The following is a 110,248-nucleotide window of genomic DNA, read 5'->3' as shown; positions in this document are numbered from 1 at the left end:
CCTGCAACTAAGGAGCCCACCTGCCGCAACAAAGATCCAGCACAAGCACAACCAAATAAATAAATATTTTTTTAAAAATTAAAAAAGGGCTTCCCTGGTGGCGCAGCGGTTGGGGGTCCGCCTGCCGATGCGGGGGATGTGGGTTCGTGCCCCGGTCCAGGAGGATCCCGCATGCCGCGGAGCGGCTGGGCCCGTGAGCCATGGCCGCTGAGCCTGCGCATCCGGAGCCTGTGCTCCGCAACGGGAGAGGCCACAGCAGTGAGAGGCCCGCGTACCGCAAAAAAAAAAAACCAAAACAACACAAAAAGACTCTGCTTGTTAATGGTTTTGTCTCGTTCTCTGCTGGAAATGATAAAAAACAAAATAGCCTTTGGACCAAGGAAAATTAACATGGGAAGGAGGAAGATGCGTGCCACCAGCTTGGCTGGGCCCTTGAGCGGAAAGCCGCTCGCTCCCACTTTCCCAGAGCTGTGGCCCCTCCCCTCCGCGGTCCTGCCCAGTCCCAGAGGATTGGAAAACGTCCTGGCCCAGCACAGCCTCTGATGCTCCCTGAGCTAATGCTGTTCCCAGTCCAAGAGAAGAATCCAGCGTCCCGTCTGAATTTTTATAGACACTTCTCCTTGACAAGAGAGCAAGCAAATTAATTAGCACCAGAGGCATTTCCAGGTCCCAGAGGAGAGGGCCTCGTGCAGGCAGTGTCCACAGGGATCTCTGCGTCCATGATAGTGGCGGGGGGCGCACCACCGCTTCCCACAAACAGGCCCCACTTGGAGGGGACCGTGAATCCAGCGTCATTCCTGGCTGGAGCTGAATGATGAGCTAAGCTTGGTATCCAAAACCCTATGCCAGATGCTTCGCCAGCTGGATGGGAAGCTTTCCGGTTCTGGTTCTGGAGTCTGGCTCTACACCTCCTCATTCGTCCCGGAAGAGAAACTGACCTCGAAGAAGCCATCCACGCAAACGTAAATTGGGCCGTGTAATGGGGCCGGAATGGGGTGGGTGGATTCCGGAGCAGATGCCGGGGTCAGGACCCCTCTGCTGAGTTGCCCTGCACCCTGGGTGAGGCCCAGTGCCTCTCTGTGCCTCTGTCCGTGTGGTGAAGCAGGGACAGTAGAGCATCAGCCCCGAAGCTGGCTCCTGCTCGCCCGCTGACCGAGGGTCAGCAAGTCGACTACTGCTTGGTGAACAGACAGGCCTGGCCTGCCCCTCCTTCTCCCCTCCCTCCCTCCCTTCACCTGGGTGGGGGCGGGGCGGTATCAAGAAGGGTGTTACAGACCCCCTGCCAACCCTGAGAGCAGAAACCCACCCGCTCGTTCACCAGTGCCAGGTGTTGGGTACAGCAGAATGCGGGACTGAAGCTATCCCCCCAGACAGTGGTCTTTCTAAGTCCTGGCCCCTGGGACCTGAGAATCCGACCAGATTTGGGGAAAGGGTCTCTGTAGATGTAATTAAGCTAAGGACGTTGGAATGAAATCGTCCTGGACTTAACCCTCAACCCGATGACAGGTGTCCTCATAAGAGAAGGAGATGTGAGACACGGGGGACACAGGGGAGGCCACGTGGCCACACCGATACAGGATGAGAGGGAGGCACCCACAAGCCAAGGGACGCAGGACACAGCCAGCCACCACGGGAAGCTGAGGGAGGAGCACAGAGCAGCAGGGACGAGCCCTGCCACTCCTCATCTCAGGCTTCTGGCCTCCGGACTGCGAGACAGTAGGTTTCTGCTGTTTTAAACACCCAGACTGTGGTCATTTCTCACGGCAGCTACAGGGCAAGCCAGCGCCCAGCCCGGAGGCCCACAGAGGAGGTGGCCATGCACTAGGGATGTCAGAGAGTCCCCCCGCCCAGCCCAGCCCAGCCGTCTCAGCAGCACCAGTCCTCGGGGCAGACAGAGGCTTCTCCGGAAGCCGAGTCCGGGAGACGCAGGACTTTGTAGCTGGACACATTTCCCACGGTGCAGTCCGTGCATTTCTCGGGAACAAGGCAATACGTGTCCCCCTTCCTGTCCTCCCTTTGCTGCCACGTCAACCAGGACCAGGACAGGTGCCCCAGTCCTAGGCAATGTCCTTTCCAAGATCTCCTGGCCCCTGTCCTACCCTGGTGTCCCCCAGTGACCCCCCGAACCCGGGAAGCACTTCCGTGCAGCCAGACCTTCCTCTAGGTCCCACCGTCACAGCGCGGCTGCAGCTCCCGCCAGGCGGGACAGAGCGCTCGGGGCGCCTGGACCCAGCGAGGCAGCCGCAGGGCTGCGGCAGGGCGAGACTGTCCACCTGGCCGAATGCAGGATGCGATGAAAGTTACCATGGAAACAACGCAGCCTTTAGAAACTGCAGGAGCACCGCGTCCGTCCTGTCTCCCCACATCCGGCTCTTGTGCCTTAAAGCCAGGAGGTTTGGAAGCCCACCCTCTTCCCCCCAAGGCCACAGCCGCCCCCCATCCCGTCTGCTGGGAGGACGGTGTTTCTTTGTTGAAGGAGACCCGCCAACGTCAAAGATCAAGGGCAGTCTCTACACTACACCACACGGCAGCTCCTACACGGGTCCCTGGGGCCAGGACGGCCACCAAGCACTGTCCAGCCTCAGGCGCAGCCCTGGGACCGGCTGGCTCTGCAGCCTGGCTCCCTCTGGGAGGGAGAGGCCTCGCGCAGAAGGCAGCTGTCTCTGTGAGGTGAGTCTGGCCCGCGGAATATTCCCCGGCCTCTGCCGTAACCTCCAACCTGGTGCACCCAGAGCCCCGGCAGCTCTGAGGTCCCACCCATTCGGTTCCCGTGGGCTGTGCCTGGCCCTGAGGCTCCCCGACCCCCATTTCCATCAGAGGCAGTTGGCAGAGACGGGACCCACGGATTTGGTAAAACGCTAAGCACAGCATCTGGAAGTTTGGATAAAATAAGAATCCACACCTCCCAGCTGAGACTTTGAAGCCTTCCGCCCGTCCCACGGGGACGAGAAGATGATCTTCACCTCCTGCTTCCAGACGCCGTACCGGCTTCGGGCTCTGGTTTGAAGGCCCTGTGTGGACGATTGTGCCACCTGCCGGTGGCAGTGGAAACAGCCTTTCAAAAGCCCCAGGAAAAGAAGTATTGCAAACTCAGGGGGACCCAGGTCAGGGGAAGCCACAGCCAGACTCGGCAGGAGCCCCCGTCCTCCCCCACGACCAAGGCGCGCCTGTGGACAGCGCCGAATACCGTTTGAGCCCCCGCGTTGTTTGCACGTGTATACTGCTCTCTCACGGGGAGAACTGTGTCCCCTCACAAGGTACACTCAAGTTCTAACCACCATCATTCCATATGCGTGGACGTGGTCTTATTTGGAGGTGGGGTCTTTGCAGGTGTCACCGGGTTAAGGTGAGGACATCAGAGACTTCCCTGGTGGTCCAGTGCTGAAGACCCCATGCTCCCAATGCAGGGGGCCTAAGTTCGATCGCTAGTCAGGGAACTAGATCCCACACGCATGCCGCAACTAAGAGTTCACGTGCCACAACTAAGGAGCCGGTGTGGCACAACTAAGCAGCCCGCCTGCCACAACTAAGACCCAGCGCAACCAAATAAATAAATGTTTAAAAAACCAAAAAGATGAGGACAGCAGGGCGGGCCTGAGTCCAACGTGAAGAGGAGAGAGAGTCACAGGGCGAAGACAGCCACGTGGAGGCAGAGGCGGAGATTGGGGTGACGTGCTCACAAGCCCAGGAATGCCGGCAACCGCCAGAGGCTGGAAGAGGCAGGAGAGTTTCCCCTACAGGTTTCAGGGGGAGCGCGGCCCTGCAGACACCTTGACCTTGGACTTCTGGCCTCCAGACTGTGAGAGGACAAATTGCTGCTGTTGAAGCCTCCCAGTCTGTGGCACTTGGGGACGCAGCCCCAGGAAACGAACACAACACCCAGCGCTGTGTGTCAGCGAGCAGATGCTCAGTTCTCTTGCCTAGTTCTCTCTTGAGTTTGCGGACCTGCAGTTTACCTGCCCCGCCCCCTCCACACCCACTAAAGGCTCAGGCACCCGGCAGCATCCCTTCCCGAGTGCCAAGACCATCCGGACTCGCTGTGGACAGGCTGATCTGGTTTTTTGAAGCCCTGAAGGAATGCATCCCTGAGGTGTTTGCTGTTCTTTGTTCTGACAAGCTATAAAACCGTGCTGAAAACCCCGCTTCTCCAGAGCAGTTCCGCAGAGGCATCCGAGAGGCTGGCTTCTGGCCTATAGTCCTCAGCTTGGCTCAGATAAAACTCTTTTCTATTCCTATATTAGATTTAAAAAATTTTTTTACTGGAGGAGAGTTGATTTACAATGTTGTGCTAGTTTCAGGGGCACAGCAAAGTGAATCAGTCATACATCTACACATATCCACTCTTTTTTAGATTCTTTTCCCATATAGGTCATTACAGAGTATTGAGTAGAGCTCCCTGTGCTGTACAGTAGGTTTTATTAGTTATCTAATATATAGTAGTGTGTATTTGTCAGTCCCGGTCTCCCAGTTTATCCCCCTCCCTGGCTTTCCCCCCTGGTAACTGTAAGTTTGTTTTCTAATACATCTGTGACTCTACTTTTGTGAGTAAGTTCATCTGTCCCATTTTTTTTAGATTCCACATATAAGCGATATCATATGATACTTGTCTTCCTGTGTCGATCCCTATATTAGATTGTTTACTGATTATTTTCGTCAACACTCTAATTGCCTCGAGGGGCAACGGCAGTCACGTCCTCTTGATGACCTTCTCCCGGTCACCAGTCCCCGTCGGATCCACTGCCGCCTCTGCCAGACCAGAACCTGGACTCAAGGTCCACCCCGTTGAGCCTGCTGGGAGACACTCCTGCACGTCCTGCTGGGCACGCGAGGAGCAGGCGCCAGACCTGGCCGCCTCTCCCGGAGCCGTCGGTCAGAGGGCGACCTTGAGGGGCGAGGACCAAGCTTGCCCACGGGCTCCTGGTTCCCCTGGGGTGTCGCGGCCGCCGCGGGCAGCATCCTCCGGACACACCCGCTGACCCGCTGGACGTCGCTCCCCGTGAACGACAGTCCTCTGCCTCTGACCTGGGCTCGTGCGCCTCCTGCAGCATCCCTGAAACCGCGGCGGGCTAGCCCGTTAGCTCCCAAGTGGGGCGACATCCGTGACCCCTACGAATACTCCCTCGTAGGAGCTTGGCCTCCCCTTTTCCCCCTTGCCTTTGACCACAGCTACGCGGCAAACCCCCAGTCCTGACCAGTCTAGCTACTGGTTTCTCCCACTCCCACCAGCTGCCAGCTGGAAGGCTCCACTGCGGGCCTGCCTGAGGTCTCCCTGCAGCCCAGTGGCGCCCACACACCTGCCCCAATCAGCCTCCTTGCCCATCGCTGCTCCTCGGAGCCAAGCGCCTTCACCCAAATTCCCGGCTCCACCTTCCCAACCCCCCTGAAGAAAGCGGATGTCCCAGAACCTCTCAGTACCCCCTCCCGCCCCCCTGCAGCCGCATCCCACCCCCACCCGTGCGTAACTGCGCTCGGCCCTCTCCATGCGGCCCTAAGCGAGCCCCGGCCTCTGGGCTCCAGGTTCCAGCCCCTCAGCCTCTGCCAGGAGCCGGGTCCGTTCATGGGCCCTTGTCCCATTTCTCACTCCCGTCCTTGACTCCACGGACGCCCACGGGGCACCTGGAGCCAGGGCTGCACAGGGCACGAGGCAGGCCTCTCGGCACGTGTGAGCTGGTCAGAGGCTCGTGACAGTCTGGGAGCCAGGTTTCATCATCCCCGCCAGCCAGATGAGGAAAGAGAAGCAGGAAGGTTAAGGACCGGGCTCAGGGCCCTCGGGGGCTGGCCATCCCGCCAAAATGACCAGGCCTCTTCCATCCCCACGCCGCTGCCACCTGCCAGCATCACTGCTGTCCCCTTTGTACCCTCCCCACTCCCAGCCTTCAGCCTCAAGCCCTGAACTGTGGCCCCCTCCTCATCTCCGCCGACACGACCCTGATCAAGGTCGCTGCGTCTGAGCATGCGCGAGCACCACGTGGGCTCCCGGCGAATCCAGTGGAGGACGGCTCTCCTCTGTCTGCCCCCAGGAGCAGACGCTGGCACGGGGGCGGGGGTGGGCGCTGGGACACAGGCTCTCTGTAGATGTGTGACCTTCGCAGTGACAAGCTCTCTAGGACTGTTTTCTCTTCAGTTGGAGGGGCTAATACGGCGCCCCATGCACGAGCACAGGCAGTACTTGCAACAAGCCTGGCCTGCAGCAGAGCCTCGGCGAACAGCAGGAGCACAGTTAGCAGCTGACGCTGAGGCGGCCCCCGCTGGGCAGGGCGCTGTGCACATCCCAGGTCTTAACTCACCGACTCCCCCCGACAGCCGTGGGGAGCAGGAACCGTTATCATCCCTACTCAGTAAAAAAAGGAAACGGAGACAGACAGAGCATGAGTGTCCAAGTCCGGTGGACAGAAGTAGGGGAGCCGCGATTCAAGCCCCCGCCGTGAGTTCACATGCCCAGCTGCCATTGCGGAGCCCCTATAATAAGGGGACTCAGAAGCGGGGTCAGTGGGCACCCCGAGCCCAAATGGCTCAGACTGCGCTTCAGGGGCCCGACTCAGGCCCACCCTGCGGGGACCAGCAGAACAGACTCAGCCAGGGGCTGTGGCTGCCAGAGAAGGGGGCTCCCCCTCCCCACAGGGCAGGGCCCCAGGCGGGTGTGACCCGGCCCCTGGTCCCCAGGGGGAGGCAGCAGCTGTCCCCACCCCGCCTCACAGGCCAGCGGGTCTAGAAGCACGTTGCTGCCTCTTTTTGCACACTCAGCCCTCTTTGAAACCTTAGTCTTTCCAGGAAGCAAAGTACCAAAGCTATTTCGGTATCTGTGGTACTTTCGTCCCTCCTGTTTCTGTGGCTGCTGACGTCCAGGTGGAGGGGCGAGGGGGCAGCTGAGGACCTGCTGTGTGCAGAGCTCAGCGCCCTCCCTCGAGGGACGTTCTGGGAAGGAAGGCCAGCTACCCTGCAATTGTTCACAGACCGGGAGGGCACCCAAGTCTGCACAAGCCAGGAGGGCCTTGGCTAATCGTCATGGCCGCAGCAGCTGGCAGCCTCGGGCACCTGGGCAGAACTCTCCAGACCTGTTTCTGCAACTGCAGCATGTATACAAGAGAGAATTTACCGCCCTGGGCTCTTGTGAAATTCAAAGAATTAAGAAAGGGGTTATAAACTCCAAAGCGCAGTCATACGCCAGGAGCTGGCTTCTCGAAATTGCCTAGCTAATAGGGCACAGAAACACACACACACACACACACACAGAGCAGGTTGACCGGCACGCGTGGAGCCGACGATTATATGAAACAGCAAAGAACTAGCAGTGAGGGTAGTTAATGGCAGTGTCTCCTGGGGAGGGGGCTCTAAACTGAGTATTGGAGGATGGGTGTGAGTAGGGGTGAGTCGAGAAGACTTTCTGGTGGGGGGAGTAATCTGGGGTGTGACTAGAGGCAGTGGAAAGCCAAAGTGACCAACCGGGTGAGGATCACAGGTGTTGACATTTGTAAATTGTCATGGATACAGCCCTTGGGTCTCCAAGACAACGGGTCAAGGTGGACGGAGATGAGGTTGCCCTGGAGTCTGTGGGTGCCAAGACCAGGGAGCTGAGGTCCATGGCAGGGCCTGTAGCTGCCCAGGGTGCCGCTAGCTGCAGGCAAGATCACTCAGAGCAAGAAAAGATCCAATTCTAGTGCCGGGAGGACAAGAGCAGAGGCAGCAACAAGGAATCCTGGTTCGGCCCTTGATGGAGTGACGAGGCCCCGTGCCTCGGTGTCCCCTTCCGTGGAGCAGGGTCGGGAGCTCTGATCCCTAAGCGCGGGGAGCACGTCTGCATTTAGCACAGCCCTGGGCCCATGTCCCCGTCGCTCCATCCATGAACCCGCGGTCAGAAAGGCGGAGGCGCTCAGGAAAGACCTCTGCTCCGCGGGCCGCCGCTCCTCCAGTCCCCGAAGCCCGCGCTGCCCCTGCTGTGCAACGTTGACACTCTCGGGGGAGAGCTAGTCCGGGGAGTGGTCACACCGGGCAGGAGGTGCTTCCAGGGAAGTGGTCTCCCCCGGTAGGGGTCCGCATCCAGGGGGCGGTCACTCTGGGCAGGAGCCGGGGTCGCATCCCGGAGGTCCGCTGCACTTCAGCCAAAGCTGAATACAGGGGTGTGGACGTCGTGCAGGAGGTCGGGAATCCAGGGCGTCCCCGGCCGCCCGCCGCACCCCGGAGGGGGTGGGGGGGGCGAGCACCCGATTTACTGGGAGAGGAGCGCTCAGCACCTGATTCCCCTCTCCCCGTGGGCCCTCTGCGTCGCCTTGGCAACCTGCCTGGGCCCCGCCCTTCCCCTACACATAAACAGGAAGTGGGCGTGCGCGCGGCGTGCTCTTCCGGCGCATCGAAGGGCGGGAGCGATTGTGAACGGCGGCGGGCAGGACCAATCGAGGAAGACAGTTGAGGACGATCCAATAGCGAGGGCCGGAGGGGGGAGGGAGGAGGCGGAGTCTGAGGCGGGGCTGGAGAGGCGGAGCCAATCGCAGCGGGCCTCAGCGAGGAGCTGGCCCGGGGGCGGGGCCGAGGGTCCGGCGTAGGCGGCATAGGCGTAGGCGGCGGCGGCGGCGGCGGAGTCGGGTCCGGTCCGGGGTTGCTCGGTGGCGGGCGCGGCGATGCTGCAGCTGCGGGACTCGGTGGACTCGGCGGGCACGAGCCCCACGGCGCTGCTGGCGGCTGGCGAGGAAGTCGGGCCGGGCGGCAGCGTCGGTGGCGGGGGGCGGCTGGGGACGGACACTCCGCTGCGACAGACGCTGTGGCCGCTCAATGTCCACGACCCCACGCGGCGCGCCCGCGTCAAGGAGTATTTCGTGTTCCGGGTGAGGCTGGGAGCGGGGGCGGGAGAGGGCGTGGGTGGGCGGGGCGGGCGAGCGGGCGTGACCTGTGACTTCCGCCCCCGGCCCGCTCCGCACGCTCCCAGCAGCCCGGCACCATCGAGCAGGCGGTGGAGGAGATCCGCGTGGTGGTCCGGCCCGTGGAGGACGGCGACATCCAGGGGGTGTGGCTGCTGACCGAGTAAGGGGGCGTGCGCTGGGGAGGGGGCCCGGGCACCGGTGCGCCCCGGGCGCCTGCGTAACCGCCGCCGCCCGCAGGGTCGATCACTGGAACAACGAAAAGGAGCGGCTGGTGCTCATCACCGACCAGGCGCTGCTCATCTGCAAATACGACTTCATCAGCCTTCAGTGCCAGCAGGTGGTAAGGGTAGCCTTAAATGCGGTGGACACCATCTCCTACGGAGAATTCCAGTTTCCCCCAAAATCGCTCAACAAGTAAGTGTGTTGAACAGAGAACCCGGCACCAGGGCCTCCCAGTCAGCCCTTCCGAAACCAGCCTCCAGTGAATGTCTTGCTTCAACGGCAAAAGAGTGTAGAGACAGGTGACTTGTGCCCAGCAGGGTGCGTTAGAAGGAATTCTGGCACAAGAGACAGTTATTAGGCTTGTAATAAAATGGACTCAGGGTACGTTAAAATAGGCCTGACGTGGGTATTCTTCAGATAAGAGCCAAACTCAGCATTTTATTTCCGCCAAGAAAGGATTACATCTATCACGTCAAGCTCTGTGGTTAGTTTTTAAAAGAAAAAGGTAGTGTGTCGCTTTGATTTGCAGATATTACTGAAGATTAAATTTGGAAACGTTTAATGGCCAGTTTTCAAGAGCTGATCTTCATCTGTTAGGGAGGTTTCTGAAATATGAGAAACCTGGACATCAGTCTACTCAGTTGAATTAAACGGTATATTTTAGAGTTTTGATGTAGAGATTTGGGCAGGGAGCTCAGGAAGCTAAGATAAGTTCAGAGTTTTGGCCAACAATAAGATGCTCAGGGAAAAGGATTTAAACTTGCAAAAATATGACTCGTTTAGTTAGCACAACTAAGACAGTGCTTTCAGTTTGTCATATTTTAAAGTGCTGAAAGCTGTCGTTATTAGACACGCCATTCCTGTCCAACCCCACGGGTCCTTCACTGTTGTGAAATGTCATCAGTCTCATCTTAACTGGTGGAACAGCTTTTTAATCTCACACCCATGACTGAGCAGGTGCTTGGGGGCGCCATGGCCTGCCGTGTGAGGTCTGGTCCCTTTCTTCCCACTTGGTAGGCGAGAAGGTTTTGGGATTCGCATTCAGTGGGACAAGCAGAGCCGCCCGTCCTTCATAAGCAGATGGAACCCGTGGTCCACCAACGTGCCGTACGCCACATTCATAGAGCACCCGATGGCCGGCGTGGACGAGAAGACGGCCTCTCTGTGCCAAGTAAGAACACAGGCAGCAGCAGCAGCGCTGCCCAGTGGGATGGGAATGTTCCAGGCCTGTGCTGCCCAGTACGGTGGCCACATGGGGCTGCTGAGCGCTTGAACAGTGGCTAAACAGAGAAAATAAACTTTTTTTCCCCATAAATTTATTTAATTATTTTTTCTTTTTTTGGCTGTATTGCTGTGCGCAGGCTTTCTCTAGTTGCCGCGAGCCAGGGCTACTCTTTACTGTAGTGCGTGAGCTTCTCATTGTGGTGGCTTCTCTTGTTGCAGAGCAGGGGCTCCAGGCACGCAGGCTTCAGTAGTCGTGGCATGTGGGCTCAGTAGTTGTGGCTCACGGGCTCTAGAGCGCAGGCTCAGTAGTTGTGGCGCACGGGCTTACTTGCTCCGCGGCATGTGGGATCTTCCCGGACCAGGGCTCGAACCTGTGTCCCCTGCACTGGCAGGCGGATTCTTAACCACTACGCCATTGGGGAAGCCCCAGATAAACTTTTGGATTTTTAAAAGTTTGTTAAGTTACGTCTAAATAGCCCTGTGTAGTTAGCAGCTGCTGGTCAGCGTAGCTCCATGATGGGGTCCTCTGTGGCTGTGATCGTCTTGGAGCAGGGCCCAGGAGGGCTTCGGGCTGTGGCAGGTGACCCCCGCCCATGGTAGAGCCGGGCAGTCTGCGTGCTCAGCAGGAGAGGAGGCCTTGGGGTGGTGAGAGCCGGGTCCAGGACTGGCGACAGGCACCCCCCCCTTGCCAGCTGTGCACCTGGGCCTGCTCCCCGCCTGGTGGGTGGTGGGGAGGAGTAGGTGGGTCACTGCGGCAAAGCCGCGTCAACCGGCAGGGTGAGGCCCGTGAGGACTGGCTGTGGTCAGTCACAGGTGAGCGCAGAGGTGTGAGGTGTGGTGCTTGTAGAGTGACGCGGAGGAGATGAGCCCAAGGGCTGCTGGATGCGTCTGGGCAGGCATCTCTCCAGGGTGGGGACGGGCTGACACAGACGCGTGGGTGATCACCTGATCGAGCTCCCTGTCTTCTCTCTGTACAGTTGGATGGCTTCAAAGCTCTGTTAATCCAAGCTGTCAAAAAAGCCCAGAAGGAAAGTCCTCTGCCGGGCCAGGCCGGCGGCGCGCTGGTCTTGGAGCGCCCCCTCCTCATCGAGACCTACGTGGGGCTGATGTCTTTCATCAACAATGAGGCTAAGCTGGGCTACTCCATGAGCAGAGGCAAAATCGGCTTCTAGACACCGCGCCCGTACACGGCTCTCTGCCCTGGGAGAGCCAGGCCGATGGGACCCTGGGGGCGGCAGGCCTCTGGCCAGCTCCACTGCCGCTGGCAGGGTCCGAGCCCCTTACCTGTAGGGGTCTGGGCACGATTAGCATAGTCAGATGGACCGTATACTTTAGCTGGATACTGGGCATCGGGTCACGTGAGCTCCAGACAAAGCAGAATGAATCTCGCTGTCACTGTCCTGGCCCGTATCTGCTTCCTAGAACCTCAGTTTCCGTGCCCCCCGCCCCCGCCGGGGTCTCCATCTGGCTTCCCGTGGTCCCTCCCACCCCAGCCCTGGAGCATGTTACTAATAAACGTCGCGTGATTCCAGTGCAATAGCCCTGTCAGCACCGCAGCCACACAGATTGCTACATCCAGGGAGGTACCTGAGACTCAGTGCCTGTGCTTGTTTACAGTTGGTGTCCAAATTTGTATTTGGAGATTTAATCCACTTTCTTAAAGCTAATTTGAAAGAAGCCAGCAGGCAGGAGCTCATCAAGAGACCGTCTGCCTTGTCAGCTCCTGAACAGATGGACACTGGCTTTTGTGGAAATACGTGTTAGGCCTAAAGTCACACTTTTTCTAAAATTAATCTATAGTGTTAATAATACTTATGGTATCTTTCTCAGGCCCAAAAAGGTTTACAGAAAATCATTTTAAGACAAGTCATTAGTCTGAGAAAGTCACATCGATAAGTTCTTTGCGCACAATTTTGTCAACTCTGTTAAGTTTGTATTGTCATATTCATATTTAAAAAGGGAACTGCTTAGTTTGCTTGTAAAGAATGCACTTTGAAAAGGAACCACGTCAGAGTCTCCTGACGCAGCTCAGCCCTGGACACCAGCCCCGGGGGAGTCGTCTGCCTGGGGGCGTCTGTTGATGATTTAACTGTTGGCCCGCCGGTTCCTCCTCGTTATTTCTGACTCTGGCGTAGCTGTGGTCGGCATGGCCGTGATTCGGATGCGGGGGCCTGTCCACATCGAAAGGCTGCCTCACAACTCCGCCTGGGTCCTGAGCCTTTGCTTTCGGTCTTGTAGTAAAGACATTTGAAATCTGAGTTAAAACATTAAAACGGTGGGTGTCATTCCTCTCTTCAAGTTATTAAAATAGGTGCAACAACCAAGAAAGCGTCCTGTTAAATGGGAGAACCTTAGAGCATGAGCTGTGCTTTGCGCTGGTCTTGAGCCCCTTGCTGTGCACACAGTGGGGGTTCTGTACCACTCGCTCCCCTCGTGGCCCCAGGGAGCGGTGTGCACTGTCCAGCCCCCACCTAGGGTGACGAACCCTCGGTCCCCCACCAGCCTTCTCAGCCCTGGCCGCCTTCCCGAAGCACCTGGGTTGTTCCAGGTGGACAGCCAGGGCGGACGGTCCCTGCGGGGAGCCAGCCTTGACCCAGCCGCCCCGGGACCTGCAGCTCCGGCCTCCCTTGGAGGTACAGCCCCACCCCAGGCGCTCAGGGCTCCCCTCCTGCTCCGGAACAGCCCCCCGGTACCCGCAGGCCGCCCTCCGAAGCGCTCAGTGACAGGATGGAGGCTCCGAGCAGAGCGGGTCTTGTGTGAGGGCGACTGGCCGCTTGGGGCACACTTTCCCTAAGACAGTGAACCCCAAACTTGAAAGTGACCTAGAAAACTCTCCCGTGACCTAAGCCTTTGAAGAAAGTCAGCACATTTTATGAATTAGCAAATATTTATTTTAAGTAACAAAAATTAGTTTTATACCATACACAATAACAAAATTGCCTTGCTATAGAAAAACGGGAGCAAAGTGTTTCCTCCGGGCCACCCCAGTGGGAGACCCTGCACCAAAGACGCTCTGCTCCTTTCCCGCGGCCAACGTAAGCCGGGGTCTCCCACCTCGAGCCTCGTAGGCCTGATCGTGCACGGGTCCTACGTGTGGTCAGCCCTCTGCCCGAAGGCCGTGCCGACCCCCTGCTCCGTCTCCAGGAAGCACAAGCAGAAGTGGTCCTTGCTGAGGAGAGCCAGAGAGTCCCCGCTCAGGTGCCAGCACAGGGAGAGCACCTGGAAGTCACCTGGAGGAAGCCAGGAGCTTAGAGCGGGATAGACCAGTGTTCCAGGATGACCCAGCTGGAGCCCCAGAGTTCAGCGGGTGGGAAGGCTCCCCCTGGCCTGGGATGCTAAAAGCTGCGGGCCCGAGTCAAGTGCGCACACCCGGCGGCCCTGGGGTTTACGGGAGGGCGCCTCCCGAGAAGGGCTCTCACCTTCTGCCCGCGGCCGCGTTTGCTCGCGTCCCTGCCCGCGCTCACCTTCCCCGGGTACCTGCACCGACACGCAGCCCGCCGGCGACCACAAGTACACCTGGCTGCCCCCCGTGCAGATGGCCAGCCGGGCCTGTCGCGGGTCCCACTGGAAGCAGCGCACAGCGGACAGCTGCTCCAGCACGGCGAGCAGCCTCAGCTTCTGGATGTCCCAGATCCAGACGGCGGTGGGGACACTGTCTGAGGAAGGAAGACGTGAACAGGCCCGCGGTCACCCCTTGCTCCCCTGCTCGAGCCCCCACGCGGCTCACGCCTGAGGACGGCTGCTGCCGGGGATCTCAGTGGGGGAGGGCCCTCCCCGAGGCTGCTCGGCACACACGGAGTCCTGTGGGCCTGAGCCCTGCTCTTTCCCAAACAGGGACGCAGAGGGAGTGGAGGCCAGGGCCTGAGGTGTAGCGGCTGGGCTGCTCCGATGGGCCCAGTGACCCGAGATGCTTCTGCCGCAGGACAGGAGGAGGCACGTGCGGGAGACCCGCACCCCGACTCTCCTTTCAAGCCATTCGACTGCCCGGCCCTGAGGGAGCGGTGAGGGGACAGCACACACACGTGGACATGCCACTGACCACTCCTCGTCGCCAGGAAGCAGCTGTCGGGACTGAAGGCCAGCGCCCCAACGCCGATCCTGGGGTTGGCTCTGTCGGCGGCAGGCTTCAGAGTCTGCAAGGAGACTGGCACCGAGGCAACCTCGTCTGGGCGTCAAAAGTGAGAGAGCGACCTGAGCTTCCCCGCGGGGCGAGGGCGTGCAGTCTGCAGTCTGCGGTCCTGCCCACAACCCCCTGCAGGGCGAGGAGCAAGAACAGGGCAGGATCTTACGGAAAACAGGGCTCGGTGGGAACCTGGCCGCGGTGCACAAGGCCTGTCCTCGCGCCCTCCCCTGTGAGGCCGTGTTTCCGGAGCTGCGACGGGCCAGGCGCCACTGCAGGGCCTGGTGGCCGTCCCAGTGGCTCCTCTGACACCCTAATTACACCATTTTATGGACGAATAACGTCCCAGGTCCCCAACACAGCTGCAGTGTCTCCCTGAGCCCTTTGAGGACCCTGCTCAGCCAAGGAAGTCACTGTTCATTAAAAAGTCGCCCTCAGAGGACCAGCTGTCAAATTAGGATTCCCAGGGCTTCTATTCAGTCAACAGAGCCAGTGGCCAGGCGGCCTGCTGGCTCACAGCTAAGAGAGACGCTGGCTACCAGGCATCACAGGAAAGGAGAGGATTTTTTAAAAAAAAGGAACATCTGGAATCTACCTGGACCCAGAGGACTTTTTTTCATAATAAAAGGAAAGGAAAGGGGAGGAAAAGAAAGGCCCCCACCCCGGGCCCCGCTGCTCACATTTGCTCTCCGTGGAGGACAGGGGCCCAGCTGCTGCTCTGGGCGGAGGGAAGGCCAGGCGGCCCAGCACCAGTGGCGGGCTCTTCTCGGCCTCCTTGTACACCACCTGGAAGACAGACGGCCTGGGCAGGATGTGTGGCCGCGGCCCCGCTCACCGCGCCCTCCTGGGCACTCTCCACGAGGTCTCACCCCCGGGCCAGCACCTCAGTGGGGACAGGTGACAGACGGGCCAGGAGCAAGGCGGCGTGCGTCACCGGAGGCCTGACGGGAAGGGCGAGCGGTCCGACAGCTTCAGACCGCACCGGCCGCGGGGTGGAAGGACCCCCAGCGAACCCTCCAAGGCCTAGGGCAGCCCCACCCGACCCGGCCGCCTTCCAGTCCTGTTCCTGCAGCTCCAGCAGGTCCTCCAGTCCCTGCCAGCGTCAGGACCGCCACCGGCTCGCAGGCTGTACAGCAGCCCCACGGCTGCTTCTCTCCTCACCACTCACCCATCTTAGGTTCCTCACCAGCAGACAACTCACTACGGTGTCTGTCCCCATCCCTGCTGCCCTCCCCCCCCCACCGAGGCAGGGTGGCTCTCCGGGTCCCTAAGGTCTCCCAGCACCCAGCCCGGTGCCTGCTGAATAAATGGATGCTTGTTCCCACCTCAGGGCCTTTGCACTCCTGTGCCGGTTCCTGCTGCCCGAATTGCTCCTCCGCAAACCCCGCATCGCCTCCTCTCCGTGTCTGCCCCAGGACCCCTTGGCAGGCAGCCTTCCTACCCACCCGGGGAAGACACCAGCCCTCCCAGCCCCAGCCCAGACTCCACGGGGCAAGGGTCTGCCTGCGCTTCTCCGACGGGCCCAGAGCACAGATGCCTGGCGCCCGCAGGCAGGGGACCAAGCTCCCAGCGCAGAGCACGGGCTCCGTCCCAGAGCGAGCCACGGGGGTGGGGGCTGGGGAGGGGAAGGAACCACTCTGGACCCCCTGGGAACGTGGCAGGAGAAACAAAGGCCACTGGGCAAGTCTGATGTTTGAAATGTTACAGTTATCAGAAGGTTATGGGGATGTAAGTACCCGTAGCGCCATAAATAACGGAAAGTGAAAAAGGTTTTCGACCCCCCTTCCCCAAATATTGCTCAAACAGAAATGTGCTTCCAGACTTACTATTTTGGGATTATTAATGGTCGTGGGATGCCCGAATTCTGTGATCATTTTCCAAGTCACGTGGTTAAGAATCCGCACCTGTGGCGGGGGATGGAAACCACGTGGTCAGAGCCGCTGGGGCGCTGGCCGTGGGCTTCACCCCGAGGACGCCCTCCCACCTTTCCGTCGTAGCTCCCGACTGCCAGGAACTGACTGCTGGGGCTCCAGGCCACGGACTTGATGCCCAGGGACCACTCGTAAGCACAGAACGTAGACAGCAGCCGGCCGTCCAGGGAGTAGAGCAGGATCTTGTACTGCCGAGACATTGAAATTGTTACTGAACCCGGAGCGGGTGAGGCGGCCACTCAGGAGGCAGAGACCCGGGGCGGGGACGCTGCCCTCCTGGACGGCGGCGGGAAATGGGGACGTGGGACCATAACTAGAGGAGCAAAGCGGTAACACTGTGGGAAACGGGCACTAGCAGAAGCGCCTCAGCTCAACGTCTGAAAGAGGCAGTGAACGCTCTCGGCGCTCGGAGACCGCGAGAGAAATGCCGGCACCGGCGCTTAGAGCAGAAAGGGTCCCTAGCGGGCTGTCTACCTCCAGGCAGGCGTCCCAGGCAGCCAGCACGCAGCCGTTGGGGGCCCACTCGATCCCGGCCAAGTCCTGCGTGTCCGTGTCAAAGTGCTTGCCGAGGCGGGCGGGGGGGAGATGGAATTGAAAATGTTTTCTTCAACAGACACGAACGTTTATTTTATAACTGACGTGTTGACACATTCAGTATCGTATTTCCTCATCTGGCCACGGACAGAAACGTGTACAACCGGGTCCTGCTGTGACGTCCAGCCTGAGTGCTGGGGAGGTTCCAGGCCGGGCACACGTGGCTGTGACGTGGCTCAGGCCTCCCTCCGCCCCGCACCTGTACCCCCTGCTTGCCTGGCTGAGTCCTGCGCCTTTAAGACCAGCCCAGGCAAGACCCTCCGGGGACATCCCTGCCCCGTCGAGGAGGCCTCCGTCTGACAGCATCCGGGGGTCCTGCCCGGCCCTGTGCATCTGTGTCCATGGCCTCCTGCCCCGCGCGGGCACGTGGTCAGTGTTAAACTCCAGCTCGCTCTTCTGCCTGATGCAGCCACACGTATGCAAATACCACGGAACCCACAGGAAGGGAGGCGGCAGCAACCTGGGGGCCCGCCCGTTAACACGGCAACACGTGCCGTCTCAGCACGTCCTGCGAACGCCTGCCGGTGTGCGCGCCACGCGGTTACGGGCAGCACCCGGCCTTTGGGAAGGTGGAATCACGCTGCTCCGTGCCGCGCGGAAGACGCCCTGGAACCTCAGCCGGCGCACGTCTCCCCTCCCCCCACCCCCCACCCCCCACCCCCCAGGGTCGCTCGGCTCCCAGGTGGGGACAGGCCTCACCCGCAGGAGCTGCCAGTCGCTGCACACCAAGATGCTCACGTAGTCCTTGCAGTCCCGTCTCTCGGCCAGCGCCAGGTAGCGGCCGTCCCTGGTAAAGGTTATTCCTGCCGAGAAGAGGGAAAGGTCCCGGGATCGAGAAGCAGATCGCAGCAGTGGTTTTCAGGTTAGCATGAGAAAGGGAAAGCAGAGGTCTGCCGAGGGGGACGCGGCACACAGAGCCCAGCGTCCGCGGCAGGGAGTGTGTGTCTCCACAGGGCGGGGTCTCCACACCCTTCCTCAGACTTCTGATCTGCAGAGAACCTGCGAGAAATACACAGTGACCTGAGCCCCGATGAGCCCCAGAACATTACTGGGAAGTGCGGCGCCCTGTGGAGTGCTGTGTTCTTAGGAAATGAACTGCAGGAAACTCCGCTGGTTCAGAGCAGGCTGGTCGTGACAGTTCCTGTTTTTACTTTTGAATTTAAATCTGGAAGCAGTCAATTCAAGGTAAGAATCTGGCTGCAACCAGACTGTACTTTCTGGGTCCGTAGTAGCGAACCGAGCCCGTGGCCACATTTCATACCTCATGGGTCAAAACAGAGCCGTCACTTCCACCAAGAAGTGTGTGTGTCATCTGGAGAGACACAGATATTCAAACAAACAACAAAAAAAATTAGGGTACAATCGCACACCATTCACGTGTGAGGTTCAGACTGCTGACGGCAAGAGAAAAAATGGAGAAATCATTCAAAGTATGGACCGCTTCCTTCTGTTTCTCAACCGAAAGACCGTCATGTAACTTCAGGACTCAAGAGAGTGGGGCGCCGCCCGCCTGGCTCTCGGTCCAGCTAAACCCACAGGGGTGGGCTCCCCGCCGGCACAGAGGACACGGGCCCCTGGCCCTCCTCGGTGGTGTCCAGGTGTGACAGTCGCCGTTTCCCCACGCCAGGCCTCCCAGAGTTAAAGTCAATGGAGGATTCGCTTCAGAATCTGGTGTGTGAGGCGGGGGTGCAAGACTGACATGAACTGGAGGGACCTGAGCACCCGGCCCGGCAGCAGACGTAAAGGGTTTCCGTGTAAGTCCTTCTTTGACGCCCTCAAGGACAACACCCTCCTCAGTCGCCGACCCCGCGCAAAGGAGAAGCCCCCCCCACCCCCCCACACACAGGCGGGGATGCTCACAGATGAAGTACTCACTAGGAGGTCTAGGATGTACTTTTAAAATAATCTGGGGGCGGGGGGGGCAGGTATAGAGAAAAAACACTGGCCATGAGCTGACACACGGCTGAGGCAGCTCTTGCCTGTGTTTGAAGTTTTCCAGGGTGAAAAGGTCCCCAAGCCCCAAACTACGACAGAGGAATGGCTTCTGAGTACCTCTGAGCGACTCACCCTGCTGACAAGCCTTAGGGTATTTGATGTAGGACACGGACTTCGTGCACAAGGACCAGACAGTTATCCGCAGCTGCCAGGGGCAAAGGGAGGGAAAAGAGAAAGGAAACAGCATATACTTAGCATCTTTGGAGAGACCATTCCAAGTTTTAAGCCGGATCGTCGGCACCCCAGCAAGAGATTCCCCGCAGAAGCACCCGCATCAGCAGCCCTGTGGCGTTTTCTGTCTGAAGAAGTGGGTCAAACTCACATTGTACGACTGTTACATTTACATTTTTTTTTGGCCGCGCCATGCGGCTTGTGGGATCTTAGCTCCCTGACCAGGGATGGAACCCGGGCCACGGCAGTGAGAGCGCCGAGTCCTAACCACCACTGGACCGCCAGGGAAGTCCCATGTTTGTTAAATTTACTGCTCCTGGTGCTTGGTTTTCATTCTGTGACAATGTTATCTGAGGGACACAAAGTTAAATGTAAGTGCGTTTTAGTTCAAAGTACAGCCGCCGCTCCTTTTCGGCCTAACGGGTAAGTTTTATCACAGGCGCGTCTGCATAGGAAACAGCAGCACACAGAGGGTTCGGTGCTGCAGCAGCGTTCAGGTATCTGTGGCGTCCTGGAAGGCCTCCCCTGCGGATAAGGTGGGGGGATGCTACAGTCACAGTTTTCACGTGAAAATAACCCTAAACACGGTACTCAGAGAAACACGTTTGGGGGGAAGCCACCCAGAGCGCTCCTCAGCCTCCTGAAGCAGATGAAGGGGCGAGCGGCTCTGCCTCACCGGGCGGCCCCAGGCCGGCAGGGACGCGAAGCGGCCCGACTCCCCGCACGGAGGCCTCTGCGGAGGATTTCTGGGGGGCCCACCGCGGGCACATTGCGCAGGTAGCGACAGCTGCCCGGGCTGTTGCAAGACGGCCGGAAGCAGACGTGTCAGTGAGGGACTGGCGAGTGCGCCAGGGATGGATGCCTGGGCTCGGGGAGCCGCGCTCGGGGCAGGGGGTGGGGGGAACCCAGAGCCTCCGCACTGTCACCCCGGCCCTGTGAGCAGGCGAGGCCCCCCCGCACCCAGGCACGGGGAGGGCTGCCAGCGCCGCCCCAGACCCCCTCAAGCCTCAACGTGAACAATCACCCTTGACCGGAGTTTCCAAATGTTTGTTTTGGAAAAGCACGTCCACACCCTTCCCATGGGCCGTGAGGGAGGGTAACTGGGCACCCTGCCACCTCCAGCTCCCGCAGCCCCCAGGCCAGTGGACACGGACGAAGCTGTGTTTACCAGGCGTGGTTGTGAGGTAAGGAACACGGGCTGGAAGACTGCTTTCATCAAATAAGCATAGCTTTAAAAACTGTAGGACTTCACATGAAGTAAAACGCAGGGCCCCGCGTTTCTGTACCAGTGTGATTCCTGCAAGCTAGGCCCTTTTCCTTTTTTAGCTTAGGAGGTTTAAAAAATGAGGGCTTCCCTGGTGGCGCAGTGGTTGAGAACCCGCCTGCCGAGGCAGGGGACGCGGGTTCGTGCCCCGGTCCAGGAAGATCCCACGTGCCGCAGAGCGGCTGGGCCCGTGAGCCGTGGGCGCCGAGCCTGCGCGTCCGGAGCCTGTGCTCCGCAACAGGAGAGGCTGCGACAATGAGAGGCCCGCGTACTAAAAAAAAAAAAAAAAAAAAAAAAAATTCACTGCCTTTTCTCCACATTGTCTCTTAGGAAAGAAAAGAATCTGATGTCCTGAACTGCCTCTGTGAAAAGCTCACGCGGCATTTAGGGGAGACAAGGGATGCAGACAAGCTGCTGGGTTGGCGGCACTTCTGGGCTGTACTCAAAGTAAAGCGCTTGTCCGTCTAAGGAAAAGGTACCAGGGTGTGCAGGCGAGGCACGGCCCAGGAGCGAGGCTCACCGTGACGACAGGCTTGTTCCCTGTAAAACCTCCTGCTCTCGGAGGCCAAGGAGGGTGGAAAGGCACACCCTTCCCAGCCCAGCAGGTCTGGGTGTTAAATCCACCTGGACACGCACAGCCGGCGCCATCTGGCCTGGAACACCTGTACTCCAGGTGAACGAGGGAGAGGAGGGAAGGCCCAGGGCACCCCTGACTGGGAGCCCCCCATCCCCTGCCCCACCCACACTTCTCTGTTAAAGGCAGAAAAGACACAAAGCACTTAAGCCTGACTTTTACCCGCCATCCCCCATCAAAAACCGTTAAAAGAAACCCACCTGTGTGTAACCTTAACAAATCCAGTGAGAAAGAAAGAGGCAGATAAACACCCGCCTCCCCTCCGTAAGCTCGAGGAAGGTGGCAGCACCGTAGGAGGGGAGAGCACAGGGGGACAGGTCAGAGGTGGCCGAAGGGCAGGCTCCCGGACGGCCGTGGAGCAGGCCCGCTTCTGTGCCCACCCACACAGCCTGCAGAGGGAAAGCGGAGGCCAGGGGGCCTTGACCTGGGATTTCAGGTCTGGTCCCACGGCATCACCGTCACCACCAAGGGTCCTTCCAAGGTGTCGGCCCTTCAGCAGGACCCCCCTCTGGGCTGGGCTGTGCTTTCAGGCGTTGCCACATTTAAGGGTGAACTGAAACGCTAATCTCGCCGCAGAACAGTCACTTTTGAGAAAGAGTTCCTTAGCTCATCTCCTTTTCCACAACACTTTCTAGCTGTCCTGACGTAAAAAATAAGTACATTTTTATTACTTGATCACTGCTGCTGGTGACCTGGAAAATTCCAGTACTTAAGCAAATATACTTAAAATGACCTTTTCCAACTCAGAGACTGCTTGGAAAATTAACTCAAGAAACACAGCAAACTGACAGCAGCTCAGCGAGTTCTTTATCAGTATGGATGTGCGTGGTGGCTTCCCTCTCTTGTTAGAAGTGGGAATGCATTCAGAGGTCAAATTCCTCCAGGTTTACACATGTATACCTGCGTGAACACCCTTGGCTCTTCCCCTGGACTGAAGCAGAGTCAAGAGCTGATACAACAAAATTTAAAACTTTGGAATAAATTTTATAAAATATGTACAAGATCTATACAATGAAAATATTGCTTAGAAAAAAATTTTAAAGACTTTAAAAAACGAAAAGTATCCTATGTTCATGGATCCAAAGACTCAGTATTGTTAAGATGGCAATTATCCCCAAATTGGTCTACAGATTCAACATGATCTCAATTTTAAAATCCTGGCACAATTTTTTTTTTAGAAATTGACTAATTTATTCCAAAATTGATATGGAAATACTAAAGACCCAGAATGGCCAAAATGACTTTGAAAAAAGAACAAAACTGGAAAACACACTGATTTGGGTTTCCAGACCTACTAGTAAGCTTTAGTGATCTGGAGCATGTGGTATTGGCAGAAAGACAGACTAAGAGATCAATGGAACAAGACAGAGTCCAGAAACAGACCCGCATACCTACAGGCAGCTGATTTCTGACAAAGGTGCAAAGTGGGGAAAGGACAGAAATTCAAGACAAATCACACATCTAAACTTACGAGCTAACATCATAAAATGTCTAAAAGAAAACAGAAGAAACTCTGTGATCTGGGTTGGGCAGGGATCTCTTTAGACACAAAGTGCACAAATGATAAAAGAAAAAATTGACCCATTAGACCCCGTCAAAATGAAAGACTGCTCTTTAAAAGAAACTGTTAACAAAATGAAAAAGCAAGCCAGAGACCAGGAGAGAAAATTTACTAAACATGTATCTGACAAAGAACCTGTAACCAGAACCTTACAGCTCTCAACAGAAGGTCAAACGGCCTAATAAAGAAACGGACAGGGCTTCCCTGGTGGCGCAGTGGTTGAGAGTCCGCCTGCCGATGCAGGGAATATGGGTTCGTGCCCCGGTCCGGGAGGATCCCACGTGCCGCGGAGCGGCTGGGCCCGTGAGCCGTGGCCGCTGCGCCTGCGCGTCCGGAGCCTGTGCTCCGCAACCGGAGAGGCCGCGACAGTGAGAGGCCCGCGTACCGCAAAAAAAAAAAAAAAAAAAAAAAGAAACGGACAGACGATATGAACAGACAAGAGTTATCGGATGTCGGGCACACAAAAGACGCTTAATTTCACTAGTCATATGGAAATCACCAAGAAAACCCGCAGTGAGACACCAGCACACATCAGACCGCCCGACAGAAGAGGCTGTGATGAGCAGCATTAGTGAGACTATGGAACAGCGGGCTGCACCGTCGGGGGGAAGGCTGAACGGCATGGCTCCTGCAGAAAAGAGTGCGCGGTTTCTTAAGCTGTAAACCGACACCTCCCGGCACCCCCGACTCCAGGTTTTTACCCGAGAGAAAGAAAAACCCGTGTCCGCAGACAGCCCGTGTGGGGATATTCACGACAGCTCCGTCGGCCAGTGGGTGATACACACACAGGGTGGGGAATCCACACGGGGACACCACTCAGCTCCGAGAAACCGGAGCCGATGCCCACAGACGCGGACAAATTTCAAGAAGAGCGTGAGGCCGAGTTATGGAAGCCAAACACAAAACTCCGCAAGCCACGTGGCCCCTCATGGAATCTGAACCGGAAACCAGGAGCGACAGGAAGCGGGCCCAGAGCGGGCAGCAGAGGATGACTGGAGGGCGGGAGGTGCCCACGGGGTGGTGTCAGCGTGCTCCGTCCCCACGGCGGCGGCAGCTGGTGTCCCTGCTCACCGCCCACACGCTTAGAGCCGGTGAATGTTGCTGTTCACAATAGAGACAGAAGAAAAAGTTTTCCAGTCTGGGTTTGTTTTTTTAAGCCAACTACAGGCTATTTACAACATACATACTACAATTTAAGGATATGGAAAAGCTGAAAGTAAAAGGATGAAAAAGATATACCCTGAAACCCCTGACCAAGGAAGATGGCATTTGATGCCAACATCTGACAAAACACACTGCAGAACAGAAAAAACTACGAGACGTGAAGAACAGTTTATTATAATAAGAGGCTCAATTCACCATGGAACTTGTAACAGTTCTAGTAACAGAGCCTCAAAAACACATGAGAAAACCTGGCAGAGCACAGGCAGCAAGGAGGGCCCAGCCCTGTTACATGTTAACGTCCTGTGACACAGGAGTGAAACGGGCCGACGATGGCACAGAATGGAAAACCGGAACCGATCGCCTCGGTGTAAAGAAATTCAGGGCTCGACACAGGTGGTAAAGACGGACTTCTTAACAAATCCTGTTGGGAACAGATAAAAACGGATTCGCTCCTGACACCACCATTATAAACTCCACGTGAACCTGAAACACATATTTAAATGAAGGGTGTGCGTGGGTGTGTAGAAAATAAGATGTGGAAACTCGACGTCACCAATACTTAGAGAAATGAAAATGCAAACCGCAGTGCAGTACCACTGCGGTTCTACTGGACTGGCATCCATTTAACATCCTGATCAAACCGCATCTCCTACAACCAGGTGACCTCCCCTCCCCAAATGTCCGAGAGAGAACGCCTGGACACGGGCCGGAGCAGACGCCCACAGTCCATTCCCTGCAGCATGGACCGCAACAGCGCCAATGCCCAGCACCAGCAGGGTGGCTGCATAAACCGTGCCATGACTTTCCCTACAACGACTCAAAGAAGCAGTCAAACCCTCAACATGGATGAATCTCAAAAACGATATCGAGGAGGAAGAAAGAACCACAGCAGAACAGGACCACAGCAGAACAGAGAGTATGAATTCATTTAAGCAAACTTTAGACAAATGCACACCACAGTGTATGGTGTCTGCACACATATGTGCACACATGGATAAGACCTTACGGTAAGTAAGGACATGCTTAATGCAAAACACAGAGCGAGGGGCCCCGCGGGCTGAGGTGAGGCCCACAGACACCCTGCAGTCCTGAGCGCTCTGTTCTCAGGCCTCACAGCAGCGCACAGGCTGCCTGTCAGTGAACCTTGTCCAAAGAGCACGGTTTCTCTTTCACACTGACAGGTGCCCGTCTGGGGGCTGGATTGGGGCCCGAAGGATTACAAGCATGAAGCCTTTTAGATGAGGCTATACGAACAGCTCAAGTTCTCTCCAACAGCCCCTGTAAAATGTCAACGTGTGTAACGTGGAGAAACCAGGCCCCCTTCACTTGCTGTCTCCCTCCCCAATGGCCTAAACTGGCAGACATCAAATTCAATATAATGACAAGATGTGTTCACACCACCCCAGCCTCCCCTGATCCCCTAACGTGACACACTGATGAGATGAGTTCACACCACCCTAGCTACCTCTGATTTACTGTCAGATTTCAAATGTTCTTCGCACTCAGAGCTCCTGCCCAGGGCCCCATGTCCCAAGTAAGCCCAAGGCTTGAAGAGGTTAGAAACACACAGATTGGATGTCTTGAGGGAAAGACGTAAATTTGTTCATACTGAAGTTCATTTTCAATCGTTGAATCAAAGAACCTGTCTAAATCCTTACAAATACAATTTAAGCTGTTCTTTTAAAAAACTCTCTTCATTAAAACTGGGCAGAAAGATTATCTAACAACACTCACGGGCTGATAGCGCTCTGACCACTTAGGACATACACCCCCCCCCCGCAAGCCGCCCGCTCTAACGCCCCCAAGCGGCTCAGGAGGGGGGGCGTTCGGGGTGTCCCACTCACGTGGAATTCCGTCGTGTTGAGGATGTGGCGCCCGTCGGGGCTCCAGCAGGAAGCCACCAGCCCTGCCGAGCCCTCGTCTATCTTGCAGTGCCACTCTGGCTGCTCCAAAGACCACACCTGCAGTCACAAGAGAGAGACGAGTCAGTGCACTGCATAGGCTTGAAAGACAACCGGCCAAGAGCCGCGTGGAGGCAAACATGGGCGAGCCCTCGGAACCTTCCAGCAGGAAGGGCTGGGCCTGGGTGGCACCCCAGAGGTAAGCCACGCTTCTGGGTGACAGTGTGTTGTCGTGCTTCGAAGGGTACACCCCCTGCTGTCCCTGAGACCTCACTTAGTTAGGTTTGGGGTCTACAACAAAACACCTCTCAGCGCTCCACACAGGACGGGTGAGTTGCTGGGCTGCCCTCTGAACGCTGCCTGTTACTGAATTAACTTGGTTACAGATCAAGGACACTTAAGTGTCTTCTTATCTTAAAAGTACTTAAACTGTGAGCGAACTCCTAACGGCCTTTGAGCTGTGCTGCCTCTTCTTCCAGACGGGCGGGGCACAGGACGAGGCCCTTCGCGGGGGCTGCGCTCCGGTACGGGGGGGCGCCCGGGCCTCGGGCCGCAAACCTGCACCAGCCCCCGCTTGTAGAGGGCACACAGGATGAAGAGCGAGTCGGCCGACCATTCGATGTGCTGGATCTGGTCCAGGCAGCTGTACAGCTGGTGGATCTGGAGGGTGTTGGCATCCCGGACCACCAACCGGTACTGGACGCAGGAAGCCTGGAAAGGGAGGAGAGAGGCGGGCGCCGTGGGCTCTGGAGGAGGGCGCTCTCTCGCGGCGCGGCGGCGCGGCCCTCCAGCCAGGGGCTGCCTGCCTCTCTCCCTCCACACACGCTTTCTGCCTAGATGGCCTCGTGCTCATCACGTGGACTGCCTGTTCTCAACAAAGATGAGTTAAGGGAAGATAAAACTGAAATGTACAAATCAGGTGCCTAAACTGTTAAATCCCCGGAGAAAATATTTTAAAACTCTCTGCTGGAGTCATTTTCTACTTTCTTCACTGTACGACTAACACTGAAGCAGGAAACAGCACTGGGGAAAGGCTCATGTGTAAACAACCAAATCCTCTCTGCTTTTATCACCTACAGACAATCTGTAAGGAGTGAGCAGGGAGGTTTGAGGCTGCTGGTGAGAACGACCCCAGAAACGCAGTTCCCTTCTGTTCAATGTCTGACTTGGAGCCTAAGCAACAGAAAGTCAATATACAGGTTTGAAATTCTGCGAGTGTAAGGACGCTTCCTAAATGCTCATTTACCTGTGATGAGAGAACAGAAAAGACATATTGGTCTCTGCCCCCAGGTCCTGACACAGGGCTCCTGAATGAAACCCTTGCAACTCCCTGGGTGACAGGAGCATCTTTTGTTCTAGAGAGGCAACTCTGGGTGGGCTCCTGGATGGGGCTGTCACCCGGAAGACCAAGCCAAGATTAGAAGCTTGGAACTTCAGCCCCACCCTCCTTTCTCTTCAGCGAAAAGGGCTAAAAATGGAGTTAATGATGGCTCAGGCCCATGTGATGAAGGCCCCGTAAAATCCCAATAATATGGGGTTCAGAGCTTCCGGGGGTTAGCACAACCAGACACGAGGGTGATGCACCCCAAATTCACAGGGACAGACGCTCCTGCACCCAGGGCCCCCCGGGCCTCGCCCTGTGTCTCTCTTCACCTGGCTGCTCATCTGTGTCCTTTGCCACGTCCTTTAAGAAAGTGGTAAACGTGTCTCTCTGAGTGCTGTGAGTCACTCTAGCAAATTAATGGAACCCAAAGAGGACATCATGGAACCTCTGACCTAGAGCCAGTTGGTCAGAAGCACAGGTGACAACCTGGACTTGCACTTGGCGTCTGAAGGGGGAGGAAGCAGTCTTGTGGGACTGAGCCCCTAGCCTGTGGGACCCGGCGCTCTCTCCAGGTAGACAGTGTCAGAACTGAGTCAAACTGCAGGACACCCCGCTGGCGTGGTGGACAACTGCTTGGTGTGGGGAACAAAACCCACACAGCTGGTGACCGGATGTGTCAGAAGTGTTGAATGTGGCAGTCGTGTGGGACTCATAGGAGGAAAGGCTGGGGGGTTTTCTCACACACCCATATTAACTTATTCCTAACCCTGACTCTGAAAAGTTTAAGTGTTAATACAGTTTTCTTAAAGATACAGTTACTTTATGTCCATATTTGTTAATAATATCCAAATCCAAGCAAATAATTCCTATGATTGAGTAAACGTATCTGCTAATAGCAGAGTACCTCACAGTTCAAAAATCAAGAACTGACTTTTAAATGTTAATTGCTTCATTTTTGTATTCATCAAGGTCAAACTGGATTATTGGATTTTTGTTTTATAAACTCCCATTTAAAAAAAAACCACAAGAGGGACTTCCCTGGTGGCGCAGTGGTTAAGAATCCGCCTGCCAATGCAGGGGACACGGGTTCGAGTCCTGGTCTGGGAAGATCCCACATGTCACAGAGCAACTAAGCCCGTGTGCCACAACTACTGAGCCTGCGCTCTAGAGACCGTGAGCCACAGCTACTGAAGCCCATGTGCCACAACTACTGAAGCCCGCACGCCTAGAGCCCATGCACCGCAACGAAGAGTAGCCCCCGCTCGCTGCAAAAAGCTCGCATGCAGCAACGAAGACCCAACACAGCCAAAAAACAAAAACAAAAAACCACGTTCTACGTGGGAAAAGGAGAGTTGGGGAGGGATTGCAGATTAGAAATACTATGTGTCCCGTGCCTATTTTTTCATATTGTAGCTTTGAAAGCTGTGATCAGTTACAATAAACTCCTTACAAAATGGAATGTCTGTAGCAACACTTGGAAAAACCGTATCAAATCTGTTGCAAGCTATTAAAAATGGCAACATGGCCCTGCTTTTCCCAGCACCTAGGACAGAGCTTTGAAGAACATGGTTCCAGTGACAGTACTACCTAGGGCTCACGATATTTAAATCAGAAATACCTGATTATTCTGGTGTAAAAACCAAAAAAGTACCAAAATTAAATGAGGAAATATGATTTCCTTTATGATTCACTAGAATTTTCATAAATGACCAAAGGCGGGGGGGGGAACCCCTAACATATGCAGGAGTATTTTGAATATACCAAGGTTTTGGGGGTGCCATTTAAGCTAAAGACATTGTGTATTTTGGAGCTGAATGCCATATTATGTGATTTAGAATAAAACCTCCACAAAGAAGGCAAACATGTACATCCATCCTCAAAGAACTAGATAAGGATGAAAGGAATGTTAACAAAGCTCGAACTGAAAAACGAATCACGAAGCATCAGTTACTAATTAGTGAAACTCAGTACACTTTTTATAAAGCATGTCTTTCCAATGCCAATTATCCCTCACCCACCACATGCCCTCACCCTGATTCTGAGGATATACACGGGTCACGCTGGTATATTTCTAAACTTAACTTTCTTCAAAACTTAACTTTCATGTACAAGACAGCTCAGTGATGTCAGAAGCATTCTGCCACCCATGGAATCAGCAGCTCAAATCTCAGGAGTGCGGACAACTCTCTTTATCTGGGCATAGAATGCTACTTATCTAAATCATTCATCTGGCATGTGGTAGAGACGGGTGAAGAGGGCTGGGAAAGGTGACAACAAGCAGCTGCACCACTGCACCAGTTTACAGCCAACAGGACTATATACCTGCCTTTTGTGACAAACTAATAACAACGATCCGATATCTCCTGTGTCCTCAAACCTGTGAAGGCAGCATTGCTTTCAGCTGCCTTTAACAGATGGAAACCCAGATGCAGGCAGCAGGCGGCTTCCTGGGTTCCCAGGCTGCAGCATCTTCCCAGGTCCCCTTCCCAGGGTCACCTGTCTGCAGCACCTGCCCGGGGTCCACACCTGCAGACCCTCGAGCTCCCTCCATCCGGGCCCATCGGCCGTCCCGCTCTGCGCTCCCTGGGTCCCCGCCTCCTGGTGAAGACAGGCGCCTCCCCGCGGAGGGCCCACCCTCGGCCCAGGCCCCGCGGCCGCTCACCAGGTACTTGCCGTCCGGGGAGAACTTGCAGAGCAGGCTGGAGAGCTTGAACACCTCGGAGAAGTTCATGGCAGCCGCTGAACCCCACGCCCGCGAAACCCAACCCGCCCGGCCTACCGCAACCGCCCCTCCGCGGCCGGAAGTGACGGAGGGCGAGCGCCGCAGCCAGTCAGGGCTCCGGTAGGCGCGCGGCATTGTGGGGCTTGTAGTTCGCCACCCTGCGTCCGCGCGCCGCCGTGCCTTAAAGGAGACGCGGCGTTTCGTCCCACCCGGGATTTCCGCCTGTGCTCGGGTGTGGGGAGGTCCCCTCCAGCTAGGGTTGCCAGATAAAATGCAGAAAGTGCACTTAAACTGAATTTCATATAAACAACGAATCATTTTCTAGGATAAATATGTTCCCAAATACTACATGTCACGTATTTATGCTAAAAAATTACCCCCCTTATCTGAAATTCAAATTTAACTGGCGTCCTGTGTGTCTGTGTATTTATGTTCATGTATTTATATTTAATGTAAAGACATATTTACATGTAAATGTATTCAAACATAAACATGCGCTTGTGTATAGAATATTTAGTATAGTGCACAATACGTATATTTTATACATGGAGTATGAATAAATATTCGTTTTTCTTTGTTTGTCTTTTGGCTAAATCCGGCAACTATGCCTGCAGCAAGGCCCTCAATTCACGCTCAGGAGCTGCTCTGATCCAGGAGAGAACGAATTTGACGCTTGCTCCGCACAGAGAGCGCGTGGATCGCGCGCACCCGCTTGTTCATCTCACGCGCGCACCTGCGCTCGGACCCGCGAGGAGGAGAAGGACACCCGGGCCCGGACCCGGGGCCCCGCCGCACCCGCCCTCCGCACGGACAGGAGCGAGCAGGTGCGTCGGCGCTGGCTCTGCCGACCTTGTTGGCTGCCCCGCGAGGGCCTTGTCCCCTCGCCCACTAGGGACTCCGGGTCCTCTTCACCCAACAGCAGCCTCCCCCCACACCCCCGCCAGGCCCTGCCGGCCCCTCTGCCGCCCCAAGATCGCACGGACCCTGACACCCAACCCCGCCCCTGCGTTCTGAGAACCGAGACCCGGCCCGGGTCCTCCTCACACCTCCGAGAGCCGGGCCCGCGTCTTCGCCCTGCGGAAGCCCACAGACTTCCCAGAAAGAACGGGTAGGGGATAGGTGCAGGCGTCCTGCTCGGCGGTGCCGGGTTTCCCCACCCACCCCCCCGGCCAGATCAAACCCTGTGTGTGATTCGTCTTTGGGCCACCCCCCTTACCCTGCACCTTGCAAACAGTAGGTGAGCCATAAAGGTGTGAGGCAGTCAGCCAGACGGGCCAGGTGAGGTGCGGACGCCGTGCACCAGTCCGGGGCTGCGCACAGTTCCACGGCAACATTGCCGCGTGGGTTCCCCTGGCCTGGGAGCATCGGTCGGAGGGAGATAACGGGTCCCTTGAGCACCAGAAGGCAGCGTACAGCACGTGCCGGCCACCCCAGAGCCTTCAAAATTAGCCAGCGAGTCGGGTTCTCCAGCCGGGGCCCTAGGACTAGGTGAGAGCCCTGAAGACCCCGTCCGCCCTTCGGGGGACCCAGACCATGGAGCCACAGGTGTCGGGGCCCGAGGGAAGTCTTCGCCTGAGGCGGTCTCTGCGCGTAGAAAGCAATCCCCAGTGCACGACCCACGTGTCGCCGTGGACACCCGTGCGTACCTGCGCAGCGCGACACGGAATCCGGCCCCGGGGGTCGGGGGCGGGGTGGGGGCGGCGGCGACCCGGGAGTGTTTGCGTACAGAATTATTATTCCCTGGGGGCCGTGGTCACATCCTCCGCCCAGGAAGAAAGCCGGCTGGGGCCGAGAGAGTCCCGTCCAGAGGGTCCCCGCGGATCCGTAATGCGGGCCGGGGCCGAAGCGAGGCCGTGACCTCCGCTGGGTGAGCGGTGTAGGTGGCGCGCCCTCCGGGGCGAAGGAGCCCGGCTAGTACCACCCGGAAGCAAGCGGCTCCATTTAATCCCGGATCCTGGGGTCGCGACCTTCACCCCTGTCCCTAGCAGGTCACAGCCAGTGCGGACACGCCGCAGACCTGGGTGGCGGCGTCCCTACGATGCGCGGCCCTTCCCCTTCCCCTTGGATTCCCAGCGCCCGGCGCGCAGAGGTCCCGCGCCGGTGGGGGAGGAGGAGGGAGACCCGGAAGATGCGATGTCTCGGGGGAAGGAAGGCGTCGGGACGCGGAGTCTGCATCTCTGCCCCCACACCCCGGCTCCCGCGCGCCCTTGCCCTCGCTCCCAAGGCGGTCGAGGGCCGCCGTCCCGTCTCCGCAGCAGCAGGGCCCCGGCGCCCAGCCCGCGGTCAGCCAGAGGCAGGCCCAGCCGGGGCCAACACGGGCGACGCGCGCCAAAAGGCGGCGGGAAGGAGGCGGGGCGGAGCGTGCCCCGGGACCCCGACTCGGACACGGCCAGCTGGGGGGGCGGAGCGCCGGGCGGCAACCTTGGCCCCCGCCCGGCCCCGCCGCCCCGCGCTCCTCCTGCCAACGGCTGAGCGGCCCGCGCTGCCTTCCCGCCGGCCGGCTACGGAAGGCGCTAACGCCCGCGGCCACCCCTCCCCGCGGCGCCTCCCCTCCCCGCGCCCATATAACCCGCCTCGGCGGCCCGCGCCCGCCCTGCCTCCCCGCCCGCGCCCGCGCCCGCCCAGCTGCACCCGCCTCTCGGCCCGCGCCCGCCTTGCGTCCCCGAAGGGGTTACGCGGCGAAGCCGGGGCGGGCTAGGGCCCAGATTCCTGGGGCTCCGACGGCACCAGGTAGGCAGCGCGGGGACCTGGCGCGAGGGGCTTGGGCGCGGTTGGGCTCCGCCGGCCGGGCCTGAGCTCAGGGCAGCCGGCGCACGGGCTCGCGGCTCGGAAGCTGGGAGTCGGTGAGAGGAGACCGTGTGCACGAACTCGAGAGAGGGTGACATGGGGGCTCCCCCGAGTCCGACCAGCTCCTGGGGCGGGGCACGTGGGGCGGCGAGGAGCCCGGGGCGGAGTCCAGCTGGCCAGGAGATGCGGCGTCCCGCCAGCAGTGCGGCGGCCTTCGGGGCCTGGAGCAGCCTCCCTGGGATTCTGGGAGGGCCTGCCTGGGATTAAGCCCTCTCCACCTCCGCTTCGAGGGGGCATGGAGAATGCGACCCCGGGGAGAGGCTCGTTCGGGGGTGCAGGCGCCTGTTGCTGACGAGCCCCTCCCTGCCGGCCTCCTCTCCCTCTGCACCTGCGAGGGCTGTTACCGATCCGGAGGCGTTAGCCGCCCCACTCCTCACAAGGCTGAGTGAAACCCAGGTCTTCCCCTGGACCCGGAGAACTGGGCATGACCCCTAAGCTGGTCCCAGGGGGTGGGTTACCAAAGAGCCAGGTTCCAGAGCGGCATCTCTTGGTGGCCCTGAGTTGGCCCGGGTGCCCCACCTGTCTGCCTCCTGAGTCTGTTCCAACTGGGGAAAGGATGGGTCAGAATGTGGTCCCTGGGCCGCCGGCCTGGCCAGAGATGACACCTCTTTCCTGGATCCCTTCTCTCCTGGTCCACCTTGCCTCGCACTCACCCTCCTTTTAGGCCTTGGACTGCGGGGTGGGGGGGTAGCTGTTATTGCCTTCTTACTCAGCTTGTATTTTTGTCTGGACGCTAAATGGATTTGCACAAAGTATGCACGTGTTTGCATGAATATATGGGTGACAGGTAGACCACTGTCAATCAGCAAGGGGCTGGGGGGGGGCGGGCGGGGGAAGTGTGCTGTTCATCTCTGACCAGAGGTCATTTGGTCCAAGTATACTGTGGCCTGTTTATTAAATACTGGACATTTGGGAGCCATTCGCTCAATGGTTCTCTTTTGTTTTGTTTGCTGACGTTGTTGCTGTTTATTTGTTTTAACCTTAATAATTAGCTTTGGGGGGAAATGCATGGTATACCGAAAATCCAGCCACCCATCTTTCGATTTACTCAATACAAGTCAAAAAAGAATTGTATTGAGAGCAAAAAGACAGTATTTAAAAACCTGCAACGTAGGAATGTATGGATTATGCATGTGATTTTAAAAAATAAGATAAAAAGTTGGGCGGGTACCAGAAGCTGCCAGGGTGTCAGCAGGAGGCTACCAGAGGAGTGGCCACAGGAAGCTCAGCCCTGTCTCAAAGTCCTGGTGAAGGTTCTGGAGAAGAGGGTGGCTGTTGCCAAATTCCGCAGGGCAGCCCCATGGAAGGGCCCGGATGGTGCAGTGGTTAATTGTGTAGGTGTGGAGGTCAGAATGTTCGGGTTCACATCCCCTCTTCGCCCCTGACAAGTCAGGGACCTTGGGGAAGTTGCCTAACCACCCCAAGCCTCAGTTTACCCATTTGTAAAGGAGGGCAGTAATAGCCCCTGCCGCAGAGGACTGGGTGAACAGTAACCAAGATGCCGCATCTAAAGTGCTTAGAATGATTCCTGGAACCCACAGGTGGGGCCCATGGTGCTGGCTGTCGGTGCTGCCCCAGACACTGGAGAGCCAGAAGTCCTTGGCGAGGTGGAGGGCGTAGTTCCCTGGTAGCCAACAGGTCTCCCCTGGGAGCGGGTGGGGGGGAAACGGAATGGCTGGCAGTGAGGCAGGAATCTGCCTGTGGTGTGGGTGGAGGCTGATGGCCTCTGTCAGGGGTACTGCAGCAAGAATGCCTCCCTTAGTAGTTATTTATAGGGTATGCCCTACCCACAACCACAAGTGGGATGCAAACGACACAGCCAAGATGGCGAGGAAAAGGAGAGACTGAGAATTTGGGGACAGGACCTGGCGGAGCTCCTGCCTGTAGCCAAGGACGGCATTCACCCCGAGATTCTGACACCCAAAAGGGAGATCATTTCGTTGGTGGCTGAAAGGAAGCTGTATGTTCATCTAACTGGGAGACAGTTTCCGGTCACCAAATTCAAGGGGAACGTATCCTCCAGAGACTTGTATAAAAGATATCGCACACAGGTTGAACTTTGGGTCTGCAAAAAAAAAACACCCCAAAACAAACAAAAAAAACCCCAGAAACATCCTTCAATTGTGCGTTTCTTCTATCCAGCTCCCATGAAAGGGAAGGGCACATCTTTATTTTCCAATTTGAGCGTTTCTGTGGGAGTGCTGAGTCAACGTTTTAAAAGCAGTCATTTTCTGATGGCTTAGCTTCACACAGCAAAAAGGAAAAAAGAAACTGCGAGGAGTGGTCCCTTGTCACCCTCACCATGCTTCTGTCTGGATGGTAAAAGCCTAACTATGACGGGGATTGTGTCCCCAGAACACTGTGTGACAAGTTACCCCTGCAAATTGCTGTCAGGTGAGCCCATGTCCCGCCCAGATTTCTAGAACATGGAAAACACGTCTGGAACTAGCAGCATCCATTTGTGTGTAGCCAGAACATACAATGTCTTTTCTTTTTTAAATTTGCCTTCTTAAGTCGGTTACATAGGATTCCTGGACAATCGTTTCTCTGTGTGTAACGCAGAGGAAAGTTGATTCTGTACCAGAAAATCTCCCTCTGCTCTCATCGGCGTTCAAGTTAAAGACAGCTTTCACCGAAGCCGGCTCTGAGAGTCCGCACCAGCGGGCATAAACTTTGCATCTGTCCCCACCCTTCGTGTCCGCTCTCTGGCTGGGGTATTCCGTTGCAGACCAGACATTGGCTCCTCAAAAGTGCTTTCTTTTCCTGGAGATGCTCCCCCGAATCAGAGACCCAAAGAGAACAAAACTTCTTCCCAACGGAATCACTGATATTTTCAGTGTGCGTGGCAGCTGCTACGGACATCTCAAAATTTCGTGTGTGCCTGTCACCGAGTTGAAACGAGTCGCCAGACGTGCCACCTGAAGCCCCATCATCACCATTTCACAAATGTGCTTTTAGTTTATTTTTATTTTGGCTGAGCCACACGGCTTGTGGAATCTTAGTTCCCCCACCAGGGATTGATCTTGCGCCCTCGGCAGTGAAAGCGCGGAGTCCTAACCACTGGACCGCCAGGGAAGTCCCCCAAATTTGCTTTTAAATAATCACAACTGTGTTAGTTTCCTGGGGCTGCCATAGCAGATGACCACGAACTAGGGGGCTTAAAACAAAAAACTACCATATTCTCTCAGGGTCTGGAGTCCAGAAGCCCCAAATCCAGGGGTGGGCAGGGCTAGTTCCCTCTGGAGGCGCTGAGGGGGAGTCCGTCTGTGTCTCACTGCCAGCTTCCTGGGCCTGTAGACGCATCACCCCAATCCCCGCCTCCATGTTCACATGACCTTCTCTCTGTTGTCTGTGTCTCCCCTTTTCTGCCTCTTATAAGGACACTTGTCATTGGATTTAGGGCCCACGCTAATCCAGGGTGATCCCATCTTGAGATCTTTATCTTATATGTCTGCAAAGGCCCTAATTTCTAAGGCTCTGGGTAGACATATCTTTTGGGGGGGGGGAGCCACTTAACTCACTAGAATAGCCATATTTCAATATAATTGGTTTCCTTTGTAATTTTTTTTTTTTTTTTTTTTTTTTTTTTTGGCCTGCGCCGTGTGGCTTGTGGGATCTCAGTTCTCTGGCCGGGGGTGAAACCCGGGCCACCCACTAGGCCACCAGGAAGCTCCCTGAAATATTCTTCTGAGAAGCAGTCCTAAACCTTCGGGCTGCCCAGGGGCCAGGACACGAAAGGTGAGGAAACGTTCTAAGCCATGTCCCTCTTTGCTCAGAGAGGCACAAGGGACACCCCAGTCTGTTCCAAGCACAGCCAAGTGTGCAGGGGCTGCTCCCCGAGCTTACGGGCTCTTCCCCATCCCACCCCTCCTCACACATGTACAGCCCCTGCACCCTGGAAAGCAGGCTTCAAACCCCAGCACCCCCTCTCCCCGGGGACTGCGTGGGTCACCACTGCCCCCAGAGTGGGGGGGGAGAACAGACACACACACACACAGCGGCTTTGGGCCATCGGTGCCTGAGAGGTGCTTAGAGGTGGGCGGGCGGGACGTTCGGCCTGCGGGAGGTGGGGGAGTGGGGGGAGGGGATTGGGGAGGCGCCTCGGAGGGAACCGGACCCAGGAGAGAGCTCAAGCAGCAGGGAGGGCTCCGCTAGGCTCGGAGAGAGGAGATGGGGGCCCCCGAGGGCAGGTCTCAGGGCCGTGCGGTGGACGTTTCGGGCGGCACCAGAGGGTCGGTGGCTGGGACACTCTGTGGACCTTGGACTTGGAATCGGGTCCCGCAAAGAGTGAGCCCCGGAACGGACCTGGGAGCTGGAGGGGCGGGGCCCCCGGAGGGAGAACCATGCTTCAGCCCCGCCCGCCTCTTCTGTTCTCCCGTCCGTGTTTGGGGTCCGAGGACGAGTTATAGCCGTGACGGTAGACATTCGTACGTGCCCCTCTGATAGACATGCATCTGGGCGTTCTCCGCACTTGCAGATGTGAAGCTGAGAAGCTCGGATCCAGTGGCGAAATCGGATGCAGGGGCTGGTCTGGCCGCCCATCCCCGGCAGGCGCCGAGGACAGAGGGCGCGGCGGGCAGGGCCCGGGCTGGCAGTGCAGAGCAGGCCTGGCTCCTCCACGCCTCGGTCAAGCCCCCAGGCTCTTCACCCAGGGGGGTGGGGCACACACCTGCCTCCTCTCTGTAGGAGCCCGATCCGGGGCTCCCCTGAGTGGCCCTGGGAACACACCTGATAGCCCCGGAGGGCAGACACAAGGTGCCCAGGGGAGGCTGGTCCAGCCCCTCCGTCCCCAACAGGCAGGCACTGAGCACCTGGGCATCACCCATCCTGCCTCTCACCAGCCTGGGCGCAGGGCCCTGGGCGGCAGGGCTGGGCTGGGGGCCCAGGGGTCCCTCCTTGGTGGTCCTGCTCGGGGTGGCTGCACGTGGGAGGGACCTGTCCGTGGCTTGTCCCCGCCCAGCGCCAGCCGGCAGGTCACTCCCTGAGGCCCTGGGTGCCTGTGGGGAGGGGGCGGGGGCTCTAATTGCTCACCTGCTGCTCCGAGGTGCCAGGCCCTGTGGGACGGGCATCTGGGGAAGCCTCTGGCTAATTGGGCAGGTGGCTTCTCCTGGGGGCAGGGATGCCTGGGTTGCGATAGGTCCTTCGGAGTGGGTAAATAACATCCCTCTCACCCCTCCTGGCTGATTTCCAGCGATTTTAGACGCGGCTTCCTGGGCTGTTTTCTCCGTCGGGGCTGAGATGCGTGAGAAAGACCCTAGGGTGTCTCTTTGGCAGCCTCCCGGCCTCCGGGCTCACCTGGGCCCATTTGCCAGACGGAGGCCGCTTCCGCATGTGTGAGGGACAGGCCAGCGTGGGGACCAGGAGGGCAGCCGGAGCCCAGTGTGTTGATCTAGGGGCAGGTGGCTTGAAGAGTGTCTGTCGGCCACGGAGAGGGGTCTCTGCAGAGCCTCTGGGACTACAGGAGGGAAAGCTGTGCTCGCCGTTTTAGAAGCCTGTGCTTCCCAAGCAGGACACAAATAAACAAATCAAATCACCCTCTCTGCACCAGGCCGCCCCGCACTTAGGGTCCTAAGTCATTTGCATTACGGTCCTCGGTCATTTGCATTATGCGCAATGCAAATTTAGCACAATTCCCCACAAGACAGAAGGAGGGCCGCTAGTCATTAGTACGCAGATCACAGGAGGAACCCCTAGGTATTTACTGCGCTGTGGTTTGCAAGGCCCTGTAATTAAAGGCCCCTCTCCTTCTACTCTCACCTCCTCTGCTTCTCCCACTCAATGACAACCAACAAAACCCCCGTAATTAGGAGCGACTCCATCTTCTTTCTTTTCTCTCGGAGTCGGGCAAGCTGCAACTTGCTCCTGGCTTCTCAGTTTCTGATCAGGGATGCTCCTCGCCTAATTACTTGGCAGTAATGAAGGAGGAGAACACGGGCTGTGAAAGTCTCCCCGAGCCTTTAGAATGAAGCTGCAAATTAAAAACGAGGTATTGGTAAACAGGACGCTAACTGGATTAGTGTGAAAATAATGAATTCTGATAAAAAGAGCCAAAGAGACAATTGGAAGATTGTGGTCAGTGTAATTCTGAGAACTCTGCCTAATCGTCATCTGGTCCATGTGATGTTTGAAAGGATGAGAAGAATAGGAAGAGTCTCCTCTTGACAGGGGAACATGCAGGTTAAAGAAAGTGTGAGAAAGACCCCATGTGAGTAGAGTGTGGGTAGCGCCTGTGATCCTGGCAGGCTGTCTTTTCAGAGTTTTGGGGACTCTCTGGCCAGGGTCATTTTGAGTGGCCAGCAGAACCTCAGGTTGCCGACTGACTTCCTCTTTCTTTCCTCTGCTGTCATTAAACCTCTTTCCGTTCCGTTTCTCTCCTCCTGACGAATCCACTCTCCCTACAAGGCATGGCAGCTGTGCCTCCAGGGACGGGAACCGGGTCTGGGACGGACGGCGTGGGGGAGGCCGGACTGGCCCTGCCTGGACCTTTTGAAATTTGTGCTACTCAACAGCATTTCGTTGACAAAAAAAATCCACAGAGGTAAAAAGTGACAGGAGTCACGGCGAGCGCGGCCGACTTTGGAATCAGCCAGCCCAGATCTGCCACGTGACCTGTCAAAAGTTGGCTTGGGTCAATGAGCGGAAAATACCTTCCTCGTAAGGAGAGGATGTGGCCAGCTCAGCACTCAGTGGTCCCAGAGAGGGACCCTTATCTGGGCGTCTCGGGGCGTAGCCAGGCCCTGGGGCTTATAAATAATTGATGTGGCCGCCCTACCTTATGGTCCAAATTAACCCTGAGCCCCTGATGTCTCAGAATTCAGATTAATTTTTTTTCCATTTTAGAAAGGTAACATAGTATGTGAATTGTTTGTTTTATACCACTACAAAGGGATCTCATAGAAGCGCTCCACAATCGAGCTCACCCATGTTTCTGCAACGACACACACGGATGTTTACCCTAAACGGTAACAGAGACCACGAAGAGCCTTGCGTCCGTCCGCCCAGCGGCGTCGGCCCCAGACCTAAGGAAAGGCTTTGGGTTTTCTGAGCTGCTTGGACTTCGAAGTTCAGAAAAGGGTTGTGGAGCAGATGGCAGCAGTATTCTACAGGGGCCTTAACTCTTCATCCATCCGTCCATCCATCCTTCCGTCACTTGTCATTCATTCCCGAGCGCCCGCGCTCTACCAGGTTCTGTTCTGGGGGCTAAGAGCCCACAGCCTTGACCCTCAGTGATATCAGCTTAACACCAAGATGCCCGCTCCTCAGAGGCCAGGCGGCGCAAGGGGGAAGCAGGGTGCTGGCTGTGCACATACGCAGGGGGCTTGCTGGAGCCCAAGCCTCCCCCTGCCCAGGGCCCCTGGGAGCAGGCGGTGGCCCAGAGCGTCCTTTGTTCACGGCCACAGGCGGGGACGGGTCTTGACCACTGGGAGCAGGACGGGCCGTGCCCGGAGCTGGGATGGCAGGGCCTCTGGGCAGCCTTGGGGCACCGGCTTCTCCAAGCCCGTCCTGCCAGCATTTGGAAACGAACACGGGCGGCGGGGAGAAGGTTGTGGGACACACAGCAGGTGGGTCAGAAGTTTGGTCAAACTGCTCCTGGAGTCTCCTGAGTCTGCGATGGTGGTTCAGTCCTGAAAGACAAGCGCATCCCAGGAAACGCGGGAAGTGCGTCGCGCGGGACGCAGCTGAAGTGGGTAGTTTAGTCAGATGTTTATTTCCTAATGGTTTTTAGGCCCAGCTGTGCTGTGTGACGTTGGATAGGTTCCTCAGCCTCTCTGTGCATCAGTGTCCTCATCTGTAAAACGGAGATGGCAGTCTTTCTCCTGGGTTGATGTGATGGCTAAATGGTTCGTGTTTGTAAAGTACCATTTCCAGTGCTCCATGCGCGGGAGTCACATGTCAGGTGGGGCGGCGAGGATTCACGGAGATCCGGCTACTGTCGACTTTCAGACGCATTTTGGGGAACTTATCCCTGTACGGGGAGGGGCTGCTGGGAAAGGTTAAGAGCTGGAGGGAGGTGGGAGGGGTGTGGGGCGGCCTCCAACGCCCCTCTGCTGCCCCCCCCACCACACAGCCGCCACCCCGCGGGGAGCAGGGGTTTCTGCTTAAAAGCGCAGAGCAGTTTTAGCTAACCCCGCACAGCGGGCCCCCAAGATGTGTCTTGGAATGAAGGACATTTATGGAAGGCAGAAGAATGGCCCCCCAAAGGCAACCACATCCTGATCCCCAGAACCTGTGACGTACTTCACAGGAAAAGGGACGGGATTAAGTCCAGGACTGGAGATGGGGGCAGACGGCCCTGGGGAATCTGGGTGGGCCAGTGTCATGAGAAAGCCCCTCTAAGAGGGAGGCCGGAGAACCGAGAACCGGAGCCAGAGAGAAGATGCGATGGAGGCAGAGGGTGGAGAGATGCAGTTCAAGATGGGGGGAGGGGCCCGGAGCTGAGGAATGCAGGCGGCTTCTAGAAGCTGAAGAAGCAAGGACATAGATGTTGTCCTGGAGTCTCCAGAAGGGACAAACCTGCCAGCACCTTGACTTCAGTCTCATAAGACTCTCTCTTTTTGGACTCCGACTCCTGAGCCACAGAACTGTGCGAGAATAAACAGAGGCCCTGTGGTCGTCTGTTCTGGCTGCAATAGGGAAGTGAAACAAGCTCATCGCTGCAAGGCTCCTGCCCTCTCCTCTCCTCTCCATGGTGATGAGCAGAGACCTTGCGCTGATGCTGCCACCTGGGCTGACACTGGGTTCCGGCCTGGGCAAGGAGGAGCTTTCTAATCGTGCCTCATGTTGGGAGAAGGGCTCCGAAATACTGGTTGAACTCCCTGTTGAATATGCCCCACCCAAGAACTGATGGCCAGAGGTCCAGCTGTGACCACCACTCAAGGGTCGCCCACCCATCTTTGGTCTCTGACATCCTTGTTTTTGCTGAGGAAGAGCAGGGTTTGTCACCCGTCCCAGTCCTGAGGGTGGGGCCTCAGCCTCCCGGAACGCAGGACTTTCCTGTCTCCATGGGGGAGGGGGAGGGGGAGGGGGGACCCGGAGGTCACCCCACAGGAGCTCAGGATGGTGAGATGCATCCATCTCAGCTTGAGAATGGACAGTGGGGGCTTGGCTTCAACGAAGACCTGCCCACTGTGGCCATCAGCTGGCTTAGGGGGGCCTGGCAGAGCCCGGGCTGGGGGCACGGGGAGCCTTGGCATGCCTCTGGCTTCTCTGCCTCTTTTGCCAGAGAAGGAAACACCTGCCTCCCCCCAGCACTCACCCTCGCTGTGTGGTCGTAACGCCTCACGCCTGCACGTATGTGTGTGACGTCTCGGAAGGGCGAGGGCTTTGGCTCCCGTGCTGGCCGTGTCTTCAGTCACCACCTTTCTATCCAGCCCAGGACTGCTATTCTGCAAAGCGTCTTACACCCCAGGGGTTTCTCCTCGGACTTAATGCAGCACTAATGCCCGTTCCAGGGGCCCCGGGAAATGGGGAGATCACTGCAAATCATGCTTCCCAAATTTGTGTTATGTGAGACTGTATCAGTTTCCTACGGCTGCTGTAACAAATTGCCACGAACTCAGTGGCTTACAACACCACGGACTTGTTTTCCTACTGTTCTGGAGGCCAAATGGCTGAGATCGGTCTCACTGGACGGAAGTCCGGGTGCTGGCAGGCCCCGTCCTCCCTCTGCAAAGCCACAGCCCGCCACCTTCTCTCCCCCGCATTGTCCTGCCTGCCTCTGGGAGGAGCCTTGCCGGTGACACTGGGCCCACCCAGATAACCTAGGGGCTGCCATCTCCAGGTCCTTAATCCCACCGGCAATGTCCCCCTTGCCGTGTCCACCCAGAGCTGGGCTGAGCTTTTTGTGCCGCTGCCCACCGTGGGGGAGGGAAGGGACAGTGTGTATGTCATGGACTCGTCTCCCAAATCTGTCCTCCTCAAGGCCCTTCTGACCAGCAGTTAAAAATTGGTCCTGGAAATTCAGAATGTGGTATTGTGGCTGTGTATTATGTTGAATTATCTGAATTTACTCTGTGTGTGTGTGTGTGTGTGTGTGTGTGTGTGTGTGTGTGTGTGTGTGTTGGTAGGAGAAAAAGAGCTGAATATCAGCAATTTCATGGTTGGACCTGATAGCGACATAGACGGATCCTTGTCTGTTTGAAGCATCTACTGGCGTACCACAGGTGAAATGATATAACTTGTAGAATTGGCTTTGGCTGGAGCCGGACTGATGTTGGGGCCAGGGGGACATATCAGTGGATTCATTGCACCAGTCTCTCTACCTCTGAGTGTGTTTCTGCATCTCGACAAAGAGGAGGAGAAGAAAAACACACAGGCACAAGTGGAGTCAGCAGCTCCCCTCCGGGCTCCCACGCCTCCAGCTCTACTCCCCTCCGGGTGTGCGGGACTGCCTCTGGGTCACTGTGCGGAGGGCATGGCATCCACCCAGAGCAGGGGACACAGGCTGGCCGCTGGCCCCAGGGCTCCTGGCCACGCTCCGCCCCCGTCTGCCCCGAGGCTCCAGGCCGGCCACGCTGCTTCCAGGGCTCCAAAGTCATCGCCTAGGCGACCGGGACGCTGCTGCTGCTGCCACCGCCTGCCTAGCCAGCCAGGAGCCGAGGGCCTCCCGGCTGTCTCCCTCTTCACAGACCCTCCAGGGCCCGGGCTCCGCCAAGGTAGGCTTGGCTCGGGCTGGCCCTTCTCTTTCAGGCGCCAGTTGGGGCTCCCTGGGGCCACCCAGGGGTGCAGAGGCCCCTCCCTACCGGCTCCCACCCGGCGCTTGGAAACAGGGTGTCCTGGGGGCAGCGGTAGCAGGTGGGCCAGTGTGGGGAGGCCATGTCTGTGGGTCCCCTGGTGGGACTCGGGCAAGCTGGAGAAGCCACTGCTGTGTGGCACTGCCATCTGCCTCCAGGCGGGTGCGGGGCAATTTGCATGGCCCGGGGGTGGGGGTGGCGGTGGAACAGAAGTCAGGTGCCGCCGCCCCTTGGACCCACCTGCGCTCTCTCCACTTCCTGCCAAAGAGGCCCTTCCCTGCCCGCATGGCAAGGCTTGTCCCAGCTGGGGGCCACCGTTCCTCAGCGCCGCGGGGCCAGCCCAGAACGGCTGTCCCGGGCTTCCTCACCCACCGGGGGCCCCGGAGCCGGCCCTGGCCACCCTGGCCCGCAGCCGGCTGCCTCCCAGGCATCCCCGAGACCTGGGCAGCAGGAGACGGCTCCCCGTGCGGCCGCCGGCCACTGCAGCTCCACCTACGCAGCTGGACGCCCGGGGAGCCCCCGGGGCCACATACTTGAGCGGAGGGGCTGGGGTGGGGGATTCACCGTGAGGAAGGCAGAGTGTGTGCGTGTGCAGGTGTGCATACATGTGTGTGCCTGCGCGTGTGCATTGATGGTGCCCGCAGGGCGGTGGGCACCAGTGGCTGGCTCAGGAAGCAGCCTCTGGAGCTTGAGTGGAAAGGGGGATGAGGGTTTGCCTGACAGACAACCGATGGTAGATTTCCAAACGGCCCCAGAGGTCAGACGGGAGCCGCGTTTGCACCCCAAGACACCCCGGGAATCCAGCTAGATGCTTCTGTGTAGGTCAGCCCTGCGCGGTGGGTGTGACTTCCCTAATTCTACGGATGAGAAGACAGAGAGGCCTCTGTGCACACAGCCGGTGGGTGGCTGAAGGCGCCTGAGTCTGCAGCAGGTTGAGAGCTGAGCTCAAAAGTGCATTAACCTGACGTGGATCTTCTTGGAAGGGGGGTCCTCATCCCTTCCTGCCCCCTCTTGCATCCCTGCGGCCCACGCCCCCCACCGCCTCACCTGGACCCAGCCGAGGCCTGCCTCGCTAACCGCGGGCCTCTGGGTTCGCCAGGCCCACGATGTGCCCCCCGGGCGACCCTCCTCACCCAAGTCCCACCCTCTGGGAGCCGAGGCCCACAGCTGCAGGTCCAGCACCCGTCCTGTGGCCAAGGCCTCAGGGCATCCTGTCCCCTCTCCAGCCCACCTGGCTATCCCTGCCTCCCCCTGACCTGAAGGGCCGTCAGGGCCTGTCCTTGGCTGAGCTCTGCCGCATTGGTGCCCCTTCTCCGTCAGCTTGTGAGACCGGAAATGACAACTCACGTGGACCTTCATTTACCCTTGGGCTGACCCTGGGCCTGTCCACACCCCTCAGGGGGCTCCTCACAGTGTGAGGGGAAGGGCTGGTTCTCTCTTCTGCCTCCCAAGAGAGGCCCCCGGACGGCGCGGCTTAGGCGGATCCTAACCAGAGTTGGGCTCAAATCCAGCCTTGGCGCTTCTGAGCTGAGGGGCCTGGGGCAAGCAGTCCCCTCTGCGCTTCTGTAAGAACATCTGGAACGTGGGACGCAGCAGTGCCTTTGTCTCGGGGCTACTTTGAAGACAAATCAAGGAGTATAGAGGACACCAGGCTGGGGTTGGCACTGTGTGAGCACGCGGTAGATGCTGGCTGTCGTTATGGGAAAGAGCCCCAGGCCCAGGGGATGGGATGGGGGTGCGTGGGAGATAGGGAGGCAGGCGGCACAGAGGTGGCTCTCTGGGACAGATGTTCCTGGAGTGAGTGAGCGACGGATGGACCAATGCCGTGGCAACTTGGATGAAGTCATGTCAGAGGTCAGCTGACTTCAGACCCAGAGAGGAACGGAATTCATGAGTCAGATGGAGCTCTCGAAAAAAAAATCACGGCCCCGATGGCTGGGGCGGGGGCGGGGAGCTGAGTGGGGATGGGTAGAGAGTTCAGGAAATTAGTGTGTCCTGGGCCCATAGTGAGGACTCCAGGGTAGGAGGCAAGGAGTCTACGCAGGGTTGGGACACGGCCGAGTGAGTTCCCTTCAGGGACTGTGGAGGAGTCTGGAGGAGGGTGGCCAGGCGGGGCCGATGGTTTGGGAATGACCGTGCAGGGCGTGGTTGAAGGAGCACAAACGCTTGTCCTGGGAAGAGAAGATTCTGGAGGACAGAGCGTGGCACGCTGGCGTGTAGAGGTGGGACCCTCAAGAGGGGAGGAGGGGAGCCTTGGAGGAGACAGACGGAAGCAGCAGGGGCGCCTGGCAGCCGGGTGGGTGAGAGTGTTACCGAAAGTGGGGTCTGGCTGCTCGCCGCTCAAAAGCCAAAAGGAGTCCAGGTTGATGGAAAGGAAAGGTTGCTTTATCTCGGAGCAAGGGCTCCGTGTCCTCCGAATCCCCCAAGGGCTGACTCCCACCCACCGGCCCCAACTGACAACCAGGGGGCGAGAGCTTTTGTAGACGGAGGGAGGGGCTCCATGCAGAAGCGGCAGTCAGCTCTGACGGTCACCTTGAAATTGGTCACGCGGTGGTCTGAGCGGCGTCATCCTGATTGTTTTAAGTACACTTAGTCTTTAGTTCCAGGGTCAGTTCGTTCCCATTTCTTGGAGGCCAGTTCTGTTTGTTGGCGTTTTTGTCTTGGCCGCACTGCACGGCATGCGGGATCTTAGCTCCCCAAACGGGGATCGAACCTGTGCCCCCCGTAGTGGAATCGCGGAGTCTTAACCACCGGACCGCCGGGGAGTTCCCTGAGGCCGGTTCTCAGAATTATGACACCTTACGTCATAGCTACAGTCTGTCATCGTGTAGTTGACTTCTTCCACCTGGTGGGGGGGTACAGGGGTGGGGCGTATGACCTCACCTACATGTGGCCACTGTTGGGCCATCCGCTGAGGCAGAAGCGGGGAGCCTGGCTGAGAGGCTGCTGCGCTTACGGGGGCGGGGGTGGGGTGCTGAGGGGATCTGGGACTCAGGTGGCCTTGTGGGTGGGAGTGCCAGATTCCAGATCCCTGTGGAGGCGGGGTTGGAGGTGGACAGTGCGCCGGAGGGGTCCAGGATGTGGCCAGCCACTCCTCTGTCCAATCCTGGCCACCCTTGGCTCTCACTTGGGACGCGCCGTGGCCGAAAGCTCAGACACCTGCTCCACCGTCAAGCGTCTCTTCCTCTCCAGCCTCGTGAGGCTCCCAGCCCTGCAGCTGCCCGCTTCCTGGGTCCCCTTCCTGTGCCCCAGGCTGGTCTGGACCTTCCTCACCGACGCCCTCACTTCTGCTCCCACTTCTCCAGCCAGCCCCCGCCCCCCAACGGGTGGCTGGGCGCTGCTGTGGAAGCCTCCCCACGTTGTGGCACAGGTGGGATCGCGGCATCGCCAAGCTCAGGGGTGCTGTACCAGCTACCGGCCCCAGCAGGAATCCATTACTTTGCCTCTAGCGGGTGGGTTGTCTCTTACCCCTGGGTCTCTGCTGCCATGGAGTGCTGGGTCCCACTCGTTCTTCTGTAGGGGCCTTGGTCTTAGAGAGACCACTGATGGGGAGGTCCCTGCAGCTGAACCAGGGACAGACCTGGCCTCTGCCCTCTGCTGCCCCTGGGACCGGGGCAGGTTTATTCTTCCTCCTCGGCTGCTACCCTGATTCTCAGTAACCACTGGTCAGTTGCAGCTCACTCCCGTATCTCGAGCTTCTAGTCTGCGCCTGTATCAGCGCCCTGCTGAGTGCTTTGGCTTTTCCCACACATCGCAGGAAACAGGCTCAGAATGCGCAAGACGCTGGTCCAGGGGTCACACAGCTACAGACCAGAGTGGCAGAGGTGGGCTGTGTGGATGGAGGGGGAGAGGGGGGTTGGCCGGGAGTGTGGCAGGCAGGGCGGAGCTGCAGAGCAGAAAACCAAGGGACAGGAACCCTGTGTCCAGGTCTGACCCGCACATGTTGGGGGTGGAGGCCGGGATGGGAGGAAAGCCATGGGCATGTCAGCAGAGGCCGGGGGGGGGGGGGGAGGCCCGGATGTGGGTAGGGCCTCAGTGTGTGGGTGAAGAAGGAGGGGTGGACCGGGGACTTCCCAGCAGTGTGTGGGTGAGAATGCAGGCTGGAGAGGGGTTGGGCCTCCTTTGCTCACCTCCTAGAGAGGCCAGGTAGAGGGCAAGGTCAAGAACAAGGACGTTAGAGCTAGCTGGTGGGTTGGACTCCCTGCTCTGACCAGCTGTGTGCCCTTGGGTGGGTGACCTAACCTCTCTGTGCACGTTTCCACGTCGGTCAGTGAAGTGAGCTGCGTGGTGCACTGCCCTGCTGGGCCGTGGTGGGGGTCAGCCACGCTCCAGCGTTTCTTTGTTTGGTTTGGCCGCATGAGTTCCTCCACCAGGAAGCTGGTTGTGGCAGGGGTGGGGCGTGGGGGGGTGGGGGCATGTGACACTGGGTCCCCAACCCTTAGCTCGGCCGAGAGCCTCTCCCAGCAGAGGTCTGGGTGACCCTGGAGGCTGGCAGCCCTGGGGGATTTGGTCAGCCATTTCCTTCCAGAAGTACGTGAGACCCACGTGGTCAGAGGGCCGCCACCCAGCTCCCTGCCTCACGTGGGTGCTAGGCCAACCGTCAGATTCAAACAGAAACTGCCGGGCAACCCCACGGTGCTCCAGGCCTGGCCCAGGTGCCGGAGGGAGTCCGTGCCCGCCCCTGGCCTGGCTGCGGGACCGGGACCGAGGCTGGCGGCCGGGTAAGAGGCAGCGGGGCTGGGGGATTCCTGGGGCCGCTCCCAGGCTCTGCGTCCCCCGCCTCCCCACGGGCCCCAGCCCAGGAGGCAGAGAGGGCGGCTTAATCGGGCACCTCCAGCTGTTTTCATATTTCACAAGCGCACCCTGCCCCAGGGTGGGGAGGCTAAATTTGGCTCTCACCATCAGTGCCGGGCTTCCCCCGAGCGGGCAGAGGGGGAGCACGGAGCCCCCCCAGGGTGACGGAGGCCTCAGCCATGCCCTCCTCCCAGGCCCCGCGGGCCCAGTCTCTCCGCAGGAGGCCCAGGTGCCACCCTGGCCGAGGGTCCCGTCCTAACCCCACCCAACCCCCTTCAGGGCCAGCGAGGACAGAGGCTGCGCAGGCTTCCGTGGCCACGTGGCTGGGCGCGGGCGGGAGGGGCAGGTGAAGATGGCCACTGCCCTTTGCTCCCTGAGGGTGACACGCTCCTGGCCACCATTCCAGGTGGGACTCCTGCCCCGGCCCCACCGGCCGAGGGCCTCCCGTTCCCGGGGTTGGCCGGGGTCACAGAGGCCCCTCAGCTCCAAGGGCCCAGGAGGCTGGGCGCCGGGTGTCCTGCTGGAATTCAGCTGGGCCGCCGCCCGGGGACAGCGCCATGTCACGGCAGGGCCTCCTGCCTCCTGTGTCCTTGTGTGATGGCCGCCTGACCCCTCTGCCCAGGTAGGGGGACTTCTGGACGCTGGGACGTTCTGCTGTCCCCTCAAGACAAGGCCACAGGGTATGGGATGGGGCCCAGGAAGGCCCCTGGGGTCCCTCCTGAGATGGTGTGGGTTTATCTGCCCCTTAGATGTCAATCCGCCTTCTTTTACTGGAATAACCGGGGACGGACCCACCGGAATAGCCAGCAGGTGACTGAGGACAATCAGGATGGGTTGTTCTGGGGTGGGTGGCAGGGTGGAGTTCTTTGGGTCTTTCCCCACTAAACTGCGTAGGGCCGCATGCCCTCCCCCAGAGCTGGCAGCCCGACGGCCGTGGAGGAGGGGCGTGTGCCTCAAGGTGTCCTCTGCACGCAGGCCAAGCGTCCACACTCTGGACCAGGGCTCTTGCAGGTGGTGGGGGCCCCCCTCTGCGGTTGGGGTGTCCCTTCTGGGAGGGTCACAAGGACCCTAGCTTACGGGAGGTGGTTTTGGGGCCCTGGGCAGGGGTGGGCCCAGGGGACAGGGAAACCAGAGGCCTCAAAATCCTGCCCGACCAATGAGGCTGCCCGTGGGGTCCACGTAACTGAAGGGCTGTCTGTGCGCTGCCGCCTGCCAGGTGATGGGGGGGCAGGGTAAGGGGCATCCTGACCTGGAGTCGGGGAGGACAGTGGCTTCCTGGAGGAAGCCTGGCCTGGCAGGACAAGGATGGGGTGGGGAGTGGACGGCGGACCGAGGCCGAGCGTGGAGGCCGCCCCGGCTCGGGTGCGTGCGGACAGGGCCGGGGGCAGAAGGGGACCTGTGGGAACAGGGCCAGGAGCCCACGGCAGGCTGTAGCTCTCGCCGGGATTCGTGGAGGACGAGGTCAGAGGGTCGAGCAGAGGCGTCCAAGGAACAGCTGCTGCCCCCCGGGGCCTCCATCTCCCACCAGCCTGGGGCAGAAGGGCCGCGCTCGCTTGTGGGAAAAGGCCTCCAGCTGTCTGGGCTGCGGCTCGAGTCCCAGCCGGGACCCTTGGTAGCTTGGGCCTCTGAGCGCCTGCTCCGGGGTGGCAGTTCCTGCCCGACAGGGCGGTGGGAGGGCCTGGGGCCCTGGCAGCAGCTGGCCCGCTCTCCCCTGCGGCACCGGACCTCTGGGCTGGAACCTTCTCTGCCGTGGTGCGCTGCATCCCCTCCCCGGGCAGCTCTCAGAGACCTCGGGGCGTCCCCGAGCCACCCAAAGTCAGTTGGGTGTGGGGCTGTGTCTCCACTCCAGCTTGAGTTGAGGGCTCTGGGCCACACAGCCCCTGCCCCGCCTCTCCAGGGTCACAAATTTTTGCTGGAAATTCCTTGAGGTGAACTGGTTTCGGTGGCCCCAGCCTACGGGGAGCTGGGGAAGGTCGGAGGTGCCTGAGCCCCGGCCCAGCTGCTGTGAGAAGGGGCCCCACGTTGCCCTTCTCGGGCTGCCTCTGACTCAGCAGTTCCCAGGGGGCCGGGGCTCGGGGATTCCTTGAGTCCAGCCCCGACCAGCACCGGACCCCACCTTCTCACACCCACGTCTCCCTGGGAGACCGGCCCTGACCAGGACTGGACCCCTCTCGGTGCAACAGGATGCATTTTTTTTTCCCAGAGCAACTTCATCTTCGTGGAAAAGCAAAGCTGCCCGCCGTGCACGTGCACATTTCACGGCATCATTAGTGCCACCTGAAGAGGTGTCATCGAAAGTCGGCCTCTCCCCCCCACACACGCGAGTTTTTAAACGATTCGCATCCTTTGCAAAAGCAGTTTCCGTTGTGAGCACATTTCCAAATTTGAAGTGCATGTCGGAAACTGGATTTAATTTGCAGGAAGTGATTTTAGAATTGCTTTCTTTTTCTCACCTCTGCAAACTTTGGCCACCTTGGCCGAAATGCTGCTAGTGAGTAAAGGGAATATACTGTCCCTGCTCTAGGGGAGAGAGGGCTGGGCCCATGGAGCTCTGGGCGGGGGGTTCCAGTTGGGGGGTGCAGCCTGAGGCCGGACATCAGCTACGCCTCTTCTTCACGCCCAGCTCCGGTCCAGGTGGCTATGCTCCCTGGCGCCTGCAGGGACCAGGTCTGCGGCTCTGACACTCGTAGCCCAGCGCAGCCTGCTCTTCAGAGTTTTCCAGGGAAGTTGGAGGTATGGACGCTGCCTGGCTTCCTGGGTCAAGTCCCCCGGGTCCTCTTAGTAAGGCAGGGCAGGTTTCTGGACCCATTTTGCCGATGGAGAACCTGCGTGGAAGTCACCGTCAGAGGCTGGTGCCATCCTCGGGTGGACAGCCAAAGGGGCCCCCCCAGTGGGTGAGGTGAACCTGTGTGATGCTCTCGCCCCCCCGCGGGCGGCGGGGGGGGTTCTGTCCCAGAGTCACTGTGAGTCCCCGGGGTGTTGGCTAAAAGCAGACACGGAGTCCTCGGCCTGAGGGTGTACCGGAGGCAAAAGCAGCAGGATCTGCTGAAGGCAGTGGAGTCTGGTGCCCCTGGACCACCCCTTGCATCAGTAAGGCTGAGCAGTCTCCGTCTGCAGTCCTGCTGGTGAGGGCTGGTGGGGTGGGTGTAGGACCCCCGCCCCCGCCCCCCCGCCGCTTCCCCAGAGGGCCAGGCACCTGCAGGTCTGTCCCCGAGCCAGAGCCGGCCTGTGTGGTTCAGGCGCCTCTGACCCCGGCAGCTTGGGGCGAGGCAGAGGGTGGGGTAAAAATGCTGCTTGTGTCCCCCAGCGTGGGGGCCCTCTGTCCCCGCTCCCGGCTGCTCTGTGGGGAGGGAGGTGTGGGAGCCGGGGAAGTGGGGGGCCTTGGGGGGATTCCCAGTGCTGACTTGCCTCCCTGGGTGTTGGGCTGCAGGAGCTGCTGAGACCCGGGGCTGGGCTTTCAGGGAGCAACTGTCTTTAACTTCCACGCGGCTTGACCGAGGTGAAATTCACATAACATAAAGCCAACCCCTTTACAGCAAACCCTCCAGGGGCGTTGAGCTCGCTCACAGTGTTGTGCAACCATCGCCCCTATCTTACTCCAGCAGCCTCGCCCCATGCCCCGCCCCCAGCCCCTGCAACCGCCAGTCCGCCCTCCGCCTCCGTGGACCCACCTGTTCCGGACATCTCATAAACGGACTCGTAGAGCACGTGGCCTCTTTCACTCAGCATGATGTTCTGAGGTTCATAGTGACGTAGCCGGCGTGAGTGATCGTTCGTTTTTATGATGGAGTAATACTCCGGCGTGTGGACCGACCAGGATTTGTTTACTTGTTCGTCCCTTGATGCACCTTTGGGACGTTCCCACCTTTCCACTGTTGTGAATGGTGCGGCCGTGACCAGGGACAGGATCTTGCCGTCCACTTGCTGTGTGATGTTAGTTAAGGTGTTGTCTGTCTCTGGGCTTAGATGGTCCATTAGCAAAACGAAGGGGGTGGGACCAAAGTTGAGCCTCGTGTTGGTACACCCTGCCCACGCCAAGAGGCCACTCTAACCTCTGCTCATCCAAAAAGGACCAGCCATGGAGGGTGGGTGAGGGTGGGTTTCCACCCAGCTTCGGCGCGGTGGCCTGCTCCACGCCTGCTCCGGCCGGCGTGTTCTGCTTCCTACCAAGTCCACCCTGTTCTGCGTTACCACGTGGCCAGCTCCACGCCTGACTCAGCTCTGCTGGGTTTTGGATAGCTCAGCCCAGGATGGGAGTGATCTCCCCAGCACAGGAGGCATGCAAGTGAGCGCTGAGCAGCCCCTTGTTAAAACCCTGTGGACTGTGTGCTGAGGGTTTGAGGTGAAGGGGGGAGGAGGCCTGACTAAGTTGATTTGCAGTTCTGAGAAAAGCACTTGGTTGTCCCCGCACTCACAGCCATGCTGTGTGACCTCGGCATGTCACCTAACCTCTCTGAGCCCTGGTCTCCGGAGAGTGGGTGGAGTGGTCTCCGAGCCTGCTGGAGAGTTGGTTTGTGGCCAGCACTTTCCAAGCTCCTTGTCCTGGCCATCCTCGCTCGGCCCCGCCCGGCCCCTCCCAGCTCGTGCCACTGCTTCAGGGATGGTGGCCTGGCACGTGGCAGCCCCGGGAGCAGGCCACCGGCCTCTCTCAGGGCCCACCGCCTGGGGGCAGACAAAGTGACAGATTGCAGGCTGTGCCCTCCCTCCCCCGACGGCCGTGGGCAGGTCCGGGCCTGCCCGCTTGGGCCCTGCCAGGCGGTGGCCAAGCTGATTCCCGTGGCCCCTTGCCAAGAGCCTGGAGGCTGGCCCAGGGGAGACGTCGCCTTGGCCTGGGTGGGGGCAGTGGGCAGGGTGGGCTCTGGTTTCCCTGCCCCTCCCCCCTACCGTAGGACAAGGGTTCGAGATGTGCCCCGTGGGGTCGCCGCCAGCTCCTCCTGGGTGACTGCTTCGGGTGGGCATGGAGGCCCTCAGGAGGGGTGGCAGTGGGGACAAAGGCCAGCAGGCACAGAGTCGGGGTGCCCCCAAGCCCTGAGCATCTCCTTGAAGGGGGGCCATTCGTGCAGTGACCCCCTCCAGTGACAGAGAAGCTTCTCGGCCTCGGCCTCGGCGGCTGCCTCGTGGGGTCAACACTGCTTTTGAGTCCAGGCCGCACGCAAGGATCCCACATCAGAGGTGAAAGGCCGCCCAGCCTGCAGTAATCGGGCCCAGCCAGGCTCGTACCGGGGCCTTGGCTCCAGCCTCCGGTGGGCTCTGCACATGCCCTTCCCATGGGGCACCCGAGATCTAAGCTGTCGCCAGCCACTGGGGCCTCGGGAGCCCCCAAACCTGGCTTGAGCCACCCCCCAGACCAAACCTAGAGATGCAGTTCATAATAATAATGACCACTTGTGTTCCAGTGTGATTATGACCCAGGCACAGCAGAGACTTTATTTTTTTTGTTTGTTTTTATTTTTTTAATTTATTTTTTATTGCAGTATAGTGGATCTACATAGTGTTAATTTCTGCTGTACAGCAAAGTGACTCAGTTATACACACATATGCATTCTTTTTCATATTCTTTTCCATTACAGTTTATCGCAGGATATTGAGTATAATTCCCTGTGCTGTACAGTAGGACCCTGTTGTTTACCTGTTCTATATATAATAGTCTGTATCTGCTGACCCCAAACTCCCACTCCATCCCTCCCCCACCCCCCTCGCCCTTGGCAACCGCAAGTCTGTTCTCTATGTGAGTTTGTTTTGGTTCTGAACATAAGTTCACTTGTGTCGTTTTTTTATTTATTTATTATTTATTTATTTATTTTTTGCGGTGCGCGGGCCTCTCACCACTGCGGCCTCTCCCGTTGCGGAGCACAGGCTCCGGACACGCAGGCTCAGCGGCCACGGCTCACGGGCCCAGCCGCTCCGCGGCACGTGGGATCTTCCCGGACCGGGGCACGAACCCGTGTCCCCCGCATTGGCAGGCGGACTCTCAACCACTGCGCCGCCAGGGAAGCCCGTGTCGTTTTTTTAGAGTTCACGTGTAAGGGACTTCATATGGCATTTGCCTTTCTCTTTCTGACTTATCTAGTAGAGACTTGAAATTCGTGCTCCCAAGGGGCCCTGCGGCAGCCCCATGGGGGGATGCTGCTGTCACCCCCATTTCACGGGTGGCGGCTTTGAGAAGCTCCTGCTGCCCAGGCCCCCAGACGGGTCTGAAGCCAGGCTGCCCACCCCCGGGCCTCGGTTCCCGCCCCCAGAAAGGGCAGGAGGCAGTGAGGGGCTGGGTGAAGGGCGTGCGCCTGCTTAGCGCACCAGGGCGTCCCCGAGTGGTCATCGTCGGCCCCGCCTCCCGCCCGTGCCCGAGGATGCCGGCTGGGGAGCCCAGAGGATGCCCTCCCAACCCGCACTCTTGTCCTTTCCTCCTGGCAGAGCGAGCTGCCCGCAGCCGGGAGTGGGAGGATGTCGCAGTCCACCCAGCCCACCGCCACCGACGAGGGGGCCACGTTCCAGCACCTCTGGAGCTCTCTGTGAGTACCTCCTCTGAGCCCGCCGGACTCGGGGGCTGGGATGGACTCGGGGGCTGGGCGGGGAGCTGCTGCCCTGGGCTTTCTCCTGGGCACGCAGGGTCCGATGTCTGGGCTTCTTCCTCTGCCCAGCCCTCCAGAGGGGTTGGGTCCAGGGGACAAAGGCTGTGTGTGGCCACGCCAGCCTGGCACTCATGCCAACCCTGGAGAGGCTGGTGGGGTAAGGGGGCTGGAGGCCGCGGGGTCTGAGGGTCAGGGAAGGAGCAGAGGAGACGAGGGGCTGAAGGAATCCGTGGAGGTGGGAGAGGGAGGCCCCCAGGAGCTGCGGGCTGGCCTTGAGCTCCGGGCCTGGGCCATCTGGGCTGATGGCTGTGCTCCCTGTTCTGTCTCCCTCCTCTGTCTAGGGAGCCGGACAGCACCTACTTTGACCTTCCCCAGTCGGGCCAGGGGAATGATGAGGCGGCGGGTGGTGCGGAGGCCAGCATGGATGTCTTCCACCTGCAGGGCATGACCGCTTCTGTCATGGTGAGTGGGCTGCCCTCTGCGGAGGACTCGGGGGAGGGGCAGTAAATGTGGACTGCCCTGTCCTGGGAACCTGCGGAACCAGGAAACAGGCTCTCAGGTGTACGGCTTCCTCTCTGGGTTTGTCAGCACATTTCAGATGACGAAGTGGAAAATGTATCAGCTCATGTAACTGTCAGTCCAGGTGTAGGAAGGCCTTCAGGCATGGCTGGATCCAGGTGTAGGAAGGCCTTCAGGCATGGCTGGATCTGAGTGTATGAATGAATTCAGGCATGGCTGGATCCAGGTGTTCAAACAGCTGCCTCTCTGTCTCGTGCTCTGCTTCCCCCGTGGTGGCTTTGTTCTTAGGCAGCGTCTCCTCTCATGGTAAAGGCTCCATCAGCATCTCCCTCCCTGTGGGGAAGGACCCCTCTTTGCCCAGAGTCCAGCATGCCTATCTCTGAACGCCTATCGCTGAGCCATCCCTGTGCCCCTGATGGCCTGGGTCCCCTGAAACGGGGTCAGGATGGAGCGGAGTGGTGTGGGCTCTGCCCACCACGGGCACTGACTCAAGGGGAAGCGCACCCTGAAGGAAGCTTGAGCTGCTGTTTCCAGAGGAGGGAGGCTGCATGGGGGATGCAGGGGCACCTGAGGCCCTGACAGCCGCCAGCCCTGCGGTGTCTCAGGCCTTGCCACGCTGCAGGAGGGTTGTGATGACCGGGTGGCGGCCATATTCCTGTCTCTCTCCCTGGCCGCCCACTGCCAGGCGCTGGTGGGCCAGGAGATGGGGGGGCAGGAGAGACACAAGAAGGGTGTGTAAGGATCCCTGGCCCCGGGGAGGCCCAGCGACGCCTGCCGTCCCCAGCTCCCCCTCTGGTCACCTTGGGCCAGCCTCTGCCGGACCCGGGGCTGCTGCGTCCTGCCCACAGGCTTGCTGTGCAGCTCCCTCAGACGGGGACTTGTCGTGGGACCTTGGCTAAGTGCATGAGGGAAGCACCTGGGTCTCCGCTTGCAGCTCCCCGGATGGCGGCTCCCTGGATGGCCGCTGGCCCCCACAGCCCAGCACAGCGGCCTCGGGGCCCCAGGCCAGGACCAGGGTGCAGGAGGGAGACGGAGCTGGGAGCTCTGGAGGCGGTGGGCGCTCAGAGTCTGGCCCCCTCTCCCTAAAGCCCCCTTCCAGATCGGAGCCCTCACCCCAACACACACCCGTCCAAGGCATCTGGTGAACAGTGGGGACCGTGGGGGCCCCAGTCGTGGGAATGAGCCTGGGTCAAGGGGGTGGGGGACAAGGAAGGGTCCCCACGTCCTACGTCAGTGTCCGTCTCGGATGCTGGGCTGGCCCAGGGCCCGCTGGCCCGCATGGGGCGAGGAGAAGGCACCTGCTCGGGCAGTCTCACCTGGGGCGGGTGGGGGTCTGGGGGGCAGCGAGCCCCCTGTGACGTCCTTGCTTCTGAGGAGCCCCTCAGAGTGGACCTGAGGAACCTGTCTGCCCAGCGCAGGCCTCCTGCCTCTGCTCAGGACACCATCAGAGCAGAAACATTGGCCTGTTATGGTCCCATTTTACAGGTGAGGAAACCGAGGCAGATGCTGGGCCTGGGCGGGGCCAGGTAGTGCCACCCTGTCCCTTCGGACCATTTCCTGTCTGCCAGCATCTCCCCAGGGGCCAAGGGGCCTGACCTCTCACGGTCCCGGTCGCCCCTCCTGGACATCAGTGTCCTGGCGCCACTGTCTCGGCTGGGTCTCAGCCTGTCAGTAGTGATGCTCTGGGCTAGGATGCCTGGGGTGTTCACCTGAGCCCTGCTACCTGCACTGCGGGGTGGGGTGGGGGGTGAGAGAGAGAGAGAGAGGGAGAGAGAGAGAAGACCGAGGGCTCTGCCTTTACTGGGGCTGAGGATGGGGTGCCTAAGGTTTGGGGACTTGATTCGTTATTGGTGAATTTAAAACATAACAGTGGAATTAAACCGTGAAAGGGAGAAGTGGGGTCACTCCAAGGTCCATTATCTGGTCACCCAGGGCTTTCTGAAAGGGAGCCTCCAGGGATGCGGCAGCTGGGTTCTTGACCTAGTTGTGTAGCTGTCGAGGTGCATGTCTTTGAAGCGGGTGCCTCACCCAGCCAAAGCCTAATGTCAGGCGCTTACATTACAGTCAGAAAGCAAATTGTCAGACACTCACCCTCCATCCACTCTGGGGAGGGACAGGAGCTGCCCCCAGGCTCCAGGGAGGGAGGGCCCCTGAATGCGGTCTCCTAAGAGGCCTGTCTCTGTAGTTCCAGAAGCCCCCACCTCCCCTCCTCCCAGCTGCCCGGATCACGCCCTGGAGGGCAGTAGGCCCAGGAGACCCCGATGACCCAGTGTGAGGAGCAGACCAGCTCTGCGTTCCTGTGGGGCGGGACGCCCGCCTCCAGGGAGGATGCTTGACGCTGAGCAGGTCTGGGCCAGGGAGGGCGGGGCACCCCTCTCACCAGCCGTGGGGTAACCAGGATGGGGCCTCTCACCTCTGCCAACAAGAGGGCCGAGTCCACCAGCTGGCGACACGCCTCTTAGTAAAAGTCCTGCAGGCTCGCAGACGTGGGGGTGGCCAGAACCACGCTGGCCCTGGCTGGGGGCAGCTGGGGGGCGGGGAGCCAGGCCCCCTCCAAATGCCTCGTCCTGACCCCTGCCTGACATCGTGAGGGCAGATACCGGTCTGGGGCCTGGCGTGTAGCCCAGCCCTCGCCCTCCTGCAGCCCAAGGCAGCCCAGAGGGAAAGGTGAGGCTCAGAGACGCAGCTGGACAGCTGGGCAGCTGGCTGCAGAGCCCACTGCCTAGCTGCCTTGCAGAAGGGCCTCTGCCTGATGCGTCCAGAGGCCTGGAGCAGGGGCCCACGGAGTCCAGGGTGCAGGCAGGAAGCCCCGCAGAGCTGAACTGGGTGGTGTTGTCTTAAAGACCAGACTGGCGGCCGAGAAGACCTGTCCTTCCGGCCAGAACACAGCCCCGGCAGACGCTGTGCTGCTGAGGGCGACCTGGTGATGCTGGGGTGCAGGTGGGGACTCCTGAGTGCCTCACCCCCACCCCTGTGGCTCCATCCCCACCCACCAGCAGGTCCCTCGTCAGGGAAAGCCTGGGGCTCAGCGGGGAGGGGGGTAGCCCCTCCTCCAGGCGGGTAACAGGTCAAGTGCTCCCCAGGCGAGGCCCCAGGTCAAGGAAGCAGCAGCTGCAGAGTCAAAAGTTCTCACTCGCCACCCGCCCTGCAGTCATGATTCAGGCCCCTGTAAACACGTGCAAGCACTCGGCGCACGCGCACACACACACACACGCACACACACGCACGCACACGCACACACACACACACACACACGGACCCTCACGCCACTCCCTCTGGCCGCTGTCCTCTGAGATAATGGGTGCCCGTACCCCAGCCCCAGGCTCTGGGGCCACCCACCCTAGCCGGGTCGTGGGGCTCATCCGGCAAGAGGCTGAGGCCAAGGCAGGCACAGTCCTCGTATCGGGGGACACTGGTCCTTGGGCGTGGCACACACTGTGGTCTAGGGGCCTTGGGTCTCCACCCTGCTCCGTTACCTTGGCGACCAAGCAGATTACTTCCTGCCGGACCTGCAGGTCCCTGAGCAGCACCCCCGGCCCTGTCAGGAAACAGACCATCGGGGACCCCCGGGACGCCCTTAACCGCTGCTTCAGTGGCCGGTGGGAACAGGCAGAGTGGGAGGGGCCTCGCCTGAGGAGCCAGTCTGTCCCGGGTTCGAGTCCCCATGTCTCTGAGCCTCGGTGCCCTCACTTGGTGACCTGGGGTGATAGGCCATGTGAGGTCCCAGCAGAGGCTCCGCCAGCCCTGTGGGGCCTCGGACCACCCTCCTCCCATGCTGGGCAGCTGAGGAAGCCGAGTCGGGAAGTTAAAGGAGAAGGAGGAGGGCCCCTATGGGAGCACTTGGCCCCTCGGCCTCGGAGGAGTCCCAGAGCACAGATTCCTGGTGGGGCCGCTGAGCTCGCTGAGGTCGCTGCGGCCAGGGTCCACTGCACCACAGGGCTGAGATGGTGCAAAGGGCGTCGGGGGCTCGGAGGTCAGATCCCACCCCCGCCTCTTCTTTGCTTGGAGAGCTATTTGACCCTCTGGGCCTCAGTTTTCTTGTCTGTGGAATGGGCCAGTGAGCATCTAAGCCAGGGTCGTGAGGATGACTGATGGTGCCTGACCTGTAGGAACGCGTGACAAACGCTAGACGTGATGCTGAGACCAGGGACAAGGGCTGAGGTTAAGAGAGCTCTTCCCCCTGGAACCCAGAACAGTGGAGCCAAGGAGGGCCCGAGAGCAGCTGCTTCCAGCCCCTGCGGCTGCTGTGCCAGGGAAGGACCCGGCGCCCCAGGCCCACGTTGGGGCCCTTCGGTGGAGCTCCTGCCCTGTGTGGTGGCCTCCAGTTCTGGCTGTCCCTGTAGACCCCCGGCGGCTCACCCACGACAAGCACCTATAAAATAGGCCCCCACCTCCTGCAAGAGGAGAGAGGGGGACACCCGGCCTCCTGTGGGCTCGAAAGGAGGGCTGCCCAGAGGACACGAGGTGGGAGGTGACTCCTGGGCCCCCGGGGGGTGCCGTGACAGGGGGAAGCTTGTAGGGTCTCCCCCGGCCCTGGAGGCCCTCACAGTCTGAGAGGAGCATGGACAGGATGGAGCCCCCCCATGGTGAGCGCTCGTGGGGTCCCGAGCAGGCAGCGGCCATATGCACCCCGTGCTGGCTCTGGGCCTAGGCTTTGGGCCATCCGGGCTTTTCTGATTGTCAGTGTCCCTCAGGACAAAACGGGGGCAGGGGAACTTCCTTGCCGGTCCAGTGGTTAGGACTTGGCGCTTTCACCGCCGAGGGGCCTGGGTTCAATCCCTGACGGGGACACTGGGACCCCGAAAGCCTCCAAAGAAACGGAAGGGGGCAGGGCTCTGGCCAGCTGTGCCGACGCACGGGGGCTGAGACGGAGGAAAGGGGGGCTCGGTTGAGGATGGGGCTGGTTGAGGTTGAGGCTGGCGGGCTCTCCTCCCTGACCATCCCTTCCCCGTCTCCCCCGCCCATCTTCCCGGAGTCTGAGCGCCTCCTGCCACCCTGGCTGCCCACGCCCGCCCCCTCCCTGCATCCCTTCCCACCTCTCCTGGTGCCTTTCTCCGGTGACCGCTGTTGTGGGAGCCTGGGCCGTAGAGGGGGCTGTGTCTGGGGGCCGAGCCACCCTGGAGCCCCGCCGGCCCCTCCCCAGGTGCCCAGTGAGCTATGCAGGGGACAGACACCAGGGTTAGCACCTGCAGACACTCGGGGCCTTGAGACCCCAGCGGTCACCCAGGACAGGCCTGGGAGCAAGGAGGGCACAGGCCAGTACGTACACTCCCCGCAGCAGGCATTGTCAGGGAGCCGAGCCAGCCCCCAGAGGGGTCAGGTGGGCCGAGGAGGGCCTGCCGCCCCGAGGAAGTGGGGACGGAGCTCAGGAACAGTGAGTCCCACCTGCCACCGGATCACAGAGCCACCTGCCTGTGGGTGTCCGGAAGGGCTGTGAGGAGTTTGACCTGGAGTTGACACATCACTGCTGCCCTTCTGGTGACTCACCCCTTCCTGCGCAGGTGGGCTGTGCGAGAAAACATACCCCCAGCCCTGCTGCGGCGAGCCCTGCGGAAGTAGTCAGTGAGGTGGAGTCCCGGTGAGTTAAACTCAGAAGGGCAGGCGCCGCGGGCCCGGCGGGGTGACTTGCGAGGGCAGCGCTGGCCGCTGAGGACTCAGCCAGGAAGAGTTCCCGGGGACAGGGGCCCGGGCTCCCCCATCCGTGTCCCTGGATGGCCAGGATTTTGGATAAAGGCACGGGAAGTGCGTGATACTCTGGGGCAGATGCCGGAGCTCCGGCACTTTGAGAGCCGGAAACGTGCTCTCGTCGTTCACGCTGGGAACCCCAGTGCGGCCCATGCTCACGCAGTGGGGACCCAGCCGGTTCTGAGGCCGCAGGTGCCCCCGCAATGTGGGTGAGGCGTGGTTGCTGTGCCTTCAGTGCTTCCAGCAGGGCTCAGGGGAGGAGGTCTTCCCGACCTGACCCTGCCTCCCTGTGGGCAGCCTCCAGTCTGGGCACACGTGTGCGTGGCCAGCCCCTCCTGGGCCCTGCCTTGTGCCCCGCAGGCCTGAGCCCCAGAGAGCAGACCAAGGCCAAGGCCGCCCTTCGGCCGTGCCAGCCGTCCGAGGCCCCTCGGAGCCCTGGCCTTCTTCTGCCCAGGGCTTTGCCTGCCGGCTCACTCTCCTGCTGTGTTACTCAGCGGCGCTGCGTGACAGGTCACCACCAACGGAGGGGCCGAAAGCGGCACCCGTTTATTATCTCACGGCTTCTGTGGGTCGGGAGTCCGGCCTGTCCCCACTGGGCCCCCTGCTCAGGGTCTCACCAGGCTGTACTCAAAGTATCCGTGAGGATTACCATCTTGTCTGAGGCCTGGGACCTCTTCCAGCCTCTGGTTGGTGGCAGAGTTCAGTGTCCGGTTCTTGCTGGCTGTTGACGCAGGGCCACTGCTCTCAGCTTCTAGAGGCCGCCCGCCGCACCCTGCCACGTGGCCCCTCCGCAGCCTGGCAGTTCGCTCCTGAGGCCGTCAGGAGGAAGTCGCCCTGATTGGGTCAGGCCCACCCAGATAGCATCCCCTTTGATTAACTCGAATTTTGCCCAGTGCTGCACAACGCCCTGTCCTTGACCCCAGGCCCTTCCCCTCCTCTCCTACCTACCCGTGTGTCTCTCCATCCAGCCACCTGCCACGCCCCCCGGCCCTCTTGGGAGAAGCCCTGGCAACACCCACAGGAATCTCACTGACCGACAGTCTCCCCGCCTCATGCCCCCACCCCCGCCCCGCCCCGGCCTTGCCGCCCACGGGCATCCTGGGTGGGAAGGCTCTCGGCCGCTGCCTCTGGCCAGAACTTGCAGCCTGGGCCTCGCTGCAGACCCCCTTCCGGAACATCGGTCTGTCCCACAAACCTTGATGTCTCATTGTGAGTGAGGGACACCTGTGCATTGGGAGTAACAACCACGGCCACACACGGTCACGGGGGTTCAGGCTGCGTGTGCTGAGCTGTGCTTTTGGCTGCAGCCGCCAAGGCCCCCAGAGCCTGAGCCGGGGACTCTCGGCCCAGCCCCTTGGGGGCAGCGCCTGGCTGCACGTCCCCTGCCTGGGATCCCCCTTTCCCTCAGCCAGAGGAGCTGGGGGGCTGGACACGTCACAGGCCCCTCGGGCCGGCCTCCCCCCGCGTAACCCCACAGCTCCCAGCTCCCCGGGATGTGCCAAGAACAGGCCGGGAGAGAGACGGGGTCTACGTGCCGTCTTCTCGGCGCCTTGCGAGTTTTTAAGCTCTCCTTGGGGGATGGAAGCAGCCGGGCTCCGGGGGCTTGGAGACTTCACAGCCACTTTCGCGTGATCCGGGCCCGGTTGATCTTCCAGGGACGATCCCGGCCCCTGTGCCAACTTTGTGTCAAAGACGGTGAAGTTACGGTGGATGGTTCCTCCAGAGAGGGAGTGGCGGTGACCGCCGTGAAGGCGCCGGGGAGGCGGGCCCCCACCTCTGAGCCCCAGGCAGTGCTGAGGCCAGTGCCCTCCCTGCGTTGCGATGGGCGGGGCTCCAGCGGTCCTCCTTCGGGACCACCTCCCTCTCATTCCGGGGGCTCGGCAGCAGCAGGGACGTGGCCGGCGGCAGGCCGGGCAGCGTCCGGGGCGAGGGCTCTGGGCTGCGTTGGGCCCCACCCAGATGCTCAGTCCGTTGCCAGGCTCCCTGTGGGGTTCCGCAGGCAGCAGGTCTCCCCGAGTGCGTCTCGCCTCTGCTCAGCCCTTTGGGGCAGCCCCGGAGGACCACCACATTCCCTAGGCAGGAGTGAGATTCGCTCCACCCTGGGCGCAGAGCCGGAGGCACCATCTGTGCCCTGCGGGGTGGCCTGGTTTTGCCTCCCGAGCCCTTGAGGGCCCGGGCTGGCCCCCTGAAGCTCTGGGCTGGAGGCCTGTGGCCGCCAGGGCCTCCCGTGGGCAGCATCTCCGAAGGAGCCAGGCGCAGCCTCATTGCGGAGGCGGCCCGCGGCCCCGCGGCCGCCCCCTCCCTGCGCAGCCGCCTTTGGTGCGGTCCGACCCAGCAGTGGGCAAGCCGAGGCCTGCCCTGGACTTCGATGAATAGTCATGAGGAATAAAGGGGTGGGCCGCCCGTTTTGTTGTTAGATGCAGCTAGTTGACAGGACCAAGGCAGATGGAGAGGGCCAAAGTGCCCACGGCCAGCCCACATGTTCTGGAGCGTCCTGCGCTTCTGCCTGCCTAGCCACGGAGCCTCTCTGCCTGGGTCCACCCTGCCGGGCGGCCTCACCCCCGCCCCCGGCTCCCCGGCCACCCATCCCCATGCCTTGCCCCGCGGCACGCCAGCTCCGCGGCGTGTGCAGACCCCCGTGCGCCCACCATGCTGTACGTCAGTGACCCCGTGCAGCACTTCGCCTCGGTAGGTGTGCTTCGTGCATCCTTCTCGGGGCCGTGGTGGGGCTTTCGCCGTGGTGGAGGATGCACAGGGCATTCTCTTGTCTGTCGCCCCGCTCGGCACCTGGGGCCGGATGGGATGCCGCCATCCAGGGTGAGCAGAGGCAGGTAGGAGGCGCCGAGGGGCTGGGGCGGCCCCGGGCATGGAGGCAGGTGCCTGCCCATGCTGGAGAAGCTCTGGGGACCGGTGCCCACTGGCCGGGCAGGAGCCACAGCCGGGGGGGGAGGGCTGGTGGGAGTCTGGTCAGCTGGTGCCCACCCCCAGAGACGTGCGGGTTTCCCTCACCACCGGGCCTTGGGCTGTCCGAGGCGCGGGGTGGGCTGCCCCACCTGCCCGGCCCTGCCCCCGGCTGCAGGAGCTCAGTGAACCCTGGGGGTTGTCTCTGCTCACTGGGCTCTGGCTGGCTGTTAGGCTGCCACCACCTGCTCCCGGGACAAGAGCATCCTCACCTGGGAAGCTGCTCATCTGGCTGCGGGGGCAGGAATGTGTCCTGCCGGCCAAGCTGCAGGTCAGGGGCTCGCAGAAAGCTGGCTTCGCGGTGCCCTGTTACCCCTCACGATGGCAGTGGGCCAGGCAGAGGGAAGGGAGGGACCGCAGCTTGTGCCTGTGGCCCCTGTGGCCTGGGACCCGGGGACCTGAGCTCATTTCCAGGTGCGCCCAGCCCCTGGGGCCAGTAGGCACCAGGCTGCTAGTTGAGCAGGATGAGCTGGGGCTCAGCTCCTCCCCACCGGGCCTTTTCCTGCCAGGGAGGTGGATGGCGTGGGGGCCTTGGGTACCACCTGCCCTGCAGGACACCCAGCAGTGGGTTGGGATGGACAGCTGGACAGAGTCCAGTGTCCCCAAGCCCTGCGGGTGGAGGATAGGAGCCGTGAGCGCAGAGCCACAAGAGCTGCGGTCCCTTGGCCCCATGCGCGCCCAAAGGTGTGTTTGTGTGCATGTGTCTGAGCGTGTTAGTGACGGTGGGCTGTGTGTGTTGGAACAGGTACGTGTGTCTGTGCCTGCAGGTGGGTGTCCCCAGGCCAAGGCCATGGGAAGAGCTATGCCGTGTGTGTGGGACCCAGGAGGGATGAGGGGTGTACGGCCCGTCTACACGGGCTGACCCAGGCACTGGCTCCGTTCACTCACATCTGGAAGCTCCATGGCCTCTCCCACCCACGGCATGAGCTTTTTATCTGAAACCCGGCCCTGGGAAAGGGTGCAGCCCCGTGCGGGCCACAGCTAGAGTCCTCATGGCTCTCTTCTGTCACTTATTCCGTTACTGATTCATTTACCCACTGGCGCCTGTCACTGGGCTCGTACAGCGGCCAGGGGCTCCCCGGGGAGCAGCCCTGTATCCCCAGATTCTCTGAGGATGGTGCGCGATCCGGGAGGGACTGTCTTCCTGCCGCCAGGGGGTCTGTAGTCACCCACGGAACCCAAGGCAGAGCCAGAGGCCCGGGGACCTGGAGACCGGTGTCCCTGCCCGGCCAGCTGAGAAACCCCGCGGACATGGAGGACTCTGGTATAATCTTTTCTCTCGAATGAAACGAGTGTCGCGGTGTAAGTCAGCCGAGGCTGCAGCTCATCGCCTTTCAGGGAGGGGGAGGTGTCAGTGATGGGAGGCACGGGCCCCCCGGCTCTGGGCCTCGGAGCGTCGCCTTCCTGCGGGAGCCGTGGGCAGCAGGGGGCCGCTGGCGTCCACCCTGCTGCCGCCGCCGCCCCGCCCTAGAGACCAGCAATGGCCGACCCCATCATCACCCGGCTTCCTGTAGACCCAGGGTGACTGTGGCCTGTTCATTCGTTTGGTCAACAAGTGCCTAGAGCAGCTCTGATGGCAGGTAGAGGCTGCCGGAGCCCCTTCCGGGCCAGGTGGGCTGGGCTGGCTCGTACTGATTTGTGAAAGCGTCTCCCTTTCCATCCCAGAGGGAGAGTATTTGTGATCTTAACCACTGCATGCGGAGGAGAAGTGATATGAACAAATAGGGTTGAACTTGAGGTCACGCGGCCGTCTTTATGGTTATTGGGAGCCCACTGGGCAGGGTAGGAGGCCTGGAGCTGCAGGATGCTGTCGGGGCCCCCGGCTGGCTCTCCTGGGGGACCCACCTTTCTTTTTTTCCTTTACTTCTTTTTTAAAAAAAATATTTATTTATTTGGCTGCACCGGGACCTTTAGTTGCGGCATGTGGGATCTAGTTCCCTGACCAGGGATCGAACCCGGGCCCTCTGCATGGGGAGCACAGAGAGTCTTAACCTCTGGACCACCAGGGATGCTCCCAGGGACCCACCGTTCTGAGCCCCGGTTCTGAGGCTGCTGCCCGTAGCCTGCGCTGTGCCAGCGGCCCACAGCTTCCTGGTCAGGGCTGGACAACCCCCTGCCGTGGCCCACTTACTGGGGTCCTTCAGCTGATGCCGGGGTGGGCTTGCTGCTGGTCCAAACATCTTCTCCCGCCTACGCAGACCAGCAGCTCACGGGGCGGGAGGGAGCCAAGGGCACGCCCCACGGGCCCCTTCTCAGATGGGGTGTGAGCGCGTAGAGCATCCAGACCCCCCAACTCTCCCGTCCACTCACTCCTCTTTCCGGTGGGCGCCCAGGGGCCCCACCCGGCCGCCTCCCAGGCTCCTGTTTCACTGCGTATCAGCTTAGACCTGCAAGAGATGAGACGGGCAGGGCTGGACAGCACTGGCTCCCCCGTGCCTGCCTCTGTTGACGGGCCCAGGTCCGTCTGGGCTGCAGGGGCATTGAAGGCTTGGTCTCGGGTGACTGGGCCTGGCCCCGGGCCACCGTCCCATGGGCCAGGCCCATGGCGGGCGTCGTAGGTGTGTGCCCTGAGCTGGGGTAGCCCGGGAGGGCACAGCGCTTGGATCTCCCGCGCAACCCGGAGCAGGGTCCCAGCCGTCGCTACGGGCGGGACGGCTCCTATAGCAGGGGCAGCCTCGGACAGGAGGAGCCCCGGAGGGAAAAGTCGATCAGCGCTTTAGGAAATATTTGCTGAGCGCCTGCTACTGCATAGGAGGGCACACAGGAGGAGGGCGTGATCCCTCGTGTGAGTTCCCCAAGCTGCCTGGGCTGCAGTGCTGAGAGCAGACCACAGGAGGGCAGGGCAAGTCTGGAGGCCCAGGGTGGAGAGGGATGCAGGCACCTGGGCCCGGTGGGAGCGGGGGAGGGGCTGAGAGCCCTGGGGTTCCAGACGGACGGGATCTGCTGAGGGGCTGGGGGTTTGGAGCCAAGAGACTGGGTGAAGGGAGTGATCACTTATTCAGCTGGGAAGCTGAGGAAGTGGGATTTGGGGTGAAAAGTAAGCGCTCTGCTTTGACTGTGCTGCGTGAGAGAGGCAAAAGCAGCAGAGGAGGACGGTGGGAGGCAAGTAGAGCGCGGGGTTCCTGAAGCCACGGGGAGGGGGGAAGGGGGGGTGTCGGTGGGGCTGCGGGCAAAGCAGGTCGAGCCCAGCAAGGGCCGCCCAGTGCACTGGAGGCGTCGGAGGAGGCTGTTTGGTCTCTGGAATAAGGGCGGGAGAGGGCCCAGGAAAATGCCCGGGGCTCTGGAGCCTCGCGGACGGGAGGGCCGTGCGGAGCCTGGGCCGCACTGGCTGGAGCGGCGGCTTGGACACTTCGGGGCAGGTGTCCCGCGTGCCGGAGGGTGTGGGTGGAGGCGACCACTGGGGGTTCTGGCGCAGGTAGGGTTCACAGTCAGGGCGGGGTGGGGCCTCACGCAGGGAGAGGACACCGGGCTCCCCAGATCGGAGCTGAGCAGGGGGGAGAGACGCCACCAAGCCGACGAGAGGGGTGCCGAGGACAGAAAAGGGACGGGCCTCTGGGGACCCGGGCAGGATCCGTGGCTGGGAGAGGCCAGAGCTGAACTGGTAGCAGGGGGGCCCCGGGCCAGGGATGGAGAAGCATCCTCTCCCTGCCGTGTGCTGAGAGGGTGCGAGGCTCTCGGGGCTGGGGGAGGGGCTGACCTTTCCGGAAGGAGATGCCAGAGCCTGATTCAGGGGGACAGAGGGGTCACCCCATCAGCCGGGCTCGCTGGCCCAGCCTCCTGCCCCTTCGCCAGGTCTTATCCCCGCAGCACCAGCCCTCCGGCACCCCCACCTCCATGTACATACATCCCCCGCCGCCCCCCATGGGTGACTGTCCCTTCTCAGCTGGCGGAAAATCCACCCTCCCTTCCTTCTTTCACTTGGCCGACACCTGGGAGCTGTTCCCGGGCCCCTCCTGCGGCGCCAGCACCCTGTTCATTGGGGGCCTGTCAGCCTGACCGGGATCCTGCTGGCCCCATGCAGCTCCCGCTCGACCCCGGAGCTAGAGGGTCCCTCCTGCCTTCAGTCCCCCATGGGCTCCCGGAGGGAGGGTTCTGCTCTTCTGAGCAGGCCCTGCGGCTCTCTGGCCCAAAGCCTTTCCCCTCTCAGTCATCTGGGTCTAGACCTCCCCGGTACCTGGGCAGCAGGTGGTGGCATCTGCCTGGAGGAGCCCCACTGGCCTGGCCGCCCCCCCACTGGCCTGCTTTTGTCTTCTTCCTTTGTCCTCAGCCTGTTCTGAAGCCTCGGTTCTCTGGTTCTCTGCTGTCCTCTCCTCATGGGAGTTGAGCTCTGGAGGGTGCAGGGTACGGGCTGCGTCTCTGTGCCCACCGCTTCCTCCCAGGGCCTGGGGGGTGCCCGGGAGATGTGTGTTGAAGGGCTGAGCTGCACCCCCTTCAGGGAAGCTGGTCCTGGCTTCAGAGCTGGAGGGAGGGGCTGGGGTCGGCCCTCAGGACTCACTGAGTAAGTCCAGGCAGTCCCCAGTTGTGCGGGCGGCCCCCTCCTCCCCTCTGTGCCGTCCCGCAGCACCCTCCCTGCCCCTTCATTGCACTTGTCACAATTGTCCCCACTGCGGACGGCCCCCTCGGTGTCCTCAGTGTCTGGTGCAGGCGGGGCCTGCTTAGCATCTGCAGGATGGACAGACAGACAGACAGAGTGATGGATGGATTAAAGGATGTCGGGGGACACGTGGATCAGGCTCTGGGGGTGCAGGCAGGGGGTGAGAGGGCAGACCACCCCCCAGTGGTGCTCAGGGAGGAGAGGGGAGCCCATAGCCCTGCCGTACCCCTCGAGCTGGGCCTGTGACACGTCACCAAGCTCCCCACTTTTCTTCCAGGCTCTCAGCACGCTGAGGTGGGGCGTGGACCGGGCTCATCTCCTGGTGGTTAAAAAAAAATCTCCGCATCCCATGGGTCACCTGCCTGTTCCCGGGGCAGCTCCGCAGAGCCTGGCAGGGGCACGGCCTGAGACCCCAGACCCCCTGGGGGACCCTGTGCCGGCTCTCGGGTCCAGGTTGCGCCCTCACTGTCTCAGCAGTGCCGTCTGCAGGCGGAGGCTCCGGCTGCAGGTCCTGCAGACACAGGCCTCCCTGGCCGCCCAGCGCAAGGTGTGGAAAGTTCCACATGGCCCTGGCTAGGATTGGGCAAGGCCCCATGAGAGGAGAGAGCGTTTGTGCATATTTTCAGGAGGAGAGGGAGCCTTTTCCCCCAGGCACAAGTCGCATCTTGTTGGCATTTCCATCCGTTTAATCACAGACTCCTGGAGATGCTGTGGGAAATACCAGCAGGGTGGAGGTCCTGCTCCGAGTGGGACGGGTTATCTCCCAGCAGAGCCTAGACGGCCTGTCAGTCACTCACCTCTGGGCGAGGTTGCACCCAAGCCCAGACATGCCTGCCAGCAAAGATCACGGAGCTGGAAGTTTCATTGTCTATTTTTTGGAAGTCTGCTTTTGGTATCCTCCGGGGAGCACGGCGACACTGGGGGTCAGAGCAGACAGAGAACGCCAGAGGAGGGGGCACCTGGCTGACCCTCCCCAGGTAGCGCCTCTGAGATCAGACCCCAGGGCCTCAAGCCTGGGATGACAGTGCTGACAAAGAGACACACGTCTGCCCCACCCTAACCCTAACCCTAACCCTAACCCTAACCCTAACCCTAACCCCTAACCCCCAACCCTAACCCTAACCCTAACCCTAACCCCAACCTTTCCCCGGCGCGGGAACAGGAGGAACTGGGTCTCGCGGGGTAGAAGCTTGGGTTAGGAGGTGCTGTACTTGAAGCGGGAGTGATGGGCTGGGGGCCTCACTGCGGGAGGTGACAGTTGAGCAGGAGGGCAATGGAGAGGGGCCACAGGGCAGAGGGCCTGGCAGAGCGCTGGGGACAGGGGGGCTCCACCTGGTGACCTTTGCACCTGGCCCCCCTCCTCTTCGGATCCACACTCTGGTACCGTGACGAAGACGCAGATAACACCACAGTAAGTCCCCGTACACGTGAACCTTCAAGCTGCGAACTTTCAAAGACGTGAACGTGCGTTCTTGTGTCCAATCACGTAAGTTAGTTCACGTGTCTGGCGTACGTACATGACCACGTGCGTGCATCCTCTACGAGCGGCTGTGCTTTTGTGAACTTTACTGTACAGGACTGCACAGAGTACAGTATCTTTATTTCAAGCCCAGGATGTCCGGAAGCAAGCGTAAAAGCGGCAGTGATGTAGCTGGTACTGTTGAGAAGCGCCAAGAGAGACAAGAGGAAGAAGTAACTGAAGAACCGAAGAGATTCACGACGCAGGAAATGGCCTAGGATTTTCTTTATCTGAGGAGGCGCTGTTAGTGTTGGAGGCACAGGACCTGAACGTAGAACGGTACAGGAAGGTTGCAGCAGCCGTTCGGAATGCAGTCCAGGGCTACCGTGTCATCTATGCTGAGAAAAAAGAGAGCTGCTACCCAGACATCTCTGGATCATTTTTTCAAGAGGGTAGATGGAATCGAATCCAGCAAGGAACCAGGACCTGTGCCATCCGCGTCAGGCGTGAGTGACGTTGCAGCCTGCCCTCCGTCTCCTGTTGCTGACGATCCTTCAGCTCTACCATCTCCTACCTGCTCTCCAGTCAGTAGCTCTTCTTGCCTGTTCACTCGACGCCAGCCCCTGTGTGCCAGCTGTTGTACTACGCTCCTGTACTTTTCAAGGTACTGAACTGTAAGATTAAAAATGTTTTATTTTTGTGTTTGTTTTCTTTAAACTTTTTATCTTTTAAAAATTAATTAATTAATTTGGTTGCACCGGGTCTTAGTTGTGGCAGGCAGACTCCTTAGTTGCGGCTCACCAGCTCCTTAGTTGTGGCATGTGAACTCGTAGTTGCAGCATGCATGTGGGATCTAGTTCCCTGACCAGGGATTGAGCGTGGAGTTTTATCCACTGCGCCACCAGGGATGTCCCTTGTGTGTGTGTGGTTTTTTTTTTATGTGTTATTTGTGAGAAAAGTATTATAAACCTATTACAGGACAGTGCTATGTAGCCGATTGTGTTAGTTGGGTACTCAGGCTAACTTTGTTGGACTTGACTTAACGAACGCACCCTTGGAACGGAACTCGTTCGTTATGTAGGGGACTTACTGTATTTACCAGATTCCTAGTTTTTGCAAAGAGGTCCCCTGCTGGACCACACAGCCAGGCCTTGCACTGGGCCTCGGGCAGCTTGAATACCGGTGCACAGAGGCTGACCTTGGGGGGCAGCCTGGAGCCTGTTCCCTCAGGGCTGTGAGGGCACTCTGCAGACCCTGGTGCAGCTCTAGGTGCATGGTGGGTGCCGCAGGCCGCAGGGGGAGTGGGGTGCAACAGACAGCGCAGGGGCAGGCAGCATGAGCGTGTCTGCTGGGACCCCAGCAAGCTCTGGAGGGAGGGAGGGAGTTGGGAGGGAATGCGAAGCCTCGGGCTGGTGGGTCACCACCTTGCACATCTGGGAAGGTCACGGGTAGATTTTGCTTGGAGCTGCATTTGGGCTTCTTGGGGTTTTTTGGGAAACATCCTCACTCCCTGTTGTCAGGGGTTTCAGGGAAAGCCTGGAGGACACCGATAGGGCCAACTCGGCAGCGGCGCCTCCCCTTCTGGGATCTCAATGGTCCCCTACCTGAGCCTTGTGAGCTTGGCTGAGGTCACAGAGCGAGAGGACCCTTAGCGGGGAGCCCAGGCCAGCTGCCGCCAACTTGCTGGCTCCTCACAGAGCAGCCATGGAGACCTGCTTCAGCTTCTAGAAAGAGCTGAGGGTCAAGGGTGTGAGATATTGCACGCGCTTAGCCAGGGTGGCCGTGGAGCGTTTGCTGTGGCTTCACAAAGGCGTGGACAGTTATCTTGGAGGCTTACGGCCAGAGGAAAAGGGATGCCCCCTCCCCCCAATTAAAAAAGACAAACCTCGATCCTTTAGTTCCTTTCAGTCTGCTGGCACCTTCAGTGCTGCTGCTCACAGGACCCTCCTCTGTTAAAAACGCACAGGCTGGGGCTTCCCTGGTGACGCAGTGGTTAAGAATCCGCCTGCCAATGCAGGGGACACGGGTTTGAGCCCTGGTCCGGGAAGATCCCACATGCTGCGGAGCAACTAAGCCCGTGTGCCACAACTACTGAGGCCGTGCGCCGCAACTACTGAGCCCGTGTGCCACAACTGCTGAACCCCGCGCACCTAGAGCCCGTGCGCCGCAACAAGAGAAGCCACCGCAATGAGAAGTCCGCGCACCGCAACAAAGAGCAGCCCCCGCTCAGCAACTAGAGAAAGCCCGTGCACAGCAACAACCCAACGCAGCCAAAGAAAACCAAAACCAAAACCAAAAAAATAACTTCTCCAACCCTTTCATTAGAAAGGGATAAGAAGGCCCAACCCTTTATGGAATAAAAAAGGTCCAACTTTCATCTATTAAAAAAAATAGAAACACAGGCCCCTCCCAGAAGGAGCAGCGACACAGGTGCAGTCCTGGAACGTGCCTCCCAGGGACACTCCTGGCTTCTCTAGAATCTGGCAATTCAGCCCCAACCCGCTTCCACGGGCAAACCAGCGGCAGCACGGGCGCCCTGGGACCCCGCTGGCAAGGGTCCTGCTGCTCGGCCACCGTCTCCAGGTCTCCCGGCCTCCTCTGGAGAACAGAGTAGGCAGTGGCCAAAAGCCATGCAGCCGGGCCACTTGGAAAAGGCAGGGCTGGAACAGGCCAGTGGTGGCTGGGTGCCCTGGGATGGGCGGGGACCCCAGCACTCCCTGGAGGCAGGACCAGGGCGCTGTCCCACAGGGCCGAACTTCATCCCTGCCTGATGGGGAGGGGACAGCTCTTTGTCAGACTGTCCTCCTCCAGCTTGCCCTCTGCCGGCAGGGGGGCCATTTTAAAGAGCCAGAGGCAGGTCCTCTCCCCAGACCCCCCACTGCCAGCTAGCTTGGCTCCTGTGGGGACAGGAGCTCCTGGTTAGCAAGCGCTCCGTGCCACTTCTCTCTCCAAGATTCGCCTCACACGCTGGCTGTCCTCAAGGCTCTGATGAGGTCTGCAGCCGTGCTGTGGCGCACACTTTGGGAACCGTGGACCGGACTGCTGGACGGCTGCCCGTGTGAGCTGCAGCTGTCCTGGAAACTCAGCAGGTTCTTGATGCAGAAAAATAGGAGCTAGACTAGGAGGAAGGTGTCTGGATGGGTTGTACACCCTGGTGGAGAGAAATCAGCTTAGCAGGAGCCTCTCATCTCTGAGGTCGGGGCTTCCGTGCTGAGGAGAAGTTTCTCTCTCCTGGCCCTGCTCCCCGGACGGTGGGGATTCTGTAATTACGTGTCTCATGCTGGGTCCCTGTTCACGCTGGCTGCCAGTCTGCCCTTGCCGCCGGGCAGCCTCCTTTGCGCTTTCGAGGTGTCCCGTCATTTCTGTCCCTTGCTGAGTCCCTCCTGATCCTTTCTGGGTGGGGAGGGAAGGGTGCGCTATGACCTACTGGGTCATTCTCTGCTGAACTGAAGTAGCACTGGGAGGTGGGGGCCCGGGCCCAAGCTGCCGGAAAAGGTCAAACCTCCCAGGGGGCCCCTCCGAGACGGGCCCTCAGGGCCTTGGGTGGGTGCACTGAGTGATGGTCTTCTGACCACGCCTTGAAAGAACATTAAAAGCGTGAAACCTCCATTTCTGCCAGAAATGCAGAAGAATGCAGGGTGAGTGAGCTGGCCTTCCTATGGCTTAGAAAAGAAGGAGCCAGAACCAATGTTCCATGTGGTAGCTCCCAGGACCGTGGCCATCCATGCCCCACTGGGGGCAGGTAGGGGGAGAGGGAGCCGGTAGGAACAAGAGCAGACACGGCTATGCATTCCGTGTGTCGGGCGCCATTCTCGGCTTCTTAGTGTACTAACTGCCGGGCCCTCACGGAAGCCGTCGGTAAAAGGTGGGCATGGATGCGAACCCACGTGGGTGTGATTCATCGCGTTACTAACCCAGAGAAGCAGCGGAGGAAGTCCTCGAACACCAGAACGGGTGGAGAGAGCCTGGGTGGCTTCAGGGAGGGGGTGATCCTCGAGAGGTGGTACAGGTAGGAGAGACGGTATTGAGGGTGGGGTGACCAGCAGGAGCAAAGGCCCTGTGGTATGGACCTGCAGTGTCGAAAGGAGGCTGGAAACTGGGGCTTCCTGGGAGCTGTTATCACTGCCCAAAGGCAAGCGAGTCCTGTCTTTCGAATCTTTGTGTCCTCGCGGCCAGGACAGACAGATGCTTCCTGAGTCAGTGTTTGAGCTCCGAATTCCCCAGCTGCCCCCGCTTGACCTGGCTTCGAGTCCCCTCCACTGGGTGAGTCAGCCTGAAACCGTGAGCCTTTGGGGACATAACCACAGTTGTTTTAAGTTTTACTGGCAAGGTTTTCTGTTACCACGTTCACTAAAAAAAATAAGTTTTACTCCGGAGAGCGCTCGTGGTACCTAAATGTAAATCTGTGCTGGGTCCCCAGACGGCGCGCCGCAGCCCATCTGTACTGTCCGTGTCTAATCTTAGCATCCTGGGGCCTTGCTGAAGGTGGTCATGGATGCAGGGAGGCCAGAGATTAGGAAGGAGTGGGGACACAGACTATCAAAGACAGTTTACTTCCCAGGTACACCCCACAAACTCATTTGAGATGGTTTACAAATTCCACATATAGATAATCACGTAAAATGGGATGCTTGCAAACCCACAAAATGCAGCTCACAATGAAAAGGTCGACCTGGTGGAGCAAGAAGAGTCCGGGGCCTGGAGAGGGCTGGTTGGGAGGGCAATCTGGAGGGGTCAGAGGAGGGTGCTGGGGAACCGCCTCCCTGCCCTCACCGGGAGGTGGCCAGCCCCTGGGCCCTGGCAGGGGTGCAGTGTGGTCACCCCCATGGGGGTCTCCTGGAAGGGCTGCCGTGGGCTGGAGCTGCCTTTGGCCGCAGAGAGCACCCGGCACAGGAGTGGGTACAGTGTGCCTGTGGGATTCGGGGGGTCTGCTTGGGAGTTCCAGGGTCTGGTTCATTCAGCCCAGAGTTTCTGAGCATCCAGTCTGGGGCTAACCTGTGTGCGGGGAGGCCCGCAGCAGGTCTGCAGGGACTGTGCAAGAGGCCCCTGAGGCTGGGGGGCTGGGGACGTGATGGCGGGAACCGGGCTGGATCCCGGCCCCGGGGCGGCCCCCTTTGGACCTCTCCCCGCAGCTCCTCTGGAAGCCTCCTCCTTTCCCTGGGACTCCGGAGGCTTTGGCAGAGACCGAGCGGGATGTCCGTTCGGCGGGCCGGACCCCCCCCCCCACCTCAGCCCCTCCCCATTCGGCCTCCTCCCTCTGCAGATGGGTGGCCACAAGCTGAGGTCTAAGCCCGGTGCCCCATCTCCGCGTGTGTTCTGGGCCCTGTGTGTGAGCACACGTGTGCACGTGGCCCCCCAGGAGGGCCCCAAGGTGCGCCCTTGCCCGACACGGAGCAACAACAGGCCGCTCTGGATTCCTGCCTGAGAGGCGCTGACCCCAGGAGCAAGCCTGGCTGCCCTGCGGAGGCTGGGACATAAACCCAGGCACATGGTGTGGGCTTGCAGCCGCCGGCACCGGGAGCGCAGTCTGACCCCCCTCCCCCGGCCCAGCATCTTGCTCTAAGTTGACAGAGAGCATCAGAACATGTTTGTGGAGCAAATGGATGGGCCGCCTGGAGGGGCTGGAGAGAGGGGCCCCCAGGGCATCGTCCTCCTCCGCCGCCGCCGGAGGCACTGAGATCCGAGAGGGAAGTGCTCTCTGCCTCGAGACCCCCTCCCAGAGCTCCAGCCCAGGTACTGGGCGTAAGGGCCTCTGAGGCTCAGAGGCAGGCCTGGTGCTTCCGGGGATGCTGGGGAGAGGCCACCCTCTGGCTCCCGACTCCCGCTCCCTCGCGGCCCTCCTTGGGTCGGGCCCAGGAGCCCTGCACGCGCATGTAGGCACATGTGGGCCGCCGCGGGCCAGGCGTGCCCCAATCAGCCCACTCTCTTGGGAGTTCTTATTGAAAGCCAAACAAACCAAAAACGTCCTGGTTTGGCCTGAGTTCCTCCCTGTTGCCAAGTGGGTCTCCTCTCAGCTTCTGGGGGCCTCTGGTTCTGGAGAAACCCCTGCCCCTGCCGGCTTCGGTGCGGCCGCCTTGCGCACGACACTGGCCTCCACGCTGGCCTCCCCTGGGGTCCAGGCTCCCCTGTTTAGCAGCTAGGTCTGGGTGCGGGGTGGCCCCAGCAAAGCTCCCTGCTTGGCCGGAAGGAAATGCAAAGTTCCCTGTGGGTAGGGAAGGAAGGGCCTTTCAAGGTGAGGATGCAACGCTTCCTAATCTGCGCTGCACTCAAAGCCTTGGGGAAACCAGAGGGACAAACATCTCTGCCGTCTCTCTGGGTGTGGGCAGGGGTGTCCCTGGGGAAGCAGGACGCAGGGAAGGAGCAGTGCTGGCAGTCCGCCTCGCCAGCGTCTGCCCAGCACAAGGCTGGTGTCCTCAGGCTCCCGGAGAGAAGGGGGGCTTGCCAGGCCCCCAGACCACAGGAGACCCCTGAGCCTGACCCCTGGGAGGGCTGGAGCGAGAGGAAAGGAGATGGGACCCTCGCTGGATGATGGATGCAGCGGTCCCACATCTCAGTAGGACTCCTGTGCCCGCGCGACCGACCCGCTGGCAGCCTCCAGGCTCCCTCTTGCTTTGTGGCTGCTGGGCGTGGAGATCCTGTCAGCCCTGCTCCTTTTGGTTCAATGACTAATTCCCTGGCACTCGCCTCAGATCTGTAAAGAATGTGGACAAGTTAAAATCTGAACACGGTCGTCGTCGTGGGGCTGCCTCCCCCTCCCCCTGAACGGGGAGGCAGGGGCAGTTTGCTCTGCTGGCCTGGGCCGTCCTGTTGGGGATGGAGCCGGGAGAACAGACATGAAAGCCCAGGCTGGGCTGTCCTTGCTAGGGATGCAGAAGTCTCCCTGCAGCCCTGGTGGAGCGCAAGAGAAGACCCTCCAGAGGGGTCATGCTCATCACCTAGAAGAGAAAGGAGGTCTCTGGGGGTTGGGTTGGGCTGGCAGGCTGGGACCCCTCCCCCCAGGACCCACTAGGTTCTCAGCCTCCTGCAAGTGGGAGAAAAAGGCTCACATCCCGTCCTCATTCCTGGGCATTTGTATGGTGGGGTCGGGGGCATCCTGCTGCCTCATGCCTCTATCTATCCATCCATCCATCCCTCCCCCTTCCTCCCTCCCCCTCCTTCCCTCCCTCCCTCTCTCCATCCATCCCTCTCTCTCCCTCCCTCCATCCATCATCCATCCATCCATCCACCCATCCATCCACCCATCCACCCATCCATCCATCCATCATCCAACCATCCAACCATCCATCCATCCACCCATCCATCCATCCATCCATCCACCATCCATCCATCCATCCATCCACCCATCCACCCATCTATCCATCCATCCATCCCCCCATCTATCCATCCATCCATCCACCATCCATCCATCCACCCATCCATCCATCCATCTATCCAACCATCCATCCACCATCCATCCATCCATCCACCATCCATCTACCCATCTATCCATCCATCCATCATCCATCCATCCACCCATCTATCCACCCATCCATCCATCCAACCATCCATCCACCATCCACCCATCCATCCATCATCCATCCATCTATCCATCCATTCATTCATCCATCCATCCCTCCCTCCCCCTCCCGCATCCATTCCTCCCTCCCTCCCTCCCTCCCTCCCTGTACCCACTTGCTCTCTCATTCAGCAACCCTCCTGAGTAACCACTCTGTAATGAGAAACGCACTACAACCCCAAAGGACGTGCTAATAATTAATAATAATAACTGCAATAACAATAATTACAGTTGCGAGTCCCTCACTGGCCACTGATTGAGGACCCTGTCCAGTGCCGGCCGTCCAGTAGAAATGGGATGCAAGCCACACATGTAACGTTGCATTTTCTTGTAGCCACATTAAAAATGGTGGAAAGAAACTGAAAATAATTCAAGAATTTATTTTGCTTTTCCCAAACTGTGCTCATTTCAGCAAGTGATCAATATGAAATTGTGAACAAGATAGTTTATTCTATTCTTTTCATTGGCACTAAGTCCTTGGAGCTTGGGCCCTTATGTCCACAGTGCAGCTCAGTTCACACTGGCCACGTTTCCTGTGCCTGTGCGGGGGTACGTTGTTGACCCAGGGGACAAGGTCTGTCCTTGTCGGGTCTGAAGTCCGGTGGGGAAGCGTAAGCCGGGGGGATGCAGAGCAGTGCCGTCCCGGAGCAAGGGGGTGTGAGAGCACGTGAGGCCCCCACCCGGGCGCTCTGGAGGCGCGGCCTGTTGCTCCCCTCACGCCCATGATGGCCCGGGCCAGGAGAGGTGAGGACTGGCCGGGTCCCTCAGTTGTTTTTATTGAGTTATAATTGGCATACCCCACAATTCACCGACTTAAAGTATACAATTCAGTATTTTAAAATATATTCACAAAACAGACTCACAGACTTAGAGAACAGACTTAGAGTTGCCAGGGTGGGGAGTGCAGGGTAGGGAAGGATTGGGAGTTTGGGATTAGCAGATGCAAACTATTATTTATAGGATGAACGAAAACCAAAGTGAACAAAAAACAAAGTCCTACTATATAGCGCAGGGAACTATATTCAATATCCTGTGATAAACCGTAATGGAAAGAATGTGCATGTATGTGTATAACTGAATCACTTTGCTGTGCAGCGGCCGCCAACACAGCATCGTAAATCAACTCCACTCCAGCTAAAAAAATTCACAGGACCCATCTCATGGACCCATCACCCAGTCCATTTGAGAGCATTTTCATGGCCTCAGAAGGGAGCCCTGCACCTTAGCTGTCACCCTGAAGCCCTACCCCAGCCCCGGCCGCCCCTCATCTGCGTCTGTCCCTGTGGGTTTGCCATCCCTAGACTTTCAAGTAAACGGGAATCGTATGGCGTGTGAGCTTTCGTGTCGACGCCTTCGTGTGGCGTGTTTTTGCATTTCCTCTGGGTTGTAGCATCAGTAGTTTGTTTCTTTCTGATGGTGGAGGAATAACATTCTGTCGCACGGACTCGGCAGTCTGTTTATCCACCTGCAAGGCAGGCAAGGCAGTGGGCACTGAACCCCCTTCGTCTTACAGGTGAAGGCGCAGGAAGTTAGGAAGGCCTTTGGGGGCACCGCCAACCAGGGAAGGTGGGCTTAGTGGGGTGGGGAATTGGGGTCTGCCCGGCAGGGGGCTGCCATCCCACTGGTGTTGGGGCCCCAGGTTTACAGGGTGGGGGGAATGGCCCTGGAGGTTCAAATAGAAAAGCCTGAGACCCACGCGAGGGATCTGTCAGATGGCAGTCTCGGCCAGGGCCTTGTGCCAACACCCTGACGGCATCTCCCAGTCTGGCTGTCCCCAACGGGGAGGGCATGGGGTCGGGCCTGGCGGCTGATCCGCACTGGGTGGCAGCCGGCCGTCGGGGCTGGGGCGTCCGAGGAAAGCGCCCGCCTGGCCTCTGGGAGGCATGGTGGGGCAGGAGGAACGGGACTGGGGGGGCGGGTAAGAATCAGCTGCCTGTCATCCATCACCCGTCACCTCCCCCTCGGTCATCACCTGTGCTGAGCTTCCTCCAGGCTGGGCAGACCTCAGGAGAGGGTCTCCCTCCCCAGGTCGGGAGGGGGCCCGGGGGGCTCGGTGATGTGGACATGGATGTGCCTCCGGGGTGCCGAGCTGCAGGGGGCTCTGGGTTATGGAGCCCAACCCTCCTGATGTGCAGGAGGGGGCTGAGCACCGGGGTCGCCCCACCATCCACGGAACTCACTCGTTTGTTTTTCAGTTTGGCGGAGGGGACAGAGTGCTTGCCTCTCGGAAGGGGGTGCAGAGCAAAGGGGCCCCTCTCCCGCTGTCCTGTCCGGCCTGCCTCTCCCCTCCACCCCGTTAGGGGGACTGCAGGCCCCCTCTGCCCGCCAGATGCAAGTCCCCCCGGTTCACGGACCCCCGGCATTACCAGCCCCACTCCAAGCCTCAGTCTCCTCACCTGCAAATCAGGGGCAGTAGCGCCCTCCCTCCGAGCCTGGCTGGCACAGAGAAGGAGCTGTTTAAACATTTGCGGTTAGAGCAGGTCTGGCCCGTGTCAGCTACCGTGTCACCCTCCGGTTGGAAGCCTCCTGATTGGGAAGGTGGGTCCTCCCTGCCAGCCCGCCAGGGGTGATCTGCTCTGCTCTGGATTCAAGACGCTGAAGCGTGGGCCGGTGCCCGCGCCCTCCCTTCCTCTCTGGGGCCTCCCTTAAGCACCTGGCAGGGGCTGCTGGTCCGGAGCCCACAGGGGGTGACCCAGGGGACACACCCACACCATGAGACTAAGAGTTCCTGTTCCTTCTGTGTGTGACCCCGGAGGGGGCTAGGCTGCCAGTGCCCTGGGGTGGGCACAGGGTGTGGACCAGGCAGACCTGCTAGCAGGGGGAACTGGGGGGCATTCAGGTGCGGATGGATGAAGGCAGAGGCCCTTCGCAAGTGGCCTCAGCCACCGTCCTGCGGCCCCCAGCTCTGTCCCACCACCTACAGGGCTGGACCGAGGGGCCACATCTGGCCTCCCAAAGCCTCTTGGGCAGACAGCCCCTGCACCAGAGCCTGGGGTGTGCCCACCCTGCGCGCTGGGGCCGCCCTCTGCCCTGCTCCCGGGGGTGGGATCTCCCCAGCTTGAGCTGTAACGGTGGGACAGCAGGAGGCGTGGCTCCCCGGGCCCGTTGCTGCCCCTGGGTGTCAGTCGGGGCTGGGAGCCGCCTCCTGCAGGCCGTCCCCGCCCAGGTGTGCTCGGTGGAGCCCCAGGAGCCCAGGCACCGGGAGGCTGATGGAGAGGGGAGGGCGAGGTGATATGTCAGTTTATCCCAACACAAGTAGTGACCTGTCGGGTGGGCCCCCCCCCACCCTGCCGACCCCCCGAGGAAATATTTGGGATGACTGAGCTGCTGGCCCTTTAAGGCTCCTGTAACAGGACACCTCCCGGACGGGATGGCTTCCACTCTCCAGCCTGACTGTGTGTCTCCCCCTTCCCTCCTCCCCTTCCTGCCAGTCCCAGTTCCATTTGCTGAGCAGCGCCATGGACCAGATGAGCGGCCGCGCGGCCTCGGCCAGCCCCTACGCCCCAGAGCGCGCCGCTAGCGCTGGCGTGCCCACCCACTCGCCCTACGCGCAGCCCAGCTCCACCTTCGACACCATGTCGCCCGCGCCCGTCATCCCCTCCAACACCGACTACCCCGGCCCCCACCACTTCGAGGTGACCTTCCAGCAGTCGAGCACAGCCAAGTCGGCCACCTGGACGGTGAGTGGCGCCCCGGCTCCGGCGGTCACCTGTGGGGCGCACGGCGGGGAGGGGCTGCCCGTGACCTTGGCACCTGGGGACGGCCACCGTGCACATCTGCGTCCGCTCGGGGGTCCCACCCGGCCGGACGGCGGGTCTCGGGGCCGGGCAGCCTGGGCGCGCCCACCCCTCGGACGGACGCGTGGCCAGAGGGGGCCAGCCTCCCGCGGGGCCCCAGAGGAGGTGGACGTGCCCCTCCCCCCGGCGAAGACAGAGGCAGACCCTTCTCACGAGGACTGTCCCGCCGGCATCCCTGAGCTCAGCGGGGGCTCTGGCTTGAATCCCATCCTGGGTGGGCAGCGGGCTCACAGCTCTGACGCCTGGAGCCACAGCTGAGGCTGGCGCGGGGGCCCACGGAGGCCACCGCCTCCAGGCAGCGCGGGGCCGTGGCCAGAAGCGTCTGCTGTAGGCGGGTTTCGGCTTTGCTCCGGGTTCTCGTCTCCAAGCATGGGTGTCAGGGATGGAGCCGCAGTGCCGTGGACCCCAGGCCCTGCCACCGTGCCCTTGGGAACGATCTGACCCCCCCTCGAGGTGGTCGAGATTTTGCCAACCTTGATAACGTCCCACACGCCCACGGCTGCTCCCCGAGAGCTGTGACTTGCTGTTGCCCCAAACTTTGAGGTTGTGTAAACCCTTGAAAGTGCCTGCAGCCACGAGGTAGCGTCTACCGTCGTCCCATGTTAGAGTCCAGCGTGCTGCTCGGGGTTAGGCAGGTGGTACGTGGGCACACTGGCGTGGGAACCCGGTGGCCGGCTCCTGCGGCTGCTCTCCCAACCACTGAGCCGCACTGTCCGTACTGCGGCTGGGAGAGGAAGGTGCCGCTGGATGTCCCCGCTAGGGCAGAGTAAAGGGTTAGGGACACCAAGACCCCCGGATACACTGCCGGCTTGCCTCGGAGCCTAGGGCATTGGGCAGGAAAGGGTGCCCCAAGGACCCTCCAGGTCTGCTGCCCGGCCCCAGGAGGGGAGAGTGAGCCTGGCTCTGGCGGTCCTGGCCATGGGGCCATGTCACCTCCTCTGGGAACAGCAGCTCCGTGCTCACTTGCCGGCCCCCGGGAAAGGACCCTGGAGCAAAGGAGTCCATGCAGGGTGGATGCACTCCCTCCTGCCCCCGAGGGAGTGCCGAACTGGTGACACCGAGGTCCTGCCGCTTCGAGAACCAGTTCCCACTGTCCCCACTGCCCTGCTGGCCAGGCTGTGGCTTTCCCACACTCCCGGGGTGGCCAGAGGTGGGGCGGAGTGGCGGGCAGCCTGGACAGCCCCCTGCAGCTATCTCTGGTTCTTGCTTGAGCCGTGGGCTCCCCCAGCTGCTGGCCCATTGCCGAGTCAAGGCTCAGACTGACTCCAGGGCTTCCAGTGGCCAAGAGGGGCACCTGCTCTCATCAGTGCCCAGGTGTCCTCGTCTGGGAATGTTCACTCCATTGCTCCACTGGTGGAGGTGATAAGGCTTAACCGGGACGGGCTTTGCGCAGTTGGAGCGGGCATCGTCGTTATTTCCTTGGAGGATGGGGGTGGGGGCGGGCTGCCCTGGAGGCTGGTCCTCCTGCACAAGGTGGTTTAGCCAAAGCTGCACCTGCAGGGGCTTCTTTATTGCCTGTGGGGTCCTGCTCCCCACACCCCTGCTTTGAGGTCTGGCCCTCGAGGCATCCCGACACTTGCACATCTCTAGTGACGGGAGGCTCACTACTCTTCCACATCCTGACTTGCTCCCTAAGCCCTTTCTCTCTCTTCTAAGGGGGAGGGTCCCGGTCCCTCCTTCACTGACGTTCTGTCATCAGGGCCTGCATTGCTGGTCCCGTAGGAGTCCTGGTAGGCAGCTTGTGTGTGGGGGGGGCGGGTCCTGGCTCCCTTCCTCTCCATTGTTTGAGGATGCTGATGGGGTCTGTGGCATCTGGGGGGCTTTGAACGCCTGGGATGGTCTGAGCTGGTCCTCGGGGAGGGACGGGAGCTGCCCCCTCCTGGTTGCCTCCACCACCCCCTGCCAGGCGTGTTGCCTCAGAGCTGGAGGGGCTCATGGCTTGGTCACATTTGTGCCGGCCCTAAGTGGCCCCGTGGGGTGGCCTGTTGTCCAGGACGGAGGCAGCCCAGTGGCCGCACCAGGGGACGGGGGAAGGCCCATTTGTCCGAGCAGCTGTGTCTCCAAGCCCCAGCCCCACTTTCCCCCGTGCCCGAGCAGTGGACACCTCCCTCCCAGCCTGCGCACCTCCACCTGCGCCCCCGATGAGGGCTCCCGGAGCTGAGCTGAGGAGGGGGGTGCTGCTGCTAGTGCCTGCAGACGCCAGCCCCCAGCCCTTCTCCATGCGGGGGCGGAGGTGGGACAAACATCTATAGCGAGACTCGTGGCACCTCGGCTCCGGGAGCAGACCCCACCCCCGAAGGCTCCCCGCCTTGCCCGGGGAGGGCTGGGGGACAGGAGGCCGGCTCGTGGTGAGGACGGGGACCACTGGGCATCCTGCCTGCTTGCAGCTCTGGGGGCCTGGCTGTGTGGGCGCTGCCCAGACTCGCCGCCCGGGCTTGCCCTCCGGGCCTCCGCGCCGTGCCGTGCGCGGGCCCCCTACGCCAGCCGGCTGGTAACTGGTAGATAATTCGTATTTTTCTCAAGTGCAGTTCCAAATTGACTACTGCCTTCTCTCCTCTTCCTGCTCAGGAAAAACACCCTCACCAGCCCCCAAGCGACCGCAGCTGTTAATGGGGTCTTTGGCTTCTGCTTGGCCAAGGCCTCCTGGGAGTCCCCCCAGCCCCGGGTGCTTCATCTGCCTTGACCTGTGTCCCTTGACTTCAGCTCTGACGCCTGCATTCTTTGGGGGCAGAGGGGCCTGGAGCCCTCAGCTCACAGGCGTGTGTGCACGTGTGCGTGCACGCAACACTCGTGCATGCGTGCACAAACAGGAGCACACGTGCAGACGTGCACACACAGGCAGACCTGCAGACACATGTGCAGACACGCCCACATGCAGACGCTGTACACACGTACTTGCACACACAGGCACGCGGGCCCCTCCTGGTCACCACCCCGGGTCCTGGCAGCCCCTCCCCTCCCACAGGCGTCAGGAGGAGGTGGGGCGCAGGTAACTGAGCAGTCAGAGGAGGGACCTGAGACTGTGGCCAGGCACAGGGGCAGGGTGAGATGGCAGTTTGGCCGGCGGGGTCGCCGTGTCCCGGGAGGTTCCGTAACGCCCCGCCGGCGTTCGCTGCTTGTGAGCGGCCTGGCCGAGGCGCGTTCCTTTCGGGGCCGTCTGGGCTTTGCAGAGAGACGGATGCCGTGAGAGATCACAGCTGTGAGCGAGGCCCGGCACCCGGGGGCACTGATGTTCTCTGGGCCGGCGGACAGGTGGAGCCGGGACACGGACGGCAGCGCCAGGTGCCTGGGTCCCTGTTGCACAGCCTCCCCGGGCCATGGCGGGCTTGGCCTCTGGGCCCTGATGGCCACTCCCACCCCGGGGACCCCCGTGGGTTGACAGTGGGGGGACAGCTGGTGATAAGAGTCCCGGGGAGCAGAGAGGAGGCGCAGCCCGATGGGAGGGCGTCTGGAGGCCGTGCAGCCCAGCCCGGCCTCTTCCCGCTCCCAGCCTGGGCCTCTCCAGGGAAGGGGCTGTCCTTGACGTTCTGGAGGTTCGGGGAGGGGCTCCGAGGTCAGCAGGCAGGCTTGGTGTGGGTGGAGCCCTGGCTCAGCTGGGCATCTGTGGGCGCCTCAGGCCGACTGGGTGGCACTGCTGACGGCCCTCAGGGCAGGCCGCCGTGACAAGAGATGGCGCGGGTACAGACGGGTGCGAGGGCACAGCTTGTCCCTGGGGGCCTCCAGCCCGAACACAGCCCCCTGAATGACCTCCAGCTGCCCCCACACCCGACGGGGTGTGTGTCCGTCCGTCCGTCCTGGGGGCGAGCTGGCCCACGTGATGCGAATGCCCTCCCCTCCCACCCCTGCCCGGGGACACGTGGGAGGGGGCCTGGGAAACGCAAAGGCTCTCTTCCTGGGTAGAATGGCGCTGAGTCAACGCTAATGGATTCGGGAGAAAACTTTCCAGCCCCTCGGAGGTTTGCAAGTAGGAAAATAATAGTGGAGGTGTCCCAACACGATCGTGGTATCAATTGCGTTATCCTAAAAGTTTATGGAATGCATAAGTGGAATTAATACCTTTTACTGGCACCAGAAGCAATTATACGTATTTGAAGCCGAGGGAAGAGTCCTAACAGCGTTCACTGTAGAGATGAACCTCCGAGTATTCAGGGGAAACTGGGGAGAATCTTCAGCAAACACTTGCCCTGTGCGGAGCTCCGCGGGGGGGGGGGCTCCCCTCAAAAAGCGGGGGAGCCCTGTGCCTGGAGGTCACAGAACTCAGCCTGGGGGGGCCCTGAAAGGGGCCCCGAGTCCCTGCCGCTGAGGGGTCCCAGGGCAGCCGCCCCCCCGGCCCTGAGGTTCTTGCAGGGGAGGCAAGGGGAGCCCCCAGGGACGGCTCCATCTCCCAGGTGCGGGGCTGTGGGCAGGGCATGATGCAATAGATGTTTTACCAAGAATCCTCTCTCGTCTGGGGCTTGTTTCCAAATTGGACACAGCTCTGTGGATTCTAGGGTGTCTGGTAGGTGCGCGGACAGTGCCCTTGCAGGGCCCCTGCGTGGATAGCCCCCCCCCCGAGCACCCCGGTACATGTTATAGGCTCTCATGTCCTCCTCAACTTACGGATAAGGAAACTGAGGCTCGGGAGGGCAGGTCCCCGCTCAAGGTCTCCCGTCAGCAAAGCGTGGAGTCGGGGTTCTGAGCCCCGGCAGCCTGACCCCTGGCTTTCATCACGCAGCTTGGGGGGGGGGCACAGCCTGTGCCCCTCTGTGGAGCACGTCAAAGGAGCAGCCTCCTCTCAGCTCCGAGGTGGGGGGTCGGTCCAGGGACCCAGTGGACCAGTGGTGAGGGGGGCTGAGCCCTCAGAGGTCCAGGGCCTGCCCTGGTGGGGAGCGCCCGGGCCCAGCAAGCCTGTGACTACTGTTTGTCAGTGAGTGAGTGACAGCTGCCACTGGACGGGGAGAGTCTGCTCAGTTCGCCTTCGCAGCCTGATTTTTATTGACTGATGAAAATTCCTTTATATATATTCCTCTATTGTAAAGAACACTTTATAATTACAATGCTCCAGGGCTGACCAGGCTCAGAGGTAAACGTGGCTACAGGCCAGGAGGGCCTGGGACCCGCCCCTCCTCCTCTTCCCGCACCTGAACCTGGCCCCCTGTTCCCGCCCCACCCTCCGGTGCCCTTAGGCCCCTCTCTAGCTGGGAAAATGAGGGCCGAAGGGGAGCTCTCGCCCCAGCTTCTCCTAGAACCACTGCTGCAGCCAGGGGGTCCTGAGTTCCCTGGACCTTGGCCCTGGGGGAGCGAGCTGGAGCTTGGCTTCCAGGCTGGGTGGTCCCTGTGGTTGGCTGTCAGGGAAATCCGCTTTGGGGTTTTCTCAGATCCCAACCTTGGAAGCCAAGCTTAAGTTCATGGATCCCAGGCCCGGAAATTCCACCGGCCACGACCGGGGCTGTGACTGCTGCAGCTCATTCTAGGGCAGGAAGGTCCCCATGAAAGGTGCACGGGGTTCGGTGAAGTGGACAGTCAGAGGCTGTCGGGAAACACGCAGTGGCCTGAAGGCAGAGGCTCCCCCAGGATCTCAGACCTGCCCAGGGCGAGGCGCCCCCTTCCTCCGTGGGTCCTCGTGTTGTGAGGGGGCAGCCAGTGCCTCCAGGGCCTCGGAGAGGATGAACCAAGGTGGTGCTGATGTGATGGGAGCCTCCATGTGCTGCGGGGTCAGATGCGTAGAAGCCAGCGCTCCCTGCCCCAGATGCTTCGCTGGCTATTTACAGGTTCCAGTGAAAACGTCGATGGCAGCCAACTGTACTAAAAGCTGAAAAGTGACCACCCCACGTGTCCAGGGCGTGCAGGTCCCCAGGGGCTCCTCTCCTGCTGGCCGGGAGTGGAGCTGGTTTAGTGAAGAGATGCACTCGTTGTTTCCTGGCTGGGGGGTGTGGCTTCACCTGCGGCTCCTGAACTGGGGACTTACCTGCAGCTGCCACGGCAGGAAGGTCAGAGCCAGGAGAGCCCATCCTCAGGGCTCCCGTCGGGGCTGACGTGATGACCCTCAGGAGAGGCCCCCTGGAGTGTCTGCTACAGCTGTGGCCACAGCCTGGCCTCCCCTCCCGCCATCCCCCCGCCTCCTGCCGCTGGCCCAGCCCCAGGCCATCTGGAAGCTGCAGGGCGCTGGGGGAAGGAACCGCCCACACTGGACAGTGGCCGTGTCCAGAATGGTGGGTCCACAGGCGGAGGCTCCTGGACCGTCCTGTGCGCGGAAGCCGCCCACTGACCCTTGCATTCACCGTGCTCACAAGGCCAGGCCAGCTCAAAAGGCTGCGAGTGGGATGGGGTGTGTGCAGTGGGGACCTCCTTCCCCTGGCCGTCAAGGGGGCCGTCCCGGGGCCGGGCAGAGCTGGGCTGGCGGTCAGCCTCCCCATGCCGCCCCGTGCCAGGCAGCCCTGAGGCCCGGCCCACGGCCCTGCTGGCTGGGTTCTTGCCGGAGTGCTCGCTCCATGAGGCCAGCTGGGGGATGCCCCCTGCGGCAGGGGCGCCGGTCTTCAAAGGAGGCCAGGCCAGGCAGGCTCTCCAGCCGGCAAAGTCCAGCTTGTGGACAGGGGGGACTGCGTTTGGACCTGGCTGAGGCTGAGCGTGGTGCTTGGGCTAGCGACGCCCTTTGTGCCCGCGGGGTGGGAGGGGTGGCCGCTGGCGGGAGTTCTGGGGCTCCCTGCAAGCCCGGCCTGTCCCAAGGGCTCAGCCCCTCCTCAGGGTCCGGGGGTGGCCAGATGTTGTGCCTGGGTTACGGAAGGACCAGATGGAGGCCCAGGCTCACCTCACCCTGTCCGTGAGGGTGTCACTGAAGCTAAAGGAAGGGCCGGCCTCTGGGCAGCTCCTTCCGCCCTGGGAAGGAGCTTCTGGCTGGGGCCAGAGTGAAAGTGATAACCACTGTTCACGGGGCGGCCAGCGTGTGCAAGACCCCCTCCCCGCACTGTTCACGGGGAGCGGGGGGGGGGCAGCAGATCGGCGAGGCCCTTTGGAGTCGGGACTGAGACTCGTCACACAGCATCTTGACAGAAGAGGGGGCGCTGGAGCAGCCTCCTTTATCTGCTGGCCCGGCACCGGCTGTGGCACCCCTCCGGAGCCAGGGGGCCCCCGGAGCCTCCAACCACCAGGCCTGCAGCCGAGGTGGGCTGCCGGCCGTGGGTTTCCCTGTGTGTGGACCCTCGCTGCCTTCTGAGCGTGGGTGCTCTGAAGCAGGCTGGGGTGATGGTCACACCCCCCGGGCCGGTCACCTCCCTGACACCTGTCAGAGCCCCCCGTGCTCCTGGCCACTTTCCGCTGAGTGAAGACACAAGGGCTTTTCTAGGGTGAGTGAGGGTCTGGGGCCTTGGGGAGGTCCTCAAAGGGTCCGTAACCCAAGAGAGGAGAGAAATGTGGGTGGGAGCTCCCGTACACGCACACGCTCACGCACGCACAGAAAGCAGATAAAAGTGGTCCATAAAAAAATCAGTAGAAAAAAAAAATAAAGCCCCCACTGCAGGCGCCGTCTTCCAGAATCTGTTGTAACAGATTCACCCAAGCTGGTTAACGGTATTTGCGGTTTGCAAGACGCTACACGTCCCTGGAAAATGACAGACAAGTTATTATCACCTCTCCACTCCCCTTCTGCCCAGACCTGCCCGTGCCGGGCACCCAGCTGCAGGGGAGCAGGCGTGAGGAAATTAACAGCCGCCACGCCGCGCCCGCCATCCTCTGCACCAGCCCTGCCAGGCCCGAGGCTCCCAGCCAGGCTGGGCCGGGCCTATCCTGGACCGAGGGGGCGGGGGGGATTGGAGGAGAGGAACCGGGTGGGGGCAGGATGGGCACACACCGGCGTCTGGGCAAACCATTTCCTGCAAACACGAGGGAACTCACGCATCCCCGAACAGGCAAGTCCTGACGGCTCTGTGTCAACCGCCGAAGATAAATAAGATTTTATCAGCTCGGAATCTGTTGAAACACATCCATCTAGCGGTTCTAGGGAAGAAAAGGCAGGAGGGAGGGAAGGAGAGGCAGGAGAGAGGGAAGGCGAGACGAAGCATCTCCGCGTGACCTTTTTTACAAAAGTGATGAGGACCCAGGAGCCCTCCTCCTCCCTGTTCCGTGTGCCCAGGGCGGCCTGAGGCCCCGGAGCTCTGGGAGGAGGGGAAGGAGCTAGGGGAGGGGCTGGGGGGGCTCCTTCATTCCCTCCAGGTCCCACCCTGCCCCCACCCCCAGGTTTGGCTATCCAGGCCTACCCCCTCCCCCTCCCAGGCTTCCCTCCGGCCCTGCAGACCAGTGGCCGCAGGTGTCACCACCTGATGCTACCAGGGTGGAGAGACCTCAGGCATCCCTCCCTGATGCTGCCCGACCTGGGCCAGGCTGGGCGTCCGTGGCTCCATCCCCTGCTGGGGGGCTGGGGCCTGACCGGGTGCGTGCCCAAGGCCAGCCGAGGGCAGCGCTGGGCTGGGGACACCACTACGGGGAGTGGGCCCACCCAAGGCCACTGGGGGCCTTGCCAGGGACGCAGAGGGAGGAGCCTCCTCTCTCCGGGCTAGCGCCAGCCGGGGTGAGGCACCCCAGGCAGCTCCGCGCTCCCAGCCCAGCCGGCTTTCAGCTTTCGGAGGGGCCCGGTCAGGCGGCCGCTGCCCGCGGTACCAGGGACAGCTCCCAGCAGCTCCTCCCAGGGGCGGGGCGTCCACAGCTCCGGAGGAGGTGGCCAGTGGGTCTGAGGCTGACAGGCCAGAGGGAAAGGCTGCGCCGGTGGGGGCGGGGCCCCGAAGCCACGCGGTGGCGATCAGGGAGACTGGGGAGGGGGCCGGGGGCCGTGGGCTGCGGCTTTGCACCTCCCGAGGCTGCGCCTGGAGCCTGGCTCCATCCCTGTCGGCCCCATTCCCTCCTTGGGGCTGCCTGCCCGGTTGGTCGACATCGGAGAGGGGACTGCAGGGCCTGCCTGCCCCTGGGGGCCCGTTCGGCTCCATCCCTCCCCAGCCACAGCCTTGGACCTGAGCCCGCTGCCCCAGCTCATACCAGAGGGCAGGAGCCACCTCAGCTGGAGATGAGGACACACGGGAACACGTGCGGGCGCGTCCACGGTGGGCGAGCTTCGGGGGTGGTACACGTAGCAGCACATCACGGGCCAACGATCAAGACGCGGGGAGGCGTCCAGTGGTTTAAGGCATCCCAGCTGTCAAGCCCAGAGCCCGAACTGCAACACAGTGGCCAGGCCTCCGACGCCTTCTCCCCTTTGCTGACCCCCCGCAGCCCAGGCCCGCTCTTTGTGGGTCCTCTATGCGCCCCCCCCCGAGTCCCGGTCACCTCATTCGCTGGACCCTCCGCAGGCAGGTGGGACACCTGCAGGGGAAGAAACCCCCTTTGGAACCCACCGACGCTGCAGGGGGCCCCGGAGAGGCCGCGTGGCATCCAGGCATGAGCCTCCTATAAGTCTGGTTTCTTCTGGGGGCTCGGGGGCTCTGTCCATTTTCCCTAGTGAGCCGAGGGGCTGGCAAACACTGGGTGCTCGACAAAGGCTGCTGAGTGGATGGCTCTCGGAATCCCAGCCTCTCCCTCCACGACTGCTTGTGTTCAGGTCCCCAAAGTCCAGCTGAGGGCCACCGTTCCCTGTGGGGCCCTCCGCTTCCAGGAAGTCCCCTAAGTAGGCCCCTGGAGCTCCTCCGTGACACTCACCAGGCAGTTTCCTCTGTAAACTAACTGCACACTTGTCTCAGGTCAGGGACGGGCCCCGAAGCCTCACACGTGGTGGGCAAGAGAGCGGGGCAGCAAACTGGCAACTGGTGTTTGCTTTGGGCTGGGCTACTGCTGCCCTGGGCGTGGCCCTCGGTACAGGCTGCTCAGCTTATCTCCCAGACTGGTGCTCTGGGGAGGGAAGGGGCAGCATCTGTACTGGTGGGGACCCAGGAGGTCAGCGGCCACCTCCCCGGGAAGCGGGACTGCCCCACTGTGTGGCTCCAAGCCCACTGAGGGCCCACCGACACCCGCAGGGGACGTCCCTTCCTGCCGAAGCGGGCTCGCGGGCACAGGTGGGTGGGGCGCCCGGGAGCCGACAGGCCCTGTGGGCACCCGGTTCCCTTCCACGATAAGGGCCTAAGGGGGCTCGTCCTGAAGTCACCGCTGAGGAGTTGGACAGGGTCCCAACCCCCCAGGACACCACTAGGGAGACCCCAGCTCGGGCTGGTCCCCGAGCCCCCTCAGACCCCACGCCAGGTCAGCATTTCCAGCTGGGTTTCAGCTCGTCAGAGGAAGCACATCTCGCGCTGCTCAGGGCCAGGGGCTCCGAGGTGCGGGGACCCCTTGCTCCTGGGCTCAGGGTGAGCCCCACCTACCTTGCTTTTCCTGGACTTGGAGTTGCTGGGGCTATGAGGCTCTGAGGGTCCATTGTGTCCCTTGATGGCCAGAGGGTCAGGGTGTCAGGCTCCAGCTTCCTCGGCAAAGGTGGGATCAGACCTGCTCGTCCCCTGGTCTGCAGCAGCCCCGTCTCCAGCCTCAGTTTCCCTGGCGACCCTATGGTGGGATGCGACGGGAGGCCCTCCAGGACCCTGTGGCTGGAGTAGCTCTGAGTCCCCGGGGGCTTGTGGGGGGCCCAGGGGTGTGGCATGGGCACAGGAAGCATCCTGGGGCTCTGAGACCCTGATGCCCCCCACTGTCCCTGGGGGATGGGGCCATGAGGAGCCCTGATGGGTTCCCAGGAGCCAGTCATTGGAGGACAGCCAGCTTGGAAACGAGCGGGCACCCCCGTTTCCAAGGGACCCTCCCATCGAGGGTCACTTTGAACTCGTGAGAGCCGGCCTGGGTCCTCGGGTGGGCCACCTGGACCTCTGGGCGCTCGCCCTGGAGGTCCCTTCAGGTGGCCCGGGAGTCATCTGACCCTCCCTGGGCTGGGGGTCCTGGGGCTTCAAGGTCAAAGCCCCCCACCCGCAGTGGCCAGAAGTAAGCCAAAGGGCTGGCCCCTCGGGGGATGGCCCAGGGAGTGCCTGTGCACGCGTCCTCTGTACAGAGGACAGAAAACCTAACTCCAGGCTTTTAAAAGCCGAGGCATGAGGCTGTACCCTCCCCCCTTCCAACTACTACAGTCCGGGGGCTTAAGGCTCACAGGCTTGATGCACTGGACCTGGCTCCCCGCCCCCGTCCCCGCCCTGCTCTCCAGCAGCTCCTTCTCCCCGTGCCGGCCTTTACTGGCCTCATCCGTAAAATGGACCTAATGGCACCTACTTCTCCAACCGGTAAGATCCAGAGGGACGAGCGGCTCAGCCTGGCCGCACGGGGCCCTCCGAGCAGCTGCTCTCGCGGAGCCCACACCAGCCAGACACTGAGGGGTGGGTGTCCGGGGGAGGCTCTTTGCGGGAAGGGAGCCCAGAGGTGTTCAGCTGAGGGTCAGGCGTGCGCTGGCCGGGACTCCTGGCGGGGGGCACAGCGGGCGAGGGTGTGGAGTTGGGAGGCCAGCCTCACCCCGGTCCCCACCCGCTGCAGTACTCTCCTCTGCTAAAGAAGCTTTACTGCCAAATCGCCAAGACGTGCCCCATCCAGATCAAGGTGTCCACCCCGCCGCCTCCGGGCACTGTCATCCGCGCCATGCCCATCTACAAGAAGGCGGAGCACGTGACCGAGGTCGTGAAGCGCTGCCCCAACCACGAGCTCGGGCGGGACTTCAACGAAGGTGAGTGTCCCTGCCCCACCCAGTCCTGTGCCCCGCGGCCAGCGCCCCAGCGGGAAGGAGAGGGCCGGCCCGGGGCCTCCTTCCTGGAGGCGGCAGGTCCGACGCGAGGGGCTGACACGTGGGCTCCGCACCCCCCTCCCCAGTCCCGTGTCGTGTCCTGCCAGGTCTGCCTGGGGCCTTGAGTGCCGGCGCCCGCAGGTGAGCGGGGAGCAGGGCTGCCGGGCCAAGTGCCCCGGGTGCATGGGGGCTGCCGGCGGGTCTGGGTCCCACTGGGAGGCCCGAGTCCACCGCGAGGCGCCCGGCACAGGGGCGCAGACCCCGGCTGGCACGTCTCTGAAGCGGCGTCCCCTCTCGGCAGGACAGTCTGCCCCCGCCAGCCACCTTATCCGCGTGGAGGGCAACAATCTTTCGCAGTACGTGGACGACCCCGTCACCGGCAGGCAGAGCGCCATGGTGCCCTACGAGCCCCCGCAGGTAGGGGGCAGGGCCGCGGGGCAGAGGCCCCTCGGGTCACTTCGCGAGTGTCCCCAAGCTGTGCAGATCCTCCCTCGCCCTCACGTCCGTCCCTCCCTTGCCTGTGGCTGGGGCTCTGGCCACCTACACTGCCTAGCTGGTCGGGGGGTGGGGGGGTCCCCTCCGGACCTCTCTAGGCATCCACATCCCTGGCTTTACAGCGGGGCGGGGGATGGGCCTGCTGACCCTTGGGCCTCACCCCGGCCCTGCGTCCCCTCTTCCTGCCCGTCCGTTTCCCACGCCCCAGCCTGGGCTCTGGGGGATGGAGGGGCTGAGGTCAGGAGGAGTTAGCCCGGGTAGAGCTGGGGGGCCGCGGGGAGAGGAGAGACCTGCGGTCGGGAGCACAGCACTGCGGGGCCCAGAGGTCGGGGGAAGGCTGGGGGGGGGATTGCTGCAGGAGGTGAGCGGGGGCAGAGAGACCCTGGGGGTCTGACTTTGACCTGAAGGCAGCAGAAGGTTCTGGGGCTGATGTGCGGGCCGGACTGGGGTGAAAAGCCGGGGTGGAGAGAAGTAGGGGTGGCACCCACCGGTGACGGTGGGATGGGGGTGCCAGGATGGCTGGTGGAGGCCGAGTCCCAGCGATGCGCCTCGCGGGCCGTGCTTCCCAGGGTGGGCGGGTGACGGCGAGCCCTCACCTTTCCTCTACCTGGGTCTGAGAGGCCCCCCAGCCCCGAGTTGTACCCAGTCCTCCAGGCAGCCCCCTTCCAGGCCCCATCACTGTTCCTGGTCCCTCAGGACCCCCTGTGGTTCCCTAGGAACAGCCCTTAGGTTGGCGGGGCCGGGGAGGGCTTGCCACCCTGCCTTCCCTCCCCCGAGCCTCACTGGCACCTCCAGGACCAGGAAAGCAGGTCTCTCCCGCCCCCTGGTGGCTGCCACGTGCCAGCAGTCTTGTGAAAGGCCAGGTTTCCTAAGCCATCATCCCGACCCAGAGAGACCGTGACACCTGCCCATTTTGCGGTCCTGGGATGCCCACGGGTCAAGAGTCCCGGGTTCACGTCTCACTGTCTCCACAAACTCCCTGGAGCACGTGTGTGTGCTGGGAGCCCACTCGGACGGCTCTGGTCCTTCCCTCCGCCAGAGCTGTGCCATGCACCCTACTGCCCAGAAGAGCCCACAGTTCGCAAAACACACACCTGTGCCCACAGAGGCCTGGGCCTGTGCCTGGTCACGGCCAGCCTCCGGGGCCAGCCCCCAGCCCGTGCCAGGGGAGGTGGTTGGAGCAACCAGACCGTGGCTCTCTCGGTTCCAGAGCCAGCAGAGCACATGGCGCTCAGTGTACTGTGTGGCTGGCTGGCTGGATAGGTAGGTGGATGGGTGGGTGGGGGATGGATGCCGATGGGTGGATAGACGGCAGAGGACCACAGGGCTCAGCACCCCCTCGCCTACCCAGAGATGCGAGGGCCAGGTACTTGGAAGCCCAGGAGCCCCCAGCGCTGTGGACCGGGGCCCACGTGCTGACAGCACAGCTTCTCCCTGCCCCTCCTGTGGCAGGTGGGGACAGAGTTCACCACCATCCTGTACAACTTCATGTGCAACAGCAGCTGTGTCGGGGGCATGAACCGGCGGCCTATCCTCATCATCGTCACCCTGGAGACACGGGAGTGAGTCTGCCGGCTGCGGGGGCCGGAGGGGGATTGGGGTAGGGACCGGGGCCCCTGCTGCCGGGGGGCTTGCTGGAGAGACAGGGAGGCCGTGAGCAAGGCGAGGTGCAGGCCCTGGAGGCGAGTCTGGGGAGGAGCCCTGCAGGCCACGCGCTGGGAGGGGCTGCTGGGGCAGGAGCTGCCTCGGGAGGGACGCAGGGGACCTGGCGTCGCGGAGCAGCTGGGCACTCAGCCCCGAGCCCGCGGCCCATCAAGGCCGGTCCTGGGGGGTCCGAGGTGGGCGGGGACGGTGGGCCCCGAAGCTCACGGTCCCGGCTGTGCCCCTGGACAGCGGACAGGTGCTGGGCCGCCGGTCCTTCGAGGGCCGCATCTGTGCCTGTCCCGGCCGAGACCGCAAAGCAGATGAAGACCACTTCCGCGAGCAGCAGGCCGCGAACGAGAGCGCTGCCAAGAGCGGGGCTGCGGGCAAGCGCGGTGAGCAGGGCCGGGCCGGGGCCGTGGGGCTGGGGGGCCACCCTGGAGCGTCAGAGCCAGGCCACCCTCAGGACGCAGCCGGACCCGTCTCGGGGCTCAGGGGAAACGCACGAGCCTGTGTCCAGGGGACAGAGCCAGCCCCGCCCGCGTGGCCGCCCCCGGTGCCCTCCGTCCAGTGTGGGTGGCCGCCCGGCTTTGCTCATCCGGGTGGGTGACCGGTCTCCGGGGCTGTCCACAAGGGGCACCTTGGGAAGGTCGGCTGACGCCGGGTGGCGGGCTCGGCTTGGCCAGCCTGCACCTGGGCCCTCGTCCCTGCCTGCTCACGAAGCTGCCCCACCCCGTCCCCCGCCAGCCTTCAAGCAGAGCCCCCCTGCTATCCCCGCCCTGAGCGCCAACGTGAAGAAGAAGCGGCACGGGGACGAGGAAACCTACTACATTCACGTGAGTGTGCGCGTCTGCGGACCCCAGGCTGGGGCAGCGGGGAGTGGGGGGGACCTGGGGCCCCCGGCGTGGCGGGGGCAGCCTGGCACATCTGAGAGCTGAGACCCCGAGCTCTGCAGGCTGCAGGGCCCAGAAGGGAGAACCAGCTCTCAGAGAGAGAGAGAGAGAGAGGAGAGCGGGCCTGACGCAGCTCCCAGCTCAGGAATCTCGCGGTAGATACAGTGATACAGCGTGTGGGGCGGTGCAGGGCTCCCCACCGCCGGGGAGGGCGCGCGCCAGGAATCCCACGCCCCCACGGCCTGGCAGGCCCCAGCCACGTCACCAAAGTGAGTTCACAGCCCAGATAACACCCCACCTGCTCTGCTAGGACTGGTCTCCATGACGTGAGCTTATCATTCTTTGTCTCTCGAGAATGAGTTCCAAAAAAAAGGGAGTGAGTTCCTTATTCTAAAAGCCCCGTATTTGTTCAGCGCCCCTCCATCCCAGCACCCCGAGTGTGCTGAGCTCTGGAAAGGGGAAGGTGGACAGTGTGGCAAAGTCTCAAGGGTAGGAAGGGGTGCGCGTGGTTTGTGCGGACAGGAGACCCACCCACCAGACTCCCCCAGACCTGCTTCCCGGGAGAGGAGAGTAGGGTCGGGGGACTCCCGGCCCGCGGGGGGCTGGGGAGCCCCGAGAAGGGAGAGGCGCTTCGCCGTGCGGGGGAGCTGGGGCCGGCCGGTGCCCACACGCACCTGGGCAGAGGGTCCACCTCTCCGTGCTCAGGTGCGGGGCCGGGAGAACTTTGAGATCCTGATGAAGGTCAAGGAGAGCCTGGAGTTGATGGAGCTGGTGCCCCAGCAGCTGGTCGAGTCCTACCGGCAGCAGCAGCAGCTCCTGCAGAGGCCGTGAGTGCAGCCCCGCCCCTCCCGCCCCCAGGCTGCCCGTCCTGCCCAGCTGCCCAGGGGAGGAGGATGAGGCCGGGTGACCCGGCAGGGACGGTGCCAGTGGCACCAGGCAGCGCTTGGCGTCTCCTCCCCCCCGGGAGGCCTTCCCTGAACTGTGGCGTCTCAGCCCAAATGTCTCCCGAGTGAAGGCGAGGGGCGGTGGGGGGAGGGACGCCGACCCACCAAGAGCAGGGCCGGTTCCAGGGGCCCCCACCTGCTCCCACCCATTGCCCGGGTCCTACCTGCCAGCGGGCCTGTGGCCGAGTGTGGCCACCGTCCGGCAGGGAGGCTGAGCGAGGAGGCGGGCGCTCTGACACCTCAGCACAGGGCGGGGGCTCCAGGCCCCTGCAGCAGGGGGGCTTTATATGTGGAGGTGCCTCTTACAGAGCCCAGCTGTCCCTTCCGAGCAGGAGCCACCTGCAGCCTCCGTCCTACGGGCCCGTCCTCTCGCCCATGAACAAAGCTCACGGGGCTGTCAACAAGCTGCCCTCAGTCAACCAGCTGGTGGGCCAGCCTCCCCTGCACAGCTCGGCAGCCGGGCCCAACCTGGGGCCCATGGGTGAGTGTGGCGCGGGCAACGTGGCCCGGATGGGTGGGGAGGCCCGAAGGGCGGGCCTGGCTCCGGACACCCCAGCTCAGGCCCGCGCGGGGCTCTCGATGGCTGCTCCCTGCAGCAGCTCCGCCCAGGAACGGGAGGCACCACCACGGACGGACGGTCTCCTCTGTCCCCTCCCGGTCTTGGGGAGGGCTGAGCATTACGAGCCTCCCCCGCACAGCTGACCGTCCCACCTGCCTCCCACCCAGGCCCCGGGATACTCAACAACCACGGCCACGCCCTGCCGGCCAACGGCGAGATAAACGGCGGCCCCAGCTCCCAGTCCATGGTCTCGGGGTCCCACTGTACCCCGCCACCCCCCTACCACGCCGACCCCAGCCTGGTCAGGTACGTGGGCCTCTGCCGGCCGCTGCCGCTAACCCACTAACCTCAGCCCTGGTGGCTCCTGGTCGCCTGGCCCCAGCCCGGGGGCCGCCTCTGCCCGCTGCCCCGCGCAGCCTGTGCTCTAACGCTCCGCCGCCGTCTTGAGAACAGACAGGGGTAAGGGGTGTCGGGAGTGAGCAGCAGCAGGTGCTCGGAGGGAGAGCGAACCAGCCAGGGGTTCCTGGAGGCTGTGCCCCGGTGAGCGCGTCCCCGACACCGCGGCCACCGGTGGGCAGGGGCGACCTGTGGGGTGGCCAGCTCCCAGCCAGCCGGGCCGCACAGCCAGGTTCTTAGAAGTTAATGCTGCTTTATTTCCCCAATTCTCTCTGCAGTTTTTTAACAGGCTTGGGGTGTCCAAACTGCATCGAGTATTTCACCTCCCAGGGGTTACAGAACATTTACCACCTGCAGAACCTAACGATAGAGGTAACGGCCCCGGCAGGGCAGGTGCAGGGAGCCCACCCCCAGACCAGCGCAGGGCCCTGTCCGCGGGGCAGGGAGCTTTCCCCCCTTGCTGGGGCAGTCCGTCCACGTCCTGTCCTCCCCGTGTAAGGGAGGGCTGGAGAATTTGGAAAACCTTCCCACCAGCAGCCCGATCTCTGTGCTGACATCCGGCTTCACGCGGCTGGAGGGCCCCCCCCCGGGCCCCTCATTTGGACTTGAGTCTTGTCTCCTGTGGCCCGGCTGCCTTTGATTTGGGGGACTGGCCGTCTCCAGGGCACGAAGCAGTGCAGAAGGCGAAGGCCAGAAGGGTCCCGGGGCTGGTCTAGTTCAGTGCCATCTACACAGGGAGAAACTGAGGCCCAAACTGCTTGCCGTGCACATGCAGCCGCTGAATGTCTGGTCCAGGATGTGCGGGGTGCAAGCGCCCCGTCCTTGGCACCCTGACCCCTGACCTCACAGCCAGGGCTTGTCTCTAGGTTAAACAAGAGTCCCAGCAACGAGCACTCGTAGCCTGGTGTTGCCTCAAGTGTAATGACTAGTAGCCAGAGCCCGGGAGACACAGCCGTCGGCTGGATCCTGGGGGGAGCCTCCGCGGCCCCTGCTCTGCAGCCGGCTCCGGGGCAGAGGCCCGTCCGGGCTCGTCGTGCCCAGCCAAGGCCACGGGGCAGAGACGCGGGTTTGCCAGAGGGAGCTGGGGCCAGCGGCTCAGCGGGCTGCCTTGCTGTGTGTCCACTAGTGCCCTCCCGACCCATCCCTGGCGGCCCCTACTGGGCTAGCTCGGTGCATGTTATCCCTGCCTCGCCAGCTGACGCGTGTGCCTGGCCGGGCGGGGCGGGGGAGGGACCGGACCACAGGAGCCTGCTCTGCCCTTGGGAGGAGCCCCGCCCACCCTCCAGGTCCCGGTGGGTGTGCGGGGAGTGGGGGGCTCCGTGTGTCACACTCTGGCTGTGCTCAGGGCCCAGGAGTGGCCTCCCCAGCCCCCCCCCCGCCCGTCCCCACACGTCACTTCTTAGCTCTCCTGCCACCTGTCTGGGGCAAAATTCAGTGCGGCCAGACCACCAGGCACAGGGCGGGCCCAGCACTGCCCCTCCTCCGACCCGCACTGTCTGCTCCCCCCGCACCGTCCGGTGCCCGGACAGGTGGCCCTTGGGGTGTGGACTCCTCGCCTTCCTCCTGGTGGTCCCACGATGGCTGTGCAGGGGCAGGCGAAGCCCCTGGCGGGAGGCGGAGAGGGCGGAGAGGGCGGAGCCCGCCGCTGAGCCCTCTGACGGGCGGCCGTGTGCGCTGCGCTTGCAGGACCTGGGGGCCCTGAAGATCCCGGACCAGCACCGAATGACCATCTGGAGGGGCCTCCAGGACCTGAAGCAGGGCCACGACTACGGTGCGCAGCAGCTGATCCGCTCCAGCAGCAACGCGGCCACCGTCGCCATCGGGGGCTCGGGCGAGCTGCAGCGGCAGCGGGTCATGGAGGCCGTGCACTTCCGCGTGCGTCACACCATCACCATCCCCAACCGCGGGGGCGCGGCCGGGGGGGCGGGGCCCGACGAGTGGGCCGACTTCGGCTTCGACCTCCCGGACTGCAAGGCCCGCAGACACTCCATCAAAGAGGAGTTCACGGAGAGCGAGGCCAACTGAGGGGGAGCCGGCACGCCCGGGGTCCCCCTGACCCGGTGCCACCGACCCAGAGAGCAGAGAACCCCGGGAGCCGCGCTGGATGCCTGCTTCCTTTTTGTCGCCGACTGCCCTGGGAGGCGGGACCTCGGGGCCGTGCCGGGAAAGGGACTTGGCCAGGGGCGTGCCCGTGACGAGGGGCTCCCGGAGCTGCGCTGAGGGCGCGCGCCCAGGACCCGTCCTCCAGGGGTCCGGGGCCTCCCCCTCCTCCCTGCCTTGCCGTCCCGGGGGCTCTGCTGACCGACTGCCAAAAAGTATTTTTCGATGTCTCTGGCTCTGTGCTTGTACCTAAGCACTCCCGTTTTCGGGCCGAGGCCCCAGACTATCTCTGCCTGAGGCCGCCAGCCTGCCCTTGCACACCCGAGCGCTGGCGCGAGCCCGCTGCAGCCAACTCCCACTTCCTGCTCCAAACAAAAATTCCAGAGTTTCACTGGAATCGCGGAGGCAAGGGAACTCGCGGTCGGCGGCCTCCAGCCAGCACCCGTGCCAACACCGCTGGCGGCAGCCCCTCTCTCCAGTGGCCCTCTTAGCATAGACACGGACAGCAGGCTCCCCGGACCACTGGAAAGTGTCGATATTTGATAAAATGATGCCCTTTTCTACCTGGTGGGTGAGCCTTTTTTAAACATTAACTTTTGTTCTTAACGTTCACGTCGGGTCAGAGCCTAGCGGGATGGCCCGTCTTCCCAGGCCTGTGTAAACAAGATGGGCTAAGAAAGCCGAGGGGCACACCAGGCAAGGTCCACACCAGGCAGGGGGGTGGGTCACTTGCTTCCACGTGCGCGGGATGGGAGGCAGGCGTAGGAGGGCAGAGCCCACGGCCTGCAGCCATGGCTCCACTCTGCTGCCTGGGAGGCCGGCTTTGTGCGAGAGGGGCCCTCCTGTCCTCGTGGGGGCAGCACCGAGGCGGGTGGAGGGGTTCCAGGCCTTTGTGGGACACCCCAAGGAGTCAGCGGGCTGGGGGGAGACGGCGTCAGCACCCTAGCTGATGGGGCCGTTTCCATCTGCAAGCAGCAGCCCCCCCTCGTTCCAGGCAGGTGGGATGAAGGGACTCCTGACTAATGTGTACGCTGAGACGCCGCCTACTTTCGTAGCATCTCTCTGTCCCTCCCTCTGCCTGGGTCCCTGCGGTTAGTCCTGCGGTCTGGGCCCTCCTGTCCAAGGCCCCCAGGCCAGAAGGCGGTGCAGACGGAGCCCTGGTCGCCCTTTGGGGGTTTTCCTGTTGCTATAACCACCCCCTCAAGCCCCCGGCCCGGGGAAGTTAGGAAGCAGCGGACCTCACGCAGGTCCACGCAGAAGCCGAGCTCTCAAGACTGGGTGTTCAAGTTCCAGTTCCCTTGTTAGGCTCCCAGGCTCTTCAGAGGCGGGCACTGGGCAGAGAGAGGGGTGTCAGCTGTACTAAGTGGCTCAGAGACCAGCCAACAGGGGACGGAGCCCCAGGGCCAGCTCTGCCCCTGACCTGCTGGCAGGAGGCCTCCAGACCAAGGCTTCATCCTGGACATCGAGTGTAAACACCGCGCAGCAGCTCCACTTATTTCAAAAAGCATTTGTGCGAAGGCAGGTGCCTGCGTCCGGGGCAGCACACCCCTCCCCCCACCATGCGCTCCCTGGGGACCCCCTTGGGGGCGGAAGGGGGTGTCCTCAGCTCCCAGGAGGCCCCGCCTGCAGCCAGGCCTGAGAGCCACGGGGAACAGACCGACCAACCGCCCGGGGTGGGGGCTGAGCTCCTGGGCGGCTGCAGTCGCCCGGCAACCCGGACACACGCCCTGGAGGCACCGGACCAGCCGGTGGGCCGTCCCCGTTTCCTCTTGACACCCTCACAAGGCCCGGGGAAAGTACACTGTTCCTGCGCTTCCGACAAGGAAAGTGAAGCACGGAGGGCTGGGTCTGAGCCCAGGGTCACGGCCGCTGCCGCGGTGTCCGGCTCTCGCTCCAGTGCCACACGCCGGGCCCCCAAGTCGTGCCCCGCTGGGAGCTGCAGGCCCTTCCCCCAGCTCCCCTGGGGCGCGCGAACCTGACGGAGGAACAGCTGAGTCCCGGGGCTGTCCCTCAGGCTCATGGTGTCGGCTGGTGGGGAGGCCCCGGGGGCCACGGGTGCTCCCGAGGTCCGGGCGTCTGCAACGTGCAGGTATGGGGCGGGCGTACCCCCAACCCGGAGGGAGGGGAGACGCTTCCTCCCAGAGGGCCCAGCACAGGCTCCCCCGCCCCTTCGCCCGTGTGACGAGCCCCCCGCGGGCGGCGGAGCGGCCGTGAGAACTGAGCCGGTGGGGACTTGCTCGTGGTCGCAGGAGCACACACAGCAACAGGAGCAAAGATGGGCTGCGCGAAACGCCAAGATCAAGAGAAGATGAGCCTGTGTGTGAAGACGCAGGAGGGAAGCGCCGGGAGAGGGCTGGGCGGGGCGCCATGGTCGCCGGCCGGGCTGAGCACAGCTGCCCCGTCCCCACCGGCTCCTCCCGGCTGCTGGGGGCGGTCACCCCGCCCAGGTTTGGGTGGCTTCTTCAGTGGCCCTGGTCCCCAGCATGCAGGGACCAAGAACGTGGTGTCGCTGTCCCCTCGGACACGCCAGCCTTGCAGACACAAACATCGGCGGCTTCTGTTTCATCGGTTAAAGCGCTTTAACGCTTTCAGGTTTAAAAAAAACACCACCTCTGCCGTTAACGTAAGGCGATGCTTCTTCAAGCGGTATCGATGGATCTATTCCAACCATATTATTACCTTCTCTTGGGAATGTAATCTTGGGAAAATGTGTTATTTTTTTAGCTGTTCTTTGGTGGGAATTTTTGGTTTTGTAACGTAATAAAGCACACGTTCCCATGACTGACACGTATGATTGAATCAGATACAAAGACGAGAGCACACACGACACAAACACCCCCAACACACACACCCAGCGGGCGCCCCATTTGGGTTTGTCCCGTGTTTTCGGTGAGTGTGATGCACCCCCAGGCACCACCCTCCCCTGCGCGCCTCGCGGGGACTCTGGTCCAAGGACAACCTGAGGACCGACCCCCGGTTCTGTCCGAGCGCCGCCGCTCAGCTCGCGGGACTGGCTGCGGCCCAGCCACCTCCGGCCTCCTGAGAGCAGGGCCCGGGGCCGACTTTAGGAAGTTTTCCGGGCGTCCCTGTAGACAGTCCTCCAGCTGTTTCGAGTTGAAGTTCATGTTCCTCTGCAAAACTCAGGAGCTCAGTTCAGCCCAGCTCAGGCTCCAGGGCACCGGGCCTCGTTCCGTCCCTGCAGGCCTCAGGTTTCTGGATGCCAGACCTGTGAATAAGGGACTGGGGACTTGTTACAGCAAAAGGAGGGCTCTCAAAACCCGTCCAACCTCGACGTAGGCCAGGGTCTTTCTAGACTTGGGGCTGAAACCTAGCAGGACAAGGCCGAGGTGGAGCCCCGCCCACCTCCCTGGCCCCAGCTTCCTGGGCGGGGCTCTGGGTGCCCCCTTCTCCCCGCACCTCTCAGCCCTTTCCCCAGAGCCGTCAACCTCATGTGATGGTGAGGTGCCCCCGCCCCGCTGCGGTGACAGGAATCCGCATCACTGACGCCAGCACCTCAGGACTCGACGGGAACAAGGGCTCGGGAAGCTTAATTAGAAAGAGACTGTCCCAGACATCACAACAGGGCCTTGAAACAAGCCCTTTGAGGGATGAGCACGGTAATGCTAGTGTGTTCAGCACAGAGCGATTTTAATATCTTTGTTGAAAAGAAACCTTGTTTTTAAAAGTAGGTTACTTTTAAAATACACACTTATGTTCAAATACATAAAAACATCTCCCATGTTTACATCTCCCACGTAAGTTTTGAAAGATAACCTGGGTTCAGAGCGGCTCTGGCACTTTACAAGGCGCTGGGTTCTGGGGACCCTCCCCCGAGTAACCACCAGGGAGCCGAGGAGGCCACGGCCCCTCGGGAGGAAACAGCATCTTCTCCTCTCCCCACGGGCACCCGAAGAGAAAGGCCATGTTCAGGCAAGAATTTTAAAGAAGTGATTCTTTAAAATCACATTTCCTAAGAATAGTGCTGCATAATATATTGTGCACAAACTCACAGATGCTTCAAGAAAGTTGTTTGGTTTTTAAAGACGGCTCCAACTGCCCCAAGGGCCCGGGGGGACCTGCAGCCTCTGCTCCGAGCACACGGCACATGGTTTCAGATGCTGAACCAGCCTTTGCTCTGCTCACCACGCAGAAGAGGAGCTGCAGCTTCCGGCCAGTTTATGAGGCCCAATTCCGGCCCTGCGTCCCTCCCAGGCCCCCGCGGAGGAGACCCTGCCAGAGGGGCGTCCCTCACCCATCAGGCCCAGGCTCCAAACAGAGCAGCAATGCCAACCTCCGCCTCCTGGCTCTGACATCATGCCCCAAGCCATCCCGTTACCCCAGTCATGAAACACACTCAGTCTCCAAAGGATAATGTCACCAAAGGTCCCGCCCCTCTCAGCATCGGGTACGTGGGGACGGGCTGTCCGATCTCAGGCAGGGTCCCGGGTTCGAGCCACACCGTGGTTCACGGTGCTTCTGTCTTGACCACATGGGCCTCGACTGCTTCATGGCGAAGGTCCATGGCCCACGGGCTCCACCAGGAAGGCTGTGTGGCTGCGGCCACCTGAAGTGTCCCGACGAGCTGCTCTTTGGTGACCGTAGGGGCTTCTTTCCTTGGACAGAAACCCAGACCCCAACCGGGGACGTGACATTCCTTCTTTGTTTGGGGACGTGGGGACACGAAGAGGTCACGGGCCTCCTGGGTTGGTGCGCCACGGAGGCCCACAGACTCTACTTGATGCACCCCCTCCCCCCGGGGTCATCTGGTCTCCCTCCCCAGCCACTTTCTTCAAGGACACGTGAGATTCACCCGATCCCAGGAATTCGGAGTAACTCTCATCTTACAGGCTTCAGAGCTAAAACATTTTGCATGGCACTTCAGGCAACGGGGTATATTCACATAACCCTAAAGGGACACCTATAGGACGGCACCTAAAATACATACGGTGCCAATGATTATTTAAAACAAACAACTTTGGGGGCTTCCCTGGTGGTCCAGCCGTAAAGAACCCGCCTTCCAATGCGGGGCATGCGGGGTTGATCCCTGTGGGGGGGCAACTGAAGGCCGAGAGCACAGACGGCTCGGGGCTTCACTCCCACAGGGCGAGAGACGGGCTACAGCTCAGGGCCGGCCGAGCAGAACAGGACTCCTTCTTGAAAACCAGCAGCGCCACACACCACAACAAGCCCCCACGCCGCCGGAGCCCCCAGACGTGGCGTCCCAGGCAGGCCCTGGTCTCCCGCACGTGCGGCTCCCTCCCACCTGGCCAGCTGGCGGCTCCAGTCCCGGCCCAACACGCACACAGGTGAGCCCTGCGGGCGTCCCATACCACGTACGTTTCCAGTGAGGCCTGGAGAGACCAGGCCCCCCGACCACAGCCGTGAGGTGCCCCCCCCGGGCCCCCACCCTGCCGCACCTCCTGCCCCTCCTGGTGACACAGATGAGCCCGGGCCCCCCAGGGCGCCTTGCTGTCCGCTGCCTCGGTCCCTCACCGGGCCCTTCTTCCCGCCCTCCCTCCGACGTCTGACCAGCTCGTACTGTGCGCGTCGCTGCACTGGTGGCCCCGACGCCCCCGCCCCCTGGCACTCACACCTTCGGGCAGTCCCCGCCCCTGGGACCTGCCGCAACCCACAGAACGCCGCGGAAATGGTGCCGTGCCAGCTCAGGGCCCAAGCCTTGAGACGCCCGGCTGCTCCCACTCTGGTGCCCTTGGGGGCCCTGAGATGCCGTCAGAAGTGGGGTCACCCTGCCGGGGAGACCCGAGGAGGTGCTGCCCTGAGACCACACAGAAGAGAACCCACATGCATGCAAGGCCGTTGCGGGCAGGCCGCCAGCCAGCTGACCGCGGTCGCTGGGGTGACCACCAGGAGGGCCACAGCAGAAGGGGGCCCCCGCTCAGGGCCGAGCGGCGCGTATCGCTGCTTCAGAGCCTCCCAGGCCCCCGCCCCGGGCTGCCCTTTCCCTCGGACGGGGGCCTCCGCCCCTCAGCGGCTGCGCACGGCCCGTCTCCAGCGGGGGCCGGAGGAACGTTCACTGAAAGAACGACTCTCTCAGCTCACAGTTGTGAATTGCTTCCGGCACGACGCCTCTCAACAGAGCCTCTGGGGAGCGGCTGACGAGTTCAGTGAGGTCACCCGGCTCAAGCGCGACCCCTCGGAACCGTTTTGATGCATCATGTCCCGCATCGCTTTACTTGCCCCTCACATTGGCGGCCGGGGGCTGCGGCGTCCCGTACAGGGTCGCCAGCTGGGGCTACGGGCTCGATGCTGGTGGGAGGACCTTGAGAGGAAAGCCGCACTCTCACCCGGGCAGGGGGTGCTCCCCAGGGCAAACATGGTCTCCAGGCAACGCGCCGACAACGACCACGTCACTGCGCACGTCATGCGCACGTCATGCGCGGCGACGCTGTAGAAAATCCTACCTGACGAAGGATTCATCTCCAAAGTTTATAAGCAACCCGTGCAGCTCAATAACAAAAAAACAAACAACGCAACCCCCAAATGGGCAGAAGATCTAAACAGACATTTCTCCAAAGAAGATACACAGATTGCCAACAAACACATGAAAGAATGCTCAACATCATTAATCGTTAGAGAAATGCAAATCAAAGCTACAGTGAGATATCATCTCACATCGCTCGGATTGGCCATCATCCAAAACTCTAGAAACAATAAATGCTGGAGAGGGTGTGGAGAAAAGGGAACCCTCTTGCACTGCTGGTGGGAATGTAAATTGATACAGCCGCTATGGAGAACAGTATGGAGGTTCCTTAAAAAACTACAAATAGAACGACCATACGACCCAGCAATGCCACTACTGGGCATATACCCTGAGAAAACCATAATTCAAAAAGAGTCATGTCCCCAAATGTTCATTGCAGCTCTATTTACGATAGCCAGGACATGGAAGCAACCTAAGTGTCCATCAACAGATGAATGGATAAAGAAGATGTGGCACATATATACAATGGAATATTACTCAGCCATAAAAAGAAATGAAACTGAGTTATTTGTAATGAGGTGGATAGACCTGGAGTCTGTCATACAGAGTGAAGTAAGTCAGAAGGAGAAAAACAAATACCGTATGCTAACACATATATATATGGAATCTAAAAAAAAAAATGTCATGAAGAGATTAGTGGTAGGACGGGAATAAAACACAGACCTACTAGAGCATGGACTTGAGGATATGGGGAGGGGGAAGCGTAAGCTGTGACGATGTGAGAGAGTGACAGGGACATATACACACCACCAAATGTAAATTAGATAGCTAGTGGGAAACTGCAGCATAGCACAGGGAGTTCACCTCTGTGCTTTGTGACCACCTAGAGGGGTGGGATAGGGAGGGTGGGAGGGAGGGTGACATAAGAGGGAAGAGATATGGGAACATATGTATATGTATAACTGATACTCTTTGTTGTAAAGGAGAAACTAACACACTATTGTAAAACAGTTATACTCAAATAAAGATGTTAAAAAAAAATCTGTCTCCACTCAGAATTGGCCACCAATGTTATCTTTTAGCTAGTATTTGTTCCAAAAAAAGAAAATAAAGAGAAGATGCTTTGATGCTGCTCATTTCCTTGAGGAAGCACTTTCTCCTTTAAGGTTTTGAAAAGCACTATTCAGACAGAGCTCAGCTAGTCCTTCCCAAACTGTATCCAATGAACCGTTTCTGCCTGGGTCTCCACAGCCCTGTGAGCTTGGGATGGCGGGTTGGGTGCTTGGGTCCTATTCATGGCCTAGTGCAGTGTTTGCTTGGTGACCATTGGATAGGCAGTAACGTTGAACGGATGAACAAAGTTCCTTCCTGCAAACCTGCGTCTCCATCACCATCTATGTTGTGTTAAATATTTACTTGCATTTTGCTTGGGTTCAAGTGGAGGAACCCCCCTATCACACCCACAGGCCCTCCTTCCTGCCAGGAGCCCTTGCTTCTCCCATCTCAGAAGCTCTGGCCATTCTGGTGACTTTCCCAGGATCCCTCTTGTCTTAGTCTGCTCGGGCTGATATAACAAAATACCACTGGCTGGGTGGCTTCATCAGTAGACATTTATTCCTCACAGTTCTGGAGGCTGGAAGTCTGAGATGAGGGTGCCAGCTTGGTTGGGTTCTGGCTCAAAGATGCCACCTTCTCGCTGTGTCCTCACATGGCCTTTCCTCAGCATGTATGCTGGAAAGAGATCGCTCATCCTTTCCTTCTGAGGGCGCTAATCCCATCATGGGCCCCACACTTCATGATCTCATCTAACCCTAATCACCTCCCAAAGGCCCTGCCCCCCAATACCACCATATTGGGGGTTAGGACTTTGACATATATGAATTTTAGGGGGACACAGACATTCAGTCCATAGCACCTGCTCCTGCTGGCCCATAGGCAAGCACACCAGGTGAGGGCCTTTCCACAAGGTCCTCCCTGATGTTGGGCACCATGACCCGTTCTTCAGTAGGTTTGCTGGAGGTCCATCCATGAGACCCTGGAGAGATGTCCCAAATGGACCCAGGGGACTCTGTTTCAGAATGGAGGAAAGGTCCCTCCTGTAAGAGGGACCCTCCTATGCCTCCCGCAGAAAACAACCAAAAACTAGAGTAAAAAATGCAAAATATAACTATTGAGCATGCCTGAGGATAAAAACAGAAATATTTTGGAGGGGGGTAAAAATTTGGAGGAAGCGACTGGCATGGGTGAGTTCGCCTTTTGGTTGCTTTTCTTTGAGGACAAGCACAGCTGCAGTGTAGGGTGGGGTGGTGAAACGTCTGATGGGAAGGTCCCCCTCTGTGGTCCCTCTGTCTGAAGTAACCAGGGGAAGGAGCCAGGGAAAGCAAGGCCATTGGACAGCAAAGGAGGAATGCCAGGAAGGAGAGCCAGTAAACCCTGTGTATAAACACTGCCCAAGCCTCTAGCTGCCCTTCAAACTACACCTGCCTGGGACAAACAGAACAATCTGCACTGAGGTTGGAGCTGCTGTCCACCACAGGTAAGACAGACTTGCAGTCTTAGTTTAGCCACGTGAGTCACCGCTAAAATGAAACCATCAATACTCTTCAGAGGAATATAACAGAACTCAGAGTCTCCACAGCATAACATTCACAATGTCTGGGTTACAATCTAAAATTGCTCTACCAGGAAAATGCGACCCACTCTGAAGGGAAGAAATTAACAGAGGGCAACCTAAAGTTGATGCTGACACTGGAATTGTCAGACAAAGACTTAAAGCAGCTATTATAATTATGCTTGGTTAGGCAAGGACTCTCATAATGAATGAGGCAATAGGAGATCTCAGCTGATAAATAGAAAATATTGAAAAAAACGGAAACTTTAGAACTGAAAAATATATATTTGAAAAAAAACTTTTAAATCACTGGGATTTAAAAATCCTTGAGTTTAATAGCAGACTCAAGATGAGAGAGGTAAGAGGAAGTGAAGTTGAAGACAGGTCATTAGAAATTACCTAGTCTGAAGAGAAGAAAAAAATTTTTAAAAGTGAGAACCTCAGGGACTTGTGGGGCAATGTTAAAAGAGCTAAGATATGGGTAACTGGAGTTTTCAAAGAAGAGAGAAAGGCACTGAAAAAATTATTTAAAGAAATAATGACTGAAAACTTTTCAATTTGGTAGAAAACATACACTTGTAGATTTAAGAGGTTAACAAAATCCAAAACAATGAACACACACACACAAAATCATGCCTAGACACACCAGAGTCAAATTGAAGCCAAAGATAAAAATAAAAATCTTAGGGCTTCCCTGGTGGCGCAGTGGTTGAGAGTCCGCCTGCCAATGCAGGGGACACGGGTTCGTGCCCCGGTCCGGGAGGATCCCACATGCCGCCGAGCAGCTGGGCCCGTGAGCCATGGCCGCTGAGCCTGCGTGTCCGGAGCCTGTGCTCCGCAACGGGAGAGGCCACAGCAGTGAGAGGCCCGCGTACCACAAAAAAAATAAATAAATAATAAAAATCTTGAAATCCACCTAGAGAAAAATTAAACCTGACTTACAAGGGAATGACAATTTGCATAACCACAGGACCCTCATAGGAATTATAGAGACCAGAACCCAGAGCACCTTTATGTGCTGAAAGAAAAGCCACTTGTCAACCAAGAATTCTATGTTCACAAAAATATCCTTCAAGAATCAAGGCAAAATAAATATATACCTAGAAGAAGGAAAACTGAGAGGATTTGTTTCCACTAGACCTGCATTACAAGAAATGATCAATGAAGCTTTTCAGGCTGAAGGGAAATATATGTGTAAATACAAAAAAGACTATTTCTCCTCTTAATTTCTTTGAAATACTGTTAGAAGGAAAATTTATAACATTGTC

The 110,248-nt window shown here is 60.6% G+C and overlaps 3 protein-coding genes across 21 annotated transcripts; 2 read left to right on the top strand and 1 right to left on the bottom strand.

Annotated features, from left to right (window-relative positions):
• Positions 1-7,240: 7,240 nt before the first annotated feature.
• Positions 7,241-12,586, top strand: TPRG1L (tumor protein p63 regulated 1 like). 2 transcript variants are annotated; one of them, XM_059061895.2, is made up of 5 exons: positions 7,241-8,819; positions 8,924-9,015; positions 9,093-9,269; positions 10,095-10,248; positions 11,279-12,586. In XM_059061895.2, the coding sequence occupies exons 1-5, from the start codon at positions 8,616-8,618 to the stop codon at positions 11,471-11,473; spliced, it is 822 nt and encodes a 273-aa protein (XP_058917878.1). In that variant the 5' UTR covers positions 7,241-8,615; the 3' UTR covers positions 11,474-12,586. The 2 variants fall into 2 exon arrangements, with proteins under 2 accessions (XP_058917878.1, XP_058917870.1); XM_059061887.2 differs by having other exon boundaries at positions 8,921-9,015.
• Positions 12,587-13,169: 583 nt separating this feature from the next.
• WRAP73 (WD repeat containing, antisense to TP73) lies at positions 13,170-29,772 on the bottom strand. 10 transcript variants are annotated; one of them, XM_067018858.1, is made up of 12 exons: positions 29,623-29,771; positions 26,195-26,347; positions 25,580-25,696; positions 18,999-19,086; positions 17,646-17,749; positions 16,827-16,913; positions 16,406-16,540; positions 16,248-16,325; positions 15,102-15,207; positions 14,341-14,466; positions 13,766-13,957; positions 13,170-13,531 (listed from the first exon to the last, which is right to left on the bottom strand). In XM_067018858.1, exons 1-12 carry the CDS (start codon positions 29,689-29,691, stop codon positions 13,389-13,391), a joined length of 1,398 nt encoding a protein of 465 aa, XP_066874959.1. In that variant the 5' UTR covers positions 29,692-29,771; the 3' UTR covers positions 13,170-13,388. The 10 variants fall into 10 exon arrangements, 4 of the variants coding, with proteins under 4 accessions (XP_066874959.1, XP_058917857.1, XP_066874988.1 ...); XM_059061874.2 differs by having other exon boundaries at positions 19,014-19,086; positions 29,623-29,760; XR_010837720.1 differs by having other exon boundaries at positions 13,766-14,466; positions 29,623-29,772.
• Positions 29,773-32,304: 2,532 nt separating this feature from the next.
• On the top strand, positions 32,305-100,490 carry TP73 (tumor protein p73). 9 transcript variants are annotated; one of them, XM_067022528.1, is made up of 14 exons: positions 32,305-32,412; positions 54,468-54,565; positions 54,967-55,087; positions 80,830-81,078; positions 92,656-92,842; positions 93,201-93,316; positions 94,847-94,956; positions 95,288-95,430; positions 95,783-95,871; positions 96,634-96,755; positions 97,205-97,353; positions 97,599-97,737; positions 98,106-98,199; positions 99,514-100,490. In XM_067022528.1, the coding sequence occupies exons 2-14, from the start codon at positions 54,498-54,500 to the stop codon at positions 99,850-99,852; spliced, it is 1,926 nt and encodes a 641-aa protein (XP_066878629.1). In that variant the 5' UTR covers positions 32,305-32,412; positions 54,468-54,497; the 3' UTR covers positions 99,853-100,490. The 9 variants fall into 9 exon arrangements, with proteins under 9 accessions (XP_066878629.1, XP_066878397.1, XP_066878534.1 ...); XM_067022296.1 differs by having other exon boundaries at positions 32,386-32,412; positions 97,181-97,353; positions 99,514-99,949; XM_067022567.1 differs by lacking the exon at positions 32,305-32,412 and adding an exon at positions 43,130-43,184 and having other exon boundaries at positions 97,181-97,353; positions 99,514-99,949.
• The last annotated feature ends 9,758 nt before the right edge of the window (positions 100,491-110,248 follow it).

The sequence above is a fragment of the Kogia breviceps genome, chromosome 1 (genome assembly GCF_026419965.1).
Source record: "Kogia breviceps isolate mKogBre1 chromosome 1, mKogBre1 haplotype 1, whole genome shotgun sequence".
Classification (NCBI taxonomy): domain Eukaryota; kingdom Metazoa; phylum Chordata; class Mammalia; order Artiodactyla; family Physeteridae; genus Kogia; species Kogia breviceps.
The sequence above is the reverse complement of the archived record's forward strand: the minus strand, read 5'-3'. Positions and strand labels throughout refer to the sequence as shown.

Coding starts and splice junctions, on each gene's coding strand:
- TPRG1L (XM_059061887.2), top strand. CDS start 8,616: ATGCTGCAGCTGCGGGACTCGGTGGACTCGGCGGGCACGAGCCCCACG. Junction 8,820..8,920: donor AGGAGTATTTCGTGTTCCGG/GTGAGGCTGGGA, acceptor GCACGCTCCCAG/CAGCCCGGCACCATCGAGCA. Junction 9,016..9,092: donor GGGGTGTGGCTGCTGACCGA/GTAAGGGGGCGT, acceptor CGCCGCCCGCAG/GGTCGATCACTGGAACAACG.
- WRAP73 (XM_067018858.1), bottom strand. CDS start 29,691: ATGAACTTCTCCGAGGTGTTCAAGCTCTCCAGCCTGCTCTGCAAGTTC. Junction 25,697..26,194: donor ACAAGCGGGGGCTGGTGCAG/GTTTGCGGCCCG, acceptor TTGTGACTGCAG/GTGTGGTCTTTGGAGCAGCC. Junction 15,208..16,247: donor CCATTAATAATCCCAAAATA/GTAAGTCTGGAA, acceptor TCTGTCTTCCAG/GTGGTGTACAAGGAGGCCGA.
- TP73 (XM_067022295.1), top strand. CDS start 54,498: ATGTCGCAGTCCACCCAGCCCACCGCCACCGACGAGGGGGCCACGTTC. Junction 92,843..93,200: donor CGGGCGGGACTTCAACGAAG/GTGAGTGTCCCT, acceptor CCCTCTCGGCAG/GACAGTCTGCCCCCGCCAGC. Junction 96,756..97,180: donor CAGCAGCTCCTGCAGAGGCC/GTGAGTGCAGCC, acceptor TGCCTCTTACAG/AGCCCAGCTGTCCCTTCCGA.